Source organism: Aulonocara stuartgranti (assembly GCF_965226115.1).
Source record: "Aulonocara stuartgranti genome assembly, chromosome: 20".
Classification (NCBI taxonomy): Eukaryota; Metazoa; Chordata; class Actinopteri; order Cichliformes; family Cichlidae; genus Aulonocara; species Aulonocara stuartgranti.
In genome coordinates this window covers 33,594,508-33,708,857 of record NC_138956.1, presented here as the reverse complement: position 1 = coordinate 33,708,857, position 114,350 = coordinate 33,594,508, and the positions used below count along the sequence as shown (strand labels likewise).

Sequence of the window (114,350 nt, the reverse complement as noted above, 5' to 3'; positions counted from 1 at the left end):
ACAAACCTTAAGAAGTAATGTAATTACTTTTGGAACTTTTTTAACCCAGCATGTAGAGCTAATGTCTCTAAAAAATGCCATTTCTATTGTTATTATTGTTGTTTTGCAGTTGTACATCAAGCCTTTTATGGTCAGTACAGTCACATTATTAACCAACAGTATGTTGTTGTTTACAGCGTGCCTCAAAACGTCATTACGTATTCCCCCAGCTGGACCAATGAGAGCACAGGAGGGCGTAAAGCGGTCTGGCGCCGGGTAAAAGGGATTTGACAGTAGCAGGTTTCTAGCTGATCCTTCAGTTGACTTCCTCAGTGGGGCCGAGACAGAGACGATGGCGGCGGCTGCCTGCAGCCAGCACACCGCTGTCACTACCGCCACCGTTAGTGGCAAAAAACCGCATGCTAACAGAGAACATAGCCGGAGGAACCGTGAGAACTCTCGACGGAGACAAGCGGCTCTTTTGTTTCTCAGTAACATCTCCCTGGACGGCCGGCCAGTCCAGAGTAATTCCGCTGAAAATCAAGGAACCCGCCACCACAAACACAACGACTCGGAGGGAGCAGACTCCGGCTCTGCGGCGGGGGCTGCAGCCGGTTTGTGTCCGGATACCGGCAACAGTAGTAGCTACGGGACATTCTCTAATGTACCAGCTTCCGTAAGCAGCGGGACAGTCACTCATTCCGCGGCACCGAGAACGGGACTCACCACCGTGCCGCCGATTCTCGTCCTGCCGTCGGACACGGACTTCAACGATGTGGGGAGCACCGAGGTGTTGCTGGAGTGTCGCAGAGGCTCGTTTCCTTCCTCCGGGAACAGTAACCTGCTCTCGGCGTCCCCTTCCAACACCAGCCTGCTGCCGTCGCCGGTGGGACCGCGGAAGTCGTCCACTTTGCTGTCGGTTCAAAGCTGTAACTCGGTGTCCTCAGAGCCGCGACAAAGGTGAGATATATACGGCGGCGTTTCTGTTCTCTAATCGGGTGAGCGGTGCCATCTGAGCCTGGCTTTCAAGCTTGAATTTGCATGTTTGTCGTCGGTATTCCCCTTTAAACAACACCTGAAAGTTAACAGGGAGACCAGCTCGGCAGGTAGACTGTAGCCGGAGTAGTTTAGTTTGACTTTGACTCGAAACAGTCTTTCTTGTTCACAAACTGAAGCACCGACATTTCATGCTGAATGTGAGCTGGTGATCCCAGAGTTGATGTGTGAGTTCAGCTACTTTTGCTCCGGTCCACTCACTCCTCAGACATTTAAGGACGTTTTAGGACGTGTCAGCGGTCACGATGCAACAAATTCACGGTTAGTGTTGCTGCCTGGAGGTAACCGTGAACTCAGAGCAAGAGCTTGTGTAGTACAGGACTCATAGCAGTTGAATTTGGGACGCAAACTACTGAAAACCCAATACCACCAGCATTTAATGACATCAAACTCACGCTTGCATTTTTTCATTTAGTGGCGTAATATCCTTTCCTAGAAGAAACAAGACATGTGGTGACAGTGTTGTTTATGTCTTTAACTAGGTTGCATTGCGTGGGAAACGGCTGGCATTTAAAAACGAGCTTTTGTTCTTATTTTGTTTCCTATTTTTGGTTTCTGTCTAATTTAGTTTCAGTTAGTTACCGGACTAACAGTGTGAGGTTTTGTCTTTTTAACTATTCCAACATAGGTGTAGCAAACTCTTGACTCACTCTCATGCAGACATCCCAGTTAGGGTACCCAAGAGCCTGCAACACAGATAATAAACAAAACAAATTGAAAGTTGATAACCTATAAAATAAAACCTATACCTAAAAAAGACCTATAAACAAAATGTGTTTTAAGAAGCGATTTAAAGAAGGTTCCTGACTTCTTGACCCTTATCTCCCCGGGCAGTTAGTTAAAAGCCAAAGGGTCCTGATGAAAAAAAGCAGGGTCACCTTTAGATTTAAGTCTGGACTTTGGAGCTGTAAGGGTTGCACTGCAGTGTAGCCTGGGCCTAGACCCAGATCTGTGGTTTAAATGGGAAGGGCAAAATCTTAAAATCAATTCTAAAATGTGCAGGAAGCCAAGACTTGAGTGATGTGATGTTTGCTAAAACCAGGAAAAAGCTGCACTGCTGCGTTCTGAACTAATCAAAGTCGTGAGAGTAACCTGTTCAAGGTGTTATAATCAAACCTCGAGGTCTTAGTGTGAAAGTACTGTTTTTATTCTCAAGATCGTCGTTGTTTATGTGTTGTTCACCAGGTTTTGATTGAATTCTGATAAAACTTTGTAGAGGTGCAGAGTGGGGCCATATCAGCAGTCCTTTAATATTTGTCTTCAAAATCAGCTTAAACTGGCAGAAAATGGACAGGAAGCTTTATAACTTAGAAACTATCATTCTTACACTTGTGGTGTTTATACAGTACTTTCTGAATGTTGAAAATAAAGATTTACAACATCATGTCACATTTGACCTCTGACCTCAACTTCAAGGATAAAATTTCTCTGAAGGTCAAAGTGATGATGATAATGATACTGTAGCTATTTAAAGTGACAATAAGTTTTAAGACTGACAAGAACATGTTGGCACGGGATTTGTTTTGAGTCTAGTTGAATAATTTTATTATGACATTGTTATGTACACTACAGTAACATGTATTTAGATGGTTATAAGCTAACAATTTGAGTACTTGTATAATTAGGGCTGGGTATCGTCACTGATTTCTAGAATCGATTCGATCCACGATTTGATTTGATTCTATTCAAATCGGTAAAATTTTGCCTCAGACAGTCAGAAATATTATAATTCAGATAACGCATCAACATTTCCATATTTTTTGTCTATAAAAAGAAAGCTGACACTTGTGAGACTTTATCCAAGGTGTGAGCATCACAGCAGATGTCTTTGTGTCAAAGTAGCTGAGGATAAAAACAGAAAAACATGAAGGTGATTTTCCTGGCCTGCGATTTTATACAAATATTCTGCAGTAGATCAAAAACGAAAGAAAACCATGAATCACCTCATGAACATTACCTGATGCTGCTGAAGTGAAGCAGAGAAGAGTTACAGAGGTTTTATTAGAGACACAGCTGAGCGTTTTGCATAATTTACATAAGTTTAAATTTGTTCAGTAGCCTATTGAACGGCAGAAATGAGGCTTTCTTGTCGGACGTAGGCAAAGGAAAAAACAGCGTCCGACAGCGCTGTAAGAAAACAGATTTTTAGACGGGAAACTGTCCTTGAAGTACACACACACAGAGACAGCGCGCTTTGCATGAAGTGTGATTTTTATCATGCTGGAAGCAAAACAGCAAAAGTCAGAGGGAATTCATATTGGAGAGAAGTAAAACCTGCAGCTTCAGAATCAGCGCAAAAATTACGTAAACACAAGGCACGGACCCGCCGATGGATCAGAATCAGCGAGCTGTCAGCTTTCAGCCCCGACCTTGGGTGAGAAAGGCGACATCTCAATGATTTGATGCGTCGGCGGGTCCGCGCTTTGTGTTTACGTCTTTGTGCAGAATCCGTGTTCCTGCTCTCATTTACTGTTTTAGCTGTTTGTAGGGCTGCCACGATTTGTTGACTAGTCACGATTACGTCGACTATCAAAAGCGTCGACGACTGATTTAATAGTCGACGTGTCGTTTGAAGCTTTGTAAGATCGCAAAAGACGCAGGAATAATAGCAGGATTTAAGAGTGTAATAACGGACTGAAACAGAAGATGGCAGCACAGCATGTACAAGGATGCCAGCTGCCGTTAAACCCCGAAGAAGAAGAAGCAGCTGTGTCCCAGAATTCATAGCGCGGCCCAGCTTAGTTTCCAACAATGGCGGTAGCTAGTTAGTTTTAATATTACTCTTATTATTCTTTCTGGGTCACAAAATAAACGTTTAACATATTTTCAGGCGAGAATGTAGCTGTGTAAACCTCAAATATCGGCTCAGTTTATCAGGACACCACATATTTTCAAAAGCGCTCCGACGTTTTCGGAGACGTCTGTTACCCACTAGCTCGATAGCTAGCCGGGGGCTAGGTCACTAGCGCCGTGAGAACACCGGACTCCCGGCAAATTGTTTTCAAACTCACCGCCGTCTTTCGCGACTCAGGTTAAATATATATGAGTCACTTAGATAAATTAAAAATGTTGTTGTTTGGCTTTTTTTTTTTTTTTTTTTTGTATTTTATTTGTTCCTGAGTAAATCGGTTTGGCTGAGATTAAAGTTATAGTTTTTACACAGCTGAATAAACGTCAAGCAGACAGCTGATTATCAGAAGTGTGAGATGCTGGAGAATATACTCCGGTGTCCTGTTATATTTTAGATAGTGTTATGGATAGGCGTAGCTTTGGGTCACGTGGTGTCTGTAATAGTGATTGCTATATCACCTGTTCACGGCCCGAGGGAAATTTTGTGAATGAGTGGGTGATGGGGGAAGTCGACTTTTGCTGACCGCTCAAGCTTGGAATGTTTTTGATCACTGTTTTTCTACGGATTTTAAGGATTTGATAACAAATAAAGGAGTTTTAACTTGGAACTTTGACTAACGTTTTAAACAGCGGGCGCGTCAACATTATTCCCCTATTCAGCTGCTCGGCGACTCAAAGGCTTGAAAGTCGCCAACATTTGTCAGCAAAAAGTGCGACGGCAATGGACCGTCCCGCAATCAGCGCTGAATAAACGCCGATGCGAGCCCACACACCGCCGCCACTACACCCGTAAAAGCGGCTAGACCGACAGATAAGGAGAAGACGACGGTGGTATGTAAACTGTGTTTTTGTGCTGCGTATTGTTTGTTTGAACGCAGTTTGGATTCTGACCATACGAAGATGTTTTTGTGACACGCCCACCGCTACGTTTGCTGTTGGATTTGGTGTGTGTGAGTTGTGGCTCTGCAGGCGTTCAACTGAGTTTGAAGGAATTGCTGTTGCCTTTGTTTTGGATTTTGGCATGCTGCTTATGTTGAATGCTTAAAATGAGTGGATCACAGGCTGCATCTGTTGTTGGAAAAACTGAAAAGGATAAAAGAATAACTTCCCTCACTGAGAAAGCTCTTGCAAGCAAAATTGAAACCATCCAAACAGATCGGAAAAGGCATGTAAACAAAATGAAAAGTGTTATTATGTCTCTTAAAGAGCTAATGAAAGATGATAAAAATCATTCACAAGTCAAAAAACAGTTTGATGAGTTAACACACCTGTTTAAGGATGCCAGTGCATTGCATGAATCTTTACTTTCTCTAATCTCATTTGATGAGAAAGATAAACAAAATACATGGTTCTCAAGCATCTCTAAATACAATAAAGGGTTTATGGAGGATGTTAACATATGGCTTTCTGAAACTGATAAACATTCAGGGAGGCCATCATCTGACAAGGCACAGTCACAGGAAACTTCCCTGGGAGGAGAAGTGGAGGTTCGAGAGCACACTGGAAAAGAACCACAATTATCTCTTAATCCTCAGAATGATGTTAATGATGACGTGTTGCCATCCGACAGTGTGTCAAATCAAGGCAGTAGGTCAAGCTCAAGAGTATCATCTACTTCATCTGCATGTCTCAGGGCAGAAGCTGAAATGGCCGCCTTGCTCGCACGTCAACATATGCTGAAAGAAAAACACTCTCTTGAAGAACGAGGAACAATTGAGGAGAAAGAAAGAACAACTTCAGCTTGAAGCAGATATAGCTGCAACTGTTGCAAAGGGGAACGTGCTGAGAACTGGATCCGCTATGCGGAGCGTCGCTTCACGGAAATCTAATGGAATGGAATCATATTTTAAAACAAAGGGAAACAGCCTTGAAATTCTTAATGCGGATGCAGAGACTTTTGTTCCTCAGACGCTTACAAAAGGAAATGCAATCACTGGGAATGCAGAGCTTCAAGTAAAAACAGTGCAACAGAATATCAAAAGGGAAAGGCCTGCACCAGCTTTTATGGGGCCTTCTGATGCTTTTGGATCAATTCCACCTTTGCCTAAGCTACAAGCTGCTCTTCCAGTAGCCAATGAAAATCTGTTGTCCATTATGGAAAAACAAAATGAATTAACTTGTATGTTGGTCCATCAGCAAAGTCTTTCTTCACTGCCCAAAAGGGAGATTCAAACCTTTGATGGTGACCCTTTACATTTTCAGGCCTTTATGCGCTCGTTTGAACAGGTCATAGAAGCAAAGACTGGCGATGCTGGTGACTGCCTGCATTATCTTGCACAGTACACCAAGGGGCAGCCCAATGAACTTGTTAAAAGCTGCCAACATATGTCTGGAAGTGCTGGATATGTAAAGGCAAAGACTCTGCTGTATGAGCACTTTGGGAATGGACATGTGATTGCATCTGCCTATTTGATCAAAGTTCACTCATGGCCACTGATTAGATCGGAAGATGGAAAAGCTCTTCAGGCATATTGTTTGTTCTTACGTGGATGCTGCAATGCAATGGAAGAGATTAATGATCTCTCTGAATTAAATACACCTGCCAATATGCTTGCTGTGATTAGAAGACTGCCATATAAGTTAAAAGACAAATGGCGAACAGTAGCATATGACATTCAGGAGAGGCAACATCGCAGAGCCGCATTCATTGACATTGTTTCCTTCCTTGAGCGTCAAGTTAAAATTGTAACAGATCCCATCTTTGGAAATCTATGTGACGTTCCAGCAACACATCTAGCAGCCAAGGGCAGCAATGGAGGGAAACGTTCTCCACATCTAAAAGCTAAAGGAAGTAGCTTCGCCACAACAGTCTCTGACGTCGAGAGACAGAATCAGATAGAGGCTCAAGATCGTCACAGCACTGTGAAGGCTTGTTTTTTCTGCAAAGGCGGACACACACTGGAGTCATGTGCTCTGCTTGATAAGAAACCTCATGATGAGAAGATTTCTTTTCTTAAAAAGAACCGCATTTGTTTTGGCTGTTTGTGTACTGGGCACATAAGCAAAGAATGCAGAAAACGCCTTTCATGTAAAATCTGTGGCCTCCGACATGCAAGTATACTCCATATCCACCACAAAGAGAAGAATGAAGTCAAACCTAATAATGAGGCAGATAACATTCCTGTTACGATCCAGACTAGTGGTCTTACTGGGGCTGGTGAACAGGACTGTAAGCTTGCCATTGTGCCAGTTAAAGTAAAATCAAAGAGAGGTCAAAGAATAGTGGAAACGTATGCCTTTCTGGACCATGGGAGTTCAGCATCCTTTTGTACAGTGGGTCTTATGGACAAGCTGAATATTGCTGGGAGGAAGACAAAGATTCTCCTGCGCACCATGGGACAGGAGAAAGTGGTGGACAGTTTCATTGTACCTGAACTTGAAGTTGCTGGATTGGACAGTGACATGTACTGTGATATGCCTAACCTCTTCACTCAGCATAAAATGCCTGTAGATACTGGTAACATCCCAAATCAACAGGACCTGGATGACTGGCCACATTTGAAGCACGTTCATTTGCCAGAAATTAAGGCCAATGTTGAGCTTTTGATTGGCATGAATATGCCCAGAGCTCTAGAACCTTTGGAGGTCATCCGGAGTGTAGGTGATGGACCCTTTGCCATTAGGACTGTGCTCGGCTGGACTGTGAATGGGCCACTTAATCGAGAATGCTGTGGAAGGCCAGGATGTTTGGCAACAGTTACCGCCAACAGAGTTTCTGCTGTCATACTGGACAAGCTATGGAAACAGCAGTTCAAGATGGATTTTCCTGAGAGCAGCAATGATGAACAGATGGGGCTGTCAAAGGAAGACTTGAAGTTCCTGGAATTGGCCAGCAAGACGGTGACTTTGGGGGATTGGCACTACAGCATTGCCCTGCCACTAAAAGACCGAGACATAAGAATGCCTGACAACCGTGCAATTGAGCAACGAGCCTTAGGTTTGAAGAAAAGGTTCATCAGAGATAAAGACTTTCACAAAGACTACACTGCCTTCATGACAGATCTTATATCTAGAGGATATGCAAAGAGAGTCCCAGTCACAGAATTAGAGCGCCAGAAATGGGGAAGGATTAAACGCAACTTCGTTCCCGGAGATGTGGTCCTTATAGTGGATGATTCTGCACCTCGTGGTTCCTGGATCATTGGGAGAGTCACCGGAGCTGCACCAGATGAAAAGGGGCTTGTGCGTCAGGTCTGGATTAAGACCCCAACCAGCCATGTGTGCAGACCCATCACAAAGATATGCCTTCTTCAGGAGACTTCTGACCCATGATTATGACATTTTTGACACAGTGTGACATAACTAACTTTGAATTGACTTTAATGTTATGAGATGTACATTACAGACTGACTATATTTAGGCTAAGTGCTGGTAACCTCTGGCCTATGACTGACTGACTGACCATGTGCAGACAGAAGAGAAGACATGAGAAAATAACTTTGGTGGACTTTTTGAGTATGTTATGTTGTCTCACTGGGTGTCTGTGATATGATGAAGTGTGTGTTGTGAGTTGTGGTGTTGGATGTGTAATTATTACTGTAAAAATGTAATAATTAGGGGCCGGAATGTTATGGATAGGCGTAGCTTAGGGTCACGTGGTGTCTGTAATAGTGATTGCTATATCACCTGTTCACGGCCTGAGGGAAATTTTGTGAATGAGTGGGTGATGGGGGAAGTCGACTTTTGCTGACCGCTCAAGCTTGGAATGTTTTTGATCACTGTTTTTCTACGGATTTTAAGGATTTGATAACAAATAAAGGAGTTTTAACTTGGAACTTTGACTAATGTTTTAAACAGCGGGCGCGTCAACATTATTCCCCTATTCAGCTGCTCGGCGACTCAAAGGCTTGAAAGTCGCCAACAGATAGCAAGGAGTTTATTAAACTTTACCGAAACAATCTGCAAATTTCATTAAAATTGAATAAACTATCATCTTGTCTTTATTTTTAGTTAGCACCTTAAAAGCTTAAAGCTGTAAGCTAATGATAGTTATATAAGAGCAGATGCTGCTGGTGCAATAAGCTGTAGTTTTACGTCCAGTGGATGATGATCTGATTAGTCGACTAATCGCATAAATAATCGGTGACTAGTCGACTATCAAAATAATCGTTTGTGGCAGCCCTAGCTGTTTGGTGGTTGTTGAAATTTTGTGAGGTTTAACCTGAGGGCAAAATAAATGTATATTTAAAAATCGATTCAAGATTTTAATGAATCGATATCACGTTATCCAAGCTAGAATCGATTTTAATCAATAATCAAAACCCACCCCTATGTATAATGTATCTGAATAATTATTTTTTGGAAAACAGGCCAAATAAAAATAGCCTAAACTTTGCCCTTATTTTTACTGCACAATAAACTTCTTAAAGTACATTTTAAAAAGAACAACAAAAACAAAATGAATCTATACAAAGTACAAAACTATGTCCTTAAAATTAAATCGTGTATTAAGAGTGCGTGAATCAAATATGACCTAAGATTGAACCTTGTGGTACACCATAGGTGAACAAACTGTAGAAGATAAATTACTTGCATTGAGAAAGTTTATTTCTCAATAAGTTTATTATTTGGTTTCATTGACATAAAATGAAACCAAATAAGTGCACTTTCCTCATGCATGTTTTAAGTTGATCTACTACTTGAAAAGAATGAAGAGAGTCGTGGTTAGCTTCAAGAGGACCTGCATTGTGTAACGCGCTAAAGCATAATTACCAACAATTTTCTTCATGTGTTGGCAAATTTTACTCTATTAGCAAAGCCTAAAGCTAAAGTAAGGTCCTTTATACACTACCGGTTAGAACACCCCAATTTTCTAGTTATTTATTGCAATTCAAGTCATTCAAGTCCAATGAATACCTTGAAATGGTACAATGATAAGCTGTGAAATGCCAGAGGTTAAAAAAGGTAAGGTTACACAAAACTGAAAAATAATGTACATTTCAGAATTATACACAAAGGCCTTTTTCAGGAACCACAAAATGGGTTTACTTAGGCCCTTTACACTGCATTCAGTCATTCAGGTAATGGCAAGCTACATTGACAGAGCCGAGGCTGCCGGACACTGGCACCACCAGGCCCCCTGACCACCACCAGTAAGCAAACATGGGGTATCTTGCCCAAGGATATTTGGCATGTAGACTGGAGGAGCCTGGGATCGAACCACCGACCTTCCGGTGAGTAGGTGACCCGCTCTACCACCTGAGCTATAGCCACCCAAAAGATAACCAGGCTAGACCAGAACTACCCCAGGAAGAAGGAGCAATATCTGCCAAAGGTGACACATCAAAGTAGACACATTTGACTACTTTGATGTGTGAAAGCTGTAGAATATATTTTGGTCTATAAATTGATTCCATGAGTTCTTTTTTAACTCCAATTGCTTATTTGTGTTATGCTTTTTTCAGAGTGCAATGACACATTAAACTGCATAATTTTCAATAAAAACTGGAAAAATTGGGGTGTTCCAAAATCTTTGACTGGTAATGTACTCTTTATTTTGTTTTATTAGTTGGGTTTTATTTCTTTTTAGAGTTTTAATTTTAAATGTGTACTTTTTTTATTTTTCACTTGGCTTTTATTTTTCAACCCTGGCTCGTTTTAGTTGACTCTGATGACTGTGGTAGCCAGCTGTAGAAGCCAGCGGCTTTGTAGGCAGGATATGAACCCAGAAACGGTTAAAACCACCAACAGACGTGCCGAAGACGAGCTGCCTTCTGTACCACAGTAACCCCCAGTCGGTTTCAGTGAGGTGTTTACTGCTCTACTTATGTTTCTCTTCCTGAAAGAGGGGGGAATTCAGACATGCCTACAAAAACAGATGGAAATGAGCTGGATAAAAAGAAAGTTGCAGCAGCAATGAAAGTGAGAGATGAATTTCTTAACATAAAGCCTGTGTGTGTTTTTTATTTAGTTATTTAATTTTTTCTTGAGTGACAGGGAGTTTGTGTGTTTATGATGCATTCTCACCTGGCAGCGGTTCATACACGCTGATCCTGCGTGAGTGCTGATGGATGGATCAGCATCGTCATCATGTTGGCAGCGCTTCAGACCCAGAGAATGCCAGCCACGCAGCGATAAACACCGCTTAACCTATTTACACCTAACAACAGGCTGGGAAATTACCAGCAGATAACAGCTCATCAGTCAGACTGCTGCACCAGCTTTCAGCTGCAGCTCCTGTTGTGTGAGGATTTGATTAATTTACTGTGATGATGCACTTACAGTGTTTTATTATTTTTCCCAGCAAGTGGGCTGCCAATAATATTAATGAGTAAAATTTACACACCTAATATTGGTCTGTGATGTCAAGAGTGTGCGATGTGAGGATAAACTTCATTTGATTTGATTTGACCACATTATTATCATTTTTGATGGTCATGAAGTGTGAGGAAGTAAACAAAGGATCAAATAAAACCACGGACAGGAGGATAGAAAGATAGTTTGAAGTGCCACAATTCCAATTTTTATTTTATGTCTCATATTTTCAAGCTCTCTTTGAGGCCTTTCAACCTTTGCTTTCGTCTGCAACCTTTAGCTGCATTCGTAGAACAGTGCCCCCTAACAGTGCAACAAAGCACTTAGCTTGTTACTGTAACCATGTCTTTAAATTAGTGCAGTAATCATTTATTAATGCTGAAACACTTTCTACACTCGGGCTGAAGCGCTGCTCACTCGCTCGCTGCAGCAGGAACCCAGTTCCCCATGTAAGTCATTAAACTTTGATCCGATTCCCACCAATAATCCACTCGCTGGTTTAGGAGGGAAACTGTTCTGCAGATTTGGGGCTCAAAGAGCTGCTGAACACATAACAAATGTTGAGTTTCCTGTGTTCATTGGTTGCTGGGCCTGGTTTTAAACACACTGTTCTTCTCACCTAGACTCTTCCTGGTGTGATGAAGTTGGCCATCATCAGACATGACCATCAGTCGCACTCTGTTTAGCCTTGAGGTTCAGTGTGTGTGAAGTGCTGCCAGCCAGCTAGCCAACCACTTCATTTGCCTGCTGAGTGAACAAACTGTGAAACTGACACTCTGTTACAGAGTAAGGACACTTAGCTGTTAGCTAACACACTTTCACTGCTGCTGTTTTGATACACCTTCACTCTGTTCAAGGAGCTTTTTGATATTTGATATCTGGAGGAACTTAAGCATCTTTCTTTCTTTCCGACAGTGGGTTTCCAGTCATGTGTGCATGATATTGAAGACTAGTTTTAACAGGCTTTCATGCATGGTTGGTGGGGCTGTGTATCACTGCTTGCTCATGGTTTGATCCATATCTTTCACACATGATGCATATGCACAGGCCATATTTTTGGCACCTGTTTTGTGTTAACCAGTAAAACGACAGCTTGACCTTCCCACTCAGCTCTCTCTTCACCAAAACACAATGGTAATACATCCACATCTCTGCAGACGCTGCTGCAGTCACTTTTTCCTGTCCTCTGCTTGTGAACGGCGGCCCGGAGATTCTTCGTAAACACACTTTTCTGCTTAAGAGCCATGACCTTAGACTTGGAGGTGCTTATTGTAATGTTTGCAGATCGGCTGGTTACAGCAAAGTGGAGTTATCTGGCAGTGCACTCACTTGCACTTTTGCTTTTCTCAAACTGTCTGCTCCCACAGCTAATTTCATGTGACTGCCTGTCACTGTTGCTTTTCCCTCCGTTTTGCCGGTGTCTCCATTGCAAGTAAGTGGCAAGGTTTGTTATACTCCCACTGTACTTGGTAGTATGCAGTTTATCACGCTGCAGTTGTTATATCAACAGCCGTTTGCCTGTTTTTGGTCAGGAAATGGTGAATAACAAACACAAACAGAACCGATTTATGATGTCTATATATGTAGTGGTTGCTTTGTGATGTGCAATACATGCAATATACTTATTTTTATGTGGAAACTAAGGGTTTCAGGGGGGAAATAAAATACACAGAAAAAAATTAACATTGGGTCAGCAGTGGGCAATATCTTGAGATCATACGACGGCCCTTTAGGGCAGAATTCCACTTCATTGTATCTCAAATCTCTCCAAAAATTGAGTTAAAATGATGTCACACATGGTTAGTTTTGCATTAATAATTACTACTCACACGGCTCCAGTTTTACTCATTTTATCAGGCTTTTACGTTTTTGGCACACTTACTCAGTTGCGGTGCAATAAATCGACACAATTGGAGACGTGCTTTGTGTAAGCCTTTTTAATGCTTGTGGTCTGCTTGTTTCTGGTTCAGCCGGTGTCCCTGTTCTGGTCTGGATGTTTGTATATTCTTCTAATTTCTGGATACAAACCATGTCTTTTCAGCCTAAAGGGCCCGTCTTGCATTGTTTTCACTCTGATTCGATTGTGAAATTTCTGATCAGAAATCAGCACCATGCTGGTTTCTGTTTACGAAATAAATGGCAAAATCAGGATGTGAACTGCATCCAGTGTGTGAACGTATTGTGGTTTTGATCCATGTAATTATGGATCAGATCAGTCAACCCTACTTGATGCTCTCCTCGTGGACTTTCTCTGTTCTTGTAGCTGTAATTTTGCAGTATTATGAAAATGCTGGTTGCTCTTTTATGAGCGTATGACAGATGCATGAATAAATGCATGTACGTGATATTTTGAAATTGGATGCATCCATCATTTGTTGAATAATACTGTTGAATTTACTGCACAACAGAGCACAAAAACAGTTCAGCTGATATCCAGCTTCTTAGTTTTGATTATATTACATAATGACTTTATGTTTGAGCTCAAAAATGAAACAAGATAATTCAGTTCAGAAGGCATAAAAGATTTTTTTCTTTTACAGTTTTATTGCTGCTTTTTTTGGAATTTAGGACAGTGTGAAGTTTCAACTGAACTAAACCAAAACATTTATTAGGACACAGTCTGAAAGGGCGTAAAGCATGTAATGACATAATCTAATTCATGATTAAATTTAACCGAGCTTTAATCTAAACCTTAGGTTTTACATTTCTTTATATCGCTCTCCAGCTGTCCTGGAAGAATTTCTCTGTCTGAGGGAGAAAAAAGGAGCAGAGACTTACAGAGCACCGACTGAGCAAAGTCACCAAAGGGTTTTTGTAGGTAATTTAAAGTGAGCGTGTCAGCCTACTCAGAATTTTGTGCTGCTGAGGAGCATTAAAAACGAGGTGATGGTGCTTTTTCGTAGGGTGCTGGAGTATCCTGTCTGTGCGAGTTTGGCTGGGTGTCAGTTATGTTGTGTGGGTGCATGCGTTTGTGTATCTAAAGGCCTGTCACAGTAATTATATTATCAGCACACTGCGTGATATTTGGATATGACCTCAACCATTTTCCCTTTGATAGCAGATCTACATAATAACAAGTGCAAAGACTTTTATGTTCCACCTTTTAACTATTGGCTCATTTTGCATGGAAAGGTGCTTTTGTCACTTCGGGACTGGTTATGATTTTCTTCTGCATTTTTCCACAAGATTCAAAAGTACTCCACCAATTCAGTGTTGTACTTCTACAGCAGACTCATAATTTAAAAAAAAAACAAAAAAAAACAGGATACACCTTACACACTTGTGTCTATTAAGTTGATGTTGCACTGATGAGGAGTTGCTACCAAATCCTTAAACTCAACTGTCAGAATCAGCCTTCGTGTTGTACTTTTCAGCCCTCAGCTGTAATAGTCTGATGATATTGTCTCCACCCCTCCCTGATCTCAAGGTCAAGGTCACAAGGTCTTGTCTTTTTCAGTCTTCTTGTACCTGCTGATCTGGGTTTGCTTTGCAGACAGCCACTAATTAAGTTGAGTCAAGCCGTGTTGACAGTAATCAGCCTGTGTGTGAACTTTGCAGGATTAATCACACCTGTGAGCAGTCTCATCAGTGCACGCTGCTTTTCTAGGTTACTTAACAGGATCTTGGCTGTCCTCAATTCATAGATATGAGAATTTAATAGTGATACTACAATCCAAAGGAAATATGTTGATGTCTGTGTGCCTTATCGCCTCAGCTAAATATAGAGGGGAATACCCTGCATATCTATACGTGCTGTGGGCAAATGTCAATGCTTATATCTGATTGTGACTCCTGCGCTGACTCTGTTTTTAAGTACAGCCACCGTTGACATCATACTTGGTTAGTAAGTCCCATTTTGAAGCTTCAAGCTGAGTTGTTTCCATCCAGCTGTTTGACAGCAGAGCAAGGGCCAGATGTGACTGAGAAGTCCATAAATGCTGCATGTTTGTGGCTTACTGAATTGTCAGTCGCACGCTGAGACACACTCGGCTTCATTCTCCTCCTTTCTGACTTGAATTCAATTAAAGTATTGAAGGACTGTTGTGGTGAAGAGAGAGCTGAGCCGGAAAGCAAAGCTCAGGTTTGAGTTGATCTACATTTTAACCCTCACCTATGGTCGTGAACTCTGGGTCGTGACTGACAGAACAAGGCTGTGGATGCAAGCAGCTGACATGAGTTTCCTCTGTAACGTGGCCTTCGAGAGAAGAACTCAAACATGCGGAGCGAGCTCGGTGGAGGAGATGAAGTTGTTTGGACATCTGATCAAGGAGGCATCCTGATCTATACTAAGCCATTAAAATGCATAATCTTACATTTGCCCTAAATGTCTTTTTCTTTTAGTGCACAGTGTAGGTCTAACATCAAGAAAAAACATGTTTGTGCCAAACGCAGTATTTTTTAGCCTTAGCAAAACACACCTGAGGACTTTTAGTTTTCTTTTTTCCTCCAAGACTGACGCAGCAGATCAGTTTTTGTGCCAGGGGAAACACTAAATCTCTCCTGACCTACCTATTAGGCAGCCACTCAGTCAGGCCTCTTTGGCTGAACTTCCCCTGGAGGTTCAGGTGTTCCCTGAATGACTTCATAGAGTCACTGACATCTAATTCAGACTGACTAAAGAGGGTGGTTCCTTGTTTAAATGGAGATTTTCCACTTGTGACATCAGGCTGAAAAGACTCGCTGAGCTCATTTGCATGGATATGTTTTAGGATCTTTGCATCAGTGTTCATTAAACAGTCTTTTACTGCCAGGAGTTTGTAAGCAGTTACTGGCTGAGAAAACTGGAATAAAGCAGAGGAAGAGCAACTGAAGGTCAACACTAATCTTCTCAGTGGAACCGGATGAAAGAGTGAAGTGGTGTTCACACAAGCGCTGTTTTACAGAAGAAGCTGTGATCTGGGTGTAATTAGCAGGACATTCGTGTTAATTTAATCGCATCCTTTTAAACCAGATCATTACCTTTTACTGGCTGTGAGACACCATCATAGATCCAGCATCACTTTAATGATGTAAAATACCAGGAACAACAGTCCTTCAATGATTAATGTGCATTTTATGACCTCAGAATTGAAAGGAGGCACTTAAATCTCTGAACATCCCAACAGTCGCCAAATAAGTGCGGCTTTAAAATGGACCAATCAAACGTTTCTCTTCTGATACTGGTACAGATTCCTTTGCTTTAGTTTGCTCCCGATACTGAGTAAGAGTTTGATACCAGTGTTGGTGTTCTTGCTTTTATGTGCAAGACATCAAGGTCTTTATTCTACTTTTCATTTGTCTCATGAGAACATTTGAATGCTGCCATTTATGGGTACCCACTCAAGGAAGTGGGTTGGATGAGGCACAGACAAAGAGGAGATAACGTTAATGTTACCCTGACTACAATAAAAGCTGCCTAGCATGTGTTTGGCCACACATTATGAAAATGAGAAAGCGGGGGTGAGGCATTTAGTCATGTCAGCTCACTTGTCCAAACTTTGCGGTTAAACCTACTCTAAACAAACAAACAGCAGATAAGACACACCTCCAAACTGTTGAGTCTTTGCTATTAGCTTCCTCCAGGCCGCTGCTGCTGAAGCGTGGTGTAGTAAAGACAGAAAAATATAACATTTAATTGAATCCATCGGCCCATTATCCTTATCCAAACAGGCTTTTTGGGTCACGATTGGACTGATATCCAAATATATTGGACAGTTACACCCTTATTTAATTCTTTACAGCTTTTAAATGGCCATAAAAGGCACAGTCACAGCAGTCGTTTCAACATTAGGAAAAAGCTATGATGTGGGTCGAATGGAAGATAACTATCATTTTCTTTAGGAGTTGATTGTTTTGAGTTTCTTTTTCTTCACTTTATCTTCCTGTTTTTGGTTTTGTTTTTTTTCTCATCATACTATATTTTTTTGTGGTTGTTTGTATGTTGCCAGACATACGTGGTGTCATGTTGCAATTCCTGTTTCATGATGCCTGTATGTGGCTCTTAACACGTAGTTATTGCATGTTAGTGTGGTGAAAGCAGTAAGGTTTAAAGACTCTTCATGTAATAAATTAGCTGGAAATGATTCAGACTAATAGAGTTTGTTTACTGTTATTTTTTTTTTTAGTCAAGTCAAGTGTCTTTGTCGTTCCAAACGTGCACTGATACACTACACAGTGAAGCGAGACAACGTTTCTCCAAGACCGTGGTGCTACATATGACATATGGCAGACAATCTACACAGGACTACATAAAGTGCAATGTGCAAAAACCAAAGCAAAGACAGTGCAACAGCAGACAGAACAGAACGATGCAGGTACAGCAGTGCAATAGAAATGTGCAAAAGACTGAGCATTTTTATTCACCTCCTTCAAGGAAAACTGAGATGAACTAAGTGTGGTTTCAGAGAAAATCTCCTTATCAACAAAACTGAACACTTTTCATGCTAAAATAACTTTAAACTACCCAAAAGTAGCTGTTCTTGCTTCGGCCTCTACTACAGTACCTGTCTGCTTACTGTGAAGGAGATATGTTTTGTACCGTAAAAGCAAAATCTGTGTGGAATATCAGTCAGCACTCAGGCAACTGATATGTTGGATATTTTCCCTGCCTCTCGCTCTCTGTCTGCACACACCAAAAGTGTTGCAGAATTTGTTGTCTGAAGGAGTAAACTTATCAGATTCAACTGGAAAACTGATTAGTACAGACTTTGACACACACACACACACACACACACACACACACACACACACACACACACACACACACACACACACACACACTGTGAGAACAAACAAGGGGACCTGGAATCTGACTGACATCATCTGTGTGTCTTACAGTGTTTGTGTTTGTCTAAACATGCACACCTGTCCAATGAAACCAAATGAAACCCCACTCCCATCCACATCCTTAGCACACGTGACGCACAAACACACTTTCTCGCTTCACATCAGCCTGACTGTTCAGATGATTCTGGTACAAACTCTGAAGTCACAGATCAGAAATTTTAGAAATACTTCAGAGGAAAAACGATCCAGAGCGACATTCCCATTGTTGGATGGTAGGAACTAGGCTAGGCGAGGCTAGTGGTACTGACTAGTTAGCTTTCTAGAGGAAGCATTTTGAATTAGCTCTTTGTGTGGGTGACTTCTCTTGTAGAAGAATGAGGAAGACCTCCTTTATGTCTCTTATTTACCACACTCACCAATCAGTAGCTGCATAAATTGCTTACTTTGACATTGAAATATGCTCCCTTGGCATCTGGGTTCTTATTTTTTTTACACTCTCTGCACCATAAAAATATAACCATGTACTCTTATTTGTATCAGCCTACCATGACTCACTCATGCTACTTCAGAGTACTTTAAATCTTTTCTTAACAAAGTGATATGTTACACATGACTTGTTACTTTGTGTTTTGCAGAGAATGTAAAAGTGAAATCTCACACATGCCCACATGTGGGACAAATTCTTCTGCTAATAAAGATGCCCATCAGTGCATTCCTCCCACAAACCCACCGAGTCTTATCAGTCACATCCAGTTTGCAGAACTTTGTTCTCTAGAAACAGTTTAGGCTTCTCAGTAGGCTGATGAAGGGTCATTTCCTCTCACATGCTTCTGCTTTACTGTTTACTTTGTGCGGTTAAAGCCTTGTTAGTAGTGTCAGAGTATCTAAAACAAAAAAACCCCAAAACAACCTCAGCTTAGTTTTGTCTCTGAAAGTGGACCTCTGATACTTATTTTTCTATTTTCTCATTCAGTTATTTTTGTTTCTGTGATTGTTCTGAATGTTTGTACTAAACATAGCCAAATAGTTAGGTCAGTGTATATGTAAGAAACCTGTCAGCCAACATGTCTGGCTTCAGACTGACTTAGTTTATTTTGTTTTGTAGCTGCCTGTGTAAGGATTGGGTGATTTGCTTCTTAGTTTAATAATAACGATAATAATAACAACAACAGCGATGACAAGGACGACAATAACAACAACAACAATAATAATTGTTTTTGTTGTGCTCGTCACGGGTCACCTCTCACTCACAGCAGTTTTTCACAGGGAAAAATGTGCGGTGCAACAAGGTTACAGAGACGAGATAAATGAGCATTTCCGCAGATACGATCGTGCTTGGATTTAAAAATCAATCCAGCAGTCAGAAATGCCCTCCGCCTGTTTTCTCTCGTTTGGTGATGATTATTATGGCTCCTTGTAGCTGCTACACAAACACACATGCATGAACTTACATGTATAAACTCGCCTGTGCGTGCTCAGAGACATCTGTGCTGCATGTGTCAGTCATATTTGGATATGACTGACACTGACTGGGGGTATTGGTTAAAAATCACAGCGAGTTATTCCCATAACCTTTTACCATTATTGATCCCTGACATGAGCATCACAACCCGGGTCTGGTCTGGACACAGACATACTGCACAGGGAGAAACGTAACCACACATTTGTTAAACACTTTAACGAAAAACAGCTTTGATTTTGAAAGATTTGTAAGAAGCAAGAGGACAGGAAACATTTTTCTAGGAATCCAAAAGATAACCAAGAAATATTACGTTTTGGGTTTTTTGAGAAAAAAAAGAGGAGTGAGAGAAGAATGATAAGAAATAATGGAAGTTTTTGTTTTTTGGACCCAGGGGATCAGGCTGAAGGCGAAGCAGAAGGCGTTTGTTAATCCGGTGACGTAAGATGCGCAGCAGGCCTGCTGGGTAGACTTGTGTGTGTGTGTGTGTGTGTGTGTGTGTGTTGCTCAGTCAGACGTCCATGCAGTGTAATCCGTGTGGTGTCCGCTGTCTGTCAGTCACTGTCAGAAGTGTGGACACTGTCCTTATACACTGCTGTGTGTGTCTGTTTGTGTGTAGGATGGAGATTTAAGAACAACATTTAATCTATGGTTTGTGTTTTTATTAGTTTCTATGTTTGCTCAGGATTTAGCATTTAAGTAATTGTGTGTGTGTGTGTGTGTGTGTGTGTGTGTGTGTGAGTGTGAGAGACAGAGAGAGGGAGGGACACTTTAAGGCATTCACACACGCTCATGCAGACAAGTAAAGACAAAGTGATGGTATGAGAGCAGAGTGTTTAGAATTTCACTTGCCATTTAGTTCCTTTTTTTTACATGACTGTTCTTATTTTAGTCTGTAGTTCCTGCCTTATTCAAACCAGTTACACTGATGTGCAGCAAAGCAAATCTTTGAACGCCACCAGTGAACCTATGAAGGTAATGATGCCAATAATTAATGATGATTTTAAAAATCATTATTAATGACTGAGACAGGTATTATTTTTTATTATTATTATTATAATTATCATTATTATGATTAATGACTGTTGCCTCATAGCACGTAGGTCCTAAGTTCACTTCCACCATCAGGCCAGGGTCTTTCTGTGTGGACTTCACATGTTCTTCCCGTGTTTGCGTGGGTTGTCTCTGGGTACTCCAACTTCCTCCCACAGGGTCAGGCTGATTAATGATTCTAAATTGCCCATAGGTGTGAATGTTAGTGCGAGTGGTTGCGAATGTTAGCCCTGCGGCAGACCTGTCTGGGGTGTACCCTGCCTCTCGCCCTATGACAGCTGGGATAGACTCCAGCCCCCCACCCCCACCTGCGACCCTCAATTGGATAAGCGGAAGAGAATGGATGGAATTAGAGTGACAGGTGCAGGTTTCCTAAACCTAACTATGTTAACTGACCCAACTCTCAGTGAGGTCAATCACGACATCCTTCTCTGGTTTGTGTATTTTTTAATTGTGTTGATTTAGCAGTAGATGTGCAGACATGCAAACAGATGGTTCAGAGTAATGAGCTGCTTGTGGTTTGGTTCTTTCTGGCTGATATGAGATGACTTTAACAAGGTCAGTATTGCTGCGTCCATATTTAAAATAAGACTTAAAAAATATGTTTTTTCCAACATGAAACTATGAACAAAAATCATCTGTGCAGAGCGAGACATACAGGAGAAATAATAATAATAATAATAATAATAATAATAATAATAATAATAATAATAATAATAATAATAATAATAATGGATTGGATTTATATAGCGCTTTTCAAGGCACCCAAAGCGCTTTACAATGCCACTATTCATTCACTCACTGGTGGAGGCAAGCTACGGTTGTAGCCACAGCTGCCCTGGGGCAGACTGACAGAAGCGAGGCTGCCATATCACGCCATCGGCCCCTCTGGCCAACACCAGTAGGCAAGTAGGGTAAAGTGTCTTGCCCAAGGACACAACGACACAACGACAAGGACAGAGAGCCCGGGGATCGAACCGGCGACCTTCCGGTTACAGATACGCTTCCCAACTCCCTGAGCCACGGTCGCCCTGAAATGGACGATAATAGGCCTTACAGGTTTCATATAATAGTTGATGTAGGTACTTATTATCTGTGTTGCCTTTTTAACAACTTGTTTTTCTCATGAGAGGAATTATGACTTTGTCCAAAACCAAATGTTCAAATGTTGGCTGCACCTAATTAGATTTGTAATTTTAATTATGATTTTAGCTCCCAACATGAACAACTTCTCCACTCCTGAGTTGATACTTGGGTTTGGGTATCTGCTGATACTAATTAGTGGTCTGACACCAGTGTGGAGTTATTATCATGTTTCTTCATTTTTACTTAGAGACTAGGAGTCTCATGTCATATAAAATGAACCAATGAACCAAAATCGATGGATAATCCTGATAAATAATCATTAAACCTCAATCCAGTTGATTGTGATTTGTTGTTGTTGATTTTTGCACATGATCTTGCAGCTCTATCTCAGATGAGAATGATAGGGCATTAACATTTAATCTTTTTAGAAAATTATCACCATAATTATTGAAAATAATTGTGATTATGCTTTTTTCCCCATAACCAAATGGCCTGCTTCCTAATGAATTGGCTTCATTAAAAGTGGATTATTAGCCCTGATTGCATGTACTGATGTGGCAAACCAGCAGTGTGTCAGTTAGTGCACAGGTCATTTTTCAGTTTTCATCCAGCCTCGGTTTATCACCAAAGAACACCAATTAATTGTGTCCTGGTGTTTGAGTGTATGAAGTTACTCTTAAATGTCCTGTGATGAACTGAAGTGTAATATTAGAATGAAAGCAGATATTTTTGGACCAACATAAAGGACTGAGAGAGATGAAGGCAACGAAAAGTAGTGAGGAGTTAAAAGTAGCTCTGGCGCAGAGGAGAAGATTATAGCTGTTTTTCAGACTTCATGGATAACGTGACATCTCCTTTGTTGTGCTGTGACTGACTTTTCAATGGATCTGTCTGGTCTCAATAGCTCTCATCGCACAGCGAGAGAAAAGAGGTGAAAGCATGTGGAAAAGAGTGTCGGTGCTCAGTTTAACTTCAACTGTATGTTAGTGTTTTTGTCCAGGCACTTAAATGAAGAGACCTCCAAATAGCTCCATAACTAAATTATTATGACAGTATCTTGTCTGAGATATGCTGGTGTCTGTATCCTAAATGTTAGGAAGTGTTTGTTTTTTTTATGATAACTTGAGTGTAAGTGTAACCATCAGTCTATGACAGGAGCTTCTACAGGATCTGTGATAATGGCAGTCTAAGTGAGAAAGAAATTATAGTGAAACCGGCCACCTTCAGAAAACAGCCTGTCACCACATGGCCTATACTTAAATGCAAAGACCAAAATATGACCTGACTAAAATATGACAGTAAGTTAAAAATACACATTCCCATTTCACAAGTAATAATAGTAATAATAATAAAAGCTTCTTTTGTGTGACAGGGTGTGTGAGAAGGGGATGCAGTGACTGTATGTGACTAAGCTGGGAGAAAATAAAGCGAGTGACTGAAGACGAGAAAACACGTTTCAGTGAGGTAGACAAATGGATGTGGAGATCAGGCCAATAAAGTGCAGTGTAAAAATATCCAATAATCATATCCAGCTGGCTTGTACCAGTTTATTTTAGGCTAAAACAACTCGAGCTATTATTAGTGTGACTCTGGTGATCATGACTCAAACTAAACAAAGTGACTCCGACCCAGACAAATTCATCACTGCGGTTCCTAAAAACAGGAGCAGAACCGAACCTGCTCGCTGCTCACTCGCTGTTTCCTGAAGGTCGCTTTATTTCTAAAAAATGCACTTAAACACTATTCATTCAAATCCTAATGGGTCGACCTAAATATTATTAACTTGAATCATCACTTGGGTTTCACTTAGTTCAATGGTTTTGTTTGTAAAATCATAGTTTTTCATTAATGTACTCTGCAGCAGCAAAGTGTTTGGTTTGGCTTAGTGTGAGTATAGAGAACAACCTGGGAACTCAAATGTTCAAACCCCCAATAAAATGACCCCAAATCACCTTTCTTACAGCTGCAGTGAGTAGCTATGGCTCAGGTCATCTTCTAATTCAGGCCAGTATCAGAAAAAATTGTAATAATTGTAATAATCACCAAAGTCACAAATTGTCATGTTTTTCTGTGATATCAGCACAACTTTGAAACCAATATAGTTAGTGTCTGTTGTACTTATGAGCCTTAAAAAATGGCAGCTGCTGTATTAACTGAAGCCAATCGGTGTGAATGTCTAAATCTAATTAATAACGTTAACTGGAACCGTGATATGTGGTGAAAAACCATCAACCCCCAACCTTGAAATGCAGACTGTTTTTGGCTTTTCAAAATAAGAAAATGTTCATTTTGTGCACGTGGACATGAATCAGTACTGCTCATGTGGGACAGATAAAGAGTCACGTTCAGTGACATGAAATTTGGAGTGGGAAATTTGTATCGAGGAACACGAAAAGAAGCTCAAATTAATTTCCAAAACCACAAATCAATACATAGAGACTGTGACTGTTTCACAAACTGCCATTTGAGTGTGCTGACTGCCCCCTCCAAAGGTACGTATGTCCTTGAAATCAAAATTTCAAAAGTCTATCAAACAAAGCCTTGTGTGAATGCATAAATATGTCTCGTTAGGGTAGAATAACCATTAAAACCAGTCCATTTCCAACTTTCAAGTAAATCACAGCAGGATGCACCCACAGTAGATCATTTCACACAGCAATTGTGACATAGTAATAATATGAGTCAGTACAAACAATAATCTACAACACAACCTACATCATTATATCTGTATCACTGAAGGAGAAAAAAATACCACTTAAAAGTAGGAAGATATGTTTATTATTATTCTACTTATTCTGCAGAATAGTGTCACTGTACCTATCATTCTTCAGTTAAAACTGCGGCCTCCATTAATGTCGTATTATCAGTTGTAAAAGTTCTGGTATATCAAGTTGGCAAAGAAATCGATGTAAAGCAGGGGTGTCACAAATAAGGCCCGGGGGCCAGAATCAGCCCAATCTGGCCCACTGGATGTCTTTGGAAAATGTGATTGTGGTGGTAATAACTTTTGGACTTTTAATTGTATTTTCATAAAGTTAACATCTTGTCCTACTTTGCCAGAGTCATTCATACTAAATTAATTAACAAAAACGTAGCAGTTTGTGCAACGAGTTCCCAGAACACTTTCTGTAGGGTTGTGCATTCATTTCTTATGATTTAAGTGCAGAGAACTGTGCCGACTGACTTCTTTTGCTACAGCAGCATTTCTTTATCATGTAGAAAAACTGAGACATGAAATTGCTCTTCTTCTTATAGTGAGATACAGCTTTAATATGCAGTCAAACTTCTTTACACTGAGGGAAAATGGATTTTCACCAGTTCAGACCACTGAAAATCAAAGTGTGATCCGTGATGTAAAATTAGTTTTGACATTCCTGATTTGTATTTGAATATAAACGCAAGACGACATTAGAGTTTGCTTTTGGCTAAACATCCTCTGTAAGAAGGAAGTTATGAAAAACAAAATCAGCGGTAAACAAGATAATAGCACCTCGCGTGGTTGTACCCTCAGTATGTCTTTATCTGATCACCAACAATCATCTTCCTTAGTAGCAGCAAGGGAGTTATCACTGGATCTTTCCGTTCCCACAGAATGGGAATTTTCCACAGCATCCCAGACAGATGAGGCTGGCTGGTTCTCATGAAAATGGGCTGCTGGTCAGAGCGTTGTAATCACGAGCCCGCTGATCCACAGCTCAGACACTGGGACAGATTTAGACTGGGAGAGTGGTGGCGTCAGCTATCTCTCTCTTTGCAGATATTGTTGATGTTTATTCCTACAGCGTTTCCTCACTCAACCCTCCAAGCTGAGAAAATAATTTCAAGATAACTGACAGGGCTGTTTATCATGACAGTGCAAAAAAGCCATTCTGTTAAATGTCAGTCACACTCCAGCTGAGGAATTTTATGATAATTGTGTTTGGGTGTCTGATTGTGGTCTCTCCAAACAGGTTGTTAAAGCCAAATTGTTATTTGTAGCTGCCACTCATGAGATGAGTTACTGTCATTACTGCAGCTGCATATTATTCACCCACGTTCGTAAGAAGGGCTGGGCGACAAACCTCAAATCTTTTTTTGTCAGTGTCATAAAGTCAAAGTCTGAGTACCAAAGGTAGCACGGACTTTCTTTACTTGTTCTTGCTAATTTAACTTAACATATTGGAACATATTCTGTATGACTTTCATCTGTAGATGATGTTGGAAGAAAAAGGTCCAGGTAAGTTGGCCTTTCTCACATGTACCAGGAGATTATCCATATTGGATATGTCCCAATAACTGAAAATGCTCTGTGTGGGTTTAAGGATGGGTAATATAAAGAAAATTTGCAGTAATGATATTAATAATGATATTTCTGACCATATAGAAAAAAAATACAGTTTTATTAGCGCTTTCAGGCAGTAGCATTTATAAGGTATACGTGTAAATAAAGGGTGTTCTTCATCCTTTCCCAATGAGCTGCTGTGATTGTGTTCATTCATTACAGCACAAGTCAAATGTGACTACAAAAGTAGCCTAGGTAGAGTTATCCCTGAAATGAATAAGTGAAAGTATAAAATAACTGCTTAACACTTTAGTTTAATGTTAACTAAAGTGATTAACATTGTAACTCTTCAGGACATGTACAGTATTTTCTATTTAGAAAAGTTGTTTACTACCCCCTTTAAAGTGCGTCGTTTTGACTAGTGTCGTCGATACTTTTGTATGAAATTTCATGTATCATGTAAAAATGTATATATTTTTTAAATTTTTTATTTACACTTGTTTGGGATGGATTGGAACGTAAAAGCTCTTCTTCTGTCTGAAGGACTAAAAGTAAACCTCATTTTATCCAGAATCCCGGATCTTGTCTGAGTATTTGATTGGTTTTCATTCCATCTTTGATAACTTTGTCATCTTTCTTTGTTTTACTTTTGGTTCCAAACATCAACTTGTCCCCATGACAACCACGGGCAATCCAAGTGGAGCAGTGTCCTGCTCAAAGGCACTTAAGTAGAGCAAGTGTTTGCTCTTGTAAAAGCAGATATGTCTTTATTTGTCTTTATCTTAAACACTGAGCGCCATCATCTTCGTCATATCCCTTACCATTAACTTCATCCAGTGGGCTCTTTCCCTTCCCACACAATGGAAACAATCCACAACATTCCAGTATGCCGCTCACTGATGGTTCCCTTGGAAATGGAATGCTGAGAAGATTCCATCACGTGAGTTTGGCTACCAAAGATAGAATGTTTGGGATTGATAACAAATGAGGCGTGACAGCTTAGAGGGCTTTCGTGGCTTTTTTTATTTTAAATCTATATTTATATCCACAGGAGGAAAATGATCCATGAGGCTAAATGAAATTGTGAACTTCTGTACTGTGCAGCTAGTGACGTGATGTGATTGAGGTTGGCGGTGCCGAGTTCAAGTTCAGTCTGCACGTTGAAGTAGCATGGAAGAGACTGAGCTCAGTGGATCTGACATAGAACTAACTAATTAATTAATGAGCCAATGAAGTTAAAGAAAAGAAGGATGCTTATTATTAAAACTCTCTTGCAGATGTGACCAAAGTATTGTAAACGAGTCCCGCATGGTTCTGAAATGGCACCAGGCAGGCAGTCAAAAACGATTCATGGGAAAAGAGCGAAACATTTAATAGATTTTCAGGGACATAAAAATGTAATGAATCACGGCACCGCTGCACCATCATAATATCATTTTAATTAAGTGTTTGACCAATAAATGTGGCCAGAAATTATTTAGGAGGTGATACGTTGCTGTTTGAATCAATTTAAATTCCTTTGTCAATATGTGAATTGTGTGTTTGGTCGGGTATTTGTTGACCAGCAGAAGGCAACAATCCTCTTAAAGCCTCACATTCAGATGTCACAACCCAGATGTTATAACTGCATAACACACATGTACACAAACACACACATGCACACACACACAGCAGCTCTCATCTCCCAGTCATGTATTACTGAGTCAGACAGTGAGCAGCAGCGATAACAGTGATTTAGACTCCATGTGGTGTGGGATCAGCAAGCCGACCATAAAAAAACAGTAGCAGATGCTGTGTGTGTGTGTGTGTGTGTGTGTGTGTGTGTGTGTGTGTGTGTGTGTGTGTGTGTGTGTGTGTGTGTGTGTGTGTGAATTCATAGTTGTGTAAGCGTTATGTTTCCCAGCAGACAGCCATCTCTCTATGGGCTTGCAGATCAAATCTCCATTGGCTCCTGTGAGAGTGTTTATAAAATGTTCTGCTTAAAAATATGTTATATTGTCCTTCACGCAAATGTTAGGGACTGTATTGAATGATGGCTGTAATATTGTAGGAAGAGATTGGATATGTTTTTTCTGCATGTGTTTATAACATGTTTTCTTCAGACTTTTTGTAATGTTGTTTCTCAAAATAAAAATGATTGATGTATGAAACAAAAGCCATTTATAAAATGCACAGTAAGGTTGGTTTCTGTTTCCTACCAATGACTCCTGATTATAGTCATGCACACTGTTACGTGGGGGAGAAACCATATAAAATCACCCGTTTAGGAAAGTCGCTAACCGACTATTGTCAAAACTGACGAACGATAGGAAGTACGGAGTCACATCATGATATGAATTGTTTTTATAAACCAGCTTGGGTTGCAAATAAAAACTGAATGCAATGGTTTGCATATTTTATAAATATCATCTTTATTTAAAGTACAACATAGTATGTATAAAATATTTAAAGTGAGAAACGGTGCCATTTTAGAATAATATGTGCTAATATTTGCTCTTTAACATGAGGAGACCAGTTGCTAAAATTTGGCTGCTCGGCCATCCTGGGTCTCCTTTGCTATATATTTAATTTCATGGTGCTTCACATGTTTTCAGTTGGTAAAAGGTCTGGACCACAGACAGGCCAGTGCAGTATCCTAACTCCTCTTACTGCAAGAAGCTTCAAATCCACCATGTGGCGAGGCCTTTCTGTGTGGAGTTTGCATGATCTTCCCATGTTTGCGTGGGTTCTCTCTGTCTGGGTCCACACCCACAATCCAAAGACGTGCACTTAGTGGCATTCATTTCATTGGCAATTCTGTGTGTGTGAATGGTTGTCTGTCTGTGTTGTCCCTGCGACAGGACGGCAACCTGTCTGAGGTGTACCCTGCCTCATGCTTTATTGTAGCTGGGCCACTGACCCTGGATTGTTTTAGCAGAAGAGAATGGATGGATGGATGGATGGATGGATGGACTACAGACAAGCCAGTTCAGCACCCAGACTCTTCTGTAAAGCTATGCTTTTTAAAAATTATACAATTCCTTCCTTGAAAAGAAGTCATCTGGACGAGTGCATGTGTTGCTCTGAAATCTGTAAATACCTTTCAGCATTGATGGTGCCTTTCCAGATGTGTAAGCTGTCTATTCTAATGCACTAATACAATCTTTTCTTCTTCCAAAGATGTGATATTTAACCTGCATTTTGTGGATGGGACACAGTGATTTCTGAAAGTGCTCCCGAGCTCAGCGAGGCGTGCACAGGCGTGACAGAATCACGAGAGCCCAAAAGTCACAGGCATCCAATGTTGATTTTATTGGCTTTGTTTTTTGCGCACAGAGATTTCTCCAGATTCCTGGAAGTTTTTGGAAAACATTATGCACTGAAGATGCAATGTTTTATTTTATAGAACATTATTCTGAAACAATATGTAGGCATATTTTTTCCAGTTTGGTAAACTTCTGCCCGTTTTAACTTCTGAGAAACATGTAGATGTTCAAACATTATTAGTTGATCCTCCACCTGTTTAATTTTACTAGCACTTACTGTGGTAAGTATTTATTATATTTGATATTATCTATTGTGAATGAGTGGAGGATTTTGGACACAGCAGTAGTTTTAAATTCTCAAGAACACAGAAGCTAAATCAGCAAAATATAACAAGAAAAAAACAACAAACTCCCCCCGAAGAAAAGAACAGAAACCAACTCGAGAGGCAGATGTATTTATCCAGTTGCATAATCCTGTATTTATGATCTAGTGTAGAGTTATAGGAGAAATATTCATCACCAACCAATAATAGCAAGAGCATTATAAATGTGAGTTTCTATTTGTGGCCAGTTTATTGGCTTAGTTCAAAGCATTGTGTAACCTGATCTGACTGCAGCACTGCATGCTGGTCCTCTGAGTATAAATGAAATATGGGACTTTTCCTTGTTTTTTCTTACATGTAAGATGAGGAGCAACCCTCGCTGAGGAAGTTTCTGTATGTGTTTGCAGAAATGTATGTGCATGATTGTGGCGACTGTGCTGCATCGTGACATGATGTTCATCATGAGACGATGTAAATGACCGCGGTGCAGTAACATGCAGTTTCAGCTTGTGTAGGTGCCGTACGTGTGTGAGACTAATGCTGATGTCAGTAACGTTATGTAACTGCTGTGACGTCACGGCGCTGAGCTTCTTGGCCCGCTTTCATGTCGAGATCTGTTGTTTTAATCCATGAGGGTCGGCACAGTGATACAACCTGGCTCAGAACTTGACCTTCACCAGGCAGACACACAAACTCGGGATGTGTTTAGAACTCAGAGATGTGAACTGTAAGAAGAATTTATTTATTTTAGTGATCCCTAAACTTGTGCTGTATATTTATTCTGAATGTTTTAATTTGTTGTAAAGATGGAAAAATATGTGTTTTGCTCAAGAAGCTTTGGTAACGTTCCGTCTTGAGGCATTTTTAGGCTTAATTCTGTGACTCTGTGAGAGTGTGTGTGCGTGTCTTTTAAGTGGAAACTGTGTCTACTGGCAACCTCTTTCTTGTTTACAGATTTGAGAGCAAATGCCCTTATTAATATTCATGTTTTTTTTCTGTCTCGCTCTCTCTCTGCAGAACTCGTAACCTCTCCGGTGGTTCTCCCAGACCTCGACACACCAAGAAGATTCACTTCATCAAAAATATGAAACAGTACGACACAAGAGGCAGCAGGTGAGCCACACAGACTCCCACAATTCTGTACCATCAGATTTAACAATGAGCAGTAATACAAACTACTTACTTTAATACTCAGAATCTGCAATACACAGGTACATACCAGGACCCTGAAGGTTCATATCTATATCAAATATTATGATGTCATTATGTTGCCTAGCAATCACCGAGCAAAGAGCTGAAATAATCTGGTTTTAGCATATAAGCATCTATAACACCTAATAAAAGTATCCCGTCATTTTAATTTAATCACAGTGGCATCTCATTTTTATCTACAAAGGTTTAATTATACAGGACATGGTATGATGCCATAAGTTCCCTAGCAACCACCTAGCAACAGGATAAAATAACCTTTTCGAGGAATATAAACATCTACTACCCCCTTTAAAAATAAATAAATAAAGTTTCTCAGTGTGATCATGTTTTGTCACCAGCGGCACAAACATGCTGAACACTACTGTAGCATAAATATGTATCATTCTGTTATAGCTCTATTGTTAAATATAAGTCTTCAGAGTGCAATTATTTTTCTTGTGAGGTCTGTATAAAGTGCTGGTGACTTTTATATCCCATTTTTGTATACATTTTATATTTGGTGTCTTTTAATTTAGCTTTTTGAATTATCAAATCACAAAAGGATGAAAAGTAAAAACAAACAATACTGAAAAACTGAATCTTTGGTCTTGAACTCTGAAAAACAACAAATCTTCGAAATGTTTTGCCCACGTTTGGCTCCACAGTGAGTCTGAAGTTGTTCCCTTAACTATATTTGAGTTTGAAGGTAAAAAACACGTCATTCAGCTGCTTCAGCCAAGGTGTAGACTGTATTTAGAGGCATGTTGATCCCTAATGTCCCCCAGCATGTGGAACAAGGTCGATGCAGCAGGTTGAGGCTTGTGGAGGTCTGTGAAAGCTTTATGTAGAGGTGCGCTATCAGTAGAGGCTACAATGGCAAATGCTCTGGCTCTTTTTCAAACCGTTCCTCCTACATTGACTGCTCAGGAATCACAATGAAAACTGTGTGGTACGTTTTGTAACGCAAAACTCGAGGACTGGCTGAGGCTTTTCTGCTTCTTTCTCATTGGGGCAGTCCTTTGTGACAGTGTACAGAGGTCACAACACTGATCTTTCCGTTATTGTTAAGTCTCTGTCAGAACTAAGCCCTACATACGCTGCTGACTTGCAGAAGTGTGTCGCCTTTACAGCAGGAGAGGAACCAGAGAAGCCTGGACAGTGTCATTCTGTTCTGCTTAACTCTTCTATTGTATTGTATTCGTGTCCTTCCTTGTGGAGTGTATAAATACAACTCTGGGTCAAAAGGGCCCACAGGGCTGCTCATCACATAATAACAGACTGACTGAGGGGTAATTGTTTTAAAATAGATCCAGTAAAGAGCACCAGTGCTGTTTGAAATTCAGCTAAGTCACCATGTTGTCACAGAGAAGAGGAAATGTTAGAGCTGTCTTCCCTCAGAATGGGCTGTTGTGTCCCATGATCCTTGTTTGGGTCATCCTGGGAGACTTTAAATGGTTCACCTTGAGGTCACCTGTAAAAATTGCTTGTTTACTTTCTTTTAAAAAAGGTTTTCTTTGGAAAAAAGAACCAAGACATTGATTGACAGTGAAATATAGAAACAGCTCACAATAACAGTCGTCTCAAGGTGCTTTATTTTGTGAGGTAAAGAACTTAACCCAGGGACAAGACAACACTCCCTGGGAATGTACTTGGTGAGAGTGGGGAGAAAGACCTCCATTTTAACAGGACGAGACCTCAGGGAGGGACAAGCCATTTCTTGCAACAAGTTGAGTGATGAGTGGAAAGTGAAGAGACCAAAAGAAAGCATAAAGAAAATGGACAAAACATAAACTACTGCAGAGAGTAGACAAAATTAACTGACTGCATGGGCAGTGTGGTACTTTTCGGCATTTATCACACCGCAGGCTAGCAGCTGCACGTGTGCAGAGTGTGGTTAGATGCTGCTTCAGTCGATTGTTTATATATCAGTTTACTCTGACATGCCAACTCTCATTTTGCACATCAAAGTGATGGAAAGCAAGCAGATGTCATCTGCTTGTTTTCCACATCACTTGTTTACAACTATAAGTCAGCTGAAAAGAGGGCCGAGCAGTCAGTGGTGCTCGGTGTCATGATATCTTTGAACCAGCAGGTAGCGTTTTTGTACTTTAACAGTAAAATATTAGTAATTAGTTTAAGTGACAGGTGAGCAAAGTAGGTGACCTTTTACAGTGTAGAATATCCACCAAGATCCATCCAAGAATTGTAAAAGTTCTTGTTGTGTTTTTTAAAATCAAATTTATGTTAACTAATTATATTTATATATTTTTTTAGTTTATTTTTTGTTTTGTTTTTGGGGGGAAATGGTGAAATGGAGAGTTTTCTGCTCTAGTTAGTTCCCAGCAAGATGAAAATGTTCTGCTGTTGCATATCATTTATTAAAAAGCATAATTGTAAGTCACATTAAACCTTCCACTACGCATACATTTCACTGATGAAGCGTAATTGGAACATAATGCTGTCTACATTTGATTTGAAACATACAAAAAAATGCTAAATGTTTTGTCATTTTAATTTTTTTATCTATAAATTTCCTTTGTTTGTCTGTTGTCAGTGTAGCTACATAGACAAAGCTCTGGGTCAGTGGTTCAGTCCTCAGTGGGAACATTGTCTGTTTTCCTTGAAGGTGATTATGGAATAATGTGCCCCCAGTGTTGTGAAATGTGGTGTAATAAATGGATGGGTGCAGGGGACAGACTCCCCAGCACAGTCACGTTTTCAGCAGCTGTGTTGCGATGTCTCTGCTGTTTCCACTGAGCTCCCTGGTGACTTCCTGCTCTTGACTTTCCCATGCATCACAGGGAACGAGCTTTGTGTGTATTTTTGTGTCTCCGGCTCACACAACCAACAACGGCAAATTCAAACTCATAATCTGTCTCGAGGGATGATCAGAAGGGTAGGAGGAGCAGCCTCCTGTCTAAATTGAACGAGTAATGATTCATGCTTTAATGACCTTTAATGTTGAATTTTCCATTGCGCTGCTGCGTATTTAGCTTCCTAAAGAATTAAACTTTGAACCGCTGGGCTCCCTTTAGTCTGTTTTCATCCCCTTTAAATGATAAATCACTTAGTAGTGTAATACAGTTTTACATCCCGAACCATAATTAGCAAACATGGGTTAAAACTGCGTGTCTCTATTGAGCCTAAGGTTAAAGTCTACTGAATTATTTACCCAGTTGGATCCTCATTAAGATGTGCTAAGCATTTGACCGGGATCATGTCATCTCTGTAAGAAAAACCGCAGTGTTTGGATTAACTGGCTTCCTTCTTCATATGTTTATCCCTCTGTGACTTTCTAAACAAAGAACAGTGTATACAAGTCCACTACATAACAGTTCTTCAGTCTGATGCCAAAGACCAATGCGAAGAGAAATAAAAACGAGTTACTACACATCATAAATTAAATGGATAATTAAAGATACATTTATATTGTTTGGTAACAGTTTTCCAGACTGGCATCATTTAAACAGTCTGTGATTCAAACCTGGAGTCAGATGAGACGGTCAGTGTGTGAAGTGTATATGTGTAGCTACGTGATATTGACCACTGGCTTCTGCACATCAGCATTTTGGCTGCCGTGAGCTTTTTTGTTTGTTTGTTTGTTTTGAAGCCAAAAGTGATCACAGTTACATCGGATGGTGGAGTGATAATTCTAGTAAGCATAGTGAGCACGCTGCATTTGTCAAGTGTACAAGTGCAAAGCAATGTCCAGTGAAAGGAACTCTAATGCTTTATAATTTTGGATAATTTCATGCTCCCAACTTTATTGAAACAGTTTGGGGACCCTTCCTGTTCCAACTGCACACCAGTGCACAAAGCAAGGTCCATAAAGACATGGGCGAGTTTGGTGTGGAAGAAGTTGACTCGCCTGCACAGAGTCCTGACCTCAACCCGATAAAACACCTATTGGAGCAGAGACTGTGAGCCAGGCTTCTTCGTCCAACATCCCTGTCGGATCTCACAAATGCGCTTCTGGAAGAATGTTCAAAAATTCCCATAAACACTCCTAAAGGTTCCTAAAGCCTTCCCAGAAGAACTGAGGCTGTTATATCTGCAAAGGGTGGGGCGACATCACATTAAATCTTACGGATAAGTAAACTTTTATCCACTATCTACACCTTGGCTGAAGCAGTAACCAAGAATGTGATTGGCCAGCTACCAATCACCAATCACAGCTACCAAAAAAACAATTGAAACGCAGTCTTGGAAGCAGCCTGTAAGCAGCTAAACTAAGGATGCACCAATTGCAATTTCACTGGCCAATTAAAGACCAGCTGATATTGATTTTTGCAGATCCTGATTTTCTTTTTAAGAACTAACTGGCAGCATTGAGTAAAAAACCTCAACTGCTCTTCTATGCTAAATATTACGGTCATAATAAAAATAAATTATTAAACTTCACAGCTTCCCCCAAACTGCACTAAGTTACAGGATCTTCTCTCGATTAAACAGCTGAAAATAAAGGGCTCTGCTACTGGAGAGTAATTAACTGAAAATGATTGCACTCTCTTACCAAAGAAAAGTAGGTGCAGCAGATTTATATAACAAGATAAATCAGACACTTATGTTATTCTCCAGTATGTTTATAAATTCATCATACAATAGAACATCTACCCGTTTCTCTTTTTCATACGTTTCCAAAATTTTCGTCATAACTGCTTTGATCCTTTGCTCATACCAAGGTCTGGTTAGCTTTAGTCTGGATAGGTTTAGCTTTAGCCTCTTTGTCTTTGTCTTTTTCAAAATATCCATGTTGATGAAGGTGATTTAAATGCATGATTAAGTTTGTTACTACAAATGTGTTCATGGTAACCCCCCCCCCCCCCCCAAACAGTTTATTCTGGCAATGGGCTAATGACATGCTAGCATGTGGCTATGTGTGTGTACGTGCTCGACTCTTTGCTGCTGGCTGGCCCATATTGTTTAATCCAGGTTATATAACTACTTTGATAAATTTACTGCTCGGTCTGCCAGCATCCTGATGAACTATAGAGCCGATTCGTGCCTTGGCTAAATTGGGAACATTTGCTTCAGTTACTCGGAGACCTTGAAACGCTGACCTTGTGTTGCCTTGACAGACAAAGTTGTTCTAACTGACCGAGAAGCTGCATGTTGGACAATTATCTGTTCAGCTCTGAGCTAAGTGTGTTTATTCACTATGTGTGAAAACATAATCTTTTAGTCTCTTGGTTCCTGAGCCAAATATAATGACTGCAAACATTTTCCTCTTGAGACCAAAACCAGGCCAGCAAGCTGTAGTCTCTGCTCCAGATGGGTTTATACTCAGAGGAGCTGCAATAAAAAACAAACACGGACATGCACGTGCACGCACACACTGTGTTCTCCATAATGAAACTCTATTATATCATGTCATAGTTGAGCAGAATTGAGGGTAAGGGTGCAGCTGGAGCCTTTAACTCAATTAAGTTGGTGTCAAGTGTGCATTTGTGTGTTTTGCTCTTTAACGGTGAGTAAATATTACGCCATGCTGAGGAGCGATATGATCCTTTAAACTTTCAATCCTTAAATTTACCCTGGGATTTAGCTTTATCTTCATTTCACCACAAAGATGCAGAGTTAGCGTCTTCATTTTGAAACTTTGTCTGTTTTTGTGTGTGTTTAGTCAGCAAAATGCCTCAGATGGAGAAAAGTAATTCAGCTGGACAGATGTCAAAACACGATAACCACTGATGTGTGTTTTTGTTTGTGTTTCAGAATCGTGCTCATCTGTGCTAAGAGGTCTCTGTGTGCTGCCTTTTCTGTTCTTCCCTACGGAGAGAGCTTCTACCTCAGGTAATCCGTACAGACACATCTGCTTATGTACTCCCACCTTCTGCCTCTCATGATGAAATCAAGAAAAAGGGTTCGACATAACCAATGGGCTGATGGCAGGGGGAAAAAAGTATTTGTGGAAAGTTGATTTAAACACTGCTGGCTTATTTAAAACTGTTATTTACTGAATTGGTCATCGCTGGCCTAAGTTCACCTGAAGCAAGCTGGCTGAAGGAAACCTTATATATAGTTATCTTCATCCTGCCAGTAGCTGTTTTCACATGAAAGGAAATGTTTGAGGTTGCTGAGATAAAGAGGCTGTTCTACTGGCAGGTGATGCTGGTGATGGCCTCAACAGCGTGGAGGTTTCACTCGCAAAAATAGATTCGTGCAGACCATCAAATGAATTTAGAAGCATGTGAATAAAAAGTTTTCAGAGATTTAGCCCAAGCAGAGGTTTAGACCAGTAACTACCCCTGTCGCTGTTCACTAGGCAGGAAGGAGGCAGCGCCGTAACTAAGAGAGTGAACCAAGTGGAGTGAAAGGAAATGTTTGTCCTGCAGCTCTCAAAAATCCGAGACCTTTATTAGATGGACTTTTAAACATGAAGAAACGTGAGCTTTTCAGCTGTTCCCATACACTGCTGGTTCATCCTGCACAGCAACAAAGAAAATGAATACACAAGTTTCAAGGAAATGCACAAGGGGCCCAGAAAATCACTAGAGGGAACAATGCTTGGACACTTACGAGAAGTAGAGGTAGGGAAGTAGAAGTAGCCGAGGTCTCGTTTCTTCATTGTGAGACAAAGGGACATGAGAGTAGAAGAGGGGATGATGCAGAGGAGTATGAGGGAGAAGAGCCGTTTGTTCGGAGGGGGATGATTTTTTCCCATGTGCATCAGAGCCCTCTGACCTGACCTTAGGTCTGAGTGGCTGATGACTCATACAAACACCACGATCACACACAAACATCTCACAGTAACGACAAGAAGAAACAATAATGGAAACAACAATAATGCTGTTCTCTCCAATAGACAAGTCATCCTGATCAATTTTTTTCTCTTTGTGTTCACACAAACACACGTTTTTTTCTCAGCTGAAATTCTGAGAAGTCTTAGTGCATGTTGTGTCATGTCACACTCGCACCATGCGCACATGTAATGTACGCAGCTATTATCATGAACACATTCTCAGTTCCCTCTAGTTCCCATTTATAGATGGTTTCAGATGGTGCCAGAAGAATATGGCGTTATTTTTGTGCCACTATTCTGAGCGCACGTAAAAAAAATTTGCAGGTGCAAGTGTTGCATTTTGAGGAGAAATTTATTTTGAGCGAAGAAAAGCTGAATTTGAGTGAACAAAATTCATTGCTGCGTGCAAAAAATGTATTTCAGTGTTTGCTATTATCCACACACACAATAGCAGCCCCTCTCGCTCAGTTTTTGCACTTGCGCTCGCTCGCAATGTGTCACTCGCGCTCTCAACATTTCAGCCCGTGCGCGCTCAACTCGTTCTGTACACCGTTATATTTGTGCCACAAAACCAGCCAATCACAGACTTGGATGCAAAAAAAATCTGATTGGCTGTTTTCGTCTCCAACCAGCTCGAAATGACGAAATGCAATATCCCAGAATCCATTTCGTCCAAAACTCAAACGAGGCAGTGGCGGAGGAACACAGAGTGGCAGAGTTTGAAATATTACTCTTTGTGGGTCACAAAATAAACTTTTAAGATATTTTCATGCGAGAATGGTGCTGTGTAAACTTCTAATATCTGCTCGATTTATCAAGACATCACATGCATAAGTGCGCTAACGTTTTTGGAGATGCCTGTTACCCACCAGCTGACCGAATACCTGGACTGGCCATTGGGCATTTACCCGGCATTTGCCCGGTGGGCCAATGGTGATTTTTCATTTTTATGTTAGTTTGTTTGTTTGTTTTTGTAATGGTATAAACAATGAAAGGTGGTGGATTAGCCAGCTGGTAATAATCAACTCTGGGCTGGACCAATTACAATACATCCGTATTGAGGGGAAAAGACTTCAGCGAGAATAAAAAAGACACAAAGCTGGAGTTATTCTGTGTCTTAGCTGCCTCTTCTCTCCTCATTCTCCCTCCCTCTCCTGTTGCTACTTCAATCATGAAACTGATCAATGATCAGCTGATCGTCTCTCTTGTTTGTTTATCTCCCACTTTGCGCCAGAAACAGGAAACCAGCGGATGTTGCGCTAAACAACAACAGCAGCACGTTCAAAATTGATCAGCTGTTGTTAGAATTTATTTAAAATTAATTTCTAGTATCAGCTGATGTTTGCTGGAGCCACAGCTGTAAAGCTGGAAACATGAAGGTGATACAAATCATACATATATACCAACAAAACAGTGTACATCACTGTCACAACAGCGTTTGTTTTCGTTCAAAGGCTTTATGGTTTTTCCAATAATACCTGGTGGTGTAGTCGGTGATTTTTTTGTCAGTTCAGCCTTATATATTATGTTTAACCCGAGTTCCCACCCGGTCAGCTGGTGGGTAACAGGCATCTCCGAAAACGTTGGAGCACTTATGCAAATATGTGATGTCTTGATAAATCGAGCAGATATTTGAAGTTCACACAGCTACATTCTAACATGAAAATATCTTAAAAGTTTATTTTGTGTCCCAGAAAGAGTAATATTTCAAACTCCGCCACTCTGTGTTCCTCCGCCACTGTCTCGTTTGAGCTTTGGACGAAATGGATTCTGGGATATTGCATTTCGTCCTTTCGAGCTGATTGGAGACAAAAACAGCCAATCAGATTTTTTTGCATCCAAGTCTGTGATTGGCTGGTTTTGTGGCACAAATATAACGGTGTACAGAAAGAGTTGAGCGTGCACGGGCAGAAATGTTGAGAGCGTGAGCGACACATTGCGAGCGCAAATACAAAAACTGAGCGAGAGGGGCTGCTATTGTGCGTGTGTATATGGATAATAGCAAACACGGATATACATTTTTTGCATGCAGCAATGAATTTTGTTCACTCAAATTCAGCTTTTCTTCGCTCAAAATAAATTTCTCCTCAAAATGCAACACTTGCACCTGCAAACCTTTTTTACGTGCGCTCAGAATAGTGGCACAAAAATAACGCCATAGAAGAAACTTACTGAAATTACAAACAAATTAGGTAAGAAAAAATCAATGGAAAATATATTAAATATCAACTATTTTAATTCAATCAATGTTGGTTTTTTTTTAATTAGTTTGTAAAAAGCAACGTGTTATACTTCAGAGTTTCAGCATTTTTGTGTCCTTCATCCCGTAAACGATTATCTGTTTAGTTTGAAATCTTATTCAAGCCAACGTGCGATTCTGCAGAGGAGGAGGGAGGCGCCGCATGGCTCCTGTCACGCAGGTGGTTGTCTGTGGGACATGTTAAAATATAAAAAACTAAATCCAGGAAGTCTGGGAATTAGGTGTAGCATCTGGAAAGCACACAATCACTATGAAATGGTTAAAGTACAGTCAGATCATATAAGGAAAAGGAAAGAATTAAACCTGTGAAATGAACTGGTATGTACAGTGAAAGGGTGTAAGTCGTATGCTGTGTACATCTAGTATTACACAGAGAGTAAGATTATATTTAATGAGGTAGGTTTTTCAGTGTGAATAAAGATGTTTTGTTGTAGCGGTTCCAGAAAGAAATTTATTTGGATTCATTTTCTATAAATCATAAAAATCCATCAGTTTGAAATTAAGTCTGCAGTAAAAAAGTGATAATTGCAAAACAAAGTTGTATTTTTGTGTAATTTCAGTTGTGCTCAGGCTGTGATGAACTGCTCATAAATGATTAATTCATCGATTCATTTTCAGTGTCTGTCGTGTCTCGGAGCGACACGAGGCTGAACTGTGATTATTAGAGAAACAAACCACAGCGTGACCCGTCTGAAACGCTCGAGCAGTTTCTTTACGATGCTAGCTGATGGCTTGTGGCAAACCGAAGCTGCTGCTAACTTCTGAATCTGTTTTATGGTGTTGTGAATCTTTTATTGCTGTTGTCCTTAATTTAATTTCCTGTAGGTAAACCAGCTGCACTGAGGGGTTTCTGCTCCAGATGCAGCAGATGTTTGGACTGGTTTCAGCTAGGGCACGAGTCGGAAGAACTGGGAACCAAATATTCCTACTGTATGACAGTGCAGCCGTCTGCTGTGTGTTTACAGGCAGGCTGTTTACCAACATTTTATCAATAATTCTCGCTCTCTTTCTTTTCTTGATGCCTTTTTTTTCTCCAGTGATCCTTCGTTAAATCACCCCAGGAGGAGACACTCGTCTGGAAACATCTCTACCACCCTGGAAATGCTGCCAGGGCTAGAGGGTTTTCACCTGGACACCTATGGCAGGGTAGAAAATGTGGACCTACTTCTCATGGATGCTTTTATGATCCAAAACAGTTTCTTGTGGTCAGAGCTCAGTTAATAATAATCTTTCTCTTTCTGTGTCAGTCTGTGTCATACGCACAGTTCCTGTACCCCACTAACGCGCTGGTGAGGCAGAAGCCGTCGTCTGCCAGCGACCTGACGCTGCAGATTCCCGTTTCCAGGAGCACACACAGCATTCCGGGCAGGAGCTACCCGCCCAGCCGGCTGAGCAGCACCGTGGGACTGGATCTGGGTAAGAAATGGAACCGAGCTCAGTCACAGCGTGCACGTCTCCTAAAAATAATAATGATTCTTTTTTTCTAGCAACAGTTTAAAACTGTCAAAAATAAATTTCACCAAAGATGTGGCCATTTATTAGATGTAATGTAGATAATTACTGACATCAAGCCACAGACACAGTTAAAGGATTTTATCATGTTAAAGGGAACAACAAAAACACCGTCTGTTTATGGTTCAAACTGTGAAACAGCACAGTCATGGTGCATTAGGACTCTGAGCGATATGACTGATCTGTTTCCTTGAATTCTGAGATTTCAGAAAAGAGGCTGAACTGTAACTGCTCAAACATTTCTGGATTGAAATGCTAAAGAAGGATTTAACGTGAGGAAGAGAAAACAAACACAGGATGCTGGGATGAAGAGAGCAAACGAGAGCTGCTGCAGCTGTGCTGGAGCATCATCCTCTTTATATTTTAAACACATGTGTATGAGCATGTCCTCACATCCTGTGTCTGTAAACACACACATCCACAGTGACAGAGCCCTGAATTAGCCTCTAAACCCCTCTTTCTAATCCACAACCTTTCATTAACACAATACAGCTGTGTGTGAGCGTGAGGCCGTGCGCAGCAGGTTCGATATTTTTAGTCCTCTGGTGACGTTTTTCTTTAGACTCGCAGCTCTTAAGACTGATATGATTGTTAAGTACTGACAGAAACACCAAAGACTCGTTTACTCAGTTATAAATGGCATAATGTTTTTAGCTGTCGATTAGTACAGAGCTGCTCTTGTACCTGTGCATAGATGCTTGGACCACTGGTAGCACTATGAAAGAAAGCCTGGACGCCTTCTGTTGATTCACAGTTGGTGGCAGCAGAGGGCCAGCAAACACTAAATGGATGAAATGGTGATTGGATGATGAAATGCTCTTTAGGTCACAATATGAAACCAGATGAAGGCTTGGTAAAGTTCACAGGTGGTTCTCAAATCCATTTTGTCTTTTGATTCCAGAGGGAAAAAACAAGACAATCTCTGCAGATATCAGAATGATAGATTTTGGTGCTGCTGCCATTTTCAGATCGCACCCAGTCAGCTCTTTTTCGATCACTAGAACCTGCACAGCGGAGGTCATGTGCTGGATCTCCACCACTGCAATTTCATTTTGGGGAAAGAGGACAAAGATCTCTTTGAATTCTGATGATCGGGGAGGTTGTTAGGGAGCAATGTGTTTGGCATAGCCCCAAAAAAGCACAATACTCTGTGCCATAGTTGGGATGCCAAATGTGCACACATGCCCAGGAGTTTGAAGCCAGCCAGCTGGGTGACTTTGCAGAGTTCAGACTTGCTAAGATGAAGGACAAACAATTTAGACTTTTCAACAGGAAGCACTGTATTGCAGCTCAATCAATCTTGCCATAAGTGTGGTTGTTTTATCACTGTCACTGATAAAGAACCAGAATAAAGTGGTTAAACCCCAGGAGCCATGCTGATGGGTTTCTGTAACTTTCTAATGGTATCAGAATCAGAATACTTTATTGATCCCTGGGGGAAATTATTTTTTGTTACAGTGCTCCATTTTAAACCAACATTAAGACAAGACAGACAATACGCTAACTAAGAATAGTACAATATATACATATATATACATACATACATACATACATACATAAGTCACTTATAAATAAATATTTGGAAAAGAAACATGTGTAGTTGTAGCAGCAAACAGTGTGTTAAGTGGATGCGTTGTACAGGGAGATGGCCACAGGCAGGAATGATTTCCTGTGTCGTTCAGTGGTGCTTTTCGGTAATCTCAGTCTCTCACTGAACGAGCTCCTGTGACTGACCAACATGTCATGGAGTGGGTGGGAGGTGTTATCCAACATTGTCTTTATCTTGGACAGCATCCGCCTCTCCGACACCACCTTGAGGGAGTCCAGCTCCATCCCCACAACATTGCTGGCCTTACGGATCAGTTTATTAAGTCTGTTGGCATCTGCGACCCTCAGCCTGCTCCCCCAGCATGCAACAGCATAGAGGATCGCACTGGCCACAACAGACTCATAGAAAATCCTCAGCATTTTCTGGCAGATGTTGAAGGACCTCAGTCGCCTCAAAAAATAGAGACGACTCTGGCCCTTCCTGTAAAGTGCTGTGGTGTTTTTAGCCCAGTCCAGTTTATTGTCAATGTGTACTCCAAGGTATTTATAGTCCTCCACAATGTCAACACTGACCCCCTGGATTGAAACAGGGGTCAAGTGTTTCCTGGTCTTCCTGAAGTCCACGATCAGTTCCTTGGTCTTTGCCACGTTGAGCTGCAGATGATTCTGCTCACACCACGTGACAAAGGAGTCGACCACAGCCCGGTACAGTTTGTTTGTAAAGACTTTACACTGACTGAATGAGGAAAAACTGAGATTTTTCTGAATGTGAATGTCTGCAAACTGTGCATAAACTCTGTTAACAGTTTAATAAATTTGCTTTTATAAGTTTTTGTGCAATAATGGCCCTCTTAAAATCAACTCCCGTGTCCCGTGAACTAAACTAAGTTCGACACCTCTGCCTTAACAGTTTGAAACGAATGTTAAATGTCTCAGGATGTTGTAGTAGAGCTCTGCACTGACATCCTGGGACATTTAACATTTAACACCTCTTTACGTGAACCTAACTGTTGTCACCAATGCTGATCACCGAGTGGGGCCCTGTCAGTCTAAAGTTGATGTCTGTAGACTCTGTGAGGTTCATGGCAGAAGGGCAGATGTCCTGGGGGTTAAAAGAAAGTAGTGGTTGAGCTGAAAGCAGTTAAGAGGTGCACAAAGGAGTGAGCTGGAGTAGGACAGGAGCCAAATTTCAAGCTGGTAATGTTGCATCAAAGAGGTTTCCCTTTCCCTCAAAGACAAATTATCAGGACTTGGTCAGAGAAACAGGAAAATGGATAAAATTCTCTTTTCCTTAACTGTCTGCAGACAGATCGTGCTTAGATGCACTAAATGTTTTTGCTGTGAGTCAGAGAACTTGTTGATGACACCTCGTGTTACTCTCCTCACCTCGGTTTTGCTCTTTTGACGATATTTCTGAATCGATGTGTATTGTTGTCCAGGTGTGGAGGATGTGATGGATTATGACCCCAACCTGCTCAGTGACCCCCAGTGGCCCTGCGGCAAACACAAACGAGTGCTGATCTTCGCCTCTTACATGGTAAGAAAACACTGCAGATGGTTTGAAATATAGTTGTTTATTTTCGAGGACGCCCACACGGAGCAAATCGCTGACAGCTGTGCGTCTCCTTCACACCACGTTCAGAGCTCCGCAGGCTGTTTGACACCTTTAATGAGCTTTGTGAGAGGACAGATGGTTTTAGTAAACTAATACACTTTGGAGTCTGTAGCACTGCGAACCTGGTGCTGTAGCCCTTACTAGGCTGTGTTTGTGTGTTATCTTATCAAAGTTCTAAAAATAAGCACATTTTTGGGTTTAAGTGACCTCAGCAAGACAGATTTTAAACAGTCATTTTGGCAGTAACTGAATTCGGAGCCTCCAGCCTTAATCTAAAACAGATTTCTTTCTTCTGCATCATCAGGATTAACAGCCTTCATCATAAAGCTGCGGCCTGGTACGGCAGCGATTTGGAGACAGCATTCCCAAATTCTTTTGCCTGATAACAAGAACGGATCTAATATGGGCTTATTCTGAGGAGCTGCTCTTATTAGGTCTAATATTTGTAGCTTGCATCAGTCTGTTGACCAAAAATGTTAATGTTGAGTTAAATAAATCAAGTTTAGTAACAAAAACAATACATGAAAAAGAAAAGTTCAAATCTCAGGAGATCTGCACTGAAAGCTTTGGCATTGGGGGACTTCCATTCAGATTCAGACTCTGTTTCAGGGTTGAGCACACCTCTTGTTTGTAACTCCTGAGTTTATGGATGGTTCAGTTCTGGAAATAAGATTTAAAATGTGAATGAATATGAAAGAAAATTCAATAAGAAATGTTTGTAACTGCACTCACAAGATGCTAGTTTAATCCCAGTATAGTTGTGAACTAGCTGCTAACTAATGCTTGAAATAAGCACCCATTCTCAGATTCAGAGGTTAACACAAACTAAAGTCCAGAAAAGCACCTTGTCATGAAGCTTTGTGGCTGATGAAATGCTAAGCACCACTGTTGAGCTGTCTGTGCATCGCAGCACGCTCATGCTACGTTCAAGTCCCATCAGACTTATACTGATTACCAATTTCCATCTTATAAATACGCTTCTTTGAACTTGTAAACATTGTAATCTTTCCTGTCATCACCAGCCCTCCCCCATGAAATCGACATCAACATCATGCTTACCACAAGTGTTTGATGTCTGTGATGTTTATGCATCTGTAAAGATCCAACCAGTGAAGTCCTGCACACCCTGTCCAGTGATTAGTGACGGGGTGGCGCATCACAGGGGCCAATCAGATTTCAGCTGGGTCCAGCACCTCTCTGAACACGATCAGAAATCTTACTGAAACACATGTGAGCTATTAAAGAGCTGTGGTTTCTAAATTAATTAAAAGAATTCATCATAACGACAGCCAAAACAACACGACCACTTTGATCTAATTTGCTCTCGGTGCTTCTTGCACCACCAAAACAAGCTCCGACCTGCCACAGCAGGGATTCAGCAGGATGTGTGGAGGCTCCAAGACATTAAGAGCAGATCCTATTAGTCCTGTAAGATTTGGAGCCACTGTTATTCCAACACATCCTCCAACACCCTCTTGGTGTTTCACTGTTGGGCCGATCTCAGATGACTGTTTGAAGGTAATCGTCAGCTCACGGGGAGCGCCCAACGAGCCTCGATGTTTCGGGGCGGCTCTGACTCAGACTCATCTGGCTGTAACACCCGTGACTTTACACCTGCCCCTGCTGCTGTTTTTAGGATGACTGCAACTCTCAGCTTTGCATTTACTGTCTTATAGTGGTGACAACAACACTGATGAGAAATAATCAACCTTATTCACCATGTACAGGGTCATAGTGTTTTTGGCTCACTGGTGTATGACTCATATGAATAACAGGTTCAGTAAAAACTGAGCTGATCACACCAGTAGGTGGTATCTAATCCGTTTAATGTCATCACATGAATTAATGCATCATCCAAGTCAGATACTCACCAATCTCTGGTAACTGGCAGGATTTCTGTATTTGGCTATTTTTTTTTTTTTTACACATTTTAATTATAATGTTGAGTCAGACAATAACATCTGTGCTTCGGGGAGATTAAAAGTGTAAATTGATCACATTGAACCCCAATTTTAATTTCTCATGTTCTAATAAACAGGAATAAATCCGAAGGAGAGACAAACAGGGTGAATAAAACAGATGATTGTAAGAGTAATCAGAGTACACATGCTCTTTTCTTTTTCACTGTCCTAGAGGCTGCGGCTCAGTTTGATCCCTCTATAGACAAACACACACACATTCTCGTTTTGATATCTTAGTGAGGACATCTCATTGACATAATGCATTCCCTAGTCGCTCACCCTAACCATCAAAAATGACGGCCTAATCCTGACCCTCAGCCTAAACCTAACCAGAACCTAATCGTAACCCTGACACTAAGACCACATTTTGAGCCTGAGAAATGCCTTCAAACTCGTGAGGACGGCACTTTTGTCCTCATAAGTGACTGTTGGTCCCCACAAATATAATAATATTCCAATTTTTGGTCCCACAAAGATGTCTAAACAGCTACACACACACACACACACACACACACACACACACACACACACACACACACACACACACACACACACACACACACTGTATCACAGTGTTTAATTCATGAGACGATTACAGCTGAGGTGAGCTGCTTTTCACTGAGCTTACTGTGAGCAAGTGTGTGTGTGTGTGTGTGTGTGTGTGTGTGTGTGTTAGTATTACACAGTGTGATTTCACCACCTACTGTCAATGTCGCCTAAACTACAAAACACCCCCCACCCACACCAGTTTGGTGCGTTACATGGAAATGGTGCATGTTACCTGCATATGATAAGGTTTAGATCAGGCTGTCTACCAGGATTATCTCGCAGGCTTCTCTCCATTAAATTAGGCCTTGGAAGTGTTGACATGAGCATGTATGTGACTAAATATCAGGATTAAGGTCTAAACTGAGTTGAGCTGTAAAGAAACTGTTGAGGAACCTGCAGCTCTTCACTGTCACCTCTTAATGCTGGTGACTTTAAAGCTGTTTTATGGAAAGGTGTGTCTGTTTCTTCACTTAAGTTTTGCAGGTGAAAGGTCAGCAGTTGAGTTGTGTGCCATTTAAATAATGAAAGTTGTAAACATGCAACATGTGGTTAAAGGAGCCCTCTTAAGTTTGCAAAATAAAACAAACCCACTGGAGAGAGAGCAGAGCTGCCTTTGGGTGTTTGAGGCTATTAGTGAAAAAGCAGGAATGCTGTGTGGCAATATTGGATTTCTATAAGATCAATGTGATCTAATACGTCAAAGTATTGAGCCATCAATCCATTTTCTTAACTGCTTAAAGAAATCAGCTGGGGTGGGGCTTGAGACTGTGTTTTGGCTACACAGTGACCAGGTGATCTGTCCATAACAGGACAGACACAGAGACGGACCGACTCAGTGGAACCAAAGCCTGCGTCGTTGTTAGATTTAAAAATAATCAGCAGGGGAGTTTGACTTTTATTTAGTGTGTAAAGTCAGTGCAGCTGTTTTGGAACAGATTTGATGAGGTTATTGGATACTCCTGCGAACAGTCATCACAATACCTGGAAAGACTGTAAACTAAAGCATGAATGAGTTTCCCTGCGTGAGAAATGGTGCCATCTTTGCAACAATGAGTCACAGAAAGAAATATTTACCCGTCGGTGTTTACGTCCTCATCAGATTATTTACATTCACTGACAACTGTTTGACTTCTCATTGTCTCTGCTTACAGTTAAATGTGTTCTGTGCTCTGTTTATGCGTTCTTCCGCTCCTTATTGTTCTGGTATGGTTCATTTTCTTTTGCTCTTTTTCTCTTTGTTCTTTTATCCTGCAGACGACAGTTATAGAATATGTCAAACCGTCTGATCTGAAGAAAGATATGAACGAGACTTTTAAGGAGAAGTTTCCTCACATTAAACTCACCCTCAGCAAAATCCGAAGGTAACGTTTCTCATTTCTGCCAATGAAAGGATTTCAGCACAGTAATGTGAAAAAGGGCCGACTGGATCACCACTTGGTCTTAGAGCTGAAGGAGTTCATGGGATGAGACATGAAACATCTTAAAGAAACTTAAAGCAGTCCAGTCGCTCCTTAGATTACCATGACCTGGATGACTATGAACCTACACAGATATGTGAAAAGGGAGTATTAAATAATTAGAACATGCTTTATTTCTTTTTCAGCCTAAAGAGAGAGATGAGAATAGTCGGGGAGGACTGCGGCCTGCAGCCCGTCACCCTCGCGATGGCATACGTCTACTTTGAAAAGCTGGTGCTGCAGGGTCGCCTCAACAAGCAGAACAGGTTTGTTCGAATCTCGTCCACATGTAAACAGCTCGTCATCGGTTTCTGCTTCGTTCATAGGCTTCACACTCTGCTTGAAATGTTGGTTAATGACGACTATGGATCATGTGTGACTGTTTAGCTCTGTTTATTGTTATTATAAGTGATTCTGCACCATAATTAGTCTCAGGTAGAAAATCTGATTGGTTCAAGACTTCATCACATTGTGTTCCTGTTAGAAAACGTAAAACAAGATTTGTCTGATAGCTTAAAAGGTGGCTGTGCTGCAGTTTTCTGTGTGGAGTCCACAGTGTGAGGTGTGGAAGTGGCTCCCCCTTGTGTTTATTTTCAATAAGCTCGGTTTAAAAGAAAAACTTCTCACTGTTGCTGATGGTTTGTATTCTTTGATTGTGATGCACTGAACTTCAAGTCCTCACTGTCCCATAAACCACATGAAGGAAAGCTCCTGTCTCTGTTAACTGCCTGGAAAATTATTATTGAAGTGTGTGCATCATCACAGTGACATTTATAGTTATTTTATAGAGTATGTTTACATCCAACTCAAGGTCTTTAAGATCTAACTGATGACTGATTCAGTCAAAAACTGACAACAAGTCTTATAATTAGAAACTGATTGTTAACGCAAAGAAAACACCTGATAAAGACTTGATACATTATTTCAAACAAACTACAAACTAAGACAATAATTCTTTTAAGAATAAATGTTGTCCAGAGAGCGAGCAGTCTGCATTGTTACATTGTTACTCTGCTTTTACTCTGTGGCCTGATGTCCTGTCAGTTACGTAACTGTTGATGTTGTTCACAGGAAGTTGGTCTCAGCTGCATGCATCCTATTGGCAGCTAAGATCAGCAGTGACCTCAAGAAACAGGAAGTCAAACATCTAATTGACGTATGTAATACACACACACACACACACACACACACACACACACACACACACACACACACACACACACACAGTGTCAGTGGAAAAAATCTGCCTTGTGAGTCAGATCATGTTCCTCTTGCTCAGCCTCTGAGGCTTTTCTACCTGAGCAGGTGGAAAACGACCTGCTGAGTGTTCGAGCTGCTGGACTAGAGGCTGTTAATGTCCTTTATAGTCGAGTGTTGAGACCATGCAGGAGAGAATCCCTGAGGTCTGATTGAGTCCTGCATTATCACTGTACTGTATTTATGCTGCATATTCACTTTTGTCATGGCTCAAAAATATTGATTTTAATTGTTTCAGTTCTGCGACCACCAAACCAAAAACCCTGCACGCTACTACCAAGCAGACGATCGTTGCACATTTCTTTAGTTTTTATGGAGTTATGGATCTTTTTAGTTTTACCTCATTTATCATATCTAATGAAACACTGATTACAAATACAGTGCTGTGAAAAACTATTTGTCCTTTTCCTGATTTCTTTATTTCTTTATGCTCATTTGTTACACTTTATTTTTCAGAAAATCAAAAAAAAGGCAAAGATAACCTGAGTAACTAAACTGGTGATTACATTTCTTTACATACCTGGCCCTGTGTGAAAGAGTAATTCCCCCCTTGTTAAATTATTAAATGTGATTAGGGACAGTTTTTGTAAAGCTGAGTTTAAGTTACACTAAATGCACTCGGGCCTTATTACTGTTATACATGTTTAATCAAGAAATCACTAAAATAGAAGTTATCTGACAAAGTGAAACAAATGAAAAGATCTCATAAAGCGACACATCGTACCACGATCTAAAGAAACAGTGAAGTTGGAAAAGGGTTTAGAACTGTGATTTTAACAGTCGCTGACATCTATCAATGAAAGGATTACGAAGCCATTTCTGAGGCATGTGGAGAGTATGAATACCCACAAATGGAGAAAACTGTGGGCAGTTCTCAGGAGTGGCCGGCCGACCAAAAATACTCCAAGAACACATGAACAACTCATCCAGGAGGTGACAAAAGACCTTAGAACAACATCTAAAGAACTGCAGGCTTCACTTGCCTCAGTTAAGGTCAGAGGTCATGGCATGGCCATTGGTCAGAGGAAACCACTGTGACCAAAAATCACACTCATCACACTTTTGCCAAACAACATCTTGATGATTCCCACGACTTTGAGGGAAATGTTCTGTGGACAAAAGCGGAACTCTCTGAAAGGGCCGAGTCCCGTTAAAAAGTAACAAAGCATTTCAGAAAGAGAGAACATCAAACCAGCAATCAAACATGGTGGTGGTAGTGTGGAAGCTCTGGGGCTGCTTTGCCGCTTCAGGACACGGAAGACTCGTGATAATTGATAGCCTGACAGAAACACACCAGCAAACCCATCTCTGAGCGGCTAAAAATAAAAAATGAAAGTTTTGAAGTTTGAAGGTGAAAGACTCGTTGGCAGTTATTGCAAACACTCAATTGCAATTCTTGCTGCAAAGAACCCTCAATAGATTAAAATAATTATTTAAAAACTGCAGTTTTTATTTAATTGGGTTCTTTTTGGCTAATAAATTTAAAAAAAAAAAAAAAGAAAAAGAAAGAAATCAGGAAACAGGGTAAATACTTTTTCACAGAAGTTTAGTTAAAATGAACGGCCAGTATAAAAATGTCAAAAGATACTATGTTTATTTTAATTTCAAGATTTAAAACTCCCACAGACGTGGAGTCAGACATGAAACGGTTTGTGTCATCAGAAAGTATTTGTTCTCTCTCACGTGCTGGTTTGTTCCTGCAGAAGCTGGAGGAGCGTTTCAGGATCAGCAGGAGGGAGCTCATATCATTCGAGTTCACCATCCTGGTCGCCCTGGAGATGGCGCTCTACCTCCCAGAGAGCAAAGTCATGCCACATTTCAGACGGTTGGTGCAGCAGCAGCAGGTATAGCAGTGCCTGGCTGAGCAGCACTGCAGCACGCTTCTCCGCCTCTGCAGAGAACCTCAGCACCTTCGAGCTCCAGCACTGTGACGGATCAGTCCTCGTGATGCCTGGCTCAAAGGCTCAGACGCCACCCAGGAATCATCCTCCTCCTTCCTGCGCACTACATCAGACTTCAGCCACGCTGTCGTGGCAGCAAACGGCTCAAAGACGTCACTGCAGAGGAAAAAGTTCCCTTCCTCTCCTCCGTGAAAAACCAAAGTGATCACACACTGTGACTGACGGTTCAATCACTGGAGGTCAAATCAAAATCAGGAAAATTCAGGTTTTCTTCCTCCAGCATTATTTTTATAGTGTAGGCCATTATAACTGTGGGTTTCAAAAATGTGCAAAAATGTACATGTAAAAAGAAAAACGAAAAACAGACTGTGCACCTTGAAAAAACAAAAACAAAAGATGAAAAACAAACAAAAGACAGAGGGAGAAATTTGCTTTGAACAAAACCAGAACTGACTCTGAAAAAGCTTTTCTCTAAACTCTGTTTTTTAGGTTCTTTATTTTAGCTTTATTAGAAATATTACGAGTAACACTGACACACATGCATCATGCATCAGATAATCATATTTTTTACGGCTGAAAATAGTGCTGAGTGTTTTCAGCGACTGTAGCTCAGATACAAACCGTTACGAGGACGCTGCCAGTGACTGAAAAAGGCTGCGAGTTCTGTTTTTGAGAAGAGCAGCAGTGTGGTTTCTTTTCTGGTTTGCTTCTGCTTTATCCTTTATCTTCATGACTTCATGCAATACATTTATTTCATGAAGTCAAAATTTTTCTTCAAGCCTGAACATGTGGCTGCTTTTGCTTCAGCCTGTATTTCTTTTGTAAGGTTTATCCTGCCCTGTAATCAGGATATTTGCTCTCAGTCTCTCCGTTTCTGTGTTGCCAGCTTTACATGCAGCTATCTCTATTTTGACTTCATGCCGTTCAGAGAGTGCAGACGTCCTTTTAAACGAAGCTATGATGGGGGTTAGTGTTGGTACACAGAGCCTCTATAACATATGAGACAAACGCTGCTGTGATGCTCACTCGTCTCCAGCTGCTTTGCTTCTGTTTGTTATGGACTGCAGTTAAAGGCTGTCTCACTCTGACGATTGCAGTTTTTGCATTCGCTCCAGTTTTTGGAATAAAACGTGTCAGAAAGGAAAACCGTTTCTCTTTTGCACGCGCTGCATGTTCATGGGCTGCATTATCTGAAACGAGCAGCAACACAACTGAAAACCACAGACGACACTGACCTGGTTAATAATAGGAAGAAACATGAAGCGCTGACTGTAAGACTGCAGTTTACAGAAAGGACATCAGAATGTGTCTGTCACACTAAACATGGAGCATTAACAGATACTTAAAAGTTGCAGTTCTGCAATGATCATTTACATTTTTAGCACAGATATTCCTGGAAACTGAAACTTGAGCATCTGTTTAAAGTGAAGCGCAAACACATTCATGATGTTAACAGCAGGAACTCGTTGTGGCTACTGACTTCCTTTTTCTGCACTATTAACACTGCAGTTCCTGAGTGTCTGCTTATGAAATACCTTAGAAACACACATCGCTCAGTAGTTTTCTTTTCATTGTATCGTAAAGGGACAGATATTTAACCAAACTGAGGCCTCCAACAGGACGTCTGTTGAAGTCTGGTGTCAGGACACCAGTGGAAGATTTATAGGAGACTCATTCATGTGGACTTCATGTCCCTTTTCCAGCCTTTTGTTGAAAGGAGGCTTCAGAAACACTTCCTGTTGAGCCTCAGTTGTTTTTGCACTTTGCCTTTTAGCATCACAGTCCTCAGACTTTATTTTATCACCAAGTAACAACAGTATATAATATTTTTCTACATTTAAAGTAACTTATTGTAATGATGTGTATTTAAAAACTGCCTGATAATAATTTATTACTAATAATCCTGTGGATGAAGAATCGTGTCTCCTTTGAACCTGCAGGTGTTTTATCCTCTCACCAGATAATGTTGGAAACATGATTGTTCATCCTGAGATTTCCACGTTCTTCCACTCATCTTATTTTCCTTCGTGTGTTTATGGACTTGAGTTTTATAGATGTCAGAGCAAGAGAGCCGAATGAGTTTGGACCAGGGTTCTGCTGTAAGACCCCAAAGAGTTTGGATACGATCCGTTTGGTTTTTGGAAAAGCCTAAAACTTTATCTGCTCCTACCATAGCTCTTGTTGTCCTGAATTAGCCAAAGTTTGTCTTTCTAACTCGCAGTTCATGTGCTTTTAAGACTGTGTTCACCCGTAAATGTTATTTTCTAATAAGATTGGTCTGATCCCAGAGACTTCGTGTTAATATCATGTGTAAGTGAGGTGTGTGACTGCAGCCGTGCATGTCGTGTGTGTGTTTAGTACACATGTGAAGAGCTGTGGGCAGACAGACTGCACAGCCAGTGTAACAAAGAAGAAGCAGTGAATGCTGCTTGTTAATTCAATTTGAAATCTTTGAGGTTTTTACATTTTACATTTCAATCCATCATATTTTAATTAATTTACAAACAGGATGTAAACAACACTGGAGTAGCATCAAGTGAGGGTTAGATGTGTTTATTTTTATATGAAGAATTATTTCACACATGGGCCTGGAGTCAACTTAGACTAACATGGAACCAATGTGACGTTCACTGTGACAAACGACCCAAATAAAATCAGTCTGCTCATTGAGTTTAACCAGCAAAAGCATTAAGATGTATAATTTGCTGATGAAGCAATCAGACGTTGGACTGCTCCAGTAAAGACGTGTTTTACAGACAGTGAGGAAGAATCCACACTCAGTGACTTGCTCTGAGATGCTTCAGTTCTTCATACGTACCTAACAGGATGTAGTAAACAGCAGCGCTGATAAAGTCCGAAAAATGTTCAAAACTTCGGTCAACTTAAAGATAAGAATCTGCTTGAGAGTAGAAACGGCACGTGAGCTTCCAAAATCATCTTCTCTACATTAGAGATTTGTGATATTGACTCTATGCAGCTTTTATTCTGTCATCCTCCTCTTCCTCCGTTCGTTTACCTCTAATGTGCCACAATAAATTTTTTTACCTGTCACTGTTATTTAAATGTCACATTAACATTTTGTATTTAGTTTGAGTGCTTACTATCATTTTATTATTCTTTGAGCACTGCGGTGCTGTAAAGGGAAATATTTACCAAGTGTTTGTTTTTGTTTATATTTACCTTTTTTACCTTCTAAGTTCTCTGTTAACTTAAAAAAAATTGTAATTTTTGTTGACAACACAGACGAAGCACGCAGCAGTTCAGCAGCGTTGCAGTCGAGGCGTCACATAAGTTAAAGCCACAGAAATATTTTTGTTGCTACTTTTGCATAAATACATTTAATGATCCAACACAGTTGAAATAAAGAGGCGAGACTAGTTAAGACGTGTTGCATTGAATTGATTTGCAACTAAGGTAAATATTCTTTGTATGAGGAAGCTGAGCTCAAATACTTCCACTGCACAAGTGAAGGAAATGTGTGTATTGTAATATTTATAAGATTTTTGTAAAGGATAAAGACCATACACTGTTAAAATGCCAATGTTTATGTTTATTTTCATTAAAATATGTAAATTACTGCATCTCTTCATTTTTTTGTTGTTGTTTAGGTATAAAGTTGATGTTAATTTGTTACAGTTAATTATTTAAAGAACAAGTCTGTAAAGGAAAAACAGTCAAAACACTGATACATGTGCAACAATAACTTTATACATTGTGATTCCACGGCAGCTAAATATTTCAATATATATCTCCAACTACCACATGGAAGCTCCTGTCGGGCATCACAGTGGCTAACATGAGCGGGGCACAGAAATGACTTGGCAAGTATACCGGAGGAGTGAAACACCAGCTACTGGTGGACGAAACAGTCGCCCAAGACTGCAAGACCAGGCTCACCAACCTGTGCACTGCCTGGATTAACTACAAGAAGGCCTATGACTGGATGCCCCACAGCTGGATCCTGGACTGCCTAGAGTTGTACAAGATCAACAGGAACTCAATGGGGATGTGGCGTACAACACTGGAGGCCTACTTCAAGCCAATAGCATGTTACCATAAAGTGTGGGATCTACCAAGGAGATGCTCTGTCCCCACTGCTGTTCTGCATAGGCCTGAACCCTCTCAGTGAGATCATTGACAAGACTGGCTACGGATACCGACTACAGAACGGAGCAGTTGTCAGCCCATCTTCTACATGGATAACATCAAGCTGTATGAGTGAATGAGACATCGATTCACTGATGCACTACCAGAGGGCAACACTGCAAACATCGAGGACAGCTACAAGTATTTGGGAATCCCACAACCAAATGGAAACAGTGGAGAGGCCGCTAGGAAAGCTGCAACCACCAAGTACCTGCAGAGGGTCAGGCAAGTCCTGAGGAGTCAGCTGACCGGTAAGAACAAGATCCGGGCTATCGACACCTACGCCTTGCCCGTGATCAGGTGCAGGCTGTGTAAAGATCCCCCTGAGACAATCCAGCACATAACAGCAGGGTGTAAGATGCTAGCAGGAAGTGAATACATGGAATGCCATTACCAAGCCGGAATAGTATACAGGAACATCTGTATGGCCTGAAAGTCCTGAGGTCAAAATGGAAGATGCCCCCCTAGGGTGGTGGAGAATGACTGAGCTAAGATCCTGTGGGATTTCCAGATACAGACAGACAAATGGGGATGGCCGGAAAGAAAAGTGGTGGACGAGCAGAGAAAGACGGCCATAGTGATAGATGTAGCAATATGACAGCAACATCAGGAAGAAGGAACACGAGAAGTATTAAGGGCTCAGAGAAGAGCTAGAGAAGATGTGGAGGGTGAAGGTAACGGTGGTCCCAGTGGTAATCGGAGCGCTCGGTGCAGTGACTCCCAAGCTAGGAGTGGCTCCACCAGACCCCAGGAACAACATCCGAGATCTCTGTCCAGAAGAGCGCAGTCCTGGAACAGCAAAGATGGATCTGCGTAGGACCCTCAAGCTCCGAGGCCTCTGGTAGAGGACCGCCCGCCTTATATCCAGTTGTTTTTTCAACTTTGTGTGATTTTTTAAGCTTCGGAATGGAAATGAGGGAGCAATATAAAACTATCCTGTCATGCATGAAAAATTAGCTATAATAACCTGTTTTTTGTCCTCTGTACAGAAGGCTGAAAATCTATTTCTGCTATATTTGGGTCTGCTATGACTGACTTGTGAAGAGTGAAACAATCGGTCATAGTAACACCACATGAAGTAGTTTATTTATCTGCATGCTGTGGCTTTTCTCAGCTAAACGTCATCTGAAAGAGGTGAAACGTCCGGGCTGACCTAATCACTCTGCAACATTCATCCTCACACAGCGGTCTGTACATTAACTTTCTGCAGTCTCAACTGCTAAATGCAATGATGGAATACTCCAAAGACGAGTACAGAAGGCTGGAAGTCTTCAAAATGCACAGTTCTCTTCTTATTGGATCTGTGCTGTAGCATCATACCATAATGCTAACATGTGCTATTATAACTGTGGTATTGCAACATTCTTTAGTTCAATGTTAAGCTAAAATAAAAGTCACTTTATCCCGAGGCTGACTCCACGTTTAACTTCAAAACATGTCAAAAGCAGAAAAATAAATAAACTTTTGTATCAGTTGTGTTGAGCTGTTGTCCACTGAGAGAGTTAAGACTTCATCCATAGCTTAAGTCCTGATGTAGTTCATACTGATGTAACAGTAGAGTACAGAGGAGGTGAAGCATCTTTGGTGTGGTTGGTGGTGCTGAGGTCCTCTGAAGACTTGGAGTAGACGACATCAGCTGTGTTACCACAGGGGGCGCCGTTTGTGTCAGGACTGTGGGAAAAATCCACCTCAGCGTAATAGAGACTATGCGAGTTGTCTTCAACCTGGGATACAAAAGTGAGATCAAACTTTAGAATCTGAGTTTGTTGTCTGAGAACAGATGAATTACTTCACTACACAAACAGTTGCCTGCTTTATGGCCTCAGCTTAGAATCACAACACAGTTTTACTCACGTTGTTCTGAGCAGAGGTGACGAGGCAGTAGATGCCTCCGCTTTCATCTCCACCTGAACGGGGACCTTTGGCGTAATCATAAACTGAAGACACTTTTACAGGAGGTGACCTGCTCGCTACGTCACCCTCTCTGATCTCTTCATACAACCTGTCGGCCTGCAGCAGGAGAATAAACCAGCTGACAGATGCAAAGCAAACAATAATGAAGCTGATGTGTGTCACAGGTCCTAAAACTCACCTCTGTGTCCGTTTCCACAGGAGGTCCTGAAAAACATGCAGCTCAGAAAATAAACGTCTGTCTTTAAGACACATAACAGGAAGAAGAACCCGAGGAACTAAACTCAGGAACGATATGAAGAACTTCATATAAACTACAGTTAGATAAGACACATGACTGATAAAGAATCAAAACTATATCAATCAAATCTGCTACCACCAGTTTCTGTTGTGAGTCATAAATGAACATCCGGTGCTCTTTTTACAAACTGAACTACAAAGGTGAAAACAGCGTGACAGAAACATCACACCTGACTTAATTCATGCAAACTGGGACATTCTGAGCTGAGACAGATCAGCCATGGTGCCATGTTTCCCTGTGTTTTGTGGTTATTTGATAAAACTGTGATTTTGAAGGATTATTTTTGAACATATCCAAGTGAGACTGTTGGTGATCGTCACCATCCGATCAGTAACACCTTTCAGTCCAACGGTCTGTTTTCACAGCAGCTCTGTCAGTCTGAGATTATCTGGTGTTACCATGACGTAGACACACTCTCATCGTGGTGACTGGATCAGAGTTACGCTGATTTTATACAAAAAAAGGTGGAAAACTGGGAAAGAGAAAAAATCTTTTCTATTTGGTTGTTGTGTTTAAATGGTGATAAAAAATTATACTTTGTCATCATAAACACCTTTTAAAGGCAGATTATTTACCAGTACACTGAATAAGGCAGCAGATTATAGCGTACATGCTACGTTTTGACATTTCTATTGTTTGACAGAATATTAAATCTGTGCCTCACCTCTGGGTTTAGTGGTCCTCCTCTTCATGTAGAAAATCAGCAGAGCTGCTGATAAGACGACGATCATAACGAGCAGAATCAGACCCACATAAATCAGAACATCTGCAGGAGTTTAACAGAGAAGATTTCTTTTACTCGCAGTGTAAACATGTGGCCTCCAGGTCTGTTCATCTAGCAGTAAAGTTGTGCACATACAGAGTAACAAGTTGTGTTGCAGAAGGCAGAAATGTGCTGATCACAGTCTATATCTGTCTCATGCAGTGCTGCTGTGAGGAAGTCAGCCATGTCCTCTCTCAGCTGCTGTGGTGGAAACTTATTTCTCTTTATTTCTACAGTTTTTCTCTTTTACGTCACTAAAAGATCAGAGTGATTCATCCACAGCTCTTAATGTGTCATTCTTGTGTAGTTCACTCAGTAATGGATCTTCATCACATGTAAATCTGCATACATCTAAAAATCTATAACGTACCTGAACTTCCAGAGGAGGCTGATGAAGATGTGGAGCTTCCTGAAGTTGAGCTTAAACTCTGTGCTGTTGGTGGTGTGGAGGCTGATGAGAGAAACACTGAAGCTGAAAAAGGTCTCAGAGTCCCGTTTGGTGTTGAAGTGGTTGAAGCTGTGAACAATGAAAGCATCAGAGTCATAATAAGACCACTTGAAGCAGTTTATATATCTGCATGTGACTGACGTGGTTATGGGCTGTTTGACAGCAGAACTGATGAAACTTGATGTTTCAGATAAATATAACATCTGTAGGTGATTTGAAGGAAAAGTAGCTGCTTTTGAGACGTGAAGCTTCTGTCACACCTTCAAAGACAAACACGACTGTTAGCAGAAACTCACCTTCTGTGACAATCAGCTCAAAATCAGAGTTTCCATCTGTCCACCAGCGTTTGTCCAAAGAGCACCTGTACCATCCTGAGTCAGACTGTTTCAGCTGTGTGATGCTCACATACATAATATTAGATGAGGTAAGACCTTTGTTTTCATATTTAATGCTGTATCTGCCATTCTGAGCTGCATCATCAGATGTTTCAACAAGAATGTTTCCATCTTCACATTTTTCCTTACAGAAGAGTTTCCTGCTTCCAGACAAATAAAAGTTGCATTTAACTGTGATGCTTCCTCCTTCCTCTGCTCTGTGAGGGAGAGTTTGTGCTTTGACCAAACCAGTGTTTCCATCCTGAAGTGCTGCTGAAAGGATGAACAATCATTAGTTACAATCTTACTATAGATTAAATGTGACAGATGATTATTAATTTTAACTGATGACAGAAGTTCAGTTAACTTCATTTTTCTAGTTTTATTTGCAAACAGCAAACTTCCTGTTTTATACACAAACACAAAACATCTGATGTGGAAGATTCAGAGTTTAAGGTTGTGAAAAAGATTCATTATTATTAATCTTTGATGACATCATCATCATCACCATCATCTGTTTCTATGTTTGCATGTGAAATGAGTGTTTTACATCTGCTGCTAAACATCCAAACGTTTCAGTTCAAAAAGAAATGAAACACAGAGTGCTGTTTCATCAGTGTTGTAAGTCTGTCTCTCAAAGAGGAGGAAAAGTATTTGATTACAGATTCTGTCTACAACATAAAGTAGAAATTTTGGGGATCAAACTGGTGTGAAACAAAATAATAAAGTTTGTGGAAACATTTAAATTCCACATGTTTATACATTTCAAGGAGTTTTCTTATGCTTTCAATAAGCTGCATGTTTGATTCATTTCCAAACTTCACACTATGTTTAACCACAGAAACCAGTAACTATGACAGAGAAGAAGTGAGTTGTAAAACTGAGCGATTACCTACAAATGAAAATAAAATGGAGACAAATAAGACTTAGAACAGAGAAAGTGACAGAAATAAGAAGAGAATTTACTCACTGAGGAAGATGAAGCAGAGCAAAGTGTGTTTCATCTCAGAGCTCTGATGGTTTAATGCTGCTTCAGTTCTTCTTCACTTCAAACCAGGAACTTCTTACTTCTCTTAATGACGAGGTCACGCCTTCAAACCACACACACACACACACACACACACTCCTTCTCTCTCACCAGTCGAGGGTGAGTGATGCGATCCTAAATCCCGGCAGTCTGAGTGTGTGTGCAGGTCTGGATCCTGGAGGTCACGCTGGAAGGATCCATCTAGTGGAATCTCTGGACTCTCTTCATGGAGCTCATGGCTCAGTAAAACAGCTGACAGAGACACGGAGCATCGTTGATCACATGAAACCGGAACTTGTGCGATTTTAGCGGCTTCTCCCGAACATTCATCTGACTGTTAGGGGCCAGCTGATAAACGTCAACAGCTCTGACTCAAGGACAACTTTGATGGAGCTAAACTTCAGCAGACGAGACAGTTTCTGTCTCAAATCACGAGCATGTCAAGTTACCTGGAACAACGTGATGCAGAACTTCCTGTAAATTTCCAAAATAAAGGCTCCTGTTTGACTTAGCAGGAAGTGGAGCAGATAAAACTCTTTTTAGAAGACCAGTATGTATATTTAAATGGAAATAAATGGAAATAAAGAATAACTAGTTATTTAAGCCAGCCTGTTTCCAGCATGGTTATAAGAGGTGTTAGTTATAATACACTGTCAGTCCTGCAGATCAAACAGAACACTACAATCCTATTAATTAATTTTTTCTACATCTAAAAATCAGCATAAAAGTTTTTTTTTTTTTACCTACATTTGTTTAAGTAAATGTAGAAAAGTAAAAAATTTTATTGTTTGCTGGCCTGACTCCTGTTTACCTGTCAGACCTTCTGCACCCAAACACTCCACAAAGGTCTCTCAGATCAGCTGACCAGTCAGTCCTTGCTGTCCCCATGTCGAGACCGAAACACTGGGGGGACCGAGCTTTAGCTTCTGTGGCCACCAATTTATGGAATCAGCTGCCCCAACACTTGAAATTTCTAAATCTCTTTTAAAAACGCACATTTTCTTCATGGTTTTTTAGGAGTATTACCAGAATCAACTTGTAGTAGGCTGCTCTCAATCTGTATTTTAAATTTGTTAATTTTATTTATTATATGAATAAAATAATCATGTATTTTACTAATGTTTTAATATTGAATATTTACTTATTTACTTTTTTCATTTATGTATTTATTTTATTGTTATTTAACTTAGCTTGTCTGTTTAATCTGTGGTTTTTAAACTTCTGTTTTTTATTGGAAAGCTTTGGACAAACATGTTATTTTTAAAGTCCTCTATAAATAAAGTTGGATTTGATTAATTAATCAGATATTTGTAGAAAAAGTGAGAAACAGATGAAAAGTCCATCATGACGTGTTTTTGAAATTAAAACTGAGCAGCAACAAATGAAGACTCGGGGATGGGAGACTGTCTGTGATCACAGGAAGACAAAGAAACAGTTCCTGTTTTAATGGAAGGTTTTATTGCTTCAAGACATAAATTCACAAAACAGATTTGATCATAAGCAAATATTAAGCTTTTGTTGACACAATAAGAGCAGAACTGATAAATCCAGAATAAGTATAAACAATAATGATCACAGGCCAAACCCAGCTCTCGTTCACATTATATTTACTTTATTGTGTCAAATATTTATCAAATGTTTTTTCTGGCAAATAAAATATTTCAGACTTCTTTTAAATTTGTTCTGATCATAACTTGAATCTTTTGACATTCAGACCTTCATCCAGTCTCTTCTGACACTTGAGCTGTGAAGGGAAATATTTACCAAGTGTTTATCTTCATTTTATTGCTTTTATATTAGAAAATATTTCCATGTTAAATTCTTGATTTGACAACACAGACAGGTGACACAGCAGTTTAGCTGAGTTCCAGTGGTTTAGTTTAAATACACATCATCATAAATAGTTGAGCACATGCAAAATCAGCCACCTGGAGCGTTTTTCATGACTACATCTAAGGACCTCCCTCCAAGAACAGCCTACCTGCTGGCTGATCTAATAACTCTCCATACTCCCTCCTATATGCATCATTTTGTGCAGCTCTCTCACTGAATCTGTCCGATAGAATCACTATAGCAAGAATAGTTTCTCAAACTGGGAAATATTCCAGTTTGAGAAAATGAAAAACAGAATCAATTATCTGTTAAACTAAATTATAAGCAGCTGCAATTAAAAAGCTTTAAACTGAGGCTGATTGTTTGTCTGCAGGTGATAAACGTCATAAACTGTTTTAGTCACTGAGGTTCCATCAACAGCATCACTGCTGGTGTTTTTCAGCAGCAGAGGAGATCTGTGGTGTGGTTGGCAGGGCTGGCATGTGCCTGAAGCCTGGAGGAGACGACATCAGCTGCATCACCACTGGGGGGCGCTGTTGGTGGTGGGAATATGTGAAGTAAACTTCAGCGTAATCAACTCCATTCATGTCATCGTTAGCCTGACATCAAACTTCAGACTCTAAATTAAATGATAAAGTTACCCTCAGCCTGTGCATGAAGCAGAAATGAACAAAATAATGAAAATATCCAAAACACTAACAACTGTACCACAAATAACAACAATCATCATCATCTCTAATAACAAATTAAAGATTTTATTATTGGACTGTTTTAACTAGCTGTACCTAATAAACTGGGAGCAGAGAGTCTGCATTGACTTTGTGCATTCCTCATCATTAATATTAGCTGGTAGAAAGAGATGCTATGGTAAAAATCAAAGAGCCTAAAATCAGACCACAGTTTTACTTTGTTGTGAGCAGAGGTGGAGAGGCTGCCGAGGTCTGTGTCTCCATCTCCATCTGGCTGAAGGCTGTTGGTGTAGCGTACACTGAACACACTCCTGCAGGAGGTGAACTGCTCTGTCTGTCCTCCTCTCTGATCTCTTCACACAACTGGTTGTCCTGCAGAAGGAGATCAAACCAGCTGCTTGATACAAATCAAGCTGTGATGAAGCTCAGCTGTCTCACAAGTCCTAAAACTCACCTGTGTGATGTCAGCACGCTCAGATTCCACAGGAGGTCCTGAAAAAACATCAGAAGATAAACATCAGTCTTTAAGACGTGTTCACCAAGTAGAACCTGAGGAAGTAAACTCAGGATCGACGATGATAACTGGCAGTAATCAGTTACTGATGCATGTGCCGCCAATATGAACCACAACAACAGCAAACTAAGAACAGTTCCTGTATATTTTTATTTGATCTTATTAAAGATCATTTTAGTTAATTCACTACTTTAAGCTTTTAGTTTAGTTTTAGTTAACTCTAATAAGCTTGATGGACACACTTTTATCAGGCCGACTGTTACAGAAGAATTAAACAAACTTTGTACAAACTGTGATTATTTTGTTGAGGAAGAATCTCTGTGCCAGGCTCTGTTTGGCTTTTCTGTATATAAAATGATGAAAATGATATTTTCCTACTAAATAAACTGCATCTGTTGACAGACAGAAGCTGATTTCAGGCATTTTCTTTGCATTTTTCTCGTCTGACTCCTGTTGTTAGCACATAAATCTGTTTCCACTGTGACATGATGAGTAATTTCCTACAATGTGTACTCTTAAATGTTTACTATTCAAACTTGTTCACTGAGGTATTAGACTCCAGGAAATGACTGTGCATTAGTGTGATGAGCTCTGAAGTGATGACAACACTGTTGTCATGTGTTTCCTGTAGCCTCACCTCTGGGTTTAGTGGCTCTGCTCTTCATCAGCAAAGATGCTAAAAAGATGCTGATGACAACGACCACAATCAGACGCACATAAAGCGGCACACCTGCAGAGAAGATTTATTTTACTCACACAGTGTAAACAGTTGTTACAGCAGTGGTGGTGTAACAACTGACCGCAGGCGTTTCCTCTCATAATTGTGGGCGGGGCATATAAAGAGGAAAAGCTGTGCTGTTGGGCCGTTTGAGGCAGTGTGTGCGGTCGTCATCGTGTTACTCCTGTAGAGTCCTGAGTTGTTGTCTTTTTAAATTTTTTATTGTGCATGAAATTATTTAATGAAGTAGTTACTCAGAAGCACAGAAAGTTTTTATACTTTCACCAAGTTTTCTGTGTTAAGTTCCTGCTGTTGTACTTTCTGCTAAAACTTAAGCAGCTCCTCATTCTGCTTCAAACCCTCAGTAACAACTACAGCTCCCACAATGCTTTCCTCTGTCTGTGTCTGTTACACTGACACTTGTGAAAACGCTCTGAAACCAAACAGCGACTAATCACAGTCTATATCTGTCTCATGCAGTGCTGCTGTGAGGAAGTCAGCCATGTCCTCTCTCAGCTGCTGTGGTGGAAACTTATTTCTCTTTATTTCTACAGTTTTTCTCTTTTACGTCACTAAAAGATCAGAGTGATTCATCCACAGCTCTTAATGTGTCATTCTTGTGTAGTTCACTCAGTAATGGATCTTCATCACATGTAAATCTGCATACATATAAAAATCTATAACGTACCTGAACTTCCAGAGGAGGCTGATGAAGGTGTGGAGCTTCCTGAAGTTGAGCTTAAACTCTGTGCTGTTGGTGGTGTGGAGGCTGATGAGAGAAACACTGAAGCTGAAAAAGGTCTCAGAGTCCCGTTTGGTGTTGAAGTGGTTGAAGCTGTGAACAATGAAAGCATCAGAGTCATAATAAGACCACTTGAAGCAGTTTATATATCTGCATGTGACTGACGTGGTTATGGGCTGTTTGACAGCAGAACTGATGAAACTTGATGTTTCAGATAAATATAACATCTGTAGGTGATTTGAAGGAAAAGTAGCTGCTTTTGAGACGTGAAGCTTCTGTCACACCTTCAAAGACAACACGACTGTTAGCAGAAACTCACCTTCTGTGACAATCAGCTCAAAATCAGAGTTTCCAACTGTCCACCGGCGTTCGTCCAAAGAGCACCTGTACCGTCCTGAGTCAGACTGTTTCAGCTGTGTGATGCTCACATACATAATATTATATGAGTTTTCATATTTAATGCTGTATCTGCCGTTCTGAGCTGCATCATCAGATGTTTCAACAAGAATGTTTCATCTTCACATTTTTTCTTACAGAAGAGTTTCCTGCTTCCAGAGAAATAAAAGTTGCATTTAACTGCGATGTTTCCTCCTTCCTCTGCTCTGTGGGTGAGAGTTTGTGCTTTGACCAAACCAGTGTTTCCATCCTGAAGTGCTGCTGAAAGGATGAACAATCATTAGTTACAATCTTACTATAGATTAAATGTGACAGATGATTATGAATTTGAACTGATCACAGAAGTTCAGTTAACTTCACTTTTCTGTTTTTAGTTGCAAACAGCAAACTTCCTGTTTTATACACAAACACAAAGCATCTGATGTGGAAGATTCAGAGTTTAAGGTTGTGAAAAAGATAAATAAAGGTCAAAATTCATTTTTGTATCTTTGATAACATCATCATCATCATCGGCAGCAGCTAATTCTATATTTGTATGTGAAATGAACATTTTAGTCGCGCTGCTAAACATCCAGTTCTCACGTTGTCACCGCTCACTTTGTTGCTCTTCAGCTCATTAAGAGAAGAAATGAAACAGAGTGTTTGTTTCATCAGCTCTACTATTATAAGTTTGTCTCTCATAGAAGAGTAGACGAAAAGTATTTGATTACAAATTCAGTGTCCAATAAAAAGTAGAAGATTTCTGGGGATCAAACTGGTTTGAAAGTAAAAATAATTTGCAAATTACAAAAAAGTTTGTGGAAACATTTAAATTCCACACAGATTTATATATTTCAAACTGGATATATTTCAAGGATTTTCTTATGCTTTTAATAACCTGCATGTTTAACCACAACAACCACTAACTATGAGGGAGAACAAGGAAATGAAGAAGGAAGTTTAAAATTTAAAAATAAAATGGAGACAAATAAAAGTTAGAACAGAGAAAGTGACAGAAATAAGAAGAGAATTTACTCACTGAGGAAGATGAAGCAGAGCAAAGTGTGTTTCATCTCAGAGCTCTGATGGTTTAATGCTGCTTCAGCTCTTCTTTACTTCAAACCAGGAACTTCTTACTTCTCTTAATGACGGTCACGCCTTCAAACCACACACACACACACACACACACACACACACTCCTTCTCTCTCACCAGTCGAGGGTGAGTGATGCGATCCTAAATCCCGGCAGTCTGAGTGTGTGTGCAGGTCTGGATCCTGGAGGTCACGCTGGAAGGATCCATCTAGTGGAATCTCTGGACTCTCTTCATGGAGCTCATGGCTCAGTAAAACAGCTGACAGAGACACGGAGCATCGTTGATCACATGAAACCGGAACTTGTGCGATTTTAGCGGCTTCTCCCGAACATTCATCTGACTGTTTAGGGGCCAGCTGATAAACTTCAACAGCTCTGACTCAAGGACAACTTTGATGGAGCTAAACTTCAGCAGACGACAGTTTCTGTCTCTAATCACGACCGTGTCAAGTTACTTGGAACAACGTGATGCGGAACTTCCTGTAAATTTCCAAAATAAAGGCTCCTGTTCGATTCAGCAGGAAGTGGAGCAGATAAAACTCTTTTTAGAAGACCAGTATGTATATTTAAATGGAAATAAATGGAAATAAAGAATAACTAGTTATTTAAGCCAGCCTGTTTCCAGCATGCTTATAAGAGGTGTTAGTTATAATTCACTGTCAGTCCTGCAGATCAAACAGTACACTACAATCCTACTAAAGACTATTTTCTACATCTAAAAATCAGCATAAAAGTTCTTCACCTACATTTATTTTAGTAAATGTAGAAAAGCAAAAAAATGTTATTGTTTAAATCTCTTTTAAAAACGCACATTTTCTCCAAGGTTTTTTAGGAGTATTACCAGAATCAACTTGTAGTAGGTTTTAGTTCGCTTTTGGCTGCTCTCAATCGGTTTTTAATTTGTTAATTTTATTTATTATATGAATAAAATAATCATGTTGTATTTTACTAATGTTTTAATATTGACTGATTTTTTCATTTATGTATTTATTTTATTGTTATTTAACTTTCTTTGTCTGTTTAATGTATGGTTTCTAAACTTTTATCTGTTTTTTATTGGAAAGCACTTTGATCAAACATGTTGTTTTTAAAGTGCTCTATAAATAAAGTTGGATTGGATTAATTAATCAGATATTTGTAGAAAAAGTGAAAAACAGACGAAAAGTCCATCATGACGTGCTTTTGAAATTAAAACTGAGCAGCAACAAATGAAGACTCGGGGATGGGAGACTGTCTGTGATCACAGGAAGACAAAGAAACAGTTCCTGATTTAATTTTATTGCTTCAAGATATAAATTCACAAAACAGATTTGATCATAAGCAAATATTAAGCTTTTGTTGACACAATAAAAGAGCAGAACTGATAAATCCAGAATAAGTATAAACAATAATGATCACAGGCCAAACCCAGCTCTCGTTCACATTATATTTACTTTATTGTGTCAAATATTTATCAAATGTTTTTTCTGGCAAATAAAATATTTCAGACTTCTTTTAAATTTATTCTGATCGCACATGCAAAATCAGCCACCTGGAGCGTTTTTCATGACTACATCTAAGGACCTCCCTCCAAGAACAGCCTACCTGCTGGCTGATCTAATAACTCTCCATACTCCCTCCTATATGCATCATTTTGTGCAGCTCTCTCACTGAATCTGTCCAACAGAATCACGAATCAAGAATAGTTTTTCAAACTGGGAAATATTCCAGTTTGAGAAAATGAAAAACAATCAATTATCTGTTAAACTAAATTATAAGCAGCTGCAATTAAAAAGCTTTAAACTGAGGCTGATTGTTTGTCTGCAGGTGATAAACGTCATAAACTGTTTTAGTCACTGAGGTTCCATCAACAGCATCACTGCTGGTGTTTTTCAGCAGCAGAGGAGATCTGTGGTGTGGTTGGCAGGGCTGGCATGTGCCTGAAGCCTGGAGGAGACGACATCAGCTGCATCACCACTGGGGGGCGCTGTTGGTGGTGGGAATATGTGAAGTAAACTTCAGCGTAATCAACTCCATTCATGTCATCGTTAGCCTGACATCAAACTTCAGACTCTAAATTAAATGATAAAGTTACCCTCAGCCTGTGCATGAAGCAGAAATGAACAAAATAATGAAAATATCCAAAACACTAACAACTGTACCACAAATAACAACAATCATCATCATCTCTAATAACAAATTAAAGATTTTATTATTGGACTGTTTTTAACTAGCTGTACCTAATAAACTGGGAGCAGAGAGTCTGCATTGACTTTGTGCATTCCTCATCATTAATATTAGCTGGTAGAAAGAGATGCTATAGTAAAAATCAAAGAGCCTAGAATCAGACCACAGTTTTACTTTGTTGTGAGCAGAGGTGGAGAGGCTGCCGAGGTCTGTGTCTCCATCTCCATCTGGTTGAAGGCTTTTGGTGTAGCGTACACTGAACACACTCCTGCAGGAGGTGAACTGCTCTGTCTGTCCTCCTCTCTGATCTCTTCACACAACTGGTTGTCCTGCAGAAGGAGATCAAACCAGCTGCTTGATACAAATCAAGCTGTGATGAAGCTCAGCTGTCTCACAAGTCCTAAAACTCACCTGTGTGATGTCAGCACGCTCAGATTCCACAGGAGGTCCTGAAAAAACATCAGAAGATAAACATCAGTCTTTAAGACGTGTTCACCAAGTAGAACCTGAGGAAGTAAACTCAGGATCGACGATGATAACTGGCAGTAATCAGTTACTGATACATGTGCCGCCAATATGAACCACAACAACAGCAAACTAAGAACAGTTCCTGTATATTTTTATTTGATCTTATTAAATATCATTTTAGTTCATTCACTACTTTAAGCTTTTAGTTTAGTTTTAGTTAACTCTAATAACCTTGATGGACACACTTTTATCAGGCCGACTGTTACAGAAGAATTAAACAAACTTTGTACAAACTGTGATTATTTTGTTGAGGAAGAATCTCTGTGCCAGGCTCTGTTTGGCTTTTCTGTATATAAATGATGAAAATGATATTTTCCTACTAAATAAACTGCATCTGTTGACAGACAGAAGCTGATTTCAGGCGTTTTCTTTGCATTTTTCTTGTCTGACTCCTGTTGTTAGCACATAAATCTGTTTCCACTGTGACATGATGAGTAATTTCCTACAATGTGTACTCTTAAATGTTTACTATTAAAACTTGTTCACTGAGGTATTAGACTCCAGGAAATGAATGTGCATTAGTGTGATGAGCTCTGAAGTGATGAAAACACTGTTGTCATGTGTTTCCTGTAGCCTCACCTCTGGGTTTAATGGCTCTGCTCTTCATCAGCAAAGATGCTAAAAAGATGCTGATGACAACGACCAGAATCAGACGCACATAAAGCAGAACATCTGCAAGAGCTTAACAGAGAAGATTTATTTTACTCACACAGTGTAAACAGTTGTAGCCTCCCAGAATAGCAGAATAAACAGAATAAGCAGAATAAACAGAATATTCTAAACAGAATAGCCTCCCAGAGCTGCTGTTTGGATGTGATCTGCCTTCCACCCTCATATTTTCTGCTTGAGGATGCTCCAAAGGTTCTCAATAGGCAAGGCAAGGCAAGTTTATTTGTATAGCACAATTCAACAACAAGACGATTCAAAGTGCTTTACAGAGACATTAGAAACAAAAACAAATAAAAAGCATGATTTAAAATTGATTAAAACAAGCAAGCAAGCAAGCAAGCAAGCAAGCAAGCAAACAAACAAACAAACAAACAAACAAAACAGTATATAAAATCAAAACGGATAAAATCAGTAGTTAAAATGTAAGTTTTGAAATTTAAGCTTAAGTGCGGATTTGGTGCTTTATTCAAATGCAGCTGAGATTCAAATGCAATAGGATTGAAGTCAGGGAAGAACGGGGACCCACACCATGAGTTTCTCTCCTTTTATGCCGATAGCAGCCAATGGTGCAGAGGTATTCCTTGTAGCATGAGATGATGCATTGTCTTGCATTAAGATGGTTTTGTTGTGGAAGGCACAGTTCTTCTCTTTGTACCATGGAAGAAAGTGGCCAGTCAGAAACTCCACATACTTTGCAGAGGTCATTTTCACACCTTCTCACTCATCAGTGAACAGGACTGTTTGAAAATTAGTCTTCATGTAGTTTTGGGCCCACTGCAGCCGTTTCTGCTTGTGAGCATTGGTTAGGGGTGGCCGAATATAAGGTTTATGCACAACTGCCAGTCTCTGGAGGATCCTACACCTTGATGTTCACAGGCCTGCAGAGGCACCAGCAGCTTCAAACATGTGTTTGCTGCTTTGAAATGGCCTTTTAGCAGCTGCTCTCTTAATCGGATGTATTTGTCTGGCAGAAACCTTCCTCATTGTGCCTTTATCTGCACAAACCTGTGTATGCTCTGACTAAGCCACAAATCTCTTAACATGCTGATCACACTTAAGTTTTTTCGAAATAGCTGAGTTTTTTTTATTACATGTCCAAGGCATTCATCTGTTTCATGCTTTTCAGCAGCAGAGAGATCATTTTTCCTTCCTATATTGCTTAAAAATGGTGGTGTGCTCAATAATGCGAAACATCCTTCTTTAGTAGTTTTTCCTTTAATTGGGCTCACCTGGCAAACTAATGATCATAGGTGTCCGAGATTGATTTCAGTCATGCAAAGAGCCCTGAGACACAATTCGATCCATGGGTTTAATTGAAAAAAACTTATTTAATCTTTATGACACTTAAACACAATTTGCATAATAATTTGGAATGAGGTGTATATAAAAATCTATAACGTATCTGAACTTCCAGACGAGGCTGATGAAGGTGTGGAGCTTCCTGAAGTTGAGCTTAAACTCTGTGCTGTTGGTGGTGTGGAGGCTGATGAGAGAAACACTGAAGCTGAAAAAGGTCTCAGAGTTGCTCTGTGGGTGAGAGTTTGTGCTTTGACCAAACCAGTGTTTCCATCCTGAAGTGCTGCTGAAAGGATGAACAATCATTAGTTACAATCTTACTATAGATTAAATGTGACAGGTGATTGTTAATTTTTATTTGGCTTTGCAAACAGCAGACTTCCTCTTTTATAAACAAACAGAAAGCTGGGGAAGATTCAGAGTTTAAGGTTGTGAAAAAGATACAAAAATTCATTTTGACTTTTATTTCTCTTTGATGACATCATCATCATCTGTTTCTATGTGAAATGAGCATTATGGACGTGCTACTAATTTTGAGTTTGTCATCGCTCACTGTGCTGTTGCTCTTCAGCTCATTAAAGGAAGAAATAAAACACAAAGTGTTGTTTCATCAGCTCTATTAATATATCTTATATTATACTCTTTCAAAGAAGAGTAGAGGAAAAATATTTGATTACAGATTCAATGTGAATTAAAAAACAAAAATTGTAAAATAATAAAATGTTTCCACAAAATCATTTTATTATTTTTAGTTTCAAACCAGTTTGATCGCCCATGTTTGAGTGACTCAATTCCAAACTTCACAACTGTGAAAGAGAACAAGGAAATGTAGAAGGACGTTGCAAAACTGACCAAGGATGAACCCAAACATGCAGAACAGGAGAACAGAACTATAATACAAAAATAACCAAAAAGAAAAAAATGAATGACAGAAATCCCAAAACATCCCAACAACCCAAAATGATGACAGAGGAAGCCAGTTGCAAAACACCAGGGTGTGCACTGAGCCCTCTCCTGTACTCACTCTACACCTACACCACGGCCGCTAGCAACTCCAACATCATTTAGAAGTTTGCGACCAACAGTGGTTGGTCTTTTCACCAAAGACGATGAGATGGGTTACAGGGATGAGGTCAGCGCCCTGACACACTGGTGTCTCACCCTCAACATCACAAAGACAAAAGAGATGATAGTGACTTCCGGAGGTATAGAGAAGCACATACCCCCATCACCATCAGCGGCGCTGCTGTGGAGAGAGTGAGCAGCTTCCGTTTCCTGCTTGTACATCTGGTGGGGGATCTTACGTGGTCAGTACACATAAACAAAACAGTGAAGAAGGCGCAACAGCGCCTCTTCTTTCTCAGGATACTAAAGAGATTCGGCATGAGCCCCCGCATCCTCAGGACCTTCAACCGCTGTGCCATTGAGAGCATCCTCACTGGATGCATCACCACCTGGTATGGCAACAGCACTGCTTGTTCTGAAAGGATAATTGGAGGTGAGATTCCCTCCCTCCAGGACATCTACAAGAAGCGGTGCCTCAGTAAAGCGGGTAGGAGCTCCAGTCACCCCAGTCATGCACTGTGACTGGAGGGACTACTTCCATCAGGCAGGAGGTACTGTTCCAAACCAGCAGACTGAGGGACAGCTTTTTCCATCAGGTCACCAAACTGCTGAACACTTCATAGACACCTCACTGTCACTTACTGAAACTCTGACTCTTATGCACTCGATATTGTACAGTGACAGAAATAAGAAGAGAATTTACTCACGAGGAAGATGAAGCAGACCAAAGTGTGTTTCATCTCAGAGCTCTGATGGTTTACTGCTGCTTCGCTTCTTTCTTTACTGCAAACAAGGAACTTCTTACTTCTCTTAATGACGAGGTCACGCCTTCAAACCTCAGGATCAGGACTTTTATGAAACTTTTATGAAAAGTAAAATGTTAGATTATTTAAACAATGATCATGTTCAGAGAGCAGTTTCTCTGATCAGTCAGACATTAAAAACTAAACAAGAAACTAAACCAAGAAGAAGAATAACAAAATAAACTCTCACTAATAACCACATCAAAAAAGTGTTTTTTCATCTCGCAGTGATGTGCTGTTATACTTCTGCTGTGCATGCACAAAGTTTCACAACACAGCTTGTAAAGAGCTGTAAACTTCTGTATACAGGTACATGTAAGAACTGTGTGTATGTGTTGAGGCTACATGATTGGCTAATATTAACCATTTCAACAGTTCACCGCCGCTTCCCCTTAATTCTCTGCAACAGCATGTTTAGATGAGCTTCAGCTGATCTGCATGGACTGCTGGCTGAGCTTAACTCAGGATAATGTGTTTTCAATGTTAAAATAGAGGATCATGTCATGTGTCATTTAAATAATCATTCATTTGTTTCAATCTGCTCTACCATGATTAACTGAAATTAAGTAGGGGTAATATTGAAGCAGGAGTATATAAATAGTGTTGTGAAGGTGAAGAGAGTGCCAGACAGAATCATGAAATTAAAGCTGGATATTGAAGGTGTGATGATGAGTGTTGTCAGTGAGTTTTCCCCACAGGTTGGATTTCAGTTAGAATAAAGAGAAATTCTGCAGCAAGTATGATTAAGTGTTAGAGAGTGCCACCAGGGGGAGAGAGTGACGACTGAAGCAGACTTCAGTGGACAATGGACAGACTTCGAGGGAACAGAGGCGAAGAGGAAGTGTGGGGTAAGTATGATGTAAAGGAGGGAAATGCAGGATGGCACACGGTTGTTAATGGTGCGAAAATGATGGAAACGGCTGTAGTGAACACGCTTCAACGAGAGATGACTGATAATATACAGCTGTAGTGCTGAGGGAAACTGCCAAGCACGAGCCGTAGGTCAGCGTGCCTGGGGGACCCGGTCAATCCGAGCCAGAGGTCAGCACGTTGGAGGGACAAGGTCCACGTCCAGCACGGCCTGCTCGGCCTGCACGTTCACGTCCAGCATGGCCCGTTGCAGGCCGCCTGAGCTGCAACGCGGCCGCCACTGGACTCCACTATTTTGTGGGGTCTATTTAGATACTGCTGGTGGATGCGTGGTCGGATTTTGAGAGTATGAACCTGGAAGAGTTTTTTTCTTTTGTTTATTTTGGGAAGGCTCTAGCTCTCTGTGCTAGACCTCCCACCACCCACCCTGGGTTGGTCTGAACTCTGTTTTTGGTTGGTGATTGTTTTTGGGCCTTCAGGAGCCGGTCCTTAGAGGGGGGGGGGGGGGGGGGGGGGGGGTTACTGTCAGCGACCTGGGCTTGAGCGACCCAGGGTCCCTGAGCAGTTGTGGACTTTTTTATATTTTGTGAAAATGTGTGTGCACTGCTCTGCTGTCAAGTTTTTTTTCCCATGCGTGTATGTATAGGGAGGTGTGTGGGAGTGGCTGTAGCCGGAAGACCACGAGGAGGATGCTTAACGGTGTGGTGAAGCATCCACCGACCCGAGATGATTGAGTGAGACTCCATGTCAGTGTCTTGAGAGCAAAGTCTAAGTCAGTGTATGCCCGCAGGGGTAGTGTGCCTTGACAGCTGTGTCTATTGCATAGGTGTCAAACTCTGGCCTGTGGGCCAAATTTGGCCCGGGGGTCTTGATGGTTCCTCCTCTTCCTGCTCTTTCTTGGGTTTCTGCTGCCTGAGGCCAGTCCCTGGCCTCCTTCTTTCCGCTTAACATACACTCACTAATAACCATATACTTGGTGCACAGCAAATCCAGCATGTCCAAATTAACACTGTCAGATTTGATTTCAACACTATTAAAGTGTCTATATGGGTCCACACCAGAGAGTGTTAATTTAACTCTTTTTGGAGAGTTGGTACGTTAACTCTGATTTAGTGTTAAACACCAAATCTGTCTGGAGTTGATAATTTAACACTCGGTGTTAAGAGTTTATATATTAACTCTCAAAGAGTATTTTAGTTTAACTACGTAAGAGTTATCTTCTAATTCATTCCAAAAAGCGGGAATTTTACTGTTCTGAACTTCTAGAAATTTCTTTTGGAAATAAACATTTGCTAAAAAGATGCAATGGTTTTTGAAAAACATTTATTCTGAACTGTGCACCACAATTTCAAAACATTTTCTGAAAGATGTAACAGTGTACATGTTCTCACTTTCATTAGAATTTTGTTTATCAAAAGGTCTGACATGGTAAATGCAAATAACAGCATTCTCATCACTTATTTCTTCAATACAATATGCATGTCCTTCATTCATCCCTTTGTGGAACTTCAACGCACTTCTGCTCTCCCCCATATTCCATCTTCACAAGCATATCCTGTGTGGAGATCGAATAAAAATTAGTTGACACTAATTAATGGCACAAATAATCCAGTAAACAATTGCAGCACAGTAAAAAAAAAAAAGGAATCCTCTTTGAGCCATTACTTGTGTAAAGTATTTTCCTTTTTCATTTTTACCTAAACCGTGTGCACAAAACTCTGGAGGGATCTAAATGCTAACGTAGAATCCAGTCAGGACGTCTGCTACTGCTGTTTGCTCGTTTTTTGGTTTTTTTTTATGGGCGATCGTTTTCAGGCTTCAAGTAGCACCATTACACCAACATTTCACATTCTAGACATTGTTTTAGGCGTATTTGACCAAAAGTTTGACTGAAAATTCACATGCAAGCTTTTTTCAAGGCTGTGGTATTTGCCGGCAAACAATACCTTTCAGCTAGCTAAAACAGAATATTATGCTATCACCGAGCAACATTGCTAATGCCTTTCACACAGCTTTGTCTCAACTCCAAAGAGCCACAGAAGTAAAAGCTCATAATAATAATTGAAACAATCTTTGAAAAAATGACTTACCAAGCATGGCAAACAACTCAAATATGTAGAGCAAAATGTTCTGAAACGGCTTCACTTCAGCTTCGATTGGAGCCGTGCTGGGGGCGGAGTCTGTGAATTTACTCTGTTGGTGTCATAGCCCCTCTAGGAGTTCAGAGTTAAGAGGTCAAGAGTTAATGTTTCCATTGTAACACCTCCAGATTTGACAGAGAAACACTCATTTTTAACACTCGATTTTAACTACTATCATTTTACACCTCAGAGTTACATTAAAAAAATGTGACTCTGCTTAGAGTAAAATTAACTCTACTTTTGCAAGGAGACTATTAACACCAAAAAATTTAACACTTTTGAATTTGCTGTGTGGTTGCAGCTTTCCTAACAGCCTCTTCGTGGTTCCCATTTGCCCGTGGGATCCCCAGATACTTGTAGCTGTGCTCCATGTCTGTAATGTTCCCTTCTGGTAGTTTGATCCTCTCAGTTCTGACTACCTTCTCTCTCTTTTTTTTTTATCATCCGACTACACTTCTCCAGTCCAAACGACATTCCAGTGTTGTTGCTGTATATCCTGGTGGTGTGGATCAGTGAATCGATGTCTCATTCTCTCTTGGCATACAGCCTGATGATCCATGTAGAGGATGAGCTGACGATTGCTCCATTCCATAGTCAGTATCCGTAGCCAGTCTTGCCAATGATCTCAATGAGGGGGTTCAGGCCTATGCAGAACAGCAGTGGGGTCAGAGTATCTCATTGGTAGATCCCACACTTCATGGTGACTTGTGCTGTTGGCTTGAAGTAGGCCTCTAGTGTTGTCCGCCACATCCCCATTGAGTTCCTGATGAAGGCTCTTAGGGTCCTGTTGATCTTGTACAATTCTAGGAATTCCAGGATCAAGGTGTGGGGCATCGAGTCATAGGCCTTCTTGTAATAAAGCCAGGCAGTGCACAGGTTGGTCAGCCAAGTCTAGTTAATGTTAAATGAACTAATTAATCTCTGCCTCAACAGAGATCTGACGTTTTGTGAGCCTGGCTACAGCGCTGAAGACAAACCTAGGGTTCATCTTATTTTCTGCAATCAGTGAAGAATAGTAAGAGGTTCTAGTTTTACAGATGGCTTTTTTATACGGGGTATATAGACGGGTTTTTTTTTATAGTGGGCTCTTTACATTTTGAGAGAAGCCAGTTGAGTCTAATAATAGATTAAAAGCCATGTTAAGGCTTTCATTTTCACACGTTCACATTTTTGGGGGTCGATAACAGGAGACTGCAACTCTGCAGCTTCACCAGGCACCCGACGCAACCGACCATTGAGTATTTTACGTTTTTGTATTTTTGCACAACTGTGTTGCTTGTGAAGCTCGCCCACAAGAATTTCACTCACATGTACTGTACCAGTGTACCTGCACATGTGATGTGACAATAAAAGTGATTTGATTTGAACTCTGCTTCCTGGTCACACCTCTGATTAGTCACATTTTGGGGTCTTTATTACATTTGGCTAGATTGGCTAGAAATTAGAGCAGGTCCATACGAAGTGGGATGGATGCTGTCTCTCCTGACAATGCCAGGTTTTCCCCAGAAAGTTTCCCATATATCTATAAAGCCCACATTGTTTTTATTTTGTCAGGTGATCACCATCCTCTCCCTCTGTCTGTTTACCTTCAATGCCCTGACATTTATTTTTTTAAAAACCTGTCACTTTTATTTTAATTGCACATGCACATGCTTTATTTAGTTTGCTTGGAGTATTTACTGTTATTATATTTTTCTTTGAGCATTGTAATGCTGTCTGTATAGCGGTCGTCGTTGTTTATAGTTACTGCTTTTATACTGTACGTTCTTTTTATGTTGACTTATTTTTATTTTCAACAACAGAGATGAGTACGTCATGTTAATCTTTGGAAACATTTTTTATGTTGCTATTTTCGTACAAATGACATCTAAGCCTCTAAAGTTGAAATAAAAGAGGAAAAGCCTGTTAAGAATATGTGGCATTAAATTCATTTGCAACAACAGTAAGTATTGTTTGTATGAGAAAGTTGACCTTGAATGCTTCTACCCGCCTACAATACCTTGTAAGACTACTGCAGCTTCACTGGGGGACCAGGAGGCATACAGTGCTGCCAGGGCCAACCTGAGAAGAGGCATCAAGACTGCCAAGCAGCAGCACAGGAGGCGTATCGAGGCCAGGTCTGAGAACAACACAAACCCAAGGCAGGTCTGGGAGGGCATCAGGGCTATCACGGACTACAAAAGGAGAACACCATCACCCTCAGCCGACAGTTCTACTCTGGCTGAGGATCTAAATCTCTTTTATGCCCGTTTTGACAGGGAGAACACCGACCCTGTCCTGTCCCCTCTCCCCTCAACCGATCCTGCTCCAGTCCTGAGCACTCATGAGCTGAGGCGTGTGTTCCGGAGCATTAACACCAGGAAGGCGGCCGGGCCAGATGGAGTGCTGGGCCGGGTACTAAAAGACTGTGCTGCGGACCTGGCGGACGTCTTCACCTCTACAGTGGGGCAAAAAAGTATTTAGTCAGCCACCGATTGTGCAAGTTCCCCCACTTAAAATGATGACAGAGGTCAGTAATTTGCACCAGAGGTACACGTCAACTGTGAGAGACAGAATGTGAAAAAAAAATCCATGAATTCACATGGTAGGATTTGTAAAGAATTTATTCGTAAATTAGGGTGGAAAATAAGTATTTGGTCACCTCAAACATGGAAAATCTCTGGCTCTCACAGACCTGTAACGTCTTCTGTAAGACGCTTTTCTGTCCCCCACTCGTTACCTGTATGAATGGCACCTGTTTGAACTCATCATCTGTATAAAAGACACCTGTCCACAGCCTCAAACAGTCAGACTCCAAACTCCGCCATGGCCAAGACCAAAGAGCTTTCGAAGGACACCAGGAAAAGTATTGTAGACCTGCACCAGACTGGGAAGAGTGAATCTACAATAGGCAAGCAGCTTGGTGTGAAAAAATCAACTGTGGGAGCAATCATCAGAAAATGGAAGACATACAAGACCACTGATAATCTCCCTCGATCTGGGGCTCCACGCAAGATCTCATCCCGTGGGGTCAAAATGATCATGAGAACGGTGAGCAAAGATCCCAGAACCACACGGGGGGACCTGGTGAATGACCTGCAGAGAGCTGGGACCAAAGTAACAAAGGTCACCATCAGTAACACACTAAAACGGCAGGGAATCAAATCCCGCAGTGCCAGACGTGTTCCGCTGCTGAAGCCAGTGCATGTCCAGGCCCGTCTGAAGTTTGCCAGGGAGCACATGGATGATACAGCAGAGGATTGGGAGAATGTCATGTGGTCAGATGAAACCAAAGTAGAACTTTTTGGTGTAAACTCAACTCGTCGTGTTTGGAGGACGAAGAATACTGAGTTGCATCCCAAGAACACCATACCTACTGTGAAGCATGGGGGTGGAAACATCATGCTATGGGGCTGTTTTTCTGCCAAGGGGACAGGACGACTGATCCGTGTTAAGGACAGAATGAATGGGGCCATGTATCGTGAGATTTTGAGCCAAAACCTCCTTCCATCAGTGAGAACTGTGAAGATGAAACGAGGCTGGGTCTTCCAACATGACAATGATCCAAAACACACCGCCCGGGCAACAAAGGAGTGGCTCCGTAAGAAGCATTTGAAAGTCCTGGAGTGGCCTAGCCAGTCTCCAGACCTCAACCCCATAGAAAATCTGTGGCGGGAGTTGAAAGTCCGTGTTGCTCGGCGACAGCCCCAAAACATCACTGCTCTCGGGAAGATCTGCATGGAGGAATGGGCCAAAATACCAGCTACGGTGTGTGCAAACCTGGTAAAGACCTATAGTAAACGTTTGACCTCTGTTATTGCCAACAAAGGTTATGTTACAAAGTATTGAGTTGTATTTTTGTTATTGACCAAATACTTATTTGCCACCCTGATTTACGAATAAATTCTTTACAAATCCTACCATGTGGATTCATGGATTTTTTTTTCACATTCTGTCTCTCACAGTTGACGTGTACCTCTGGTGCAAATTACTGACCTCTGTCATCATTTTAAGTGGGGGAACTTGCACAATCGGTGGCTGACTAAATACTTTTTTGCCCCACTGTATATATAACACCTCGTTGTCCTGTTCACTGGTACCATCCTGTTTCAAAGCAGCAACCATCGTTCCCATCCCAAAACAGTCAAATGTCACATGTCTGAACGATTTCAGACCTGTGGCACTCACCCCCATTCCCGCCAAATGCCTGGAGAGACTGGTCATTAAACACATCAGAGCTGCTTTTCCACCATCCCTGGACTCGCACCAGTTTGCATACAGGGAGAACCGGTCAACCGAGGATGCGATCGCCACAGTGCTGCACACATTACTGAAGCACTTGGAACACAGGAACACCTATGCACGGCTCCTCTTTGTAGACTACAGCTCGGCTTTTAATACCATCCGGCCATACAAACTCCGTCCCAAACTCCACCAACTGGGACTTAACTCCTCTCTGTGCAACTGGATTGTGGACTTCCTCACTAACCGTAGACAGAGTGTCAGAGTGGGTAAGAACACCTCTTCCACCCTTGTGGTCAACACCGGTGCCCCTCAGGGGTGTGTTCTAAGCCCTCTGCTATACACTCTCTTCACCCATGACTGTATTTCCTCCTGCGCGTCCAATCTCATTGTTAAGTTTGCAGATGACACTACAGTGCTCGGACTTATATCCAACAACGATGAGACAAACTATAGGACAGAGGTGCAACAACTAGAGTCATGGTGCCACGACAATAACTTGGTCTTAAACACCAAAAAGACCAAGGAGATCATTGTAGATTTCCGGAAGAAGGGTCATAACAACCATCTGCCTCTCTTCATTGGCAGTGAGGCGGTGGAGAGGGTGAGCAGTTTTAAATTCTTGGGGGTAACTGTGACCGAGGACCTGTCCTGGGGCAACCATATCACCTCAGTTGCACGGAAGGCCCAACAGCGCCTCTACTACCTGAGGAGACTGCGGAGCGCACACATTCCCAGATCTCTGATGTTGAACTTCTACAACTGTGCCATCAGCAGCGTTCTGACGTATGGATTTCTAGTGTGGTTCCCCAGCTGCACCAAGGCCGATCAGCAAGCACTCCAGCGGGTGGTGAAAGAAGCTGGCAGAATTATTGGAACAAGTCTGCCAGAGATCAGTAATATCTTCCCCACTCGCTGTCTGAGGAGGGTGCACAGTATCCTGCGGGACCAACATCACCCTGCGCGCCACCTTTTCCATCTGCTGCCCTCAGGGAGAAGGTACAGGTCTATACAGGCCAGAACATCCAGACTGGCCAACAGCCTGTATCCACAGGCTGTGAGGCTCCTGAACTCTCTGCCCCCCTCTCACGGACAATAACCATATCCAACTTCTTAATAGCAATGAACTGGTCTGCATTGGTGCATCATATCTTTATTCTCTTCCCCCTCCTGCCCCCCCCCCCCCCCCCCCTCTTTCTTAAATAGATAACTATCATATCTGATATCATATCTCACAGTACAATAATATTGAATGGGTTGCATTGTTGTACTCTGTCATGTTTCTCAGGTCTCTGTCTGAATTTCTACGAACATTACGTGTCATGTTCTCATGTTATTGCTAAGGATTGTCTTATTGCATTGGAGTCACACTGGGTTAAATATGTACACTTGGGTTTTAAGGGGTATTTATTATTTTCTTCTTTTTTTGGGGTTGTATGGAAGCCCCAAATGCAATTTCATTGTTCCGACAATGACAATAAATAAATACTATACTATACTATACTATACTGGATGTGTAGTTTCTATGGCTACAATGGAGTACAGTTTTTATTTCACAGTAAAAATTAAGGAACTGATGTTGTAAAACTTTCTGTATGAGTGTAAGAGGTTTTTTTCTGCTTCCAACTGTCACTTTTATTTAAATCTTGCATTGACACATACTGTTTCCAATTTCAGTCCTATATTAACTTAATTTATTTGATGAGCCATGCAGCTGCTTAGCAGCGTTGTAGTCAGAACATCACGTAATTTAGATATACAGAAATATTTTTTTGTTGCTACTTTGTACATTTAATAATTGAATACATAAGAAGTAAAAAGGTAAAAATGATTAACAACATGTTGCTGGAATAACAGTATTTTGATGATGAATCCTTTATTTGGACCCCTTCCAACCATTCATACATTACACAAACATCACATTGGGGAGACAGGTCGGAACAGGTAGCATTAAAGAAGTTGCAGTTGTTCTTAATGTCGACCACTGGTCACCAGGTCTATTAATTTCCCGTTGCAAAGCCATATTGCGTTCAATAAACACAGTCTCAGTACTCATGGCTTGCCCTTTGTCAATCATGTCAGCCAGCCTTGTGGGGTTTTGAACAGCTGTAACCACTTTCTTTGTTCTTCGATAAGCCTGGTCCGAGCCAGCTCCGATCAGCCAGAGCTCTGTTATCATGGTTCCGAAAAAGGTAGATGTCATTCAGTGTCCTCCATCGAGAGTGTCGCCAAGCACCCGACGCAACCGACCATTGAGTATCCAGCAGCAAACGTCTCTGCAGGACAATCAGGCTCTCCGAGCCTAGGCTTCTGGTCGAGGGTAGGGTGTCAATTTTGTTAAGGGACCAGTTGATCAAATCAGGTTTTAGAGAGCAAGACTGAGCTCTGAGGGTTAGAGTTAGACGAGACTAGACAAGGACATAGAAGCCAAGCAGGAAAGATAAGGGAGGGAGAGAGTGAGAGATGCATCCGCCACCGCCAAGAGCTCCCTTATGTGGCAGGTTTTCAGCTAAACTCAGGACAATTTTTCTCTAAGCATGGCATGCCAGTGTACTTCAGACCAGGGGCCTGTTCTTCGTACCTCGCTAAGTAAGTTAGCTGGATTAGATTGTTGACGATTTCGCGTGATCCTGGATCAGTCGGTTCCCCGAAGCTCATCCGGGACTTGCTGTCATAGCAACAGAGCCGTAAGCGTAAACCTGCTCGGGAGCAGGTTTACTTTATGTAAACAGGATTAGATCGCGGCCACGCAGGTATGTCCGCTTCATTTATACTAAAGCAACAGCGATATTTTTCCACTGTTTCACCATAAATAAATATTATCAATGTAACTAAAGATAATGCAGCACTTGATCCTTTTATTGATGTCACACAGATACATACAGGTCATTTCCTAAAAAAGGGAAATGAACTATTAACATTCTATTACATGTATGTGATTATTACAGATGTAATTCATATTTCAGAGTAGTAATTGTAAATTACTTCGTGTAATCAAGATGAGAGACCACGGCTATAAAAGCGAAGGTGGATTTGGGAAGTCTGTCGCAGCCATGTCCTGTCCGTATACGCGACCAACCCATTGCGGAAGGTGCAAGATTGATAAGGAGAGTCCTCAGAATCCAGCGTATATTGCGGGACAGACAGGATCCTTTAGCTCAGCGCGACAGTGTGCTCATAGAGAGATATCGATTTTCCCGTGAGGGTATTATTTACTTAACCAACTTGTTGACGAGGGGGTGCAGGACCACCACCTGTCTTTTTTTCCTCTGCCCTTTTCTTGGTTGCTGTTATGAACAAACTAACAGAGTATTACAGGCCAGTATTACCTTGCCAAGAGACGCAAAGCAATCTAAGAGATAAATATTACCATTCTGTAGAATACTCCTGTATTCCACTTTTACTTGTTCCCATGTTCTTGTGGGTCCTGTTGTGGCTCTAATGTGAAAGGGGATATAATATAACATATTATAATATAATATAATGCCATATGATATTGGACAATATAGTGTCATATGATAGATCTACCCTACCGCCTACTGGTGTTGGCCAGAGGGGCCGATGGCGCGATATGGCAGCCTGGCTACAACCGTAGCTGCCTCCACCAGTGTGTGAATGTGGGAGTGAATGAATAGTGGTATCGTAAAGCGCTTTGGGTGCCTTGGAAAGCGCTATATAAATCCAATCCATTATTATTATTATTATTAAATTACCTACGAGTTTGATTTGTCAGCAACTTTCTGCCAGCCCTCTCTCCTTGCTTTTGCAGCCTTTGCAGTGTTCTCTTGCGTTTTAATTAAACTCTGAAACTCCTGAAATCCCTCACTCATGAGTTCTTGCTCTGCTGCCGGAAAATACCGAGCACGCCCCTTGGACATTTTCGCCGACCAATCAGCGGGTTGCCGATCAATGTTTCTACTATCGATGCGTAGCCCCTTTTACGACACCCAGTGATGTCACATTCCTGCGTCCAGCTGTACTGATCGTCAACAGCAGGTGTGTTCGGGGAACCGGATTAGCGAGCTCACGGTTAGCGCGATGGTTTGGTCTTGGATGTAGTAAGCGACGTACGAAGAACAGGCCCCAGGACAGACCCTAAGACAAACACTAGCTCACCCCAAGGGAAAAAAATCTCAAACACAAGCTAATCGATAAATAACAGGAACAAATTACAAACTTGGAAAGCTAGAAAAAAACAGGCAATAAATACAACACCTTAGCAACATTGTGTATGGTGTGCAGTGAGTCCATGGAGCATCCACCCCATAAAAGCATGACAAACATAGAAGAGCCACTTCGACAGGACGAGACTCAGATATACATCTGCACCTTATTCTTTAAAGACGAAATACATATTTTAAAGAGTGCCAGTGTTCCCATTTCGGACCAAGAAGACAGGTGTTTCTAAAGTGGCCGTCTATGTCCACTGTAAATGACCATCATTGAACAGAGGTGGTGATTTATGAGCTCACCTATCAGCCACCGACAAACCAGTTTTGAGATCCCTTCCCAGGTCCTTCAATCCTAACTCACACCTTGCATTGGGTGACCTCAGTAGATCACATGATGGTGTGGGGCAATAAATATGGCTTCACCCAAAATTGTTTTTCACACCTTGGCTCATTTGATGAGGCACATGATCAATAGTGGGCCAATGACCACTAGGATTCAAACACCTGGGATTCTCCACCTCTGGGTTTTTAGAACTGAAGATGAAACATCTTCAAAAAGTTTAAGAAATCCTGTTGCTTTCTTTTACAATATTGTTTTTATGAAGAAGCTGAGTCTAAATATTTCCACTGCAGAAGTGAAGGAAATGTGCGTATTCTAATATTTATAAATTATTTTATAAAAAAAAACATACACTGTCAAAAGTGCCAATGTTCATGTTTATTTTCATTAAAAACATGTAGATTACTGCATCTCTTCACTTTTCGTCTTCCTTGAAAGATATCTTGTTTCCAAGCAGTCTGTTTTCTGCAATCGTTTCACTAAATTCATCCAGAATCATAAAAGCAACATTTTTATATTATATATCTGTTGAGCTAAATTATAAGCAGCTCTAATAAAAACAACTTTAACCTCAGGCTATATAACTGCATGCTTCAAACTCGATTTTTCCCCCACCCTCATTGTTTTCTCTCGTTTTTCTTTCCTTTTTCTTCTTCTAGTCCTCTGATTTCTTCTCCTGTCTTTTGCCAATTCATCCCTCACCCCCTGTCTATTCCAGCTTAATATCTATACAGAGAAAAATATGAATAATAAAATAAAATAAATAAATAAAACAAAAACCTAAAAAGAGTCTATGGTGCTCCTCTTGGGAAAGCAAATATGTTTGGCACAACAAAGTATTCAGACCATTATTCTGCGGGACAGGACAGATTTAAAAAAAACACTACTGATGTAATTCATAGTGAGGCAACAGTAGCGTACAGAGGAGGTGAAGCATCTTTGGTGAGGATGGCAGTACTCAGGTCCACCTGAGGCATTGAGTAGACAACATCAGTTGCTTCACCACAGGGGGCGCTGTTGGTGACAGGAATGTGGGGAAAATGCACTTCAGCGTAGCAGAGGTTATCTGCCTTAAAGAGATAAAGAGGTGAGATCAAACATTAGACTCCAAAAATATGTTATAATTAAAAAAAATCTTAAATATATGAAAACCAAAACAACCCTTTAATTATCATAAAGCCTCTGAAATCATCTTTCAAAATACTTTTGCAACAAAACAACTGTTGATAGACCTGTTTTCCACCAGAAAGGTGTTTATATATATGTGTATATATATCTATAGATATATGTGTGTGTTTGTATACATACATGTATATGTTTTGCCTGTCCCATTTGATACTTTAATAATTCAGACAATAATTGTGATTGCTAAAGTAATCAGAATTATTGTCTGGAGGCCAAGAAAGATGTCCAATGGATTTATTTTGACCAGTGGATCATTATGGACTTTGTTGTTATTATTTATTTATTTTATTTCAAGTTATTACAGACCGGGCAGACATGCCTTGGGGGGGGGGGGGGAGAGAGAGAGAGAGAGAGAGAGAGAGAGAGAGAGAGAGAGAGAGAGACACTAAAAAAATCCACTCGCTCAGCTGTTGAAAGAGAAAAAAAGAAAACAAGCAAAAAGAGAGCAACACAATAAACACAACACCACAGCAATAACCTAGATAAGTGTTAACCAACAGTAAATACTAAATATTGAATGTTATTGTGCAGCACGTGACCAACAGTGCACGATGTGCTTTGAGGTAGCAGAAAGATATAGTTTGTGTCTGTGAGCACCTGTGTGCACACCTGTGTGCAAACCTGTATGCGTGAGCGTGCTTGTATTCAAAAGGTTACTCCATGTAACAGTCCGCTAGAAGGTGTGGGGAGCCATAGCCCCGTTCCCCAGGGCATGAGCATGCATGCAGGAGATCCAAACCCCAGACATTCAGAGGCCCCCAGAGCACGAGCCCAAGGAGGACCATCCACAACTGCCCCACCCTGAGCCACAGGCACCAGGCCCTGCCAAGCAGCTACCAGGTGTGAGCCAGTACATACCTGAGCGCCCAGCCCCCAACACTGAGACACACCAACCACCGACGGCTGAGGGCATCTGCCACTGACAGGGAGTGTGTTGAGATCTTCCCAGAGAGATGGAGTCTAATACCCAACCTGACACACAGACACAAGCATGCATTCCCATCCTCATGCACACATATACAAATACTCAGCGCTCGTCCAACGTAGAGACAAACAGAAAAGGACACCGTACACACACTCACACTCCCCAAGCATACTCTACACACCAGGTCCAGGTACCCTCGCCCCCAGAGGGGCAATCCGCCCCTAGACCCAGGAGATGTTACCCCTTTTCCCTGGGGTGGAGACAAGCAGACTGCCCCTGCAGCAGCAGGGAAGCCCTGCATCCCAGATCCCGACCAGACAGCCAACTCCTCCTACCAGCCTCTGCCCCAATGTCAAAAGAGAACGCGGGTGTGAGGTCTATAATTTCAACTCCATCTGCCTGGGGGTCGTTGGTGGTGGCATAAACTGAAGACACTTCTACAGAAAGTGACCTGCACGGTATGTCACACTTTCCAATATCTTCATAGAACCCGATGGTCTTCAGCAGGAGAACAAACCAGCTGACAGATACAAAGCAAACAATAATGAAGCTGATGTGTGTCACAGGTCCTAAAACTCACCTGCATGTCAGCATACTCTGTTTCCACAGGAGGTCCTGAAAAACATGCAGGTCAGAAAATAAACAGCTGTCTTTAAGGCACATAACAGGAAGAAGAACCTGAGGAACTAAACTCAGGAACGATATGAAAAACTACATATGAACTACAGTTAGATAAGACACATGACTGATAAAGAATCAAAATCATATCAGTCAGTTTCTGTTGTGAGTCATAAATGAACATCCGGTGCTCTTTTTACAAACAGACTGAACTACCAAGGTGAAAACAGCGTGACAGAAACGTCACACTTGACTTAATTCATGCAAACTGGGACATTCTGAGCTGAGACAGATCAACCATGGTGCCATGTTTCCCTGTTTGTTTTATGGTTATTTGATAAAACTGTGATTTTGAAGGATTATTTTTGAACATATCCAAGTGAGACTCTGTTGGTGATCGTCACCATCAGATCAGTAACACCTTTCAGTCCAACGGTCTGTTTTCACAGCAGCTCTGTCAGTCTGAGATTATCTGGTGTTAACATGACGTAGACACACTCTCATCGTGGTGACTGGATCAGAGTTACACTGATTTTATACAACAAAAGGTGGAAAACTGGGGAAGAGAAAAATCTTTTCTATTTGTTCTCCCTGTATAAATCTAAATGACAATTACACTTTGGTAAATAATCTGCTTTAAAGGTGTTTATGATGACAATACACTGAACAAAGGAGCATATTACACATGCTGCATGTTGACATTTGCGTTGATTGACAGAATATTTAATCCAAGCATGAAAAAGTGAGAAAATAATTTTTACTGTGATGAAATGTGATGAAAACACTGTGTTTGTTTCCTGTAGCCTCACCTCTGGGTTTAGTGGTCCTTCTCTTCATGTAGAAAATCAGCAGAGCTGCTGATAAGACGACGATCATAACGAGCAGAATCAGACCCACATAAATCAGCACATCTGCAGGAGTTTAACAGAGAAGATTTCTTTTACTCACAGTGTAAACATGTGGTCTCAACATCTGTTCATTTAGCAGTAAAGTTGTGCACATACAGAGTAATGTGTATTTTTAGATTGAAAACAGTTCCTCAAACATTACCTGACAAACTGTTTATCAAGCATGATGGAACAATTTTTATTTAAAACCACTGACTTCAGTTTCCTTCTGCATTAAATTATTTAATGAAGTAGTTACTCAAAAGCATAGAAACTGTTTACTTTTTCACTAAGTTTTTCTGCATTGAGCACCTGCTTCTCATTTAAGTCACTTAAAGATCTGAGTGCTTCTTCCACAGCTCTTAATGTGTCATTCTTTTGTAGTTCTCTGATAAAAACACATTATGAACCCAAAGCCCTTTTCTACTCGAGCACTCATATGACCTGCCTTATTCATCTTTTTAGACAAACACTTTTGTGCTTTCTATCCAACAGTGACACTGATGAGCACACTGGAATTTGGGATCAAACGACTGGCCCTCCAATTAGCAGATGACAGGCTCTACCTCCTGAGTGACAGCCACCCAGTATATTGTACCTGCATGTTTGGTTTCAGAGGACGCTGATGAAGGTGTGGAGCTTCCTGAAGTTGAGCTTAAACTCTGTGCTGTTGGTGGTGTGGAGGCTGATGAGAGAAACACTGAAGCTGAAAAAGGTCTCAGAGTCCCGTTTGGTGTTGAAGTGGTTGAAGCTGTGAACAATGAAACCATCAGAGTCATAATAAGACCACTTGAAGCAGTTTATATATCTGCATGTGACTGACGTGGTTATGGGCTGTTTGACAGCAGAACTGATGAAACTTGATGTTTCAGATAAATATAACATCTGTAGGTGATTTGAAGGAAAAGTAGCTGCTTTTGAGACGTGAAGCTTCTGTCACACCTTCAAAGACAAACACGACTGTTAGCAGAAACTCACCTTCTGTGACAATCAGCTCAAAATCATCGTTTCCATCTCGAACCAAAGTTCTCTCCAAAGAGCACCTGTACCGTCCTGAGTCAGACTGTTTCAGCTGTGTGATGCTCACATACATAATATTATTTGAGTTTTCATATTTAATGCTGTATCTGCCGTTCTGAGCTGCATCATCAGATGTTTCAACAAGAATGTTTCCATCCTCACATTTTTTCTTACAGAAGAGTTTCCTGCTTCCAGAGAAATAAAAGCTGCATTTAACTGTGATGTTTCCTCCTTCCTCTGCTCTGTGAGGGAGAGTTTGTGCTTTGACCAAACCAGTGTTTCCATCCTGAAGTGCTGCTGAAAGGATGAACAGTCATTAGTTACAATCTTCTTATATGTTAAACTAAGACAGATGGTTGTCACTGTGTTGTTCCTCTTCAGTATATGAAATAAATAATAATTCAGTGTTGCTTAAGGAGCTCTACTAAGATGTTCAGAAGGATAGAGAAAAAAAAATATTTGATTGCAGACTAAATGTACAATAAAAATTCAAAAAGTCATTTCTGGGGTTAAAAGTGGAATCAAAATGATTTGCACAATGCAGTGATGCAAAAGCAGAAGTTTGTGTAAACCTTTGAATTCGACGTATGTTTATATTTCAGGGTTTTATCTTTTTATAACTATTAAAAAGTGTCCTTTCTATGAACTGCATGTTTGAGTGACTCTTTTCCAAACACTCAGTTTAATCACAGAACGAAATAATTTGTATGAGAGAGAACAAAGTGAAGCAAGTTGTAAAACCAGCTGATTACATACAAATGACAATAAAGTGAAGGTAAATAAGACTTAGAACAGAGAAAGTGACAGAAATAAGAAGAGAATTTACTCACTGAGGAAGATGAAGCAGAGCAAAGTGTGTTTCATCTCAGAGCTCTGATGGTTTAATGCTGCTTCGTTTCTTTCTTTACTGCAAACCAGGAACTTCTTACTTCTCTTAATGAGGTGGTCACGCCTTCAAAAGACACACACACACACACACACACACACACACACACACACACTATTGCAACAGTGTTTCTTTATGGCTCAAAAGAAACCGACTGCTTGAGGTTTACTGAACTACAATTATCCATTATTAGTTATAAACTAGACTTGCTCATTATACTAAAATGCTGTCAGTCCTCCATTTTCATCAGATCAAACACAACACTACAATCTTCCTAAAGGCTATTTTTGCATCTGCTCTGCAAAAATGTTCTTCACAGAGGCATATCTGGAACTTTTGATCAATAAAATGCACCGTTGTTTAACTATTTGGTCTCAATACATTATGTCTGATGAAACAGACATAAAAATAACAAATGAATGAAAGTCAGTTAAAGACTTTGGAAACTAAAGAGGGGCAGTATACAAACAAACAATATTTAATATTTCATTTATCACAAGACTCAGAAATAAAATCTTTATTTATTTAAAATTTCTATTTTAAATTGTGTATCATAACATCTTTTAATGTTCAGAAATTCATGCATTCTCTACCCAAACCTAAACACAATAATGGAGGAAAGGAAAATATTTACCAAGTGTTTACTTTTGTAATAATTCTTTTCTTCTTTATTTGAAGTTTATTTTTTTAATATTGTGTTGTAACAAAACTCTGACCAAACAGAATAACCTTATATATGTTATGTTTTTATTTTACCCGTTCACAAGAAATTGTAACCCCAGGTCAAAAAGATACAAAAGAAGTAGACTATATATATATATATATAAATCATAATAAATATAAATGTATCCTGTCCACCGCTCAGTTACATAACCACGTGGAGGCAAGGACCTCACAGCACAAGCATACTCCCAGCCTATTATAAGAGTTGCACACAGAGTACAAAAGTACAGACAAGCAATTGCTCCTGAATATTTGGTAGAAAGGCGCACGCGATACGTTTTTGTTTGGGTTGTAATTTTATTTTGCTGACACAATATCTGTGTTTGCTGGTGAAGAGGAGGTAAAAAAAAATACTGGTTAAACATCAGTTGGAGCGTGGCTCTTTACTCTAGCTAGAAATCATTTATGGCATACATGTATGCCCTAAATGATCTCTAGCTGCAGCTAGAGATTATTTAGGGTATACAGCTAGAAATCATTTAGGGCATACAGCTAGAAATCATTTAGGGCATACAGCTAGAAACACAGATATGTATAGCCAAATACTGTCAATAAGGCCTCTGCAATATTCTGAAGACAGTTAAACTTGTTAGGTAGTGATGTTCAGCAGGTGAAAATGCAAGCTCCATGAACACGCACAGCTGTGGATTCCAGCTGCTTCGATGTTGCATTAACTGGTATTAACTCAGCCAGTTAATGCGAGACAAATCCAGATGCTCATTAAAGATTTCTGGTTTGATCAGAAAAGAAAACATTGGTCCAAACACCTGAAAGTCCCAAAAACACATTGGGACTTCCGTAGACTGTCTCGATGTATCCGTGTGTTTCCATGGTGCTGATGCTGCGCTTTGCGGAAAGCTCCTGAAGCTTTTGAAGTGTCAGAATGTGGAAAGCTAACAACGTCCCTCTCACCAGAAGTTATTTTTAGCCAATTACAAGTTGAATCTGGTAGTTGGGGTTGTTAGCTAAGATACCGTCATTAAGAAGAGTCACAACTAATGTGTCTATGCGAGCTAATTTGCGATGTGCACCGTTGGCGCAGCCATTTATTTTTTGATGCACCCTCTCAGATTAATTCACTGCGTGTCGAGCCCAGGGCTGTACTGGGACAAAAAAACAGCCCGGGCATTTTGACTAAAAGAATAAACAACAATTTTAGGGATTTCTATGAAACTTTATACTAACCACAAATAAACCCGTCTAAAAATGAAATTGATCAGTTTTTTGATGATGTAACCCTTCAAAAATTACTAGACAGTCGAGCAATGGCACTGGATTTGCCACTGACGCCAGGCGAACTCCAGGAAGCTCTGATAAGTATGCCCAATAATAAGGCTCCAGGTCCAGACGGCTTTCCAGCAGAATTCTACAAAGAATTCTGGACGATTCTGGCACCTGTATTCCACAGAATGTTCCAAGAAATTAAGGAAAATGCCAGACTTCCACCAAATATGAATTCTGCCAACATTAATCTCCTGCAAAAACCCTTTATTTCCCTCAAGCTATCGTTCAGTATCCCTGATTCATGTAGACCTCAAAATAATCTGCAAAGCTTAGAGAAAATAACCCTTCTCTTAATTTATTCTGACCAAACCAGTTTCAGGCAGGCACTCATCAACAAATACATGTAGATTACTTAATTCAATAGACTAATCATGCAATAAAAACACTGAAATCACAATATTGTCTCTAGATGCAGAAAAAGCATTTGGCAGAGTTAACTGGAAATTTTTATTTGCAGCTTTACAAAAATGTGGTTTTGGAAACTCTTTCATAAACTGGTTAAAATATATAATTCCCCAACAGCCTGTGTCAGAACAAAGGACCAAATATCCTTCAGCTTCTGTCTCCTGAGGGGCACCAGACAGGGATTCAGACAATAATTCTGATTGCTACAGTGCTGAACGGGATAGGCAAAAAATAAAAAATAAAATAATGAAGTAGTTACTCTGAAGCATAGAAAGTATTTATAGTTATAGTATTTATAATCTTTCCTCTGTCTGTGTCTGTTACACTGACACTTGTGAAAAAGCTCTGAAACCAAACAGCAACTAATCACAGTCTGTATCTGTCATCTAGCACAGATCTCATGCAGTGCTGCTCTGAGGAAGTCAGCCATGTCCTCTCTCAGCTGCTGACCTGCTGTGGTGGAAACTTATTTATTTAGCTGTTGTGCTTTTTACTGAACTCACTGCAATGATCAGTTTACAATCAAACACATGCTACATACATTTGACAGTTTTGACTTTAATTCTACTTTGATTGCAATATTTTTGTATTTTCATTTATTTCAACACATTTTTATCTTTTACTCAGAATAGAGTAGCCATTTATTGTCATTCTACATGTACATCAACACCGAGGAAAGAAGTTTACATTTCAGAAATGTTCTTCTTCCACATCTCACAGTGTGTCAGTACTAGATAGTTCACGCATTGATGGATCTTCATCACATATAAATCTGCATACATATAAAAATCTATAACGTACCTGAACTTCCAGAGGAGGCTGATGAAGGTGTGGAGCTTCCTGAAGTTGAGCTTAAACTCTGTGCTTTTGGTGGTGTGGAGGCTGATGAGAGAAACACTGAAGCTGAAAAAGGTCTCAGAGTCATGTAACTGCGATGTTTCCTCCTTCCTCTGCTCTTTGGGTGAGAGTTTGTGCTTTGACCAAACCAGTGTTTCCATCCTGAAGTGCTGCTGAAAGGAGGAAGAATTGTTAGTTACAATCTTACTATAGATTAAATGTGACAGCTGTGTTTATGTTTGCATGTGAAATGTGCGTTTTAGTGGTAGGACTGCAAAACATCCAAAGCTTTAAGTTTGTCACCGCTCACTGTGCTGTTGCTCTTCAGCTCATTAAAAGAAGAAATAAAACACAGTGTTTGTTTCATCAGCTCTACTATTATAAGTTTGTCATTCAAAGAAGAGTAGAGGAAAAATAAAAAAATATTTGATTACAGATTCAATGTACAATAAAAAGTAGGAAAATATTTCTGGGGACCAAACTGGTTTGAATCTCAAAATAATTTGCAAACTGCAAGAAACAAGTTTGTGGAAATATTTAAATTCCACTCATTTCCAAACTTCACACTATGTTTAACCACAGAAACCAGTAACTGTGGGAGAAAACAAGCAAACACAGCCTCTCCCTGACAGTTTTTACCAATCAGAAGCACAATTCCATATATAATCCTGTGTAATATTAAGTGAGCGTCATTTTCTTTCAGCTACTTGCAGACTGTGGCTTTTTGACTAAAGGAGAATCCATGTACAGTAGTCCCTCGCTAAATCGCGGTGCACCTTTCGCGGCCTAGCTGTTTCGCAGATTTCTTTTTTGTGTGCAAATTTGCATGCTTTTTTGTTTTGTTTTGTTTTATTTACAGCGCATTGTGTTCTGCGTGCTGATTGGCTGTAGGCCATTGTCCATCAATCTCGTGCCATGTCTCCTGTACAGTAAAGAATCCATTCAGCTTGTCATATTTACATAAATCTTCGATCGGTGTGACTGTGTGCTGTACTGTTGTTTGTAAGTTTTCTCCCCAACAAATGTGCCTTTGGTTTCATTGTACAACATGTTGTACATGTTACAGTGTGGGTGGGGTGTTTGCCTGCTCTCTCCGCCTCCTTCTCTCTTGCCACTCCTACGCCTCTGTCTCTCTCACCCTTCTCTCTCCCCAGGACACAGCTGCTGTTCACTGGCCTCGTTTACCATCTGGGCCCAGTCAGTAATCACCTCTGAGGTTATATAAGCTGGGGATGACCTGTGTGTGAATTGGTTTTTCCCCTGTTGCTCTACACAATTTCTTCTAGGTGTTGGAAAGGCTCCTTTGCCCGTGGTGAGCAGTTACAGGCTTGTGGGCCCCACAGGTGTCTCCCCGTGGCGAGGAGTTAAGTAAGTAGTGTGAGAAGCGGGAAGCGTCGCCTTTATTTGTTTGGTAGTTTTTTTCCTTTGTTGCTGCGACTACTTCCTTTGTTTTTTGGCATTACTGGTAAAAAACGGCTTTGCCGGCTCTTTAAGTTAAGATTATTTGTAATAAAACTATTTTACATACTGAACACCTCTGTCTGGTTTCCTTTTCATTCCATTCCTGACCCATTTATCACCGGTCCCCACACTCACACCCCTTATTTTTCTATGAAGGTTTGAGCCTTGAGAGTGTATAAACAAGAGAAAATGTGAAAATGTTCATGCCTGTCTGAGAAAAGTGTATAAAGTGTGTAGTGAGGGGTTTTACAGCCTTACATCTATACAGAAAATATTTACATCTATAATAAACGAGGGAACACTGTACATGTTTTGTACACTGATTGTACAAAACATGCACTAAACAAATCATACTTGTGAGTCCTCAAAGTTACACACCAATCATTGTGTACACTTGTAAATCTTACTTTACGGTTGTGGATCATATCGTACACATTTGCAAACCTTCTCTCCATATTTATGCTACATCAACGTTTCTGACACTATTTAGAGAACAAATAAAAGGAGACACTTCAGACCTTCATCCAGTCTCAACTGAAACTTCAGCGCTGTTATGCTGAAAAGTTAAATATTAACAAGTGTAGGTATTAAAAAACATTTTTTTACATTAGAATTTTTTTCTGTCTTTTTATTGTTTGTTTCAGTCTGACTGATGACAACAGTAACAGGTGACACAGCAGTTAATCGGAGTTCCATTGGTTTGGTAAAATACACACTAAAATAAAATAGATGAAGTTAGCCACCTGGAGCCTTTTTGCTGACTACATTTAAGGATCGTGCTCCAGGAGCAGCCTGCCAGTCATACCATCATGCCATCTGTTAAACTAAACTAAAAGTAGCTGTAATAAAAACAACTTTCAGTGTAATTGTTTGACAGACAGATGGTCATAAACAGAAAAATATACTGTTGTATGGATTCTGTTCATCTGTTAGCCACCGAGCTTTCATCAGCAGCATCACTACTGATGTTTTTGGACATATGAGGAGGTGAAGCATCTGCGGTGTGGTCGGCAGAGCTGGCATGTACCTGGGGACGAAGTACAAACATATATTGCATTACCACAGGGGGCGCTGTTGGTGGCACGATAGTGGGAGAAATCCACTTCAGTATAATCAACTGCATTCATGTCATCTTCAGTCCTAAAGGAATCAAACTTCAGTCTCTCAAAATATGATGTAAATGAATAAAAATTCATACAGATAAACTCTGAGAGAAGATAAAATATGTGTACAAGAAATATTTATGTATGAAATCTTAAAAAACATTTGCTATCAGCTTGTTAATGAAACAAGAATGAACCAAAAAAAATGCAATTTCTGTTAAATGCAAAAAAACAAACAAAAACTAAAAAGCAGCATTTTTAAGCATTAATACTAGCAATCGCATAAAATATCTATCAATGATAAATTACTTTAATGCACAAACTGTGATCTAGATCCTAATTTCTGACCTCAGAGCTTAAAATCAGACCACAGTTTTACTTACTTTGTTGTGAGAAGAGGTGGAGAGGCTGTAGAGGTCTATTGTTTTCATCTCCATCTGGCTGGAGGTTTTTGGTGCAGCATCTGTTGAGGACACGTCTGCAGGAGGTGAACTGCTCTGTCTGTCCCCCTCTCTGATCTCTATATATATGTTGTTGCCCTGCAGAAGGAACAAACCAGCTGATTGATACAACTCAAGCTGTGATGAAGCTCAGCTGTCTCACAGTTCCTAAAACTCACCTGTGTGATGTCAGCACGCTCAGATTCCACAGGAGGTCCTGAAAAACATGCAGATAAGAAGATAAACATCAGTCTTTAACCAGTGGAACTACATCTGTAGATCTGAAAGGATCAGGCAAAGAGGACCAACGAGGCATTAATACTAAAGAAAAAGGAGCCTGCCTATCAATAATGAAAATTTCTTTTAACCAGTCATTGTTCTTATTCCCAAATGAAGAACTGATGGTGTTGACAAAGAGGGAAGGGTAGACTGATTAGACTGGATAGACTCAGTTTTAAATGTTATTTTCTTTTTTTTTTTTTCTTCTTTTTTTTTGGCCTGTCCCGTTTGGCTCTTTTGCCATCAGAATTTCAGAATTGTTGTCTAAAGGCAAAGAAAGATGCCCAACGGATTTACTTTACCAAACTGACCATCCCAGCCTTGCCGTAATGGTCCATTTGATTCACCTTTTATTGTTTATTTTATTTTCACTTACTGAATACGGGACAGACTTGACTGGGGGAAAGAAGGGGAGAAAGAAAGAGGGAAAGGGAAACAGCTGAGAAGAGGGACGGGGGAGAAGGGCAAAAGACAAAAACCAACAGAACGGGCAGAGAAAAAAAATGCATATATCAATCACCTGGATCACCTGCTGAGAAAGAAAAAAGAAAACAAGCAGAAGAGAACAAGAGTAATAGAATAAACAACATCACAATGATATATGGGAATATGACAGTAAATACTAAATGTTAAACATTATTGTGCAGCACATAAGATCAACAGAACACAGTGTGCTTTGAGGTAGGAGCCAAAAAGGGTGTAGTTTGTGGGTGTGATCACCCGTGTGTACAGCTGTGAGCATGGACGCGCTTGTTTTTTGTTTTTTAAAAGGTTCCTTCATGTAATAATCTGCTAGAGGGTGTGGGGGGGCCACAGCCCCGTCCTCCAGGGCATGAAGCAGGTGTGGAGGAGATCAAAACTCCAGACATCCAGAGGCCCCCAGAACACAAGAGACCAAGGAAGACCAACAGAGGGGCAGCTGCGCCACTGTCCCAGAAAGAGCTGAGGAGAGTCCCAGATGAGGGCTCACTCAGCAGCCGCGGAGCAGAAGCCAGGGGGAGTTGCAGTGATGCGCCCGTGAGCTCCGCCGGCAGCCAGCTGCGCCTGAGTGACCGAGCCCCAGGCCGAGAGGCCGGGGGCACCCCACCTCCGAAGTGGCCCGAGCGAGCCCCAGGCTCCAGGCCCCGATAAGCGGCCGCCAAGGAGTGAGCCGGTGTGTACCTGGACGCCCATCCCCGGACACAAAGAACCACCAACGCACCGATGTCTGAGGGAGTCCGCCACTGGCAGGGGAAGTGGTGGTAGGGGGAGATAGGCCTCCAAACCTTGGAGGGCCTGAGATGTCCCCAGAGAGGTGGCGCCTGACACCCAACCTGACATATAGACACAGACATACAGGCACACACAGATACAAACATCCATTCCCACCCTCATGCTCTCATATGCACTCACTCCACACTCAACCAACGTGGAGACAGACATAAAGAGACGTTGTACACACGATTACACTCCCCAAGCATACTCTACAAACCGGGTCTAGGTGCCCCCGCCCCTGGAGGGGGGAACTGCACCCCGTCCCAGGTGGTGTTTCCCTTTTCCCTGCGGTGGGGGGAGGCAGACCACCCCGACTCTGCAGCAGCAGGAAGGCTCCACACTCCAGACCGCAGTCGGACGGCCAATGTTATTTTCAATTTAGTTTTTAAAAATAATATCAAGAATGTTGGTCATGTGTTAAATATAAATAAAAACAATGCAATGATTCCCAAACCTCTTAAACTGATATTTTATTCATTAGAAAATAAAAAAAAATCAATCAAATGAGGCTTTTTTTTATAATGTCATGAAACACAGTAGCTCATTTTGAATTTAATGTCAGAAAAAATGCCTCACAAAAGTTTGCATGGGGGCAACAGGAGGCTGGAACAATAAGCATTGCTAAACCCAAACAGCTGGAAGAATAACTCTTTCGTAACAGGTCAGTAACTCGGTATAAAAAGAGCATCTTAAAGAGGTGAAGTTTCAAAGAAGTAAAGGAGTCTTCTCTCAGCTAAAGATCAATTTTCATTGACTGAAGCAAAGTGGAAAACTGTTCTGTAGTGAGATCAATTAAAAGCTGAAATTCTCTTGGATGTTGCATCTGCTGGACTAAAGAGAAAGACTGTTCCGTTTATTATCAGTGCTCAGGTCAAAAGCCTGCATCTCTGATGGTACGGGGCTTCATCAGTATCTGTGGAATTGGAAGCTTCAACACCTGAAAAAAGGCACCATCAATGCTGGAAGGTGTACTCCCATCCAGACGTCTTTTTAAGGGAAGGTCTTATATATAGGTATATTTCATCAACACAATATTAAACTGCATTCTGTATCTACTACACCAGCCTGGCTTCACGGCCTGGAGTCCAGACCTTTGACCAGCTCAAAATATTTGGAGCATCATGAAACCAAAAACATGACAGAGAAGACTCAGGACTGCTGAGCAGCTCGAAACCTCTAACAGACAAGAACAGGACGACATTCCTAACAGCTAGTCTCCTCAGTCCCCTCGGTCTCCAGATGTTTCCAGACTGTTGTTAAAAGATGAGGGGACGTTATGGTGCGCCATCAAATTCAGAATGAGCTAATAGTTTTCTGAAAATGGTACATGTTCTCAGTTTAAACATTTGATGTAATTTATGTGTTCTATTTGAATTTTGTGTTCATAATGTGACGAAAATGTTATTTTCCCAGTAAACAAACTGCATGATTTTAGAAGTTCTGACAGACTGAATTTGAGAATATTTGAGCCACAGTTGGAAGCTCATTTCAGGCTTTTAATTGTCATTTTCCTTGTGTTACTTATGTTGTCAGGACATTAATATTTTCTGGACAGAAACCAGTTCCCTATGATATGTATTTCTAAATTTTACTATGTTTAAGTTTTTAAAGGGTTTAATGGGACGACTCTTTGTTATATTTCCCTAAAAAGGTCCAGGGGATGAGGGAAAGTGATAAAAAGTGTCTGGGTCGAAAAAAGGAGACAGGGAGGCAAAATGGTTAAACTAAAGAGTTTTATTAATGCTTCTGTTAGTAACTGAACTAAAAGACATGGTTAAGCCGCTATCACCATTTAAAGAAGCAAACCAAAACTCAGGCATCAGTCAGTGAACTGAAAAAGTAGATTAAAAAAAAGGATTAGTCACCAAACACTCCTCTCCACCGAGCAGGAGCAAACAATCACCAAACACAGCTCACTAGCTGCACCCACCAACATGGCTCTCTGGCACCAGAGCTCACCTTTCTCTGCCTTGTAATTGCTGATGGGAGTCAGCTGTACAAAAAAATGTGGCAGGAGAGACAGCAGGACACACAGGGCAAGTAAAGAGTTAAAAACACCATCGTGCGTGTTTCCTGTAGCCTCACCTTTGGGTTTAGCTGTCCTCCTCATCATGTAGAAAATCAACGAAGTTGCTAAAAAGGCGCTGATGATAATGACCACAATAAGACGCACATAAATCAGCACATCTGCAGGAGTTTAACAGAGAAAGGTTTTTTACTCGCAGTGTAAACATGTGGAGCAAAGCCGGTTCATTTAGCAGTAAACATACAGTATAACATGTGTTTTTGGACTGAACACAGTTACTCAGGCATTTATGTGACAAACTGCTTATCAATCATGACAGAAAAACAAATCAGAAAAAATCAATTTCCTTCTGCATGAAATTATTTAATGAAGCACAGAAAGTATTTATACTTTAACCAAGTTTTCTGTATTGACTACCTGCTGTTGTACTTTCTGCTAAAACGTGAGCAGCTCCCTATTCTGCTTCACTCAGTAACAACTACAGCTCCCACAATGCTTTCCTCTGTCTGTGTCTGTTACACTGACACTTGTGAAAAAGCTCTGAAACCAAACAGTGACTAATCACAGTCTATATCTGTCATCTAGCACAGATGTCATGCAGTGCTGCTCTGAGGAAGTCAGCCATGTCCTCTCTCAGCTGCTGACCTGCTGTGGTGGAAACTTATTTCTTTAGCTGTTGTGCTTTTTACTGAACTCACTGCAATGATCAGTTTACAATCAAACACATGCTACATACATTTGACAGTTTTGACTTTAATTCTACTATCATGCCAATATTTTTCTACTTTAATTCGTTTCAACACATTTTTATCTTTTATTCAGAATAGAAAAGCGATTTATTGTCATTCTACATGTACATCAACACCGAGGAAAGAAGTTTACATTTTAGAAATGTTCTTCTTCCACATCTCACAGTGTGTCACTACTAGATAGTTCACTCATTAATGGATCACATATAAATCTGCATACATATAAAAATCTATAACGTACCTGAACTTCCAGAGGAGGCCGATGAAGGTGTGGAGCTTCCTGAAGTTGAGCTTAAACTCTGTGCTGTTGGTGGTGTGGAGGCTGATGAGAGAAACACTGAAGCTGAAAAAGGTCTCAGAGTCCCGTTTGGTGTTGAAGTGGTTGAAGCTGTGAACAATGAAACCATCAGAGTCATAATAAGACCACTTGAAGCAGTTTATATATCTGCATGTGACTGACGTGGTTATGGGCTGTTTGACAGCAGAACTGATGAAACTTGATGTTTCAGATAAATATAACATCTGTAGGTGATTTGAAGGAAAAGTAGCTGCTTTTGAGACGTGAAGCTTCTGTCACACCTTCAAAGACAAACACGACTGTTAGCAGAAACTCACCTTCTGTGACAATCAGCTCAAAATCATCGTTTCCATCTCGAACCAAAGTTCTGTCCAAAGAGCACCTGTACCATCCTGAGTCAGACTGTTTCAGCTGTGTGATGCTCACATACAGAGAATATGACAGAGTGTCTGTTTTTTCATATTTAATGCTGTATCTGCCGTTCTGAGCTGCATCATCAGATGTTTCAACAAGAATGTTTCCATTTTCACATTTTTCCTTACAGAAGAGTTTCCTGCTTCCAGGGAAATAAAAGTTGCATTTAACTGCGATGTTTCCTCCTTCCTCTGCTCTGTGAGGGAGAGTTTGTGCTTTGACCAAACCAGTGTTTCCATCCTGAAGTGCTGCTGAAAGGATGAACAATCATTAGTTACAATCTTACTATAGATTAAATGTGACAGATGATTATGAATTTGAACTGATCACAGAAGTTCAGTTAACTTCACTTTTCTGTTTTTAGTTGCAAACAGCAAACTTCCTGTTTTATACACAAACACAAAGCATCTGATGTGGAAGATTCAGAGTTTAAGGTTGTGAAAAAGATACAAAAATGAAATTTGACTTTTTTTTATCTTTGATGACATCATCATCATCATCAGCAGCAGCAGCAGCAGCAGCTATTTCCATATTTGTATGTGAAATGAACATTTTAGTCGCGCTGCTAAACATCCAGTTCTCACTTTGTCACCGCTGACTTTGTTGCTCTTCAGCTCATTAAGAGAAGAAATGAAACACAGAGTGTTTGTTTCATCAGCTCTACTATTATAAGTTTGTCTCTCATAGAAGAGTAGAGGAAAAGTATTTGATTACAGATTCCATGTACAAGAAAAAAGTAGAAATTTCTGGGGATCAAACTGTTGGGAAACTAAAAATAATTTGCAAAGTGCAAAAAAAATTTTGTGGAAACATTTAAATTCCACTCATATCCAAACTTCACACTATGTTTAACCACAGAAAACAATAATTATGAGCGAGAACAAAGAAATGAAGAAGTGAGTCGCAAAACGAATTATAAATGAAAATAAAATGGAGACAAATAAGACTTAGAACAGAGAAAGTGACAGAAATAAGAAGAGAATTTACTCACTGAGGAAGATGAAGCAGAGCAAAGTGTGTTTCATCTCAGAGCTCTGATGGTTTAATGCTGCTTCAGTTCGTCTTCACTTCAAACCAGGAACTTCTTACTTCTCTTAATGACGAGGTCACGCCTTCAAACCCCTCTCTCTCTCTCTCTCTCTCTCTCTCTCTCTCTCTCTCTCTCTCTCACACACACACACACACACACACACACACACACACACACACACACACACACACACACACACACACACACCTTCTCTCTCACCAGTCGAGGGTGAGTGATGCGATCCTAAATCCCGTGAAAATGTTCATGCCTGTCTGAGAAAAGTGTATAAAGTGTGTAGTGAGGGGTTTTACAGCCTTACATCTATACAGAAAATATTTACATCTATAATAAACGAGGGAACACTGTACATGTTTTGTACACTGATTGTACAAAACATGCACTAAACAAATCATACTTGTGAGTCCTCAAAGTTACACACCAATCATTGTGTACATTTGTAAATCTTACTTTATGGTTGTGGATCATATCGTACATATTTGCAAACCTTCTCTCCATATCTATGCTACGTCAACGTTTCTGACACTATTTAGAGAACAAATAAAAGGAGACACTTCAGACCTTCATCCAGTCTCAACTGAAACTTCAGCGCTGTTATGCTGAAAAGTTAAATATTAACAAGTGTAGGTATTAAAAAACATTTTTACATTAGAATTTTTTTCTGTCTTTTTATTGTGTTTGTTTCAGTCTGACTGATGACAACAGTAACAGGTGACACAGCAGTTAATCTGAGTTCCATTGGTTTGGTAAAATACACACTAACATAAAATAGATGAAGTTAGCCACCTGGAGCTTTGTTACTGACTACATTTAAGGATCGTGCTCCAGGAGCAGCCTGCCAGTCATACCATCATGCCATCTGTTAAACTAAACTAAAAGTAGCTGTAATAAAAACAACATACAGTGTAATTGTTTGACAGCAAGTAATAAAGATGGTCATAAACAGAAAAATATACTGTTGTATGGATTCTGTTCATCTGTTAGCCACCGAGCTTTCATCAGCAGCATCACTACTGATGTTTTTGGACATATGAGGAGGTGAAGCATCTGCGGGGTGGTCGGCAGAGCTGGCATGTACCTGGGGACGAAGTACAAACATATATTGCATTACCACAGGGGGCGCTGTTGGTGGCACGATAGTGGGAGAAATCCACTTCAGTATAATCAACTGCATTCATGTCATCTTCAGTCCTAAAGGAATCAAACTTCAGTCTCTCAAAATATGATGTAAATGAATAAAAATTCATACAGATAAACTCTGAGAGAAGATAAAATATGTGTACAAGAAATATTTATGTATGAAATCTTAAAAAACATTTGCTATCAGCTTGTTAATGAAACAAGAATGAACCAAAAAAAATGCAATTTCTGTTAAATGCAAAAAAACAAACAAAAAACTAAAAAGCAGCATTTTTAAGCATTAATACTAGCAATCGCATAAAATATCTATCAATGATAAATTACTTTAATGCACAAACTGTGATGTAGATCCTAATTTCTGACCTCAGAGCTTAAAATCCGACCACAGTTTTACTTACTTTGTCGTGAGGAGAGGTGGAGAGGCTGTAGAGGTCTATTGTTTTCATCTCCATCTGGTTGGAGGTTTTTGGTGCAGCATCTGTTGAGGACACTTCTGCAGGAGGTGAACTGCTCTGTCTGTCCCCCTCTCTGATCTCTATATATACATTGTTGCCCTGCAGAAGGAACAAACCAGCTGATTGATACAACTCAAGCTGTGATGAAGCTCAGGTGTCACAGTTCCTAAAACTCACCTGTGTGATGTCAGCACGCTCAGATTCCACAGGAGGTCCTGAAAAACATGCAGATAAGAAGATAAACATCAGTCTTTAACCAGTGGAACTACATCTGTAGATCTGAAAGGATCAGGCAAAGAGGACCAACGAGGCATTAATACTAAAGAAAAAGGAGCCTGCCTATCAATAATGAAAATTTCTTTTAACCAGTCATTGTTCTTATTCCCAAATGAAGAACTGATGGTGTTGACAAAGAGGGAAGGGTAGACTGATTAGACTGGATAGACTCAGTTTTAAATCTTATTTTCAATTTAGTTTTCAAAAATAATATCAAGAATGTTGGTCATGTGTTAAATATAAATAAAAACAATGCAATGATTCCCAAATCTCTTAAACTGATATTTTATTCATTAGAAAATTAAAAAAAAAAAAACAATCAAATGAGGCTTTTTTTTTATAATGTCATGAAACACAGTAGCTCATTTTGAATTTGATATCAGAAAAAATGCCTCACAAAAGTTTGCATGGGTGCAACAGGAGGCTGGAACAATAAGCATTGCTAAACCCAAACAGCTGGAAGAATAACTCTTTCGTAACAGGTCAGTAACTCGGTATAAAAAGAGCATCTTAAAGAGGTGAAGTTTCAAAGAAGTAAAGGAGTCTTCTCTCAGCTAAAGATCAATTTTCATTGACTGAAGCAAAGTGGAAAAGTGTTCTGTAGTGAGATCAATTAAAAGCTGAAATTCTCTTGGATGTTGCATCTGCTGGACTAAAGAGAAAGACTGTTCCGTTTATTATCAGTGCTCGGGTCAAAAGCCTGCATCTCTGATGGTACGGGGGTTCATCAGTATCTGATGAGAGAAACACTGAAGCTGAAAAAGGTCTCAGAGTCCCGTTTGGTGTTGAAGTTGTGAACAATGAAACCATCAGAGTCATAATAAGACCACTTGAAGCAGTTTATATATCTGCATGTGACTGACGTGGTTATGGGCTGTTTGACAGCAGAACTGATGAAACTTGATGTTTCAGATAAATATAACATCTGTAGGTGATTTGAAGGAAAAGTAGCTGCTTTTGAGACGTGAAGCTTCTGTCACACCTTCAAAGACAAACACGACTGTTAGCAGAAACTCACCTTCTGTGACAATCAGCTCAAAATCAGAGTTTCCATCTGTCCACCAGCGTTTGTCCAAAGAGCACCTGTACCGTCCTGAGTCAGACTGTTTCTGCTGTGTGATGCTCACATACATAATATCATATGAGGTAACACCTTTTTTTACATATTTAATGCTGTATCTGCCGTTCTGAGCTGCATCATCAGATGTTTCAACAAGAATGTTTCCATCTTCACATTTTTCCTTACAGAAGAGTTTCCTGCTTCCAGGGAAATAAAAGTTGCACGCAACTGTGATGTTTCCTCCTTCCTCTGCTCTGTGAGGGAGAGTTTGTGCTTTGACCAAACCAGTGTTTCCATCCTGAAGTGCTGCTGAAAGGATGAACAGTCATTAGTTACAATCTTACTATAGATTAAATGTGACAGATGATTATTAATTATAACTGATCACAGAAGTTCAGTTAACTTCACTTTTCTGTTTTTATTTGACTTTGCAAACAGCAAACTTCCTGTTTTATACACAAACACAAAGCATCTGATGTGGAAGATTCAGAGTTTAAGGTTGTGAAAAAGATAAATAAAGGTCAAAATTCATTTTTGTATCTTTGATGACATCATCATCATCATCGGCAGCAGCAGCAGCAGCAGCAGCTATTTCCATATTTGTATGTGAAATGAACATTTTAGTCGCGCTGCTAAACATCCAGTTCTCACTTTGTCACCGCTCACTTTGTTGCTCTTCAGCTCATTAAGAGAAGAAATGAAACAGAGTGTTTGTTTCATCAGCTCTACTATTATAAGTTTGTCTCTCATAGAAGAGTAGACGAAAAGTATTTGATTACAAATTCAGTGTCCAATAAAAAGTAGAAGATTTCTGGGGATCAAACTGGTTTGAAAGTAAAAATAATTTGCAAATTACAAAAAAGTTTGTGGAAACATTTAAATTCCACACAGATTTATATATTTCAAACTGGATATATTTCAAGGATTTTCTTATGCTTTTAATAACCTGCATGTTTAACCACAACAACCACTAACTATGAGGGAGAACAAGGAAATGAAGAAGGAAGTTGAAAACGTAAAAATAAAATGGAGACAAATAAAAGTTAGAACAGAGAAAGTGACAGAAATAAGAAGAGAATTTACTCACTGAGGAAGATGAAGCAGAGCAAAGTGTGTTTCATCTCAGAGCTCTGATGGTTTAATGCTGCTTCAGTTCTTCTTTACTTCAAACCAGGAACTTCTTACTTCTCTTAATGACGAGGTCACGCCTTCAAACCACACACACACACACACACACACTCCTTCTCTCTCACCAGTCGGGGTGAGTGATGCGATCCTAAATCCCTGCAGTCTGAGTGTGTGTGCAGGTCTGGATCCTGGAGGTCACGCTGGAAGGATCCATCTAGTGGAATCTCTGGACTCTCTTCATGGAGCTCATGGCTCAGTAAAACAGCTGACAGAGACACGGAGCATCGTTGATCACATGAAACCGGAACTTGTGCGATTTTAGCGGCTTCTCCCGAACATTCATCTGACTGTTAGGGGCCAGCTGATAAACTTCAACAGCTCTGACTCAAGGACAACTTTGATGGAGCTAAACTTCAGCAGACGAGACAGTTTCTGTCTCTAATCACGACCGTGTCAAGTTACCTGGAACAACGTGATGCGGAACTTCCTGTAAATTTCCAAAATAAAGGCTCCTGTTCGATTTAGCAGGAAGTGGAGCAGATAAAACTCTTTTTAGAAGACAAGTATGTATATTTAAATGGAAATAAATGGAAATAAAGAATAACTAGTTATTTAAGCCAGCCTGTTTCCAGCATGCTTATAAGAGGTGTTAGTTATAATTCACTGTCAGTCCTGCAGATCAAACAGAACACTACAATCCTACTAAAGACTATTTTCTACATCTAAAAATCAGCATAAAAGTTCTTCACCTACATTTATTTTAGTAAATGTAGAAAAGTAAAAAATGTTATTGTTTAAATCTCTTTTAAAAACGCACATTTTCTCCAAGGTTTTTTAGGAGTATTACCAGAATCAACTTGTAGTAGGTTTTAGTTCGCTTTTGGCTGCTCTCAATCAGTTTTTAATTTGTTAATTTTATTTATTATATGAATAAAATAATCATGTTGTATTTTACTAATGTTTTAATATTGACTGATTTTTTCATTTATGTATTTATTTTATTGTTATTTAACTTTCTTTGTCTGTTTAATGTATGGTTTCTAAACTTTTATCTGTTTTTTATTGGAAAGCACTTTGATCAAACATGTTGTTTTTAAAGTCCTCTATAAATAAAGTTGGATTGGATTAATTAATCAGATATTTGTAGAAAAAGTGAGAAACAGACGAAAAGTCCATCATGACGTGTTTTTGAAATTAAAACTGAGCAGCAACAAATGAAGACTCGGGGATGGGAGACTGTCTGTGATCACAGGAAGACAAAGAAACAGTTCCTGATTTAATGGAAGGTTTTATTGCTTCAAGATATAAATTCACAAAACAGATTTGATCATAAGCAAATATTAAGCTTTTGTTGACACAATAAAAGAGCAGAACTGATAAATCCAGAATAAGTATAAACAATAATGATCACAGGCCAAACCCAGCTCTCGTTCACATTATATTTACTTTATTGTGTCAAATATTTATCAAATGTTTTTTCTGGCAAATAAAATATTTCAGACTTCTTTTAAATTTATTCTGATCGCACATGCAAAATCAGCCACCTGGAGCGTTTTTGATGACTACATCTAAGGACCTCCCTCCAAGAACAGCCTACCTGCTGGCTGATCTAATAACTCTCCATACTCCCTCCTATATGCATCATTTTGTGCAGCCCTCTCACTGAATCTGTCCAACAGAATCACGAATCAAGAATAGTTTCTCAAACTGGGAAATATTCCAGTTTGAGAAAATGAAAAACAATCAATTATCTGTTAAACTAAATTATAAGCAGCTGCAATTAAAAAGCTTTAAACTGAGGCTGATTGTTTGTCTGCAGGTGATAAACGTCATAAACTGTTTTAGTCACTGAGGTTCCATCAACAGCATCACTGCTGATGTTTTTCAGCAGCAGAGGAGATCTGTGGTGTGGTTGGCAGGGCTGGCATGCGCCTGAAGCCTGGAGGAGACGACATCAGCTGCATCACCACTGGGGGGCGCTGTTGGTGGTGGGAATATGTGAAGTAAACTTCAGCGTAATCAACTCCATTCATGTCATCGTTAGCCTGACATCAAACTTCAGACTCTAAATTAAATGATAAAGTTACCCTCAGCCTGTGCATGAAGCAGAAATGAACAAAATAATGAAAATATCCAAAACACTAACAACTGTACCACAAATAACAACAATCATCATCATCTCTAATAACAAATTAAAGATTTTATTATTGGACTGTTTTAACTAGCTGTACCTAATAAACTGGGAGCAGAGAGTCTGCATTGACTTTGTGCATTCCTCATCATTAATATTAGCTGGTAGAAAGAGATGCTATAGTAAAAATCAAAGAGCCTAAAATCAGACCACAGTTTTACTTTGTTGTGAGCAGAGGTGGAGAGGCTGCCGAGGTCTGTGTCTCCATCTCCATCTGGCTGAAGGCTTTTGGTGTAGCGTACACTGAACACACTCCTGCAGGAGGTGAACTGCTCTGTCTGTCCTCCTCTCTGATCTCTTCACACAACTGCTTGTCCTGCAGAAGGAGATCAAACCAGCTGCTTGATACAAATCAAGCTGTGATGAAGCTCAGCTGTCTCACAAGTCCTAAAACTCACCTGTGTGATGTCAGCACGCTCAGATTCCACAGGAGGTCCTGAAAAAACATCAGAAGATAAACATCAGTCTTTAAGACGTGTTCACCAAGTAGAACCTGAGGAAGTAAACTCAGGATCGACGATGATAACTGGCAGTAATCAGTTACTGATGCATGTGCTGCCAATATGAACCACAACAACAGCAAACTAAGAACAGTTCCTGTATATTTTTATTTGATCTTATTAAATATCATTTTAGTTCATTCACTACTTTAAGCTTTTAGTTTAGTTTTAGTTAACTCTAATAACCTTGATGGACACACTTTTATCAGGCCGACTGTTACAGGAGAATTAAACAAACTTTGTACAAACTGTGATTATTTTGTTGAGGAAGAATCTCTGTGCCAGGCTCTGTTTGGCTTTTCTGTATATAAATGATGAAAATGATATTTTCCTACTAAATAAACTGCATCTGTTGACAGACAGAAGCTGATTTCAGGCGTTTTCTTTGCATTTTTCTCGTCTGACTCCTGTTGTTAGCACATAAATCTGTTTCCACTGTGACATGATGAGTAATTTCCTACAATGTGTACTCTTAAATGTTTACTATTCAAACTTGTTCACTGAGGTATTAGACTCCAGGAAATGACTGTGCATTAGTGTGATGAGCTCTGAAGTGATGAAAACACTGTTGTCATGTGTTTCCTGTAGCCTCACCTCTGGGTTTAGTGGCTCTGCTCTTCATCAGCAAAGATGCTAAAAAGATGCTGATGACAACGACCACAATCAGACGCACATAAAGCGGCACACCTGCAGAGAAGATTTCTTTTACTCACACAGTGTAAACAGTTGTTACAGCAGTGGTGGTGTAACAACTGACCGCAGGCGTTTCCTCTCATAATTGTGGGCGGGGCATATAAAGAGGAAAAGCTGTGCTGTTGGGCCGTTTGAGGCAGTGTGTGCGGTCGTCATCGTGTTACTCCTGTAGAGTCCTGAGTTGTTGTCTTTTTAAATTTTTTATTGTGCATGAAATTATTTAATGAAGTAGTTACTCAGAAGCACAGAAAGTTTTTATACTTTCACCAAGTTTTCTGTGTTAAGTTCCTGCTGTTGTACTTTCTGCTAAAACTTGAGCAGCTCCTCATTCTGCTTCAAACCCTCAGTAACAACTACAGCTCCCACAATGCTTTCCTCTGTCTGTGTCTGTTACACTGACACTTGTGAAAACGCTCTGAAACCAAACAGCGACTAATCACAGTCTATATCTGTCATCTAGCACAGATCTCATGTAGTGCTGCTCTGAGGAAGTCAGCCATGTCCTCTCTCAGCTGCTGACCTGCTGTGGTGGAAACTTATTTCTCTTTATTTCTAAAGTCTTTCCTCTTTTACTTCACTGAAAGATCAGAGTGATTCTTCCACAGCTCTTAATGTGTCATTCTTGTGTAGTTCACTCAGTAATGGATCTTCATCACATGTAAATCTGCATACATATAAAAATCTATAACGTACCTGAACTTCCAGAGGAGGCTGATGAAGGTGTGGAGCTTCCTGAAGTTGAGCTTAAACTCTGTGCTGTTGGTGGTGTGGAGGCTGATGAGAGAAACACTGAAGCTGAAAAAGGTCTCAGAGTCCCGTTTGGTGTTGAAGTGGTTGAAGCTGTGAACAATGAAAGCATCAGAGTCATAATAAGACCACTTGAAGCAGTTTATATATCTGCATGTGACTGACGTGGTTATGGGCTGTTTGACAGCAGAACTGATGAAACTTGATGTTTCAGATAAATATAACATCTGTAGGTGATTTGAAGGAAAAGTAGCTGCTTTTGAGACGTGAAGCTTCTGTCACACCTTCAAAGACAAACACGACTGTTAGCAGAAACTCACCTTCTGTGACAATCAGCTCAAAATCATCGTTTGGATCAAGCCGTAGAGCAATGTCCAAAGAGCACCTGTACCGTCCTGAGTCAGACTGTTTCAGCTGTGTGATGCTCACATACATAATATTATATGAGTTTTCATATTTAATGCTGTATCTGCCGTTCTGAGCTGCATCATCAGATGTTTCAAGAAGAATGTTTCCATTTTCACATTTTTCCTTACAGAAGAGTTTCCTGCTTCCACGGAAATAAAATTTGCACCCAACTGTGATGCTTCCTCCTTCCTCTGCTCTGTGAGGGAGAGTTTGTGCTTTGACCAAACCAGTGTTTCCATCCTGAAGTGCTGCTGAAAGGATGAACAATCTTTAGTTACAATCTTACTATTGATTAAATGTGACAGATGATTATTAATTTGAACTGATGACAGAAGTTCAGTTAACTTCATTTTTCTGGTTTTATTTGCAAACAGCAAACTTCCTGTTTTATACACGAACACAAAGCATCTGATGTGGAAGATTCAGAGTTTAAGGTTGTGAAAAAGATACAAAAAGGAAATTTGACTTTTTTTTTTTATCTTTGATGACATCATCATCACCAGCAGCAGCAGCAGCAGCTATTTCCATATTTGTAGGTGAAATGAACATTTTAGTCGCGCTGCTAAACATCCAGTTCTCACTTTGTTGCTCTTCAGCTCATTAAAAGAAGAAATGAAACACAGTGTTTGTTTCATCAGCTCTACTATTATAAGTTTGTCTCTCATAGAAGAGTAGATGAAAAGCATTTGATTATAGATTCCATGTACAAGAAAAAAGTAGAAATTTCTGGGGATCAAACTGTTGGGAAACTAAAAATAATTTGTAAAGTGCAAAAAAAAATTTGTGGAAACATTTAAATTCCACTCATATCCAAACTTCACACCATGTTTAACCACAGAAACCAATAATTATGAGAGAGAACAAAGAAATGAAGAAGTGAGTCGCAAAACGAATTATAAATGACAATAAAATGGAGACAAATAAGACTTAGAACAGAGAAAGTGACAGAAATAAGAAGAGAATTTACTCACTGAGGAAGATGAAGCAGAGCAAAGTGTGTTTCATCTCAGAGCTCTGATGGTTTAATGCTGCTTCAGTTCTTCTTTACTTCAAACCAGGAACTTCTTACTTCTCTTAATGAGGAGGTCACGCCTTCAAACCACACACACACACACACACACACACACACACACACACACACACACACACACACACACACACACACACACTATTGCAACAGTGTTTCTTTATGGCTCAAAAGAAACTGACTGCTTGAGGTTTACTGAACTACAATTATACATTATTAGTTATAAACTAGACTTGCTCATTATACTAAAATGTTGTCAGTCCTCCATTTTCATCAGATCAAACACAACACTACAATCTTCCTAAAGGCTATTTTTGCATCTGCTCTGCAAAAATGTTTTTCACAGAGGCATATCTGGAACTTTTGATCAAAATAACGCACCGTTGTTTAACTATTTGGTCTCAATACATTATGTCTGATGAAACAGACATAAAAATAACAAATGAATGAAAGTCAGTTAAAGACTTTGGAAATTAAAGAGGGGCAGTATGCAAACAAACAATATTTAATATTTCATTTATCACAAGACTCAGAAATAAAATCTTTATTTATTTAAAATTTCTATTTTAAATTGTGTATCATAACATCTTTTAATGTTCAGAAATTCATCCATTCTCTACCCAAACCTAAACACAATAATGGAGGAAAGGAAAATATTTACCAAGTGTTTACTTTTGTAATCATTCTTTTCTTCTTTATTTGAAGTTAATTTATTTTTTTTTATATTGTGTTGTAACAAAACTCTGACCAAACAGAATAACCTTATATACGTTATGTTTTTATTTTACCCGTTCACAAGAAATTGTAACCCCAGGTCAAAAAGATACAAAAGAAGTAGACTATATATATATATATATAAATCATAATAAATATAAATGTATCCTGTCCACCGCTCAGTTACATAACAACGTGGAGGCAAGGACATCACAGCACAAGCATACTCCCAGCCTATTATAAGTGTTGCACACAGAGTACAAAAGTACAGACATTCTGCACTTACCTAGAAGTACAAATACTACTGTTAAAAAATACTCCAGTAAAAGTTGAAGTACTGATTCAACTTCTTTACTCAAGTTCTGAAATGTACTCAAAGTAATAAAGTAAAAAGTAGCTCTTTGGAGGATGTTTCTATTTTGGTGCAAAGCCAAATGAAACTTGTGCTATAATAACATGATGATAAAATAATATCACTAGATGGGAACACAAACTTTAGTGTCACTTTTTTATATTCTAATCAATGAAAATAAGAGTGAAAATAAAAACTGTATATCCATTTACTGTTGTCTACATTGTAAAGGTTGACTTTGCATCTAAACAGGAAAATATGTATAGTGTAGCTGTCGCAGTAAGATGTAATTATATTGTTCAAAACTGAGTATTTAATGTAATTCCATATGTTGTATTGCTGCTACCTTTGGTGGACTTGTGTATTGCGCTTTGAGGTGCGCATGGGTTGGACGGATGTTAATTTAAGGCACACATGCCGCCGGTAGGTGAAGGATCAAGCAATTGCTCCTGAATGTTTGGTAGAAAGGCGCACGCGATACGTTTTTGTTTGGGTTGTAATTTTATTTTGCTGACACAATATCTGTGTTTGCTGGTGAAGAGGAGGTAAAAAAAAATACTGGTTAAACATCAGTTGGAGCGTGGCTCTTTACTCTAGCTAGAAATCATTTATGGCATACAGCTAGAGATCATTTATGGCATACATGTATGCCATAAATGATCTCTAGCTGCAGCTAGAAATCATTTATGGCATACAGCTAGAGATCATTTATGGCATACAGCTAGAAACACAGATATGTAGAGCAAAATACTGTCAATAAGGCCGCTGCAATGTTCTGAAGACAGTTAAACTTGTCAGGTAGTGATGTTCAGCAGGTGAAAATGCAAGCTCAATGAACACGCACAGCTGGGGATTCCAGCTGCTTCGATGTTGCATTAACTGGTATTAACTCAGCCAGTTAATGCGAGACAAATCCAGATGCTCATTAAAGATTTCTGGTTTGATCAGAAAAGAAAACATTGGTCCAAACACCTGAAAGTCCCAAAAACGCATTGTGAATTCTGTCTCGAGTCTACGGATGTATCCGTGTGTTTCCATGGTGCTGATGCTGCGCTGAAGCTTTTGAAGTGTCAGAATGTGGAAAGCTAACAACGTCCCTCTCACCAGAAGTTATTTTTAGCCAATTACAAGTTGAATCTGGTAGTTGGGGTTGTTAGCTAAGATACCGTCATTAAGAAGAGTCACAACTAATGTGTCTATGCGAGCTAATTTGCGATGTGCACCGTTGGCGCAGCCATTTATTTTTTGATGCACCCTCTCAGATTAATTCACTGCGTGTCGAGCCCAG

The 114,350-nt window shown here is 40.3% G+C and overlaps 6 protein-coding genes across 17 annotated transcripts; 1 reads left to right on the top strand and 5 right to left on the bottom strand.

Annotated features, from left to right (window-relative positions):
* The first annotated feature begins 255 nt into the window (after positions 1–255).
* cables2b (Cdk5 and Abl enzyme substrate 2b) lies at positions 256–54,901 on the top strand. Its single transcript, XM_082518931.1, has 10 exons — positions 256–939; positions 30,349–30,444; positions 36,238–36,315; positions 40,562–40,670; positions 40,772–40,940; positions 44,024–44,121; positions 47,964–48,070; positions 48,313–48,432; positions 49,238–49,322; positions 51,127–54,901. The coding sequence occupies exons 1-10, from the start codon at positions 332–334 to the stop codon at positions 51,271–51,273; spliced, it is 1,617 nt and encodes a 538-aa protein (XP_082375057.1). The 5' UTR covers positions 256–331; the 3' UTR covers positions 51,274–54,901.
* A 73-nt stretch (positions 54,902–54,974) lies between these two features.
* LOC309697206 (uncharacterized protein) lies at positions 54,975–94,844 on the bottom strand. The gene is made up of 9 exons (XM_082518932.1): positions 94,828–94,844; positions 93,264–93,472; positions 89,995–90,116; positions 89,123–89,461; positions 88,743–88,895; positions 88,067–88,168; positions 87,220–87,254; positions 57,325–57,480; positions 54,975–57,194 (listed from the first exon to the last, which is right to left on the bottom strand). The coding sequence occupies exons 2-9, from the start codon at positions 93,458–93,460 to the stop codon at positions 57,009–57,011; spliced, it is 1,290 nt and encodes a 429-aa protein (XP_082375058.1). The 5' UTR covers positions 93,461–93,472; positions 94,828–94,844; the 3' UTR covers positions 54,975–57,008.
* Positions 58,034–60,959, bottom strand: LOC309697211 (uncharacterized protein). The gene is made up of 5 exons (XM_082518942.1): positions 60,238–60,959; positions 59,190–59,540; positions 58,816–58,962; positions 58,347–58,448; positions 58,034–58,154 (listed from the first exon to the last, which is right to left on the bottom strand). Exons 1-5 carry the CDS (start codon positions 60,269–60,271, stop codon positions 58,099–58,101), a joined length of 690 nt encoding a protein of 229 aa, XP_082375068.1. The 5' UTR covers positions 60,272–60,959; the 3' UTR covers positions 58,034–58,098.
* On the bottom strand, positions 61,730–66,268 carry LOC309697213 (uncharacterized protein). Of its 3 annotated transcripts, none has more exons than XM_082518946.1 (7): positions 66,205–66,268; positions 65,110–65,447; positions 64,737–64,883; positions 63,968–64,060; positions 63,271–63,308; positions 63,034–63,188; positions 61,730–62,746 (listed from the first exon to the last, which is right to left on the bottom strand). In XM_082518946.1, exons 2-7 carry the CDS (start codon positions 65,222–65,224, stop codon positions 62,740–62,742), a joined length of 555 nt encoding a protein of 184 aa, XP_082375072.1. In that variant the 5' UTR covers positions 65,225–65,447; positions 66,205–66,268; the 3' UTR covers positions 61,730–62,739. The 3 variants fall into 3 exon arrangements, with proteins under 3 accessions (XP_082375072.1, XP_082375071.1, XP_082375073.1); XM_082518945.1 differs by having other exon boundaries at positions 61,730–62,660; XM_082518947.1 differs by lacking the exon at positions 63,968–64,060 and having other exon boundaries at positions 61,730–62,660.
* Positions 94,845–95,455: 611 nt separating the features above from the next.
* LOC309697209 (uncharacterized protein) lies at positions 95,456–107,052 on the bottom strand. Of its 6 annotated transcripts, none has more exons than XM_082518938.1 (8): positions 102,561–102,688; positions 102,315–102,463; positions 101,227–101,571; positions 100,853–100,999; positions 99,922–100,023; positions 96,483–96,520; positions 96,247–96,402; positions 95,456–95,787 (listed from the first exon to the last, which is right to left on the bottom strand). In XM_082518938.1, exons 2-8 carry the CDS (start codon positions 102,346–102,348, stop codon positions 95,683–95,685), a joined length of 927 nt encoding a protein of 308 aa, XP_082375064.1. In that variant the 5' UTR covers positions 102,349–102,463; positions 102,561–102,688; the 3' UTR covers positions 95,456–95,682. The 6 variants fall into 6 exon arrangements, with proteins under 6 accessions (XP_082375064.1, XP_082375062.1, XP_082375061.1 ...); XM_082518936.1 differs by having other exon boundaries at positions 101,227–101,574; positions 102,561–102,686; XM_082518935.1 differs by lacking the exons at positions 101,227–101,571; positions 102,315–102,463; positions 102,561–102,688 and adding exons at positions 105,261–105,611; positions 106,390–107,052.
* Positions 107,053–107,786: 734 nt separating this feature from the next.
* On the bottom strand, positions 107,787–112,043 carry LOC309696339 (uncharacterized protein). 5 transcript variants are annotated; one of them, XM_082517527.1, is made up of 7 exons: positions 111,941–112,043; positions 110,882–111,220; positions 110,508–110,588; positions 109,716–109,808; positions 109,020–109,057; positions 108,783–108,937; positions 107,787–108,409 (listed from the first exon to the last, which is right to left on the bottom strand). In XM_082517527.1, exons 1-7 carry the CDS (start codon positions 111,972–111,974, stop codon positions 108,394–108,396), a joined length of 756 nt encoding a protein of 251 aa, XP_082373653.1. In that variant the 5' UTR covers positions 111,975–112,043; the 3' UTR covers positions 107,787–108,393. The 5 variants fall into 5 exon arrangements, with proteins under 5 accessions (XP_082373653.1, XP_082373654.1, XP_082373650.1 ...); XM_082517524.1 differs by having other exon boundaries at positions 107,792–108,409; positions 110,508–110,654; XM_082517525.1 differs by having other exon boundaries at positions 107,792–108,409; positions 110,508–110,654; positions 110,882–111,217.
* Between the last annotated feature and the right edge of the window lie 2,307 nt (positions 112,044–114,350).

What these genes read in the sequence shown, in the direction of transcription:
- LOC309697209 (XM_082518935.1), bottom strand. Translation starts at nt 106,423, where the DNA reads ATGAAACACACTTTGCTCTGCTTCATCTTCCTCA. An exon ending in GCTCTGCTTCATCTTCCTCA is followed by an intron (nt 105,612 to 106,389) that starts GTGAGTAAATTC and finishes TCATCCTTTCAG; the next exon opens with CAGCACTTCAGGATGGAAAC. An exon ending in GAGGACAGCTAAACCCAAAG is followed by an intron (nt 96,521 to 99,921) that starts GTGAGGCTACAG and finishes CATGTTTTTCAG; the next exon opens with GACCTCCTGTGGAATCTGAG.
- LOC309697206 (XM_082518932.1), bottom strand. Translation starts at nt 93,460, where the DNA reads ATGGAAACACTGGTTTGGTCAAAGCACAAACTCTCACCCAAAGAGCAG. An exon ending in CAGAGTATGCTGACATGCAG is followed by an intron (nt 57,481 to 87,219) that starts GTGAGTTTTAGG and finishes CTCCTGCTGCAG; the next exon opens with GCCGACAGGTTGTATGAAGA. An exon ending in TCACCTCTGCTCAGAACAAC is followed by an intron (nt 57,195 to 57,324) that starts GTGAGTAAAACT and finishes TTTGTATCCCAG; the next exon opens with GTTGAAGACAACTCGCATAG.
- LOC309696339 (XM_082517524.1), bottom strand. Translation starts at nt 111,974, where the DNA reads ATGAAACACACTTTGCTCTGCTTCATCTTCCTCA. An exon ending in GCTCTGCTTCATCTTCCTCA is followed by an intron (nt 111,221 to 111,940) that starts GTGAGTAAATTC and finishes TCATCCTTTCAG; the next exon opens with CAGCACTTCAGGATGGAAAC. An exon ending in AGCCTCCTCTGGAAGTTCAG is followed by an intron (nt 109,809 to 110,507) that starts GTACGTTATAGA and finishes TCTTCTCTGCAG; the next exon opens with GTGTGCCGCTTTATGTGCGT.
- LOC309697211 (XM_082518942.1), bottom strand. Translation starts at nt 60,271, where the DNA reads ATGAAACACACTTTGCTCTGCTTCATCTTCCTCA. An exon ending in GCTCTGCTTCATCTTCCTCA is followed by an intron (nt 59,541 to 60,237) that starts GTGAGTAAATTC and finishes TCATCCTTTCAG; the next exon opens with CAGCACTTCAGGATGGAAAC. An exon ending in TGAGCTGATTGTCACAGAAG is followed by an intron (nt 58,963 to 59,189) that starts GTGAGTTTCTGC and finishes CATTGTTCACAG; the next exon opens with CTTCAACCACTTCAACACCA.
- cables2b (XM_082518931.1), top strand. Translation starts at nt 332, where the DNA reads ATGGCGGCGGCTGCCTGCAGCCAGCACACCGCTGTCACTACCGCCACC. An exon ending in TACGACACAAGAGGCAGCAG is followed by an intron (nt 30,445 to 36,237) that starts GTGAGCCACACA and finishes TTTGTGTTTCAG; the next exon opens with AATCGTGCTCATCTGTGCTA. An exon ending in GGAGAGAGCTTCTACCTCAG is followed by an intron (nt 36,316 to 40,561) that starts GTAATCCGTACA and finishes TTTTTTCTCCAG; the next exon opens with TGATCCTTCGTTAAATCACC.
- LOC309697213 (XM_082518945.1), bottom strand. Translation starts at nt 65,224, where the DNA reads ATGTATGTGAGCATCACACAGCTGAAACAGTCTGACTCAGGACGGTAC. An exon ending in CAGAGCCACTAAACCCAGAG is followed by an intron (nt 63,309 to 63,967) that starts GTGAGGCTACAG and finishes ATGTTTTTTCAG; the next exon opens with GACCTCCTGTGGAATCTGAG. An exon ending in AGCGTGCTGACATCACACAG is followed by an intron (nt 63,189 to 63,270) that starts GTGAGTTTTAGG and finishes CTCCTTCTGCAG; the next exon opens with GACAACCAGTTGTGTGAAGA.